The sequence below is a fragment of the Coenobita brevimanus genome, chromosome 47 (genome assembly GCF_032717465.1).
Source record: "Coenobita brevimanus isolate Jiangsu-jjx chromosome 47, ASM3271746v2, whole genome shotgun sequence".
Lineage (NCBI taxonomy): Eukaryota > Metazoa > Arthropoda > Malacostraca > Decapoda > Coenobitidae > Coenobita > Coenobita brevimanus.
Window position 1 is genome coordinate 7,373,235 of NC_137000.1, and position 144,179 is coordinate 7,517,413.

The 144,179-nt window shown below is 42.1% G+C and overlaps 3 protein-coding genes across 4 annotated transcripts in view; 1 reads left to right on the top strand and 2 right to left on the bottom strand.

The window, feature by feature from the left end:
- Positions 1–5,050: 5,050 nt before the first annotated feature.
- LOC145398926 (uncharacterized) lies at positions 5,051–57,640 on the bottom strand. 2 transcript variants are annotated; one of them, XM_080271663.1, is made up of 12 exons: positions 57,637–57,640; positions 52,529–52,762; positions 46,330–46,476; positions 45,403–45,493; positions 41,556–41,646; positions 38,494–38,663; positions 35,900–36,020; positions 34,405–34,532; positions 29,273–29,430; positions 24,109–24,201; positions 17,985–19,184; positions 5,051–5,496 (listed from the first exon to the last, which is right to left on the bottom strand). In XM_080271663.1, the coding sequence occupies exons 2-12, from the start codon at positions 52,757–52,759 to the stop codon at positions 5,383–5,385; spliced, it is 2,544 nt and encodes an 847-aa protein (XP_080127789.1). In that variant the 5' UTR covers positions 52,760–52,762; positions 57,637–57,640; the 3' UTR covers positions 5,051–5,382. The 2 variants fall into 2 exon arrangements, with proteins under 2 accessions (XP_080127789.1, XP_080127788.1); XM_080271662.1 differs by lacking the exon at positions 57,637–57,640 and having other exon boundaries at positions 52,529–52,801.
- A 2,934-nt stretch (positions 57,641–60,574) lies between these two features.
- Positions 60,575–72,065, bottom strand: LOC145399003 (heparan sulfate 2-O-sulfotransferase 1-like). Its single transcript, XM_080271732.1, has 10 exons — positions 71,992–72,065; positions 69,246–69,368; positions 68,198–68,215; positions 67,830–67,955; positions 66,785–66,904; positions 64,632–64,742; positions 64,016–64,161; positions 63,394–63,523; positions 61,557–61,717; positions 60,575–60,840 (listed from the first exon to the last, which is right to left on the bottom strand). The coding sequence occupies exons 1-10, from the start codon at positions 72,063–72,065 to the stop codon at positions 60,575–60,577; spliced, it is 1,275 nt and encodes a 424-aa protein (XP_080127858.1).
- Positions 72,066–101,360: 29,295 nt separating this feature from the next.
- The window catches only part of LOC145398927 (putative E3 ubiquitin-protein ligase HECTD2), a 56,545-nt gene continuing 13,726 nt past the window's right edge, over positions 101,361–144,179 (top strand). The window contains exons 1-4 of the mRNA XM_080271664.1: positions 101,361–101,654; positions 110,160–110,247; positions 128,181–128,311; positions 140,057–140,377. Coding sequence (XP_080127790.1) covers positions 101,592–101,654; positions 110,160–110,247; positions 128,181–128,311; positions 140,057–140,377 — 603 coding nt within the window. The 5' untranslated portion in view covers positions 101,361–101,591. The remainder of the gene's footprint in view (positions 101,655–110,159; positions 110,248–128,180; positions 128,312–140,056; positions 140,378–144,179) is intronic.

Here is a 144,179-nt window from a genome sequence, read left to right on the forward strand (position 1 = left end):
GTGCACCACCAACAGCTCCAAATCATTAATAACAGTAAATGCTTTGACCCTCACCTATCAAGAATTAGCAGTGGTGTACATTAATGTAATAAGTGAGTACCGGTATATAAAAAACATGATTACTTCCCTCAATCCTATACCAATTCATCAAGGTCACAAGAATGTGCCTCCACTCAAAATTATGTAACATATTGTATCTAGAATTCTCTAAAAGACTTAACACATGAAGTCTTTACTATAAAAGCAGATGAATTCATGATAAGGAAATTGATACGAATTATGTGCTAGAAATTAACAAGTGTTCGTTGTATAGTTCTGGTACTTTACTGTGTCAAATCCACTAGCTGGGAACAAATGCAATGATGTGAAAATGGAAGATATCCTTACTGTGTTCTGTCACAGACAAGTATCGTTTCTTATATATAATTTATAAAGGCTCCAACTTGCTTGCATGGGTAACCCTTGGTCACTTACAGTAATGAAGGTTTTCCATGCTGCTAAACTTCGGGCAGTTTCTTTCCCTATTCAGTTCAGTCTTTGTTAGTCTGCCTGTTGCAACCTTACTCTCAACATTCACACTTCTCACCTTCTGTACCCAACTGTCATCTTCCATCCTCTCAACATGCCCAAACCATCTCAATCTACCCCTATTCATCACAACACCAATACATTCAGGTCCCATCCTTCCTCTCAACTCTTCAATCACAATCCTAGCCCCCTCAGGCCTCGCATTCAAGAACATACTACACATCCATCTAATCATTGCACTTCTGTACATTTGAGCCAACGAATATCCACCTCTTTTACCATCCAGGTCTCATATCTGTATGGCAGATCCTAACCCATACTGCATAAAAGGATCCCTCAGCACAGTGGGAGAGCCCTCTCATTATCACGAAAGGCAACAGCTCCCTGAAATTCCTCCAACCCCTCCTTACCCTAGCCTCAAGGCTAATTCCAGCTCCATCTCCAGCACATACCGGTATATCCCCCAAATGAAAAAACTCCTCCACACACTCAAGAAACTCTCCACCAAGGGCAATCCTTTAATGCCTCTGCATCTCTATATGCTCTCCCTGACACACCGCATGCATTAAATCAGCATTATTTTGTAGCCTACCTCTAATACTATTACATCTCTTATCCACCTACTTATCACAAACACTGCATAAGACAGAGTTACTTCCCACATTCTTGTGGCAAACTGTACATGGCCACACTCCCTCTGCTTTGACAGTACTGTCACCAGTCATAGATAACATCACTTTTGTTTTATCCGCATTTACTCGCAAATCCTTGTTCCCCATTCTGTCTCTCCAATTCTAAAGCCATTCCTCTGCCTCCCTTTCTTTCTCTGCAATCAATATCAAGTCATCAACATACTAGGTCTTCCTTGTGAGTCCATATCTGAAGTCATATGAGAGAGTTTCATGCACCATGACAAACAATAAGAGACTCAAGACTGACTCCTGAAGTATGTCAACATTCATGGAAAACTCCTCATTCAAATCTCCTATTCACTCTCATCTGGGTGCAAGCACCAACATACATTACCATAACTACTCCAACCAGCCACTCCTTAATTCCAGTGCTACAGAAAAGTGGAATCCCCATACTGACATTAGCCATGGTACTGATGATGTGCTCTATGTACTGGAAGCTAATCCACGTGCCAAATCCAGTGAAATGCTTCCCAACAGTGGCTGGAAACTGTTGGGAAAGAAATCTAAGATCCATAATAAGATCTGATGTAATGATATGGTATTGGCTGGGATTCTGACTCTATGTAGTTGTCTGCCTAAGAGTGATGATTGTATGGCTAATTAGCAAGCTTATAGCCATATTTCACTCTCATGGTAGTACTTTCCAAGGTTGACAGTGGACAGCTGTCTATTATTATTACTACCACCACTACTACTACTACCACTACTACTACTACTACTACCACTGCTACTACTACTACTACTACTACTACTGCCACTACTACTACTTATACTGCTACTGTCATACATAGTTACAGAAAAGTTTTCTTCATTTTAGCCGGTCATTTCGCTCGATGTCTTATATATTTATATTTTTAATCCCCACAGCTCATCCTGGAGCATCAGAAAAAGGGACAAGCACTGCAGGCACCCAAACAGAAGAAAACACAAGCAATCAGGAAAACACTAAGGACAGAAATCAAACAAAGTCTCCAGATCCTGATATCCAGCAACCTCCTGGAGCTCCAGGTAACAAGTTCAATCAATTGCCTGAAAATCCAAACCAGAGGGGCAGCGAAACAAACTTCCCAATTCCTGGGTTCCAGCCACCCCCAGGAAGCCAAGGTAACCAGTTCAGCCCAAACCCAGGAAATTCAGACCAGAGAGGAAATCAAAGTACTTTCCCAAACCCTGGATATCAGTCACCTTCAGGATATCCTTATCAACAACCAGGATATCCTAACCACGGCAACAATCAAAGCAGATATCCTACTAACCCTGGATACCAATGGCCACCAGGAACTTGGGGCAACCAATTTCATCAGCCATCAGGATATCCAAACCAAGGGGGTTATAATCAGAATGGATATCAATGGCCACCTGGTAACTGGGGCAATCAATTTTATCAGCCATCAGGAAATCCAAATCAAGGGAGTAATTATCCTTGGGGAAATTATCAAGGCAACCATCCAGGGGGTAACCATCAAGGAGGTAACCCTCAGGATGGAAACCAAGGAAGATTCCCAAACCCTGGTTTCCAGTTTCCACCAGAGTCTCAAGATAACAGATTTCAAGGTGGAGGGAGTCTGGGAAACAGAGTTTTTTTTCCAGGTCGGCCACTACACCCATCATTCATTTTTCAGCCTGGTAATCTCACTTGTTACTCATGCCGGTTAGACTTCCTTCAGGGCCCCTACCTCGGTGATCACCCCTGCCTCGGCCGCCACAACAACCTCAACGTCAGCGTCAACTTCCTCACACAGTGTGGCATCAATGATACATACTGCAGGGTATGCAGTTTTTACCAGTAACAGTGCTATCACCAGGCACCAACACAATTTTTCACTGCAGCACTTAATACTTTTCCAGGCAATTCATATACTCTACAGTAATTCTGGATACCATTAGATGATTTTATTCAAAGAGGGAGACCCCTAACACATAACAAGTCAATAAACACTATCTTGCGAGTAGTTTCATCATTCATTCGAATTTAATTCCCACCAAAGAGATGAGGTGAGATAGGATCTTGAAGCAGAGAGAGATACATTTAAAGTAGGAGAACAATTTAACAGCATGCCTGGTGAAAAGGACCACACCGTGATTTATCAATCACTCAAGCTCTTGAAATCCTGGCTGTACCTCACAAGCTAAACTATCCAAACACATTTTTTTTTCTGTATTAATGGACTTCACACATACCTGTGGGATAGTTATTCCTTGAACTACATGCTGAAAAGGAGGTGCACCCCATCATGCATACTTACATGCATTACACAGTTTAGTTTATCCACCCATTCTGATACCTAGTCATTTCCTTAGCTTCCTCAATTTTCATATCTCACTTCTCACATTTTCAATGTCACCATAACCATCTACCTTCTGCTTGGTCTGTCATGCCTCCTCCTACATTCAAACTAAGTAACATACCTTTGTCATCACTTTATCTACTCTTATATAATTATGTTAACCATATGACCCTATTATCTAAACACAATTTTTGTACCATTTTACAATCAGCTTCTTTAATCCACAGCTGTCACAAATTTGCTTGCTATTTCATTCTTTAATCCATAGCTTTCACAAATTTGCTTGCTATTTCATTCTATCTGTGCAGCTCACAAACATTCCCTGGCAGTCCCATTTCCAATATCTTCACTCTTGGCATTTCACATTCATGCCACGACAGTTATTGTTGTTGATGAGTAACTCCAGTCTGTCTGAATCAGCAGACTCATCAACCCCAGGGAAACAACCACCCGAGAAGGGCTGTCCTGTTCAGTGAACAGATATTCCCTTACATTATACAGCACCTCGCCATGGCAAGGCACAAGGAAGAGTGGAGGTTTTGGTTTCTGGATGGACGCCACATTTGTCTATTCACCCCAGTAAAAGGGAAAGTATAGCAGGGTCCACATTACCCTGTTCTTTGGTTATATGGTTACTACCCAGTGCTGCCACCTGAAGTGCAATGAGAAATAAAAAGTGACAAGAAGGATGGAAGAAATCTGAGGGTAGACACAGAAAAGAATGTTAAAATGAAGAAAGAAGTTGGCAGCTCTACATCAGGTGAGTGGATGATGATCAACACCTATCACTTGCCATAACAATATAACAACCAAGCATATAGTGTGCATGAACCATGCAATTTTCTTGCAGCCTCCATACTCAGTTCTCCATTTTTATCAGTGCTTTCACAAAATGGCCATCTATCTTCCTTGAGCCACTCTACACTCCATTTCCTTTACATACTCTGTATAAAGTACTTATCTCTTACTACAATGAAGTACCAAAACTCTTCCACCAAATCAGGTCCCTTTCCATTAACAAGCACATCACACTGAGAATCACCTTTCTGAATAATCACAACCTTACATTTACTATAAATCATACTGCTCACAGACACTCATAAAACTCTGAACCAGACTAAAAAGATGCTGTTAATCATATGCAGGCAACACATCATCATCTGCATATACCATTAATGAAATAGTGCTCTGCTAATTACCATTCTTCTCCAGCCCCACCTCCTCTCCACAACTTTAATCTTGATTTCTCTCATAATGCCATCCATGTAAAATCCTACAGCCATTCTTAGATGAAATACTGTACCCTTTCTTGTTGAAAAAACAAAAATAAAATAATATACCCCCTAAATTCTCCTGCTGACATGTTAGATGTTGGCATTAGGGGTTATTAATGTTGTGTTTATTAATTAAACAGTTATTGAACATATTTATTTTTCAGACTGAAAGGATGGAAGAGAATGGTATACTTGTGGTCATGCGACGCGAATGCACTGACAAGTGTCGCCCTGGGTGCAGATTTCAACGAGGTAACCCTAAGGTTGAGGCTTGTGTCACTTGCTGCAAAACCCATGCCTGTAACCACCTGTACCCACTCAGTGTTCCTCCAGCAGCAGCATCCATCAACTCCCCATCCATTATCCTCACTGCCTTGTACTGGAGCCTTGGGGCCATAATACAGTGTAAAAACATGGCTCCAGGAATTTGCCCTTCCTGGTGAATGAATACTAAGGAAGATACATGGTAAATATACCGAAACAGCAAGTGCTGCATTTACAATATGCATCACTTCACAGATATATGACTTACCTACTTAAAGGCTGCCAGTGAGTGACTTTGGTGCCAAATATCTTTCTCCACAATAAGGGAAAACCTTACAAAGGGCTGGATTCACACAGAATTATGATCATTTTCTTCATATAACAAATATCTATTTGCAAGATGACCAAGACATGGAATGTTTTTGCACTCTTCTCTCCTTGTCCTTTCTGCAAAAATAAAAATATAGTTCATGTTATTTTCTCATCATAACAATGATTTCTACAGAGAGAACATGAGGCTTGGAAAGACACTCTCCTTGTCCTGCAAAAATAAATCCAAGCTACAAAGGCAGCTAATCATTTATGTGTTTGTGAATCTGGCTTAAGTACTTCAGCTACTCAGCCCAACCAGTACCTAGACAAAATACTGTGGATGCTCAATTCTCCGCCTAACAACACCCAGTCAATCCTCTACCCACAAGTGGCTCTCAAGTGCTCTGGTTCAATAATTAGGGATTGGAACTATGATGTACACTAACTTCTTGTTCTGTCTGGAACACTGCTTAATCTTTACTGTTTAATAACATCTTATTTTACCAACTGTGACATGCAGTACTCAGTGCAGTATCTACATTCTTGCCTTCTTAAACTATCTGCACTTAAAATTTATTAGGTCTTCCCTCAACCTTTTAATGGCAAGTTGTGTTCATCAGCTGAAAAAAATGTCTGACAGTAAAAATCTAATCCCTAAATGTCCTAGCCATCCTTTAGGGGTTAAATGAGATATCTTAACCTATTAAGGAAAGGGTGTTTTCCTTCAGGTGATTAAACTGTCTGGAGGATGACAGAATATAGTCGTGAAATGTAACTGTCATCCTTTATTAGAGATCAACCGAGAAACTCTTTAACCTGTAAAGTGCTGGATTCTTTCCTCAACTGAATAAAACTATCTGCAGTAGCCAGGATAAAATCCTAAACTGTTCCAAATGTCCTTTCCGGGATAATATCATCGACAGTTAATGAAACTGAAGGTGACTGTTGCTCATATTTTTCCTTGAAATCCTACGTGACGATCTTTCTCAAGTTAAATCTGATTACCCGGGAACACTTCTTTGAGAAATCATCTAATGTGCAGTGTATTGAGGCTGTTAATAAGAATGCATGATTATTATGACTGTTTTTGCAGGGAGGCTCCCCTGGGGAGGAGAGGAAAGAATACTTTCCAAGTATCCTTGCTTGTCATATGAGGCTACTAAAAGGGTCCTCTTTGTCTCCAGTCTTTCTCTCCCTACTGTCCTTTTCTGCTCTTCTGTCCTACCTCACTTCTTGACATTTCTGTGTTTCTTCTGGACTTTATTTTCCCTCTACTCCTACAGTGCCATTCGGCCATATTATGGCTTGGGGCTCAGTCTTCATTGTTCCTTCCTTTTGTGGGAAGTATTACTGTAATTAATATAGTACTTCAAAGAATGTGGTTGATTATGACAGTTTTTGCAGGGAGAAATATTGTAATTAACACAGTACATCAAAGAATTGGATTATGACTGTTTTTGTAGGGAGTATTATTATAATTACATTAATACAGTACTTCAAAGAATGTGGAAGAGCAACATAAACTTGGAGCCTGGCCAGTTTCATAACTGTATAACAAAAAGTCCAAGTACGTACTGTATACACCACCGTAAACTGAGAAGTAAAGTTAACTTCTTATAATGTACTGGTATAAAAAACTCAGTCTAACTGTTAAGTTTATGAGAGAATGCAAGTTATGAGTGCTTCTTTGTCTCCATAATTTAAAAAATATCAAATGAAGAAGTGTACTGACATTCTGTGATATACACCAGTAATACATATAATGGGAGTGCCAACTACCTACTCACATAATGCAGTGCTGCTATAATGTAACTCTACACTAAATGACAAGCTAAATGGCTTCCTGCACTCCATAAAACTATTTACTACGGGTGGTAACCATATAATCATTAATGAACATATAGTATTCAAGGTTTTATATTCCAGGGATGCTGAGGTTTACAAACAGTATTCAAGGTTTTAAATTCCAGAGATGTTGAGGTTTACTACTCATGTACTGTCACTCAGGATGAAAAACTGGTCACTCTCAATTAAATATCTGGACCGAGTATCCTAGCCCTGGGCCCCTATGCTCTTGATGGGGCAAAAAATCATCATCATCATCATCATCATATGATGATACGTTAATTAAGTCATCCGTACCATTTTACATCCAGCCAGTATACTGAATCAGTGTACTGTACAAAAAATTCTGTACTAAGAAAGAGATGAAAGATTAAATGGTTAACATCCAAACAATATTTGCCTGACCTTTAAGATTCCATATTTATGCAGTACAATATAAACTCTCAAATCTAAAATGTTTAGGACAAAGGCTTTTTGGAAGATAAAAAATTTTGCTTGGAATGATGATGATAACTAATGTAAAAATTAAGCAATAAATACCCTGTAATGGCATTAAAAGTAAATTCAATAAATTACTTTGTATTAGTAATTATCTGTTCTTGAACTTGTTAAAAAGAAATTCTAATATGCACTGATTGTGTTGGACAGGTCTATCTATCTATCTATTGCCAAACGCCTTAATCCTGTATGGGGTGACCACAAACAAATCGTTTCCATGTCATCTTGTCCCCTACCATTTCACTGCCCTCCCCCAGCTCACATCCTCCTCTCTTACATACCTCTCCACTTCAGCCCTCCATGCCATCCTTGGCCTCCCCCTCCCTCTCTCCCTCTCCACCTCACTCACATACACTCTCGTTGTTTGTCTCTCACTCTCCAACTTCTCTACAATGCCAAACCACCTCAGTGCATTTCTCCTAACACTTTCTATCATATTCACAGCCACACCACAACATTCCTTCACTTCCTTATTTGTCAGTCTGTCTCTCTATGTAACTCCACATGCTTCTCCAAAATAACTCATTTCCATTGCTCTTGCACTTGACCTGTGTTCTTCCAACAAGGTCCAAGCTTCAGTTCCAAATGTCAGAGTTGGTATCATGGTACTATCATGCAGTAACTTTTTTACTTCCATGCTCACTTCCCTATTTCTTATTACTGCTTTCAAAGAACCAGCAACCTTTCTTCCTTGTTGTACCCTTTCAAGCACTTCATTCTCCAAAGTTCCATCCTTACTCATCACACTACCCAAGTACTTATAAGCACTCACATTTTCCATTTCCTCATCATCCATCCTCACTGTACATTCAGTGACTTCATTTCTCTTTGAGACCATAACTTTACTCTTCCCTACATTCACCTTTCGATTCTGTTTCTTACACACTCTCAAAGACTCATTCACCAAGCCTTGCATTTCCCCTTTGTTTTCACTTAACAATAATGAATGGTATCATCTACAAACAACAATACAGGAAGTTTCTGAATGCTGCCCTCTCTCATATGGGCCACTCCAACATCCACTGCTCTACCTTGTATCTCATTTATAACCCCATCCACATAAAAGCTGGACAACCATGGAGACATGACACAACCCTGTTTCAATCCAACATACAGATAGAAAAATTCACTCAGTTCACCGTCCACATGCACTGCAGCCTTTGGACCCCCATACATACTCTTCATGGCATTCAGCAAATTCCCATTTACTTTATATATTCTTAATATTTTCCAGATTCCTTGTCTATCCACTCTATCATATGCTTTCTCCACATCCATGAAGGCTGCATACAATTTCTCTGCCTTCCCTAGAAACTTTTCCACAAGGGATCTAAGGATGAATATCTAATCAACAGACTCTCTTCTCTTCCTAAACCCTCCCTGTTCTTCTCCAACCAATTCCTTTGTTATTTCCCTAACTCTGTCAATAAGTATCCTACCATAAACTTTGCCTATTACACTAAGAAGACAAATGCCCCCATGATTACCACACACTTCTTCCCCCCCTCCCCTTTTTTTTTTGTACAGGGGAATAATTATACCCGACTTCCAATCCTCTGGGACTCTACCTTCCTCCCAGGCCAATCTGCACATCAGCCATATCCATTCTGCTACTATCTCTCCCCCATGTTCCAGCATTTCACCACACCCTCCATCAATTCCCAGGGCTTTCTCCAGTGTGACTTTCTTCACTGCTTCCGCTACTTCCATCCTACTCATCTCTTCCTCCCTTGTCACCACCCTCTTTCTCCCAGCCATTTGTACTCGCACTACAGTCCTTTCATTCTCTATGTTTAACAGTTCCTTAAAGTGTTCTCTCCATCTGCTCCCTGTTTCTCCCTTCTCCACAATCAATCTACCAATATTATCTTTTATTTCTCTACTAACTTTATCACCTTGTCTCTTTACCTCCTTCCAGAACATTTTCTTACACTCCATCCACATTACACTCAAACTCCTTCCAAATTCCTCATCCACTCTCTTCTTAAACTCTCTTACTAATCTTCTCACTCCTCTCTTTCTCTCTACATATAACTCTCTCTTCCATCTCTCAACTTCCTCCATGCCTCTGCTTCCCATTCACTTACTATATTCTTTCTTCCTTTGTGCCACAGCTTGCCTCACCTTTTCATTCCACCAAGCTGTTCCTTGCACCTAGTTTCGTCTTCTCCTCAACCTACTGTACACACCACCTCACATGCTGCACAGATTTTTCTGTGAAAATCTTGGACACACCTTCCACCTCCCCCATCTGCACCAAATCATATTTGCCCAACTGCTAGGTAATATCAATGGACAGGTGATATCAATAAATCCCATCTCATTAAAAAAAATATTCCGAAAAAATTAGGTTTGGGATATCAGATTTTAAGATCTGAGAGTTTGTAATGTATAAAACATATACTCATGTAATCTATGATGCACTGGTGAATGAAATAAGGATCTGACCTGGTGAGGGGGTTGCAATACTTCAGTGCAGTACTAGAAGAGAAGTCGATACAGGTACGTTCAGTAACTGCAGTAAAATGACAGTTGCTATGAAACAGACAAATGAGTAATGAGGCTGTAAGAGGACTGCATGAACATATGCTAGTGTCCACATACTTTGGTAAGGCATAAATGTGAAAAGTTAAATGTGTTAGCAGTAAATATGGGACCATTAAGGAATAAGTGAGAAGTACAAAGAGTTGATACAATATGGAATAATGTCATTCACAAAAGATGTGCAGAAAGGAAGTCTGTTGATAACTGGATGGAAGCGTGTATTTAGACTGTACAGATAAACTGTAGCTACAGTACAGACAGAAGTGTAGAAGTGGGTGAGCCTGAAGGTGAGAGGTGTGATAATCCAAGGTAAAACGATATGATGATATTTGTGTGAGAATGAACTGAAGGTTGATGAGGCTGGGAAATGACAGCAGGCTGAGCTGGCTGGATGAAATACATATGAATGAGCACAAGACAAGGGACTGGCACCCATCTGTTAACATCACTGAACAGAGGGGGAGGCGGTGGCTCAATCGGTAGAGAGGTGGTCTGCAGTCCTAATGGACCCAGGTTCGAATCCCGGATGGGGCAGGGAACAGTTTAAGGATTTCAATTTCATTAAATCGGGCTTTACTGATCTACCAGACGACCCGTCGACATGTCGTAAAAATACCCCCGCTAATACCAATACACCAGTCCTGTATGAGACAGCCCTAGCATGTATTCAATATGGACGGTGGGTGTTAGCGCCGAAGTGGTGACATGTAGAGGTGTATGGTATGTAGGAGGACTACTGGGCCTTGATAGCAGGCTGTGAAGCCTATGCCCGCCCGGAGTCGGACACACACACACACACACACACACACACACACAAAAAAAAGGAGTCGGACACACACACACACACACACACACACACACACACACACAAAAAGACGGCTATTTGCCTGGCTGGCATAAGTAAAGTGCATCTATAAATAAAAACTATCTATCTATAGCCCGACGCCCTAATCCCGCAAAGTGTGGCCGCAGACAAAACGCCTCCAAGTCGCTCTGTCACCCACCATTTGACTACCCTCCCCCCAACTCACCCCCCCTCCCTCATATACCTCTCAACTCCATCCCTCCACCTCATCCTCGGTCTACCTCTCCCTCTCCCTCCCTCCACCTCACCTACATACACCCTCTTAGTCAGTCTTTCATTCTCCATTCTCTTCACATGTCCAGACCACCTCAGTGTATTTCTCCTAATCTTCTCAACCACATCCACATCCACCCCACAGTGTTCCTTCACTTCTTCATTCGTCAACCTGTCCCTCCACGTCACTCCACATGCTCCTATCAAGTAACTCATTTCCACTGCTCTCACTCTTGACTTGTTCCCCTCTTGCAAGGTCCATGCCTCGCTTCCATACGTCAGGGAAGGGATCACAATACTATCATGCAGTGACTTCTTAACTTCCATACTCACCTCCCTATTTCTCATCACTGCTTTCAGTGTACCAACAACCTTCCTTCCCTGCTGTACCCTTTCATGCACTTCATCCCCCAAAGTTCCATCCTTACTCATCACACTACCCAAGTACTTGAATGCACTCACATTCTCCATATCCTCACCATCCAACCTCACTGCACACTCTGTGACTTCATTCCTCTCAAACACCATAGTTTTACTTTTGTTTACATTAACTTTCAGATTCCTCCTCCTACACACTGTCCCAAATTCATTCACCAAACCTTGCAACTCCCATTCATCTTCACTCAACAATACTGTATCATCAGCAAACAGCAACACCGGAAGCTTCCAAATCTCACCCTCATTCATTAGAGCCACCCCCACATCCACTGCCCTACCCTGCACCTCCTTTACAACCCCATCCATGTATATATTAAACAGCCATGGAGACATCACACAACCCTGTTTCAGTCCCACATTGAGATCAAAGAACTCACTCAGCTCACCATCCACTCACACCGCAGCCCTAGCTCCCTCGTACATACTCTTCACAGCACTCAACAGTTTCCCCTCCACTCCATATATTCTTAATACCTTCCACATACCTTGCCTATCTATTCTGTCATAAGCTTTCTCCAAGTCCATGAAGGCAGCATACACTTTCCTTCCCTTCTCTGGATACTTCTCCACTAAACATCTTAGAACAAATATCTGATCTACACACCCTTTTCCCTTCCTAAATCCCCCTTGTTCTTCTCCAACTAGCTCCTCTGTCATATGCCTAACCCTATCAATGAGTATTCTACCATATATTTTACCAGTCACACTAAGAAGGCAAATACCCCTATGGTTACCACATACTTCTCTCTCCCCTTTTCCTTTGTATAAAGGAACAATTATACCTGATTTCCAGTCCTCTGGAACCCTCCCCTCTTCCCAAGCCAATCAACACAACTTCCATATCCACTCCACAACAATCTCACCCCCATACCTAAGCATTTCACCACACACTCCATCAATTCCTGGGGCCTTTCCCAACTTAATCTTCTTCATCGCTTCCACTACTTCTGCCCTACTGATCTCTTCCTCCCTCCTCTCATCTCTTCTTCTCCCAGCCATTCCCCAACCACTTATACTCGCACTGCTCTCACTCTCTACATTCAACAAATCCTCAAAGTGCTCCTTCCATCTCCTCAATTTCTCTCTCTTCACCAACAATCTATTATTCCTATCTTTCACTCCCCTACTATTTCCCCTTTCACACTGCCTTACTTTCTTTACCTCCTTCCAAAACAATTTCTTACTCTCCCTCCATTTCACACTCAGATTCCTCCCAAACTCTTCATCCACTTTTAAAAATTGTGCAGCCACAAATCCAGAAGTTTGAACGACAGAAGTACGAATGACTGTCTAAGTCATTTCACTGAGCATTTAGTTGACAGTTCTCTCACTTTCATACTTTGTCTTTCCTTATTTTCTGGACCTACCTTACCCCCCTCAAGGTAAGAAGAAAGGTCAGGATAATATAGATGTATGATGATAATTAAAAAAACAATGTTATTAGGCTTGAGGCTGTCTTCATGCAAGTGATTTGCCAAGGGACAAGGCGATATTTTGTTTCACGGAAGAAGAATGTGCAGTCCTTTACAATTCATTTCAGGAATGGACTTCTCCATTTTGGAGGGTGGCAACTAGGACATCTTCCCAGGATTACTTTAGCTGAGTTGCGAAAGGGTATGTGGGACAAAGGTGGAGTGTCTATGAGCTAGATGGTGTCATATGTCGCCCGTGTTATGCGCCTGTAGTATCATTACCCAGCATACGAAACCGATATGTATATGCTAAGTACCTATTCGCTGTCAGGCGAACAGGGACATGGGAGCCTAGAAAAAGTGTCCAGCAATTCCACTGCCCTGTCAAATGATTCTCTCCCTTGCAAAGCAAGTATGTTACAGTTCCACCACAAGTGTTCCCTCTTGTTATAATCTACTGTAAAATGATATACACAACACCCAAAAATAGCAACAATGTATTGTGGTGTGGATGGCAGTATTAGATTCCACATGACAAAAGTTAAAATTTATGTTTCAAGTTTCAGAGGTTTTAATCAAATCAATTTACTGATACCTTGCTATAGAAGGCTTATAATATGATATTCCAAAATGTCATACAAAAACATCATCATCATCATCATCCGGACCTCCATTCCCACCCTAGGACAGGGGAAGGAGTAGCAATATTCAGACAGCCCAAGTTTGCACAATTCTATGGACCATGCTTCCATTCACCCATCAAGCCCCCAGAATCCTGGCTCTGTCTGATGTGCCAAAAACTTTCACCATATTCCGTAGCTTCACATAAACATATCAAACAGACTCAGTCTGAATGCTGTCACGTTAAAAAGGGGTGCCAAATAACTAATCATGTGCTTCTTGTCATAACCTTCATCCAGCCTGCTTGATTTCATGTCAGTCCCCTAGCCTCACTGACTTCCATACCTCTCTTCCTCACACACTCATTCACCACATCCCTACACCTTCTCCTTGGCCTACCTCGCCTCCTCCCTCCTTCAAATTCGCTCAGATATACCTTTTTCATCACTCTCCTGTCATCCAGTCTCTCCACAAGACCATACTATCTAAGTATGCTCTCTTCGATTCTGGTGTCCACAGACTTGTTCTCTCTGCATCTTTCACAAATCACATTACAGTATTTCATATCCTATCCACTCTCTGTACTCCACATACATTCCACAGCAGTCCCATCTCCACTGCTCTCACTCTTGACTTTTCATTTTCATGCCACACCATAGTCTCACATCCATATGTTAAACTTGGCACTAATACTCCTTCATGTAAGCCTCACACAGCTGCAACACTCAAGCCCCGGTCTCTTATTAAGGCCTTCATAGCATTGGCTACTTTCCTTCCCTGTATCACTCCACTTTCCACTTCCTTTGCACATTTTCCTCTCTTTTTTATGACTGCACCCAGGTATCTAAACTCTCTCACCAATTCCAGTCTCTCTCCATTCACTGTAACATTGCACTGGGAGTAACCTTCTCTCTCGATAACCATCACCTTACTCTTTTCTACATTTACTCTCAAGGCACAACGCTCACAGACATCGGCAAAACTCAGCACTAGCCTACCAAGTTCTTGTCTGGTATTTGCAAGTGGCACTGCATCATCAGCATGCAACAAATTTAAGATATTCCATCCATCACCATTCATCACCAATGCCATCCCTCTCTCCATTACTCTTGTTTTTACTTCTCTCATCACCCCATCCATATATACTGTATATATATTGAACAACCATGGAGACATCATACAACCTTGTCGCATGCCCACATTGATCACGAACCATTCACTCTGATGCCCATTTACCTCGACATATGCCTCATTACCATCATAAAAAGTCTTGACAGCACCTAGCAGCTTACCATCTACACCATACATGTACAAAACCTTTCACAATCCTTCTCTGTCTACTTTGTTGTATGCTTTCTCCAGATCCATGAAAGCCATAAACACCTTATAGTCCTTCTCACAAGCCTTCTCCACAATCTGTCTCACTGCATATATTTGATACACCTACACACATCCTCTGCCACTCCTAAAGCCACCCTGTTCATCATTCACAAGGACTACTGAAATCTCTTTTACTTTCTCTATAATAATTCTTCCATATACCTTTCTTACAACACATAATAACCTTTTGCCATGATAATTCTTGCACTAACTTCGCTCACCTTTATTTTTGTACGAGGGTTCAATCACAGCCTTTTTCCATTCTGCTGGCACAGTTTCACTCATCCATGCCTTCTTACTTATCTCCAACAAGTCCTTCATTCCACTCTCTCCACTACAGTTAATCATCTCTGCATACACCTCATCAACCCCAGCTGCTTTCCCATTTTTCAGCCGCTTCACAGTGTTCTTCACCTGTGCGAGTGTCACGTTTCCTGGCACTCCATTCCTTCTCTGCACACCCCCAAAACCAGTCATGTTTACAGTTGCTTTGCTCTCTCTGTTCCCATTCATCAGGCTTTCAAAATATTCTTCTCATCTGGTCTTTACGTCATCCCCGTGGGTTAATAACCTTACACTTACATTCTTCATCCATCATCCAATGCTACGTTGCCCCATGAGGAGTGTACGAGCTCAGGGCTAGGCAGTTGGTCCTGACATGTAAGATGAAAGTGACCAACCTCACTCATCCCTGAGTGGCATTACAAGAGCAATAAATCCCAACCACCCCTTGGATATAAACCTTCACCGGCTCAATCCAGTTGGAGCACAGTAATTATCCACTAAGCCACCAGGTGCCAAATTTAGTTATATGGTTACCACTCAGCATAGTAAATGGTTTCCTGGTGTACAGGAAACCATTTGGCTTGTCACTCAGTGTAAAGTCACCCATAGGCAGAAGGAAGAGGAAAGAATGAAGGAATGAAAGACAGAAAAGGGAGTGTAAAGTCACCCATAGGCAGAAGGACAAGGAAAGAATGAAGAAAAGAAAGATAGAAGATGGAAGGAAAGAAGGATCGAGGAGAGGACAGGGCAGACACACGAGAGCACCGCTACACTGAGTGAGTGGATGGTGAGCGTCCCCACCTACCACACATTTTCACATTTCTTTCCGCTGTCACATCTACATTTCTCCACCTCTTTCCAGAAGAACTTCCTATTCTCAGAGTAATTTGCATTCATTTTTCTTCCCAAATCATCATTTACCTCCTCCTTTTTCTCTTCACTAGTCTCTTTAAGTGCTTCTTGCTCTCAATATATTCAGTTCTCATTTTAAATGAACCTCTGTTCTGTAACCACTCTAGCCACTTCTTCCTCTTTTCCTCCACTGCTCTCTTAACCTCTCCATCTCACCATGTCGTACCTTTCTTCTTTGTTGTTACTCTTGCCACACCACACACTGCTTTAGCATTCCTAACAAAGCAATCTCTATATGCATCCCACAGGCTGTCCAGAACCATTTCATTCCAATTCACTGATTCCAATGCCTCCCCTACTTTGGTCCTGTATTCATCTGCCATTTCTTTGATCCTCAGCTTCTCGGCTTTCAGTCCGACCCTTGCATCAGCAACCAGTCCCAGCATCGACCTCTCTACAAGCACATAATCAATCAGGCTCCTTTCAATACGATCCCTGTTCCTTCTATACCATGTATATTTGTGTGCAGCTTCACTTTTGAAATACGAGTTACAAATGCACAACCTCCTTTCCTGACGCGTATCCTTCAGTTGCTTCAAATTATCATTTTCTCCTGGTATGCCATTACAACTCATTATGTCACCCTCAGGAGCAGTGCCTACTCTTCCATCCATATCATCCATTACGATCACTTAACAGCTCCTGGGCATTTCTCCCACTGCTTCATCCACCTCATCCCAAAACCTGTCTTTCTAGAAACTAAGAATGGAAAAGGATCAAATGTAGAGAACTATCAATTTTATGCCCAGTGAAATGGGCCATACAATCATTCAAACTCCTAGAATCCTACCTCTAACATGTCTAACCACCATACAACCATTCAGACATCATTCAAACCCCTAAAATCTGACCTCTCACAGGGTCTAACCACTAACAATTCACTCACTTTTTTTTTTTTTTTTTTTTTTGGTGGTGGTGGTGGTGAGGGGGGGGAGGTAATTTTCTTGATAGATGCACTTAATACACACGCAAACTAATGTACAGTACAAGTAAAAAATCATGTTGGCTCCAGTGTGCTCCTTAAAAAAAAAAAAAAAAAAAATCTATAAACACCCTAGGGGGAAAAAGAAAAGAAAAAGAAAATCATATAAACAGGTAACTTTAAATCAGATTAAGGACGCTACTACTAAACATGCAAATGTTCATTGTAATAACCACTCATTATTATAGACTACACCTTTATTACAGTTGCAAATTTTTTAAAAATTATTTAAAACTGTACTGCATACAACCAACATTATGCATAATATGCAAATATTTATACACAATATCTTAAATTATCATAATATTGATCACCAGTTCTCCATGAAGGGATGACTGAACTGTGGCTGGTAGTACAGGATACAAATATGTTGTATCAGCATTAAATACCATAAAAAATCAACTATCCATCTTTTTTTTTTTTTTTTTCATTTCTACTTTAGTGAAGCTTCATGCTTTCCATTTCTATACCCAGACTGATATTAGCTGCATTCCACAACTAATGCCAAGAATTCTAGCTGCCAAATGCCACGTTGTTCCACTCTACTGTATACTACTTAAAAAGGTGGCAAAGACTTTTATGCCTGTGAGTCAACATCCATTGTCTGTAAAACTTCCCCTTCTCTCACCTCACCCTGGCTTGTTGGAGGTTCTGGACCTCTGTGCGATGGCCATGCTTCTGAAGGCATATGTTCAGGGAAGTGGAGGGGTGCATGTCCAGCATCACCACCTTGTGAAGTGTCCTGGACCGTCTTCTCCTCTCCTGGGTAGTTGGGAGGCTTACTTGATTCATGAGTGTAGCTGGTTGGGATCTTGAAGTGCTGTTGATGGTAACTGGGAGGAGGTTCTCTTGGATACTCCTTCATACCTTCCTCATCTTCACCTAGATGCTTGTACTGATAATCCTCATGCTGTTTTTGCTGATGGTAACACTGTTGCTGGTACTGCTGCGGCGGTTGCTGCTGCTGCTGGTATTGCTGTTGTTGCTGCTGCTGCTGCTGGTATTGCTGTTGTTGCTGCTGCTGCTGGTATTGCTGTTGTTGCTGCTGCTGCTGGTATTGCTGTTGTTGCTGCTGCTGCTGGTATTGCTGTTGTTGCTGGTATTGCTGTTGTTGTTGCTGCTGCTGCTGGTATTGTTGTTGTTGTTGCTGCTGCTGCTGGTATTGTTGTTGTTGTTGTTGTTGTTGTTGCTGCTGCTGGTATTGTTGTTGTTGTTGCTGATAATGCTGATACTGATGAGATTCATATTGCTGCTCCTGGAAACAGTGTGAAAGTTGTTCTTGGTGCATGTCTAGCTGTTGCATTTGCTGTTGTCCTCCTGAGTCCTGTTTATGTTCTTGATGCAGACGTTCTATTGGAGGGGGTCTGTAAGGTGGTGGACTGCCTCGTGGATGCTGCGGGATATGGTAATCCTGCTCAGGTTGACTGCTTGACTCCTGCTGAGGTTGTTCAGATTTATAATGCAAACTTCTTTCATCTTCTGCTACATCTACTGCCTGTGGCATCACTTGGTTCTCATTTACAGGAAGTTGTCTGGGTGGAGAACCCTCAGGCTGCAAATTTACACCTGGTGTAGAGACTCTCGGTGTTCCAGTATCAGTGTCAAGGTGTGTTTGGTCAGGAGCAGTCTGAGGAGTCGTGGGTGGTCCTACAGAATCCAGAGGAATCAGGTCTGGGGTGGGTGGAGGCTTTGGTGTAGTGACAGGAGGTCTCTTGACAGGTGTGGTGGGCACTGGTTCAGGAACATAATTCTTGAGTTCCAGTAACTTAGCTAGGTAATCTACCAGCGGGCTGAAGTGGTCCTTGGGTACACAAACTCGTAATGCAGTCTGTGGAACACATTAACGGTGAAGGTTAACGTAATCATTATCCTAACCCTTTACAGTATTCCATCTTAAGATGGGATGTAAAGGGCAACAGCAATCACCCATTCAAGCATTAACTAGAACAATATTGCTTATGTTTACTGATTGGCTGCTGGCTCAAACTAACTACAGTATCTTGTGATAAACAATCTAAGCTTCATCATCACTTAAAAACATCAAAAAAAGTATTGTAAACATCCATTTACAGTCTTTTGTATTATAAAGGTGCCGGAGAGGGATTCATTCATATGGTGGAAGTTATATGACTAAGCTGGTCCGTATTATACAAACATTTCTTAACTCCCTCCCTATCCCCCCATAAGTTGAATGGTGAGCTGCAGGATGATAGAAACTTCAGCTTGCAGTTCACTAGGTTGACATACAGATCAGTCTCGGGTTGTGCCCACTAATCTATCTATCTATCTATCTACCTACAGACATAACTTGGTCATCGCATACTTGGTTACAATGGTTTTTGTAATCAATGGAAGATGAAAATCTGCACTACTTCTGTTATTGTGCATTTTTCTGCTAAAAAACATTGTTATCATGCATCTGTGCTGATTCTGCCAACAATGATGCAGTATCTGCATTTTCTGATGGTTCTGAGGGATTCGAAGACAAGGCCCTGCTCAAGGAGTTAATCCCAGATGGTGGAGATCACTATCCCTCCACTTCTAGCCTCAGTGCCCCTTACATCAAGCCCATCTCAGGTCTCTCTATGGTATGTGTTTCTTCCTTCTTGGGTCTGTTTCATCACTTTCTAGTATCCTAACCATGCCTGTGTGTTACTGATACTTAACGTAACAGCAGGTATGTATTTAGTGGGTACAAACTGCTGTTCATTCATTTATCATCTAATCCAGTGTTGCCCCACAAGAAGCGTAGGAGCCCTGGGCTAGACAAGTTGGTCCTGATATCTAAGATGAATGACCAACCTCACTCATCCCCGAGTGGCATTATGTGAGCAATAAACCCCAACCACCCCTTGGATATACACCTGCACAGGCTCAATCCAATTGGAGCACCTTAATTGCCCACTAAACCACAAGACGCCATAATTTCGTCATATGGTTACCACCCAGCGTAGTAAATGGTTTCCTGATGTACAGGAAACAATTTGGCTTGTCACTCAGTGTACAGTCACCCACAGACAGAAGGAAGAGGAAAGAATGAAGGAAAGAAAGACAGAAGAGGAAGCAAGGAATGAAGGAAAGAAGAGAGGAAAGGGCAGGCACCTGAGAGCAGCACTTCATCAAGTGAGTAAATGGTGAATGCCCCCCACCTGCCAAATAATTTGGCTTTACATGTCATGTGTCTGGTACCAATTAGGATAAATCCCACAGGTTCTGTGCTTCTGTTATTGTGCAATTTTGTTATCATGCACTAGGCCTGGTACCAACTATTCATGATAACCAAGGGACCACCATATGTATGTATGTGTGTGTGTGTGTGTGTGTGTGTGTGTGTGTGTGTGTGTGTGTGTGTGTGTGTGTGTGTGTGTGTGTGTGTGTGTCTGTGTGTACATACATACATATATATATATATATATATATATATATATATATATATATATATATATGCACCTGGTGGTTTAGTGGGTAATTATTGTGCTCCAATCGGATTGAGCCGGTGAAGGTTTATATCCAAAGGGTGGTTGGGGTTTATTGCTCACGTAATGCCACTCAGGGATGAGTGAGGCTGGTCACTCTCAACTTAAATGTCAGGACCAACTGCCTAGCCCTGGGCTCCTACGCTCCTCATGGGGCAATGTAGGATTGGATGATGGATGGATGGATATATATATATATATATATATATATATACTGTCCATATATAAGTAATCCCTATACTATCCGGATGCCCACTTTCCGGGCACCCCACTTACCAGACATTGCAGACCTGGACCTTCAGATCCCAAAAATGGCCAAAAAAAGAAAAAAAATTCCCCCCAAATAACGATTTATTCCCCTCCCGTAATTTGAAATTGCCGCACAGCGCCAAACAGCAGTTTACACCATGGCCCCTTCACCCTTTCCTTCCTCCCCCCTCCCCTGTCAGGGTTGTCATTTGGTATTTTTCATTACTAAATGTGGGCCAATTTGGTAATGGAAAATTCGTTTGGTAATAAATCAGAATAATGCATTATCAAGTGGATTATTCACATGTATGAGGATACACAGGATGGAGATGGTGGATCGTCTGCTCTCTCTGATTAATCTGCTAGCCTACATAGCGTGAAAATTGTCAACATGCTGTTAATCATAAGGAGAGTGATTACATGTACTGTATTGCCATCTGTATATATAATTAGTGAAGAATAAATGCTAGCATTATGAATTTGGTAATGAAAAGTTAAATTTGGTAATGAAAATTGAGGAGCTTGGTAATGTGGCTGTTGCAATCTGGCAACTCTGTTTCCCCATCACCAACACTCCAACAGTTACTGCTTAACTTCGATCGCGAGTGGATGCTTATCGCAGTGGATGCCACACGTGCTCGTTTTTTGTGAATAAATATTCACTCTCACCTTAAATGCCGGGACCAACTGCTTAGCCCCGGGCTCCTACGCTCATCATGAGGCAATGTAGGATTGGATGATGGATGGATGGATGAACAGTGAATAAACTGCAATGCCTCGCCAGTAGACCACATAGGAATTTACAGTGTTGTGCAGTGTTATGAAATATGAATTTAGAGTGCAAAGGATGTGGAGTGCAAACTGGCGGTTGAAACTGGTGTGGTGCAATTAACAATGTGCAGTGTTAAACAATTATAACTCACAGTGCAAAGAATTACTGTAAGTGCAGCACAACAATGGATTACTGTACGTGCTTCAAGAGCATTTTCACCACTGCAAAAGCCTTAAGAAGGCGGCCAGACGTGCTGTAAGTACCCTAGCTGAGGTACAGTCACTTCTAATTCCTCATTCTTTGGTTCCTTTTCATTTATTTCATGCTTTATGCCCATTATTGGTGTGAATAGGGTCTTAAATAGGTTTAAATAGGTGCTATGCATGTTCGGTAGGGAGTTATATAGATGGCTTTCAAAGTTAGGCTGGGTTAGGTTCCGTAAGCACCAGTCCAGCAGGCAGGTGCTTCCGGACATGCCTTTGGCTCTATTACATCTGACAGTGGAGGGATTACTGTGTATATATATATATATATATATATATATATATATATATATATAAAACATGGTGGATGGGGGCACTCATCATCCACTCAATAAATGTAGTGCTGCTCTGGGTGTCTGCCCTTTCCTCACTTCCACCCTTCCTCTTCTGTCTTTCTTTCCTTCATTTTTTCCTCTTTCTTCTGCCTATGCGTGACTTTACACTCCCTCTTCTGTCTATCTTTCCTTCATTCTTTCCTCTTCCTTCTGCCTATGGGTGACTATATACTAAGTGACAAACCAAATGGTTTCCTGTACACCAAGAAACCATTTTCTATGCTGGGTGGTAACCATATAACCAAATTATGGTGCCTGGTGGTTTAGTGGGTAATTAAGGTGCTCCAATTGGAATGAACAAGTGTAGGTTTGTATGCAAAGAGTGGTTGGAATTTGTTGCTCACGTAATGCCACTCGGGGATGAGTGAGGCTGATCATTCTCATCTTAAATGTCAGGACCAACTTGCCTTGCCCCGGGCTTCTACACTCATCACGGGGCGACATAGGATTGGATGATGAATGGATACATATATATATCTATCTATCTATATATGCAACCATCCAGCCATCATCTAAGCCTGTGTTGCCCCACGAGGAGCATAGACCACATATATACACACCCACACACACACTGTACATTATATATACTGTGATTCTATTTCATGAATGATGAAGGCACTTTTGCAGTCATATACCTATAATTTAAAAAACAATATTAAGTTAATGCCCATTAATACTGGTAGTACAGTACTGGATAATATGAGTAATATATTACCATACTGTATTACTGGTATATATATATATATATATATTCTCATCTTAAATGTCAGGACCAACTGCCTAGCCCCGGGCTCCTACGCTCCTCATGGGGCAACGTAGGATTGGATGATGGATATATATATATATATATATACATATATAGTTAGTAATCCCTTGTTTCATTTGGAGGTTACCTACAGTAATAAAAACACTGTGCTGGCTCAGCCTGTAACTTTAAAAAATAATAATAATAAAAAAAATAAAATAAAAAAAAATAAAAAATAAACTAAAGCAAAAAGTGAAGAAAAACAGAACGTTCAAATTCGCTTTGATGTCAAACTGCGATGAACATTCATTCATTCATTCATCATCCAATCCTACATTGCCCCATGAGGAGCGTAGAAGCCCGGGGCAAGGCAAGTTGGTCCTGACATTGAAGATGAGAGTGACCAGCTTCACTCATCCCTGAGTGGCAGTACGTGAGCAATAAATCCCAACCAACCCTTGGATATAAACCTTCACCGGCTCAATCTGACTGGAGCTCTGTAATTACCCACTAAACCACCAGGCGCCAAAATTTGGTTATATGATTACCACCCAGTGTAGTAAATGGTTTCCTGTTGTACAGGAAACCATTTGGCTTGTCACTCAGTGTAGAGTCACCTACAGGCAGAAGGAAGAGGAAAGAATGCAGCAAAAGAAGATGGAAGAGGGAGTGTAAAGTCACCTGTAGGCAGAAGGATGAGGAAAGAATGAAGGTGAGAAAGAAAGAAAAGGATGGAAGGAAAGAAGGATGGAAGAAAGGAAAGGGCAGACACCTGAGAGCAGCACTACATCGAGTGAGTGGATGGTGAGCGTCCCCACCTACCACAACTGCAATGAACAACTATATATAATACTTTAATTAGCTTTCCATTAAACCTGAAATACTGTAAAGTACACAAAATGTCAGCCTTACCCGGAGTTTGTCCCAGTAGGTGAAGCGATCTTGGAAGATGTCAGAGAACACAACTGCATCTGGAGAATCTTTGTAGAACTTAACTGTGTCACGCTGTGGAGGAACAAGGCAAGATTGAGCCCCTTATGCCAAAAAATGTGCTTTCTCTTTAATTCTTGCTCTCCAAATGATTCTATTATGTTCTAAAATAAATGTCTGATGTACTTGCATTAAACAGTCTTCACTAAATTCTACCAGGGGACATTCCACAGTTGATTAAAAGTGTCTTACACTGGCAAGAGGGAGGGAGAAAAAGTGTTGACGAGATCTAAGCCTTCTGGATCATCACCATTGTCTCCAATAATTTGCTCTTCCCTGGGAAGCCCCTAACAGGGGCAGGGTCTTAATAAAATCCACCTCCATGCAACTTTGCCCTCACATACCGTACCTTTCTCTTTCCTCTTCCTTTTCTTTCTCTCTCAGCAACACTGTATTGTGTTCTACTCCCTTCCTCCATAGCACATAAGGAGTGCTCAAATCACATCTTCCCTAGAACTCAAGTGCTTCTTGCACTTCTTTCACAGCATGGAAGAGGTGTTCCACTCTTCTTCCACAGTACATATGGAGTGTTCAACTCTTTTTCCATACCATGTAAGGTCTGCATTTTCTGACATTATCCAGTCTCTCTCTCAAAGATTTTCATTGGTAACCTATGTGCACTCTTAGTATGTATCCACACCATCTCAGTGCATACTTTTTCATCCAGTCTTTAACTCCAAATCTCAAGGTCCAAATTCTTTACTGTTTCACCTACAGTGAGTTTATCACATACTTATTTCCATTGATATTAAGTAGAATATGGGCATTCCTAACCTCAATAAGATGTGTGCAAACAAATAATATATCGATCCCTTGGTTACAACAGCTTTTGTTATCAGTGAAATGAAAACCTGCTTACTTGCCAGTACAGTACATTTCTTGGTTCAAAAACATTGTTATTGCTAACCTGAGCTGGTTTCTGCTGACAATGATGATGCAATGTCAGTGGTTTCAGATGACTGAGGGATTCAAAGATGATGCCCTACTCAAGGAGTTAATCATAGGGGCTGGAAACCACTAACATTCCACTCCCTAGCCTCAGAAACCTTTACCTCAAGCCTCTCTATGGTACATGTTTCTTCCTCATTGTGCTCTTTTCATCACTTTCTATTACCCTAACTATACTTATGTGTGTTTCTGGTACTTACCATAACAGTTAGTATGCATTTTGTGGGTCTAAATTGTTGTAAAAGTCAAAATTTGGGCTTGCACTTGGGATGCCTGGTGGCAACTGGGGTAAATCCAATATATAGGTTCTGTTTGTTCATCATCATGTAATTCCATTATCACATGTCATGTTTGGTGCTAAGTATGCACAATAACCATGGGATCAGTGAGCTTAACAAAAAAGAGGGGGGGGGGGGAAGCTTCTGGATCATATTTCAAGAATAAAAGAGTATAAAACATTCATATGTATTTATTTATTTATTTATTTTTTTAATGCATGGAAGAAAGGAATCAAAGACCAGCAGCCTACAAACTGTTCCCTTCAAGAAAAAACAAGAACAAGGTAACAGAGCCTAATTCAAGATCAGTCCATTTCAAGATGCCTGGACACACTGCGTTTGAAAGACAGGAGATCATAGGCAATAGGAAATATAGACAGAGGGAGACAGTTCCAGAGCTGACTTGTGTACAGGAAGGACTGCGAGCAACACTTAACTCTTGCATTAAAGAGTTGGACAGAAAAGAGATGAGAGTTTGTTGCTAGACTGGTGCTATGTGCCCGCCATAGTGGTGAAGCGATGTAAGCAGACAGCTCAGAGGAGCAGTGACCACTGAAGTGGCGATAGAAAAGAGATAAAGATGCAACAGTGTGACAACGAGCCAGAGGTTGAAGGGAGCAGGGAAGAGGAGGAGAGTTAATGAGACGAAAAGCCTTTGACTCCACCTTGTTGAGAAGAGCTGTAAGTGGGAAGCCTCCCCACACATAAGAGTTGTACTCTACACAGGAGCAAATAAAACCTGTGCATAAAGTCAACAACTGCGCAGGGGTAAAGAAGGAACGAAGTTGGCTTAGTACACTTAATCTCTTGGATGATTACAAGAGAGGAAATATGTTCTTTCCAAGATAAATCCCGAGAGAATGAAACCCCATGTATGTTTAAAAATCATGTGGGACTGAGCTGGATATTGTTAAAAATTAAAGGGTACTCCTGTGGAAGATTCTGTTAGGTTGGTAGATGTAAGAACCGAGTTTTTGATGCATTAAAAACAAGATTATTTTTACCCCAATCAAAGATATTAGCCAAGTCAGGCATTAGGTGTGCCATACCCTCATCCCTTGTTTGTTGAAGTAGCTGCTGAGATGGACACTGCGGGAAGTGAATGGAAAGATGTAGGGTGAAGTCACCTGTGCATAAGTGAATAGGGTTAGATATGAAACTTAGGTCACTGATGAATAAAAGGAGGAGAGCTGGCAATAGGACAGAGCCCTGAAGAATACCACTACTGATAGCTGTAGGAGAAGAACGGTGGCTGTCTACAACAACAGCTATAGAACAACCTGAAAGGAAGCCAGAGATGAAGGCACAGACAGAAGGACAGAAACTGTAAGGGGGAATTTTGGAAATTAAAGATTTTTGCCAGACTCAGTCGAAAGCCTTTGAGACGCTGAGTGCGGTGGCAAGGCTTTCACTAAGTCCAGAAAGGAGGATGACCAGGAGTCTGAAAGCTGGGTGAGAAGATAGCCAGTGGAGTGTCCCTGGCAGAATCCAGACTGACAATCAAAAAGAATATTATGATAGGAAAGATACTTTAAAATTTTTTTGTTAAGAACAGACTCCAAAACTTCTGAAACACAGGATGTTAAAGCAATTGGGCGATAGTTAGAGGAATGGGAATGGTCGCCCTTCCTTGGGATGGGCTGAATGAAAGCAAACTTCCAGCAAGATGGAGAGGCGCAAGTTGACAGACAAAGGTGGAAGAGTTTACCCAGGCAGGGTGTAAGCACCAATGCACAGTTATTGAGGACTACAGGAGAGACCCCATCAGGCCCATATGCCATGTTAGTACTGTACTGAGGCCAGTGATGGCAGAAAACATTAAATGAAGAAATTTTAATGACAGCCATGAGGATGTCAGAGGGGGAAAGCAATGGAGGAAAAGCACCAGAATCATCTAAGGTGGAACTGGAGAAGAAAGTCTGAGCGAAGAGTTCTGCTTTCTCAGTAGAACAAATAGCTACAGAGCCATCAGAGTGGAAAGGTGGAGAGAAGGATGATGAGATGATGAGGCAAAGTTGTTAGAAAGATTTTTGGGAAGGTGCCAGAAAGAGTGGGAAGAATTTGCACTGGAGAGTTCAAAGCATTAAATAAGAATGAAATTAATTTTAGCTGAGTGAAGAACAGACTTAGCATAATTCTGGGCAGATACCGTATATAAAAGAGAAGAGATTCAGGAGTGGGTTGGCTCCAGTACCTTTTGTAGGTCTTCTCCTTGTTGTGAACAGCTAGTGCTGTAAATAAGCAACGAAAAGCCGATTAATATCAGCACAGTATCAGTATCGGAGGGAAAAACTTATCCGATGATCAGAATCGTATCAGAATCGGCTAAGAAACGATGAAAAAAAAAAAAAAAAAATTACCCAATGACCCTTGACTATTATCTGTCTTCTAACACTTACTTCTCCACCATTTTTGGTGGGAACTAAGGCTGTAATGATGATTACTTAATACCTTCATATCCCACATCCTTTTACTTGTCTTAAATAGTAAAATGCTTGAACTAAAATGTATGGAATACTTAGTCCTTAATATTATATCACTGGTTTGAATGAAATTCAACACAAAAACAATATCTAGACAACAGTCTTCTGTCAAGGAGATGTGATGGACAGATTGGAACCCGCAAATCAGTCGGTACACACCGGCCGTGTTCCGTCATCGGCGTGACTTAGGTTTAGCATTTACTTTCGACGGTACACAAGCTGTGGGCAGAAATTATATTTCTTTTCATTTGTTCAATAATTAATCTTCAGTACAGTGTATGCAATTAAAAAAATATGAACAATTTAATTGTCACTGCCTTTCTAGGTCTGGGTGGAGACACACAAATGTGGTATCCATCCACAAACCAAACCTCAACTCTTTCCCTGCGCCTCACTGTGGTAAGGCACTGTCAGCTTCAGGGAAACATTAGTTTGCTGCAAAGGATGGCCCTGCTGGGGGCAGATGGTCCCAGCAATTGATGGGTCACCCTGACAGACAGACCGGAGTTGAACAACAACAACTACGGACTTAACTGTAAAAAAGGCTATAGGAAAATGGGGGAGGCGGTGACTCAATCAGTAGAGAGGTGGCCTGCAGTCCTACTGGACCCAGGTTCAAATCCCCGCTGGGGCAGGGAACAGTTTAAGGATTTGAATTTCATGTAAACCAGACTTTACCGATCTACCAGAAGACCCACCGACATGTCATAAAAATACCCCCATTAATACCAATACACCAGTCCTGCATGAAACAGCCCTAGCATGTATTCAATAAGGATGGTGGGTGTTAGCGACGAAGTGGTGACATGTAGAGGTGTATGATATGTAGGAGGACTACTGGGCCTTGGGAGCAGGCTGTGAAGCCTATGCCCATAGTTGAACATATAAATAAATAAATAAATGTCAGAAAAGGTGTCAATGAAACCTTTTCTAACATTTGTTTTTGCTGTGAAGTTCAAGGTAAGTCGCAGGAGTATTGACTATGAAAGTTCTCTCATTACCCATAAAGCTGAATTGCCTATTTCCCCCACTTAACTATAAAAAAGGCTATGGGAAAATGGCAACATATAAAAAGAACTTGTATACTGGATACTGGTGATGTGTTCCAATATGACACACCTTTCTCCATGCAACTGGTACTGTACTCTAAATTGGGGGAAACAGGCAATTCAGCTTTATGGTAATGACAGAACTTTCATAGTCAATACTCCAGTAGCTTTACCTTGAACTTCACAGCAAAAACAACTATCAAAAAAGGTGTCAATGTAAATCTGATGGGGAAAAAAAAAAAAAAAAGGATTAGATGACAGACAGACATTATTTATCTAGGCTGTCACACAAGCAAAACATCCCAGAGAGCAGCAAGAACAGGCTTACCACATGGATGAGTGTATCCTTGGGCATGAATGCATCTTGTACAATAGTGAACTGGATGCTCATGGGGCGGCCATACTCTTGAGGCTTGTGTTCTGGAGGAGGCATCACCCAAAACCCAGAAGCCGATGCACCCTGTCCACCTCCTCGCACATACGGGGCTGTGGAGGTACAGACATAACCAATGTATGAAGGTGAAGAGTGTCTAAATGGATCAAAACTGCTGCATCCTCTGGAAAAATACCATTTCTGTATGTGGACACAGTTCTTCCATTTGAGTTATTAGCCCTTTCAGCTCAAGGACATATGTTTTGTTTTATTCTTGGTGGTGGTAAGGAATGTACTGTATTCACATGGTGGCATCGATATAACTGTGTATCTCCATCGCCTGGTTATGCAAACATCCCTCAATTCCCTCCTTATCCCCTAACAGGAGGATGGTGGACTATATGGAAAGGCAAAATCAGCCTGCAGTCCAGTGGGTTCAGATTCAGATGAGCCAGGGGCCATAACAACTGCTAGTTAATGCAATTCAAGAATCTTTTATTCATCTCAGAGGAAACTGCTTTTTGGGACATGGATAATGGAGATTATGTCTAAGCCCTTCAGTGAAATGAAATCTGTTGGGGTGAGTAAAATAATTTGGAGACAGCATGAAGCAAGTACCAGAAATCATCAAAGAAGAAGAAGAAGAAGAAGAAGCTTCAAGAAGAAGAAGAAGAAGAAGAAGAAGCTTCAAGAAGAAGAAGAAGAAGAAGAAGTAGAAGTAGGAGTAGAAGAAGAAGAAGAAGATTTAGTAGAAGAAGAAGAAGAAGAAGAAATAGAAGAAGAAGAAGAAGAAGAAGAAGAAGAAGAAGAAGAAGAAGAAGAAGAAGAAGAAGAAGAAGAAGAGGAAGAAGAAGAAGAAGAAGAAGAAGAAGAAGAAGAAGAAGGAGGAGGAGGAGGAGGAGGAGGAGGAGGAGGAGGAGGAGAAGAAGAAGAAGAAGAAGAAGAAGAAGAAGAAGAAGAACAAGAAGAAGAAGAAGAAGAAGAAGAAGAAGAAGAACAAGAACAAGAACAAGAACAAGAACAAGAACAAGAACAAGAAGAACAAGAACAAGAACAAGAACAAGAAGAACAAGAAGAACAAGAACAAGAAGAAGAACAAGAAGAACAAGAAGAAGAACAAGAAGAAGAAGAACAAGAAGAACAAGAACAAGAAGAACAAGAACAAGAAGAACAAGAACAAGAAGAACAAGAAGAACAAGAACAAGAAGAACAAGAACAAGAAGAACAAGAACAAGAAGAACAAGAACAAGAAGAACAAGAACAAGAAGAACAAGAACAAGAACAAGAAGAACAAGAACAAGAACAAGAAGAACAAGAACAAGAAGAAGAACAAGAACAAGAAGCGGTGCCAAGGCAAAGCCAACCTGTCCCTGGCAGTTGTGTTATAAACACAACAGGATATCTAGTCAAGATGTCACATACCAAATTTGGAGTAAATCGGGTGAAAATTGAAGAATTTATGCCCATCTGAAATTTTTGGCCCAACCCATATGACACTGACACCCCTACTGTTAACTGGGGGGTGACCTCTCTGATATAATGAGGCATGTTATATGATGCAGATTTGAAAGATGCACTTTTATGTTTTTGTTTCATGTCGATATGATGAATTTGAAAGGAGTTAAGGTGAAAAAAAATAATAATAATACATTTTTTAGACCTACAGTCTGGGCCTTGGCCCAATATAGCCCAAATTTAATCAGGTGATCAGGTCTTAGTCCACGATCCCTGTAATTCTAGTCAAAATCGCACCAGTAGTTTTCACGTAAAGTTGTTAACGGACAGACAAACCAAGCGAAAACAATATCTGTCCCCAAGCCCCGCCAGGGTGGGGATGTGTAATAATAATAATAATAATAATAATAATAATAATAATATCTTTTTCCATATATTTGGTACTAAACAATAAAAGATCTAGCATAAGATCTTTACAGCTACCAATGATACTTAACATGCAAATCCTCTGTAACCTATTAAACTGGGTGGTAACCATACAACCAAATGGATGTCTAGTGGTCTCTTGAGTTAAGGCACATCTTGATATGTCCAATCAGGGTTTACAAATGGGAGGTGACTGGGGTTTACTACAGTGCTCCAGTAATATGACTTAGAGATGTGTAGCTAGTCATCATTCTCACCTTAAATGTTTATATTTTTTTAGTTTAGTCCTGGATCCCCATGTTCAAGACAGGATGATAAAGCCTTGAATGAAAAGATAGAAAAATACACTCAACAGATAAAAAAGAACATAAAAAAGGGCAATTTATACTGTGCACTTTCTGCATGAAGCCATAGCTGCACAAATGAGCTATTAAGGTAGTGATAAGTATCAGAACCACCTTATACAACAGTTCATTTTAAAAACTTAAACAGACACTGTAATTACTTACGAGCTTAGAATCATCATCACTGACTTCTCACGTGAAAACAGGAGTAGTAGCTGCAACTCCATGTTCATCTTAATGTGAACCTCGTGGACTTAAAGCCAGTTTCTTTTCTTTTTCTTCTTCAGGCCACCTTTCTCCTTTGAGGGGGAAGGGATGGCTGTATAAATGGGAAGCTCCACTGCCCAGTTAAACCAGTGTCACAAACTGACAGTGTCCCCCTCCAGCTTTACTGAAAACATCTGATCCATATAGCTCTCATCATTCCAGTAACCACCCTGTTCATTACTCACCAGACATTCTAATATCTGATTTCTTTTTTGTCACCACTCTTCAAGGCACACCACCTACACCTTAGTACTTATACAAAAGAATAAGCACCATTATTTTTCTCCTGTAGCACAGCTCTGGCCATCTTGTGAACATACATATATCATCTAATCCTGTGTTGCCCTATGAGGAGCGTAGAAGCCCCAGCCTAGGCAAGTTGGCTGTGACATTTAAGATGAGAGTGACATTACATGAGAAATAAACCCAAACCGCCCCTCCGATATAAAACTACATATGATCAATTCAGCTGGAGTGTCTTAATGGGGTGCTTTGGAGCCGCCATTGAAGTGGTCGAGCCTGCCACTGACAGTGAACAGTCGCACTCTCATGAATCATTAATAATATATCTTTGTGTGGACTTATGATTCAAATTAATGTTTGTAATGTGTAGAGGAATTATTTTTTTCTCAAATAATTGAGAAGAAATGAAGGCAAACTACTTATTATTTTCATAGTAATACGTAAAAAATATTTATCCAGCTAGACTAGCATCAAATGAACTCCAAGATCCTCATTTATTTTGCATCAGTAGTCTTTTATTGTACTAAAAGAGGTGGAGTTACATTACTCACTATTGGCTGGAATGAAATACTTTGTAATTGCCCTCTTCAAGTCGATTACTAGCCAATATAAGTAAAAAATCGGTACGACGCTCGTAACATCCCAAATATCCAAGTGGCGCATGCGCATTGAAGGTACAGTCCCAGGGACAAGATAGACTCTGCTTTTGTTTACTAATATTGCGGCACCCAAGATTTTGTAATATTCACATTTGAGGACATCAAGATAATTTCAGAAAGGCAGTCTTAGATAAATATTTTTACAGATCAGCTTCTAACTAACTGCTCTATGCTGCAAGATATTACCAAATTCTTCTGTTACTGTGCTTTCATTTCACCAAAGATTTTGTGTGCATGTGGGACAAGGGGGATGTTGTTGATAGTGAGGTGTGAGTTATGACTGTGTTCTACCATAAAAGAGGCCATTCTGAGTCTTTTTGTAGTACACCAGTCATGAAGCGTGTGTGGGAGTGTTAAGTCATCTGGGTAGGAAGCAGTGTGTACTTTGTGAGTGAAAGTGAAAAGCACATATTTTATATATATATATATATATATATATATATATATATATATATTTTTTTATATATATACTTATTATAGAGAATATATTCTATTCTAGATTGATTAGCCACTTTGAGAAATATATACATACTGTATATGACACTATATTATCCAAATTGTTTATTTTGTAATTTCATCATTCATAATCTGAGGAAATTGATGGTCACCCCTATTAATGCACAGGGGAACACAACAGTACGATCCTGACATCTCAGATTCTCAGCGTGCGTCCTCTCGACTTCAGTCCAGCCTTCCGACCTCTCTCAGAGCAGGCAAAAAATGACTGTTGACCGTTCCTGGATTTGGGACGGTTTGTCGAAATCGTTGACTGAAGGCGAATTTAGGCACTAATAAATTTAAGTTAGTAAATCGTATCAGAGGAGGAAAATATGACTTTCCTCATTGAAACCATATATTAATTGAAACCATATATTAAGAGATACAAATCTACTCATTTCTAAAGAATTAACATAGAAAGCATTAAATTATACGGGATGAATGAGCTGACTAGTTGCTAGACTTGCCAGATTAGAATATTTTTACCTTTTTGTATGACTCATACAAATGAAAAAGCTCTTGTTGTGTGTATTCATTGGAGAGTGTAAGTGATTTTGTAAGTAGGAATGACATTAATCCTATCACAGGTGCACACAAACAAATGCAGCATATGATTCATGAGCATGCGTGTCCTACGACGTCTGTGGCAGGCTCGACCATGACGATTGTCAATTGTCGTCCACCCCATAAAGCACCCCATTACCCACTAAACCACCAGTGCCAAAGTTTGGTTATATGGCTACCACCTAGTGTAGTACTGTAAATAGTCTCCTGGTGTAAAGGAAACCATTTGGCTTGTCACTCAGTGTAGAATTACCTGTAGACAGAAGGAAGAGGAAAGAAAGACAGAAGAGGAAGGCAGGAAAGAAGGAAGGATGAGAGGAAAGGGCAGTAACCTGAAAGCAGCACTATTGGCAAACATTTTCCTGAATATGTTTGTTTAGTTCAGCAGTATTACTATTTATATTCTTTACATAATGTCCTACTGACCCAGTCTTGTTTGTAATTGAAAAATATTGTGTCTGTTTTGATGTAATAAGACATTACAGACCTTGAGCCCTAGATGCACAACGTACAGTATACAATACTTGGTATTGGAAATTGAAAATAGTTGTGAATTTCAGTCCATGTAATACTTTTGTCTACTGGCTAGGGAAAGAAGGCATAATGGTTTGCGGAAAAGCAAGATACTTACACACAATAAGGCCAATGCAAGGAGTGTAGCTGGCATCATTGGAACCCTTCATTTTTAGTTCATACTCCAGCTGAGAGTCTATATCACGAAGAGAAGGAAGAGGAGGGGAAAAAGGGTGGGTGTGATACCTGTAAAACAAACACCAAGACAGGTAAACTCGTTAGTGACAGTGAGGTACACATAAAAACAATATCAGAAATAAAGGAAACTCTTCTGCATAAGCAAAGTACTAATATGACATACCAGCACAATAACTACATAATCAGAGGTAGCAGATGGGTGGGTACCATCGACCCAGGAAGGTATTACCACGAGAGTGAAATGGAGCTAGAAACTTGGCAAATATCCACACAATCTCCGCTCTTCAGTAGAAAAAATTCAGCCACAAGTACTGTCGCTTGGTGCTCCTTCTGAATGACTGTGCATTGTCAAGTCCCAGCTGGAGACTTTCACATTGTTACAAATTTTATAACACATATCAAATATCTTTTTTCCCAACAGCTTCCAGCAACTGCTGGGAAGCAATTAGCTGGTTTTGGCACTTGGTTTAGCTTCCAGTCCATAGAAAACATCAGCTGTACCATGGCCAACTCCAATATGGGAATTCCTTGAGAAGAATCATGGCATCATTTTTAGATTAGACAGATTGGACATACCGTACATTAAACACATAATACAAGTACAAATGAACACACAAAATAATTATCACAACAAGTGATCAGTAAACTTGCAAGATTTCCAAATAACACTTTAAAAATCCATTAAACAAATTGGGGGCGCTCACCATCCACTCACTCAATGTAGTGCTGCTTTGGGTGTCTGCACTCTCCTCTCTTCCATCCTTCCTCTACTGTCTTTCTTTCCTTCTTTCTTCTGCCTATGAGTGACTTTGCACTCCCTCTTCTGTCTTTCTTCCCTTCATTCTCTCCTCTTACTTCTGCCTATGGGTTGACTCCACACTGAGTGACAAGCCAAATGGTTTCCTGTACACTAGGAAACCATTTACTATGCTGGGTGGTAACCATATAACCAAATTATGGCACCTGGTGGTTTAGTGGGTAATTAAGGTGCTCCAATCGGATTGAGCCTGTGTAGGCTTATATCTAAGGGATGGTTGGGGTTTATTGCTCATATAATGCCACTCGGGGATGAGTGAGGCTGGTCACTCTCATCTTAAATGTCAGGGCCAACTTGCCTAGCCCCGGGTTCCTACGCTCCTTGTGGGGCGACGTAGGATTGGATGATGGGTGGATGGATGGAGAAGATTAACTCCTTCATGCAGAAGATGTATTTCTGATATTTTTCTTACTATTTTTCAGATGATTTTATTCAACACATGAGAGACTACACAAACTAGGGAGATCAGATGCAGCTTTTGCTGACCTCTTCACTATTTTCAGTCCTTATCAACTTAAACTGTCTAATGGTTCTCTAAGTAAAATGGAAAATAAAGTATCATTATGAGGAGCAAAAAAGAGACATCATACAGGCTCACCATCCTACTAGGGAAAGATTAAGCTTCTCCATTTCCGTGAAAAGTGCTGCCTCCACCACCCGGCCTTTTTCTCCATCACCAAGCCGGCATCGTATTGGTAGAGCATGTGACACTATCAAGTCTGCAAGGATGAAACGATTGTTAGAAAAAATGTTGCCTGCACTCTAGGAAACCATTTACTGTGTTGTATGGAAGGAACAAAACCAACAAATGTATGCCTAGTGGTCCAGCAGGTTAAGGTGTTCCAAACGAATGTGGCCTTATAGGTTAAAGGTTTATATCTGAGGAGTGGTTGGTAGGAGATAACTGCTCACATAATACTACTCAGGAATAAGCGACTGACCACTATCACCTTGAGTATCTAGAGTGAACAGTATAGTTCCAGGCCCCTATGCTCCTGATAGGCGAACATATGACGGAATGATGGATGGTTGGACTGATTATACATGAAACTCTCATTATACGATGAACCTGTATGCAATGACTCACTCAAACAATGATGAGAAAGTTAGGATCATTTTTCAATATACAATGCATTTCTGCTTATTACGGTCATTATGATCCCATATGATGCAAGACTGGTCAATGAACGCTACATTTGCTTATACCATTGCCAACCCGTAAGTGTACAGTCATTTGTTTGTTCCAAGATAATCTTTGAACTTGTCACTTTCAGGTGTGTTAGTGTCAATGATGGAATAATGCTGTGGTAATGGAATTCAAGCTGTGAGGAAGTGAAATAACTACCATCAAGATGAGTTGGAAATTTGTGTTCAGACTTATTTTTGGAGGTAAGCAGTAAGTAAAATGAAATAATTGCCACTTGAAGTGAGGCCAAAGCTTGTTTTTAGACCTTGTTGGCTGAGTGACCCTTGGCCAAAAACATATCCCCACTGAATCAATATACAATACACTGCTATGTGATGGATTTTTTTATATCTGAGGAGTGGTTGGTAGGAGATAACTGCTCACATAATACTACTCAGGAATAAGCGACTGACCACTATCACCTTGAGTATCTAGAGTGAACAGTATAGTTCCAGGCCCCTATGCTCCTGATAGGCGAACATATGACGGAATGATGGATGGTTGGACTGATTATACATGAAACTCTCATTATACGATGAACCTGTATGCAATGACTCACTCAAACAATGATGAGAAAAAATGTAGATATTATCAGGTATGATATTTGTGATCTTGCTTTTGAGTCTCTTGAATGAATGGAGGCCTTTTCTTAATGGGGGAAAAAGTTATGTGCTGAAGATGGTCCTGGAGCTAGCTCTGTGACTAGGGCAAGGAATGGTTGGAGGAAGTTCAGAGAGCTGTTGAACATCCTTACCACAGAACATGGGCATACTGTACTACAAATACTTCAGTTCATGTTGCAACAGTAGAAACCAGTGGGTATGACACCAAAGACTGCTGCATGCTATGGCTGCTGTTGTTGTTGCTGTAGCTGTGCTACCCCAGTCTGCCTGACTGAGAAGACCCATCAACCAAAGGCAAACAACTGCCAATGCAGGGCTATCCTATGGGGAAAAAAAAAAAAAAAAAAAAAAAAAAAAAAAAAACTCAAGCCGCTGACAGCACCTCACCACAGTGAAGCACGGGTATCAGTGTGAAGGTTTGGTTCCTTGGTGGACACTGTACTTACCTCTCTCCAGTTGGCAGGGGCACCATACTAAGCTCCATGTCACCCTGTTATTTGGCTATAAGGTTACCATCAGTTGCAACTGGTTTTCTGAGTTATAGGAAACCATGTGGTTTGTCACTCAGTGTAATGCCACTTAAAGAGGAAAAAAGAGTAAGAAACAGTGGTAGGAAGGATGTAAGAAATAGGAAGAGAGGAGGACAGATACAGAAAAAGAATGATAGACATGATGAAAGGGGTAAGCAGCACTACACCAAGTGACTGGATGACAGATGCCTTCACCTACTTCCAGGCATGATATGGTAACAATAGTTAAAGTCTGCAGCTGCAACTCTTTCTGCAGGTCCCTTCACTTGCAGGTAAAGTGGCTGTTCCTAAAGTTACTAAATATAAAGAGAGCTGCTTACACTACCATACATTCAAACTAAAGGATAAATACACATCTAAATAAATCCTTCAAAACTAAATCAATGTTATCATTAAAGGGTAACTCTACAGATTACTAGTAGGCAATATGCATAAAGAAATATTTACTATTATCAATGAATGAAATACTGCACACCATCATTGTGTGGCAGCAACTGTGAAAAGAAGAGAAGGAATTCCTGTAGTATGAAATTCATAAAATTAAAAAAAAAAGGGGAAAATGATTAAATAATACATACACTGTGCCACAGATGGATACAGCAGTACTATAAACATAACAAAATAAAAAGGACAAAGTAGCTAATGGGGTAGTTGTAAGCAAAAATAAAGGGAAAACCTGAGTCATGATTACGAAGGCTTGAAAGATGTGTGAATAATTATGTAGCCTAATTTACTAAATATTCTGTTGTTAGTTCTCCTACTGCACTTTTTTTCCTTATTTCAGTAACCCAACTCACTCTATCTTTAGAAAGGAAAAAGGATGATGATGATGAAGAGGAAAGAGTATACTGACTGTGGTTAGTGACATCCCACTGGCCAGCAAGGTAGCCCACAACCTCCGAAGTTGTAAGATGAGCATGTGCGTTGATCATGGCCATTGCAGAGGAGGACATTGTCACATTGAATGGCTGCATTCGGTTCAGTGCTTGGAATGATGTCAGCTCCACCATTGTGTTCATGTCACTGCAATATGGATTTATGGAAGGAAAATTATATAGAACACAAATAACATTCACCCACTGACCTGTGGGATACCTGTCTATCTATCTAGCTATTGTCAAATGCCTTAAGCCCAGAAAGGGTGGCCACAAGCAATTCACCTCCAAGTTGCCCTGTCCCCTGCCATTTCTCTGCCCTCTCTCCAGCTCACACCCCTTTCTCTTATATACCTCTCCACTCCATCCCTTCATCTCATCATTTTCCTCCCCCTAAATCCCCCCTTCCACCTCACTCACATACACTCTCCTCGTAAGTCTCTCGCTCTCCATCCTTTCCACAAGGCCGAACCACCTCAATGTATTTTTCGTAATGCTTTCTTTCACATCCACAACCACACCTCAATGCTCCTTCACTTCCTCATCTGTCAGTCTGTCTCTCCATGTAACTCCACATGCTCCTCTCAAATAACTCATTTCTACAGCTCTCACTCTCGATTTGTGTCCTTCCAACAAGGTCCAAGCTTCACTTCCATATGTTAGAGTTGGTATCACAGTGCTATCATGGAGCAACTTTTTTACTTCCATGCTCACTCCCCTATTTATCACTGCTTTCAAAGAACCAACAACTTTTCTTCCTTGCTGTACTTTTTCAGGCGCTTCATCCTCCAAATTTCTATCCTTATTCATCACACTACCCACGTACTAAAATGCACTCACATTTTCCATCTCCTCATCACCCAACCTCACTGATCACTCAGTGACTTTATTTCTCTCAAAGACCATAACTTTACTCTTCTCAACATTCATCTTTCGATTCCGTTTCTTACACACTCTCCCAAACTCATTCGCCAAGCCTTGCAGTTCCCCTTCATCTTCACTTAACAATACAGTATCAACTGCAAACAACAATACAGGAAGTTTCCAAATGTTGCCCTCTCTCACTAGGACCACTCCAACATTCACTGCACTACCTTGTGTCTTCTTTATAACCTCATCCATATACACTCTAAACAATCATGGAGACTTGACATTCCTGTTTCAATCCAACATTCAGGCAGAAAAATTCCCTCAGTTCACTATCCACATGCACTGCAGCCTTAGCACCCTCATACATACTCTTCATGGCATTCAACAACTTCCCATTCACTCCATATATTTTTTATCCTGTATTTTCCTCACTCTTTATCTATCCACTCTATTATATGCTTTCTCCAAATCCAAGAAGGATGCATACAACTTCTTTCCTTTCTCTAGAAACATTTCCACTAAAGACTTAAGGATGAATATATGATCTACACAACCTCTTCCCTTCCTAAAACCCCCCTATTATTCTCCCACTAATTCCTGTTATTTCCCTAGCTCTGTCAATAAGTATCCTACCATATATTATTTCTTATTACAATACGAAGACAAACGCCCCTACGATTACCACACAATACTTTTTCCCTGTTTCCTTTTTACAAGGGAATAATTATACCTTAGTGGTACGTGCGGGTGCTCACTATCCACTCGCTTGATGTAGTGCTGTTCTCGGGTACCTGCCTTTTCCCTCCTTCCTTCCTTCCTGTTTCTTCTGTCTTTCTTTCATCCTCTCCTTTTCCTTCTGTCGACGGGTGACTCTACACTGAGTGACAAGCCAAAAGGTTTCCTGCACACCAGGAAACCATTTACTATGTTTGGTTGTAACCATATAACCAAATTATGGCGACTGGTGGTTTAATGGGGAATTAAAGTGCTCCAATCGGTGCACGTTTACATCCAAAGGGTGGTTGGGGTTTATTGCTCACATAATGCCATTCAGGGATGAGTGAGGCTGGTCACTCTCATCTTAAATGTCAGGACCAACTTGCCTAGCCCCAGACTCCTATGCTCCTCCCGGGCAACACAGGATTAGATGATGAATGAAACCTGTTCCCATTCATTTTATTCTTGCCATCTCTGGACAATGCACTATATCCAACACTGGATATTTTTTTCTGAAATAGAAAGGACAGATATATCCTTAATGCATCCTTTTACTGGGCCTTTCCTAAGCTGAACAGCATATCATAGTCTAGTGGCAGCAGTAATGAACTGAAATGGAGGTAAACTAGCTTGAGGGGGATAAAAATCATAAACTGCTCAGTAAATTCTTGCATTATGCTAATGAGGCATCAGTAAATAACAAACGTGCATACACTGAAAACTAATCAACTAATAAAAAACTACAAACCACCTGATTCCATACCAAATGCGACACAGTACAGCACTATGTTATACCAATTCAAACTCAAGTCAATCAGAACCAATACAGCATATATATGGTAAAGTAGTGGTAACCAAAGGATTATACACATTAGTCTCATACACCATCATCATGACATTATTCCTAACTAATGATGGAATTAGGGAGGATCCAGAAACAAAGAGAAAATACCAAAGTGGAAGAACTTTCAACAGTATGCTCAATTAAATGAGCCAATCATTCACACACCATTCACACCCCCAGAATCTTGGTTCCACCTCACAGGCTTTTTTATATGGAAGCTGGGGTCTTCCATGAGAGTTTTTCCCCTTTCTAGCTTTTAAAACCTCTTTAGCCCAGCTGGGGTCACAGAGTGTTTTCTTGTATGGATGATGGGGTCTTCCAAGGTGAGTTTTCCCCCCCATTTTTGTTTTTCAAGTCTCTTTAATGTCACTGTTTTATGTCTGCTTTCTCCAAAGAAGGCTGGGCCCTTATAAAGCATATCTGCAGTACAGCTGGGATCCTAGAGGGTTTTTAGTAGGTAAGTTTGGATTACAGTTGTAGGTTTGTTAATATATTCATTTTATAATGAGTTATGGATCCCCATGTGTGCAGGCTTGGGATGTAAGGTACTCTAGGTTAACACTTTATCCGTGCACCTGAAGGACCTAAAAACAAGCCTGTGACACTCACTGGTTAGGGTGTCTATTGCCAATTAGCTCAAATTCGACAATCTCCTGCTCATGTGGTCCATCACTCTCGCTGTCAGTCATCTCCTCGTCGTCTGTAAAAACAGAATGTTAGTGCTCACATGTGTATTAATATGAAGGTAACTATCATATACTGGTATTTACAGTATGGTCTATCTATCTATCTATCTATAGCCCGACGCCCTAATCCCGCAAAGGGTGGCCGCAGACAAAATGCCTCCAAGTCACTCTGTCACCCACCATTTGACTACCCTCCCCCCAACTCACCCCCCCCTCCCTCATATACCTCTCAACTCCATCCCTCCACCTCATCCTCGGTCTACCCCTCCCTCTCCCTCCCTCCACCTCACCTACATACACCCTCTTAGTCAGTCTTTCATTCTCCATCCTCTCCACATGTCCAAACCACCTCAGTGTATTTCTCCTAATCTTTTCAACCACATCCACATCTACCCCACAACGTTCCTTCACTTCTTCATTCGTCAACCTGTCCCTCCATGTCACTCCACATGCTCCTCTCAAGTAACTCATTTCCACTGCTCTCACTCTTGACTTGTTCCCCTCTTGCAAGGTCCACGCCTCGCTTCCATACGTCAGGGTAGGGATCACAATACCATCATGCAGTGACTTCTTAACTTCCATACTCACCTCCCTATTTCTCATCACTGCTTTCAGTGTGCCAACAACCTTCCTTCCCTGCTGTACCCTTTCACGTACTTCATCCCCCAAAGTTCCATCCTTACTCATCACACTACCCAAGTACTTGAATGCACTCACATTCTCCATATCCTCACCATCCAACCTCACTGCACACTCTGTGACTTCATTCCTCTCAAACACCATAACTTTACTTTTGTTTACATTAACTTTCAGCTTCCTCCTCCTACACACTGTCCCAAATTCATTCACCAAACCTTGCAACTCCCATTCATCTTCACTCAACAATACTGTATCATCAGCAAACAGCAACACCGGAAGCTTCCAAATCTCACCCTCATTCATTAGGGCCACCCCCACATCCACTGCCCTACCTTGTACCTCCTTTACAACCCCATCCATATATATATTAAACAGCCATGGAGACATTACACACCCCTGTTTCAGTCCCACATTGAGATCAAAGAACTCACTCAGCTCACCATCCACTCGCACCGTAGCCCTAGCTCCCTCGTACATACTCTTCACAGCACTCAACAATTTCCCCTCCACTCCATATATTCTTAATACCTTCCACATACCTTTCCTATCTATTCTGTCATAAGCTTTCTCCAAGTCCATGAAGGCAGCATACACTTTCCTTCCCTTCTCTAGATACTTCTCCACTAAACATCTTAGAACAAATATCTGATCTACACACCCTTTTCCCTTCCTAAATCCCCCTTGTTCTCCAACTAGCTCCTCTGTCATATGCCTAACCCTATCAATGAGTATTCTACCATATATTTTACCAGTCACACTAAGAAGGCAAATACCCCTATGGTTACCACATACTTCTCTCTCCCCTTTTCCTTTGTACAGAGGAACAATTATACCTGATTTCCAGTCCTCTGGAACCCTTCCCTCTTCCCAAGCCAATCTACACAACTTCCATATCCACTCCACAACAATCTCACCCCCATACCTCAGCATTTCACCACACACTCCATCAATTCCTGGGGCCTTTCCCAGCTTAATCTTCTTCATCGCTTCCACTACTTCCGACCTACTGATCTCTTCCTCCCTCCTCTCATCTCTTCTTCTCCCAGCCATTCCCCAACCACTTATACTCACACTGCTCTCACTCTCTACATTCAACAAATCCTCAAAGTGCTCCTTCCATCTCCTCAATTTCTCTCTCTTCTCCACCAACAATCTATTATTCCTATCTTTCACTCCCCTACTATTTCCCCTTTCACACTGCCTTACTTTCTTTACCTCCTTCCAAAACAATTTCTTACTCTCCCTCCATTTCACACTCAGATTCCTCCCAAACTCTTCATCCACTTTCTTCTTACTCTCCTTCACCAGTCTCTTAACCTCCCTTCTCCTGCTCACATATACCTCTCTCTTCTCTCTCATCTTCTCCCCTACCTCTACTCGCCAACCATTCACCATATGCCTTCTTCTTTTGTTCCACAGCTCGTTTCACCTCATCATTCCACCATGCTGTCCCTTGCACACCCTTGCATCTCCTCCTCACTCCACAAACCGCCTCACACGCTGCGCTTATCTCTTACATACGTCTTCCACCCCTTCCATCTGCTCTAGCTCATACCTTCCCAATCTTTCTTCCACTATGCTCTTATATTCTGTCCTCTTCTCACTATCTTGCAATTTCTCCACTCTTCTCACAGGAGCTGCTTCCTCCTGTCTTCCCCTTCGCCTCCTCAACCACTTTCTTTGCAGCTCTACCTTGGCCATCACTAAGTGATGGTCCGAGACTCCATTCCCCCACCCTCTCCACACCCTTGCATCCAACACTTGTCTTCTCATTCGCTCATCCACACACACATGGTCTATCATTGCCTTTCGTTCAACAAGTTCACCATCCATCCTCCTCATTACTCTCCATGTATACCGGTGGATCATCTTATGACGAAAGTAGGTGTTGGCTATTGCCAACCCCTTACCAGCACAGATGTCCACCAAAGCACTACCATTCCCATCTACTTCCACTGGCACACCCCACTGACCAACCACTCCATCCACTCGTACATTCCCAACTTTGCCATTCATGTCTCCAATCAACAGCACTCTCTCGCTCCTCTCAAACGTGTCCATACATGCTTCTACTCTCGCCCAAAACTCATCTTTCACTCTTGCCACTCGATCCTCTGTTGGAGCATACACACATACAATTGCCCATGCTTGTATACCTACTTTCATCCTCACCCATACAATCCTTGCACCCACTGTTCCATACTCTCTTATATTCTCCTTCCACTTCTTGCTTATCATCAGACATACTCCCTCTCTTGCCCTCTCATTCTCACTGACTCCCGCACATATACCTACACCGTATTCCCATTCTCTCATCCTTTCACCTTTCCATTTAGTTTCAGTCAATCCACATATATCCACTTTTGCATCCTCAAGCACCTGGACAATCTCTCTCTCTTTCACTTCATCATTCACTCCTCTCACATTCCACGTTCCTACTCTCAGAATGTCCTTTGTCCGTTCCTTAGTCGTCAACGTATGGTCCGTCCGGGTCCGAGGCGCTTTATTTGCTTTTTTAGTTAGTTCTTTTTACGGGGTGGGGCACTAACCCACCACCAACCCTTTTAGTCGCCTCGTACGACAAGCAGGGATACTGGGGGAGTATTCTTGAAACCCCCCTACCCCCAGGGGGTACACATTAGTATCCAATTATTACTTTACAGATATTATCTAATCCCTAAAAACTGCTAAACATTATGGCTCCTTAAAGTAAACAGGTACAACTTTGTTCTAGCAACTGACAATAATCTTGAAAGCTGGCTGGACTCTCAAGACTTATCACACTACGAATTTCATTATGGCAATGTACTGTCCTAAGCAATATCTATTATAACTGCATCTGACTAACAAAGTTATGCTCATCACTAAGTTACATAACCTTATTTGCCACATCATGGGAGAAGTACATTAAAGAAGTGTGCAAAAATGAACCTTGTAGTTGTAAAACAAACTTGTAGATAAAAGGAACATTATACAGTAGTATGGTACTACATATGCAGTACTGATGTATGATTATTACCAGGCATCAAATCAATTGGAAAACTAATTGACTTCTATAACACACTGGACTTAACACATTTTACACTTCTCCAAAAATATGCAAAATGAGTTTATCTCTTCAGCAGACTCACCTGGTGCCTCTCCTTCCCGTTCAAACTCAATTCGTTTTTGGCGATACCAGTTATTTTTGTAAGAGTCTAATTTCTTGCCTCTGTATCGTACCTGTGTGGAAAGACCTGCATCAGTAAATGGAGCAAACATTACATGAAAATAACAAAGATGGACATGAATTACACATTATAATTACAAAAGTAATGTAGGAGACAGCAGAGAAGAGCTGGAAAAGAAAAGACAGCACTACAACACGATGATACTAGTGGTTGCAAGTTGGACAATGAAGATAACAGTTTTCTGGTGATAAGCTAGGGCTGCCTATGAGAAAGCTAGATGTGCATGCAAGTGAATTGCATCCAAACCAAACACTCCACAAAAAAGATAGTAAGTGGTTAATTTTTTGTGTGGCATTAACTCTTTAGTTATAACAAATTCTGTCTGAGTATGAATGTCAGCGGCTAGCAAGAAAAAATTGTGAAAGTTCTTGTTTCTTGGCAACAACCTTAACTGAGGAGATATTTTTTGTTCTTTTAGCTGTAGTGAGTATCTCTGAGCTGAATGAAACTGTCTAACATTAGCTACAACAAAAATAAAACTTTTAAATACACCATAGCCAAAGAGTTCAAGAGATAACAAAAACTAACAATGTACAGTACTGGCATTCTTCATTTTGTCAGTTTACTTTAAGTTGCATATTGGAACATCATTTCTACACAGCTGATTTGAAGTCACAAATTGGTGCTTTCTGTGCTACACAATAATTCCCTTAGGTATAAAACAGATGTAAAGTACAGTATGCAAATCACTCAAAAATTGTTTAACTGAAATTACTGCATCATTCTGTCTGCATCCTAAACATTAAGTGTGAATAGCCTGCATGTGAATCCGAGTACAGTACTGTATATCAAAAACAGCATACATCTTAAAAGCTAAATGGCACTTACTGATGCCCAGCCACAGCCAGATTTCTTGTCTGGGTTAACTATTTTCTTGCAGTAGATGGCCCAAGCGCTAGGGGTGCCGAAGATCTTATTGGTCTCCTGGGAGCGGATCCTCCCGTCAGGCAGCAAGTTACCCTTGAACTTGTTTCCCTGATTGTGAGACAGATGCTGTCTGAAACCTGTATCCTTAACACATTAACCTCTTCCTTATGATGAAATCTTTTATGTTTACTTCTAGTTATCACATGATGATTTTACTCAGCTTAAAGGAAATCTTTCATAGTGAAGGGGTTATTGCACTATATGTAAACAACAGGAAGAATGAAATGTGATATACTGTATATAGTAAATATTGTAGCTAGCTACTGCAAGTATAACTGTACCTCTAATTCTAACCTGGGCCAACAAAGAGGAGATATTAATACAGAATGTTACAGATCTTCAAGTTATTATGTAATGTACTGATAAATATTCAAATAGGACACACTGTTGTAAATCAAGATACTCTATACAGCTGATTTTCTCCAATAAAAACAACTTTTCACTTAATGTACAGTATTGTCCTTCACTATTTTACAATTACTCAATCTACTGTACATATCATGTCTGCAGCAGAGAATACAAGTGCAATAAACATTACAACTGAAGTACAATGATTACATAACAATATTCCCTTTAGATAAAAAAAACTGACTCATCAGCATATTCTACAACTGAAAAATTAATACATCAGCTTCATATAGTATTATACCAAAGTCTGCATTACCAGAAGTTGCTAATGTGTTCACTTTACTGGTTTCCATAACTGATTTGACATAAAGCTAATTTATAACTGTGTATCAAAGGATATATCAAAACAGTTACATAATTTTGTGTTACTGTACTACCTGTACAAAGTAGCATTATGCTATAAATAAATATAGTAGCCTAATAGTTTTCACGCACTCACCCCTTGTATCTTACTGAATAACTGAATTGTATATACTGTCACTTGGGATAAAAAATATCAAAAAATTAAACAGCCATAAATTTTTTCATGCAGGCTGATGCATGTGCCTAAGAGTGCCAAAAGCTAGACCATACCATACTCTCATATTTCAATTATCTAAATATGATTACATCCCCCAACTGGAAAACACAAAAGAACCTATCCACTTAGTGACCAGCAGAATGACACACACACACACACACACACACACACACACACACACACACACACACACACACACACAAACAAAACCAAAAAAGTTTTTGGAAGTGAAGTTGTGGGTTATAACAAAGGAAGAAGAGCATATGAGGTGTAGGAGGACTACTGGGCCTTGGGATAGGCCACTGCCCCCAAGAAATAGGCCCTGAGCCTTTGCCCGGAGTCAGAAACGTTTAAAAAAAAAAAAAAAAAAAAAAATGTGATGTGAAAAAAAGTAAAGCAGCACAACACTGTCAGAAGGAAAGTAGAAAAGAATGACAAACAACAGCGAAACAAGTATTTTAACCCCTTCTGTAAGACTGATAAGTTGAATTAAACTGTCTGGTTGCATCCTCAATAAAATATAAATATTCAGATGGAAGGAGTCATGAACATAATGGTGCAAAGAAAGCTCTTTCATAACAATCTCCTGTGGGGTTTCATATAAAGAAGATTGTTATCAGAGATAATAAATTAAATGTATTACTCATAACTGGACAGTTTCAGGCCCAGTGAAGAGTATTATTAATAAATATGAATCTCAAGTTTGGGTCAGTACTGTATAAAATATAAGTACAGTGATTTAATCACAAAGCACTTGTTAGCCTCACTTCCATACATGCATACAAGTCACTTCTTATAACCAACTGCAGCTATATAAAGATGAACCATAATTTATTTGTTTTCTGAAGTTGTTAGTGTTGTGGCCCCAGGTTCATCTGGATGTAAACCCAGTACAGTACAGTATTCTGTAGGCTGAAGCTGTCTTTCTGCAATCCACCATCCTCCTTTTGTGGGGCAGGAAGGTCATTAAAGTATGTTTGTATAACTGGATCATGGAACCATCTGGTTATATCAGTACCCCAGCATGCATATGTCCCTCCCCAGCACATTTTCAGGGTAAGCAGATGAAATAACAATTCCGGTGAGTACCAACACTATACTGCCTCTCAAAAAAGCATTGGCCCCTTTCCTCATCGATACAATGTGACACAATGGATGAGGGCTTCTGATTTGTAACTGTATACACCTAGAGTATGTTGGTAGGCCTGCCATCCTAGAGTTACCAATTATCAGTCTGGCACATGTATTAATGTAATTACTGAGTCTTAGAGTTCCATCATTAGTTGCATGTTATGCTAAGTTCATTTAAAGAAACATTGGGTCCAGGGGAGCTGATATGTTTTTGAGAGACTGTACCTCTAATAGTAACAGGACTGCTGTTCACCTCAATATTTAATAGAATACTTGCAGTAGATCACCAGACCACTTTTTATACAGACCTACAACAGATCATACTGGGTGGAATAAAACAAACTCTTTCAATTTATCAAAGGACTGAATTTAAGTTAGGACAAGAAGCAGTGCACTCAACATGGTATGTGCTCACCATCCACTCACATGATGTAGTGCTGCTCTCAGGTGGCTGCCCATTCCTCTCTTCCTTCTTTCTTTCCTTACTTCCTTCCTCTTATGTCCTTCTTTTCTTTTTTCTTTCCTTTTTCTTCTGTCTTCGGGTGACTCTACACTGAGTGACATGCCAAATGGTTTTCTGTACACCATGAAAACATACACTACACTGGGTGGTAACCGGATAACCAAATTATGGCACCTGGTGGTTTGGTGGGTAATTAAGGTGTGTCAACTGAATTAAGTCTGTGTATGTTTATATTCAAGGGGTGGTTGGCGTTGATTGCTCTATCACTCAGGGAGGAGTGAGGCTGGTCATTCATATCTTAAATGTCAAGACCAACTTGCCTAGCCCCACACTCCTACACTCCTCATGGGACAACACAGGATTAGATGATGTATGTATTTATGAATGCTGAATTTAAGTTTCGTAGCTAAATACACATACTTCAATACCTATACTGCAGCGTTTTCTTTTTTTTTTATCTGGACTCTGACACCACAGCAATATATGCTGCCAAAGAGTTATATATATACTTCATTCATTCATTCATCATCCAATCCCACATTGCCCCATGAGAAGAGTAAGAGCCCGGGGCTAGGCAAGTTGGTCCTGACATTAAAGATGAGAGTGACAAGCCTCACTCATCCCTGAATGGCATTACGTGAGCAATAAACCCCAACCATCCCTTGGATATAAACTTTCACCAGCTCAATCTGATTGGAGTGCAGTAATTACCCACCAAACCATCAGGCGCCAAAATTCGGTTACATGGTTACCACCCAGCACAGTAAATGGTTTCCTGGTGTACTGGAACCCATTTAGCTTGTCACTCACTGTAGAGTCAAGCAGAAGGAAGAGGAAAGAATGAAGGAAAGAAAGACAAAGGAGGATGGAAGGAAAGAAGGATGGAGGAGAGGAAAGGGCAGACACCTGAGAGCAGCACTACATCGAGTGAGTGGCTGGTGAGTGCCTCCACCTATATATATATATATATATATATATATATATATATATAGCCTCTGTGGTACAGCGGTAAAGTGTGAGTTTTTGTACACCGAAGAACGACGGTTTGCGACCCGCCAGGGTAATAAACTTTGGGAGCGTTCTTCTGACCATGTACTGCTTTGGCGGACATAAGGGGTGCTGTGGTTGAACCAGCGTCGCATACTATAAAGTATGCTTGCACCCAGTCGGCTTGCGTAGGCCAATTACACTTGGTTCACAGACTACACACACGTCCAAAGCCACTCCAACATGACAATTACACTTACAAGCACTTCTCACCCTATGTACAATCTCTACCAGACAGCCTAAGCCACATGGTAGAGCTAAATAGGCTGTATCGCCCCCACTTAGGTCGGGAGAGGCCGGTCCTGCAGTAGACATTCAAATGGCTGACAATGATGATGATTATATATATATATATATATATATATATATATATATATATATATATATATTTTTATGTGACCGACTCTGGGCATAGGCTTCACAGCCTGCTTTCAAGGCCCAGTAGTCCTCCTACGTACGCACACCTCTACATGTCACCACTTCAGCGCTAACACCCACCTTCCATTCTGAATACATGCTAGGGCTGTCTCATACAGGACTGGTGTATTGGTATTAGCGGGGGTATTTTTACGACATGTCGGCGGGTCTTCTGGTAGATCAGTAAAGTCTGATTTTATGAAATTCAAATCCTTAAACTGTTCCCTGCCTCAGCGAGATTTGAACCCGGGTCCATCAGGACTGCAGGCCAACTCTCTACCGATTGAGCCACCGCCTCCCCCATATATATATAGTATACTCACTCTCATCTTATATGTCAGGACCAACTGCCTAGCCCCGGGCTCCTACGCTCCTCATGGGGCAGTGTAGGATTGGATGATGGATAGATGGATATATGTACACATGAGAAAAGTTTAGTAGCTAATTTACTTCTACTTCAAATTTTTTTTTTTTTTTTTTTTTTTTTTTACCTGGACTGACAGCACAACAATATTTGCTTGCCAAAGAGTTTTGTAAATATATATATATATATATATATATATATATATATATATATATATATATATATATACAACAGATGCTTGATTTAACAACCTGAGCCAAGCCCCATTCCATTATCTAAAATTTTCCACTAAATAATTTCACAACAATGGCTCATTATAAAGAAAAATTTTCCGGTATTTTGAGATATTCTCCCCTAAATCCTTGAGGGCATCCCAGACCTAGCAAATCTAACTCTCAGTGCTACACACAGCAGTCTAAATCCATAATTAATACCCCCACAAATGCATTATTGTGTACGGAATTTCTTTAATAGAATTATTCTCAATTTTACGGGAATTTTCCGTTAAATAGGGAAAAATATAGGGAAAACAAAATTCCATTAAGTTGAGCTTCCCCTTCATCAGTGTTCATTAAATCATGCATCTACTGTGTACAAATATGTACATATATATATATATATATATATATATATATATATATATATATATATATATATATATACATGTATATATATACAGTATATAAATATGCGCAGGCAGTCCCCGTTTTACAAACGGTCAACTTAATGTTTTTCGACTTCACAATGGCTGAAACCGTACTCTGAAATTTGAATTCTGATCTTTTCCCGGGCTTGCAACATGCAGTACAATACTCTCTCGCGATACTGGGCATGTAGCGGCAGTGAGCAGAGTCCCAGTCTGCCCTGGTGGTCACTAGTGTAAACAAACAATGCTCTACAGCGTTTTGTTTCGCCAGTGTTTTTTGGATACCCCTCTGTATCTACATTTTGGTTTGAGCATCCATCATGTTTACGAAATGACCATCCGTCTCCCCTGCTACTGATGAGAAGAAGAGGAAGGCAATTGCTCTTTAGATGAAACTCAAAATAACTGCTCAACATGAAGGCAGCAAGTCTGTAGGGTCCTGTCATTTCAGCTGTAAGTTATTGAGGCTGCAACATCCAAACTAGCAAATGGGCGAATCGCCTAAAGGCCTAAGCAACCTAACTTACCCTAACCTATTTGGATGTTACATATGAAGCGACCAAGGGCCAAAACAACCAGGATTGAGCCTGTAATGGCTACAGCACATGAACTTGGACTTTCGCAATCGATGATCTCAATACAGTATTCAATAAATTACATGAGATATTCAACACTTTATTATACACCAGGCTTTATCTTAATGATTTCGCCCAACTGAAGGCTAATGTAAGTGTGCTAAGCACGTTTAAAGTAGGCATGGCTAGGCTATGATGTTCGGTTGGTTAGGTGTATTAAGTGCATTTTCAACTTATGATAAATTTTACTTACAATCAGCTTATTGGAACATAACCCAATTGTAAATCACAAACCACCTGTGTATTTATACCAGCAGCTATAAGATCCAAAATATTCAGCTGACAAAGCAGAGGTCTTTAAAACTTAAAACATCTGTGGACTACTAGGTGACACACCACGACTGCTAGTCCATTAAAAGCTGTGTGTAAACTGGAAACGGTGCACTCGCCTGGGGATGGTGCGTGATGGGTGGGAGTGGGTGGCAAGGCAAGGCTGGGATGGGAGGAGTGGGGAGGCTGCATGTCTTACCAGGTAGTTGATGGTCATGGTTCCCTCTCCTGGTGTAAGAACTCCTTCCTTCAACAAGGTTTTCAGTGTCAGACCTCGCCCCCTACTGCGTCCATGGGTCACTTCCTCTGTCTCTTCCTCTTCCTCCTCCTCTTCCACTTCTTCTTCTTCATCTACCTCTTCTTCTTCTTCATCTTCAATTTCCTCATCCTCAATTTGGATCTCTTCATGAGTTGGAGTTTCAACTGACATTGTCTATACAATCAAATGATTGTGTACCTGAACTCTGTATTTCGAAGTCTGAAAAACCACCAAACTGTTTTATCTGGGATGCTTTGCATCTAAATGCAGGCAGGCACTACGTGACTCAAGAGAGTAGAGACATCCCTCACACTCAGACCAATGGTGCATAAACATAATCCATCAAAAGCCCAATTGCAATTAAACTTAGCAAAACTGTCTAGTGATCTACTGCACTACAGGTATTCATAAAATAAAAACAAAATTATTTCACAAAATAAAAAAGCAAACAAATCAAAGTTTAAATCTTAAGCTTAGATTTTGACCTAACAAAGTGTAGGCCATCATACTCCATGGAATATAGCCTCCTTGTATGTTTGGCGTTGTGGTGTGGATGTGGATGTGATAGGAAGCGTTATGAGGAACACACTAAGGTGGTTTGGCCATGTGGAGAGGATGGAGGGTGAAAGACTGACGAAGAGAGTGTATGTGAGTGAGGTGGAGGGGGGAAGAGGGAGGGGGAGGCCGAGGATGAGATGGAGGGATGGGGTGGAGAGGTATATGAGAGAGGGGGGTGTGAGTTGGAAGCAGGGCAGTGAAATGGCGGGGGACAGGGCGACTCGGAGGCGATTTGTTTGTGGCCACCCCAAACGGGATTGAGGCGTCTGGCAATAGATAGATAGATAGTATCTTTGGCTTATGCAGAACAAGAAATGAACAGTATACTGTATATAATTCACTTTGCAAGTTGCTAAATGCAATATGAGGAGATATTCATGGATGCAGTTTCAACACAAAGTGCATGTTGTAAATGCTTATCTTGACATAATTTATCCTTTCAGTACAATGGCACTTTTTTAGTCCATTCATGCTCCCTCCTGATTATTATATTCAGCTAGGAAAAACCACTCAAAGTAACGAGATTAATGGAATTATTTCTAACCCTTTCATTACCAGAGTTTATCCTATGCTGAACAGTCTCATCTGGAGGGGAATAATACCAGTAAAATGCCTTTGACAGCAAGGTACGAGCAAGGCCATTTAAATCCGAAAGCATTGAAATGTCACCTTACACCCCGAGTGTGCCTAGAGTATATTGATGACTATCTTCTTACCAAGTTACATGCTTTTACGACAAACTGTCTGGCCTGTGGCCTTCTTTTGAAGATTTTTGACATGAAGAACTTGGCGCATGTCACATGCCAGGTGCACCACCTGGGTGTGATGAAACCTGTCAAAAACAAACCTCACAGAATTGGGCTATCATATGATCCAAACCACGCAGTGATCAGCCCTGTAGCTGCTGAGATATAAGCTTCTCAAAAGCATTACAGTCGGGCTGGGTTGGGCTGCTCATATGTAAAAAAAAAAAAAAAATGCCACTACGGTACTTGACGAGAGACTCATAAGAGCTTCACAATCACTCGTAATCACCATCAAACCGAGGGAGATAAATTATGCTGTGTCTGTAGAAGGGGATTCAGCTGTGATTGCCAGATCACCTGCCACTCCTACTGTAATAGCTATCTTCTGCATATACTGCATATTCTGTATGTCCTAGCATTCATCACCATACTTTATCTCAGTTGTGTACAAATTACCTATGTAAGGAAAGGTAACCCAGTATCAAACTACAGAATACAGTCCAATACAATACAAATAAACTTCTGCACATACTGTACAAGACATTAAATTTTACATACTGAGTCTGATTTAATACAAAAGACTTTTTGCAACATTTCTGTACAGCAGATGCTTTACAATATTTTCTGTATACAGTACAGGTACATAATTCCACAACACAATGCCCATTAAACCATGCAAAATACAGTGTTGCATTCTAGCGAACTCCAGTCTTTTAAAAACACTATAACATTCAATAAATACTACACTACATGACTTTATTATTACTGTTCTCTCACTAAAGACTCCTGTGGGCACACAAGACTAGCTACCACATAAACATGCATATTGGTAACTTTTATTGCTTTAATAACAACAGTGTTCAAAAAGTTTCACTTGCAGGTCAGCTATCTGTATACAGTTTTGAAATGTACAAAAGAAAAATCTAAGTACATATTCCATTCACTTGTAGTTCATATCACAGTCTAACTACTTACAACAAATCACATTCATGCAGCATTTCATAAGAGGCACATAACAATATAATGCAATATGGTACTGGTAACATTTTACGTCAAATGTTTTCAGAATCCTTAAAAAAAAAAAAAAAAAAAAAAAAAAAAATGCAGTACACAAAAATTCAATATACTCCAGGAGAACCATCAAATTACAGTATTTTTCTTTTGAACACATAGAGCCATAAGAGGAGATCTGAAGATATGGTTACAGTTTATCTATCCCTACTTTATAATTATAAAGCAAGGTGCAAAGGTTTACATAGTTTACAGTGGTGTAGTGAAATGTGGAGAATCATACAGGCGCTACAGTATAGACGTATGGATGAAATACTGGAAGACATACCGGTCTTGACAGCGAGTGTTTGGAAGTAAGATAACTGGTGATGTTACAAGGGGAAGGTATCCAAATACTGTATTCTGGCATGGGAAAAAAAAAAACTCAAAATTTACATGTACCCCTAATAGAATATGGTAACAAAAAGAACAGTGGCTGAAATGGCATGACGGATTTAAGAGAGGAACTCCTCTGCCACAGGTGTGTTCTAAAGGTAGTGTAAGGCATCAACAAGTGATAACGATGTCTCATGAAAAACTGGTTTTGGCAATAATGCATACCAATGACATCCCATTATTAAAAGTGAATGATTTGGAAATATACATTTATTTTTTTATTTGTCAAATTTTGTACAACAGAATTTCCATACCTACATGGGCTCTTGGGCGAACTATTCAGTAACGCAATATAAAACATAACCTGATTCCCACAGTAATGAGCTTAAAAAGTTGTGGCAAGATATTTTGGTGTAAAACATAAATGAATTTGAATTCAGCTGAGGAAAAATCAGTTCAGTGGGGGTACCCTTCAAGGAGACATAGGAATCAGATCTTTATATATTAGCTACAATTTTTTTCTTACCTACCTTATAATTAATTCAGTCACTATAAAGGTGTACAGATGTGCACTTTTGAGTATGAAGATCCATCAACAAACATGGAAAATGCAATTAGCTACTGTATAAAAGGGATAGGTTTGGTACAATTAGGATACCGGTAAATTATGTTGGTCTACGTAATGAAAATTTAGGTTAGGTTTGAGAAAACCAGCACTGATATAGATAATTTAGTGCCAGCAAAGGCATTTTAAGATGGCATCCCTCTGCCTTAAGTGCACCACAAGCTGGCATCCATTTGCCTTTGGCGCCATTGGGGAATGGGTAATCGTACGGGATGCACAGGATTGTTTCTTACAACAACAATATTTACCTACCATACCTTTTAATTGATTCTGTAACTTTGTAAAGGTGTACAGAAATGCATTGCCCCAAGTTCCTACACTCCTCATGGGGCGCCATATGATTGGATGATGGATGGATGGATGAACATACTGAAACTCAAAAATGCGCTCAGCAAATATTCAAAGACAGAGCAGTGGATGATGGACCAGACCCAATGGAGAGGGCAGCGTTTGGAAACTTCCTGTAGCTACTGTTGTTTGCAGATGATACTGTATTGTTAAATGAAGACAAATGCGAACTGCAGGGCTTGGTGAATGAGTTTGGGAAAGTGTGTCAGAAACAGAACCTAAAAGTGCATGTAGGGAAGAGGAAAGTTATGGTCTTCAAGAGAAATGAAGTCACTGAATGTACAGTGAGGTTGGATGATGAGGAAATGGAAAATGTGAGTGTGTTTAAGTACTTCGGTAGTTTAATGAGTAAGGGTGAGTGTTTGCAGGATGAAATGCTTAAAAAGGTACAAGGAAGAGAGGTTGCTGGTTCTTTGAATGCAGTGATAGAAATAGGGAAGTGAGCATGGATGTAAAAAAGTCGCTGTGTGATAGTACTGAGATACCAACTCTAACATATGGAAGTTAAGCTTGGACCTTGTTGGAAGGACACAATTCATGAAAGCAGTGGAAATGAGTTATTTAAGAGGAGCATGTGGAGCTGTATGGAGAGACAGACTGACAAATAAGGAAGTGAGGAAGCACTGTGGGGTGACTGTGGATGTGACAGAAAGCATTAGGAGAAATACACTGAAGTGGTTTGGCCATTTGGAGAGGATGGAGAGAGACTAACAAGGAGTGTGAGTGAGGTGGATAGGGGGGAGGGAGAGGGAGGCTGAGGATGAGCTGGATGGATGGAGTTGAGAGTTATGAGAGAAGGAGGGTGAGAGCTGGGAGGAGGACAATGAAATGGTGAGGGATAGGGTGGCATGAAGCAAACTTGTTTGTAGCCTCCCCTTATGAGATTAGGGAGTCTGGCAATAGATGGAAAGATTTCGCAGTGAAAAACTGAAGAAAATTACTAAATGAAGTGGTCCTATGTCTCCATGAAAATTACCTTCAGTGGATTTAATTACGGTATTGTATTGCTTACCGTAAGCCACTTGAAAATTAATCTTAAAACAGTGTCATTTGAGTTGTTCCTCTACTTAGAACTGTATTTTCTACCTCCTTATATGAGTAACGTCGAAAAAAAAAAGGAACTAAGTTATTTTAAATCGTATCGTGTTCTCTGTCAGTAATCATGATTAGCCTTAGATTTTCTGTATAAGTACGGTAACAATACTACTGTAACTTGCGTGTGCTCTCATTTACATTTTAATAATCCACGCTCCAGCAAACAGGAAGGTATATCCTTTTTATTTTCACGGATCAATAACCTGAACTCAAATTCCATAATAGTCTGTTAGTATATCTATCCCACAAATGCATCAATACATCACCTACTTCGTGTTAAAAAATAACACAATCCAGTCGATAACAACAATCGGGACGCTATGTGGTCTGTTTGTTATTGTTTTGAAACAAATGACAACCAAAAAGCGCAATGTCGCGTTTGACTCAAAATGGTACCTTAGCGATAAATGTTTTTATCATAGAAAGTCCATACATTTGCATACTGGTTACAAAAACCCTCGTAGTTTATACGGTACATAGGGGGAGATGATACAAGATACTTCTTGTTTCCTCAAGATCAACGAGCATTTTGCTTAATCCCCAGCCCATGATGAGGACAGAAATAGATTTAATTTGAAATATTTATTGTTCTAAAAGGTATACAGAGTACTTATACAACAAAAGGCGGTGGGTCTTGCCACACACTTTTAGCAAATACAGTTAGTGGTCATAAATTAGTGAGTCGCCCCGCACGCCCTTTGGCTAATATTAGCTATGGCATAATGTGTTACAAAATGCAGAGGAATTTGTAAGGTATATTACATACATGAGTGAGAAGTGGCAACAGAGTAGTATAGAAGTAAAGCATACCAGGATGAGCCCCAGCCTGAGACGGTGGGTTGGAATGGGAGAAGTTGGGGGACTGGATGGTGTGGGAAGGATCGGTGGGTTTGGCTGTGGTGTGAAGGAAGTAGGAGTAGGATTGGTGGGGGGAAGGAGCATAAGGAGCAGGTCCAGGTGTTTGTGTAATGTTTTCTGGATGCAAGTGTTGTGCAGGTGTAATGGGTCCAGTTCTTGCTGGAATTGCACTGAACTGAACCCTTTGTCTGTCGGCTCGCCGTGATAGGTTTTGAGCATGTTGGACATATGTTTTTGTTGGTGGGTCCTGGATTGCTCTCAATGTCCCCGGCTAGGAGAAGTCGTCGAGAAATGACAGCCGGGGAGTCATTTCTCGGTGTAGAAAAAAACGGTGTTGTGTCACTTGTGTGTGTTGTGTTGGGAGATGTGGTAGCCTACTTGCCCGGGCCACCGAAGCCACTCCCAGCTACTCGGGCCAAGTGAGGGGCCGGGGGGGGGGTTGCGGTGGTTTGGCCCCCATGCTGTCCTCCTCTTCTCTTCAACAGCCTCTGAGGGGTAGACCCACGACGAAGACGCCACCGCTCCACCTGTCTCTCATTCATAAACTTTCCTGGGCATTTTACCAGTATTCATTCTTTGAATGAAGACTGGTAGAGCACCAAAAGTGAAGCATTTATGCATCTGTTGCAGGGCCAGTCCAGCACTTTCAAAAAGTGGGCGGTGATACGTGGCAGAATTAACATAAGTTTGAATTCAGCATGACACATTCCTAAATTTTTCCAGTTGCATTAATAAATCCGTCTTTTCATTCAAATTATTCCATGAAAACATTTATGTAAGTTATCTATCGCATATATTCTTTTATTACCAGTCGCGGTGGCAAAGCTGGTATTTGTTTTCAATTTGTCTGTGTGTGTGTGTGTGTGTCTGTTAGCACGATAACTTCGCAACCGCTCAAGATATCATCACAATAATTTACAGATGAGTAGTAACCGCTCAAAATATTAAAAATTTTACAGGTGTGTATTAGAGATGAAACTCTCTTACGAGTATTGTTTTCAGTGTGTGTGTGTGTGTGTGTGTGTGTGTGTGTGTGTGTGTGTGTGTGTGTGTGTGTGTGTGTTAGCATAATAACGTTGCAACAGCTGAAGATATCATCACAAACGCGGCTGGTGTGCTTCCCCCCTTGGTGGCCTCTAGTTAAACTTATCATTGATCTGCCATATATTCTTTTATTATAAGTAATCAGTGATCTGTCAAAGAATGAGGTTACGCCCCCCACGATCCCTCTAAATCCTTGCCTGGTGATGTAATACAGGCTGAAAGTTTTTCGGGATGTTATTAATCCAATGTTTTGTGATGTCTACAGTTGTCACAGATACACAGCACTGTATGTACAGTGCAGCACATGGCCAAGAATGAAAACCACTGGACACAGAAACATTTTATTCACCGTATCTTATATACAGTGCATATATATAAAAAAAAAAAAATGTGCGTATAAACGCCGATTAAAATTATATATATATATATATATATATATATATATATATATATATATATATATATATATATATATATATATATATATATATATATATATATATATATATATGTTTCTTCGTTCTACTAATTTTTATGTAATATATACCTAAATGATGGACATTTCATCAGCTCGTCAGTGCAAAGACACAAGCTCAAATTCTTAAGTAGTGACTGGCTGGGGGACCACTGCATTTCTAAAGTCCCATAAATACCAAACTCCTCGCCAGCCAACATGATGAAATATGATTTACACCTCATTGGGGAAAGTCGGTCCTGCAGTGAATGAACAATGGATTGATCGTGAACTACTTCTTATACGTCGGATGCTTAAACTTCTCGTAAAATGGAGTGCAAAACCATAATTTTTGACGGTCACTTTTGGAACGCCTCTGGTTATTAGGTATGACAAGCCTGCGTCCCATATTACACAGTACAGATAGCAACCATACAGGAAGGCCAAGTACGTTTCATCATTGTCAAGTACTTCAAAAACCGTCAGCTAAATTGTTGGAGTCTACATGCCACTTCTCAGTTTCAGGTTTAAGCATAAACCCTATATATGAAGTCTCTTCTTGATCAAAATGCATTTCTGGGACAGTAGTTTAGTTTACATCAAATGTGTAAGTTCTTTGGACGGTTTCTGTATTTGGTATTGAATTTCATATATTCGCATGTTCGGGAAATTGGTAATCGATCAAGCCTGGAACATTATGTACCACAACACGTCTGAGAGAAGGAGTAAAAAGAAATAAAGTTAGCAAAAATAAACCCCTTCCTTTAGCACCCACGCCCTGAAAGTAAGCCAGTCAGTCTCTTCGTTCACCTAGCCAGGCACTCACGTATTTTTTGAGTGACTATGACGAATTTGTGACAGCGATTGTTCACCTAACCCTTCTGTCTGGGCATCAATTCTATGCTAAGTCTCTCTAGGGCTCCCATGCGTGGAGGCTCAGTCGGTTTGGTTGGAAGGCTGGTGCTGGGGCCCTTGACCAGGTCCTCTATCTGCCGGTACTGGAGGTGGAGGCGTTGGAGGAGGAAGTCGTAGAGCTCGTACTCAAGGGCCAGCTTCTCCTTGAGCACCTTCCGCACCTCCTCCCGTATTGGCTTGTACTTCTTCAGGTTCTTGTTCACTAAGCGGGTGTTCTCGAATTCTGCCGGATTGAGGCAGAAAGACGTATGGTTGGATCGATAAATATACGGTCGCGTTAGAAAGATACATTCCCACACTCCCTCCCCCTCTCTCCCTCCTTTCCCTTCCTCTTCTATCTCTGACACACACACACACACACACACACACACACACACACACACACACACACACACACACACAGAGTTAAAACTGACTCCAATAACCCCCACCTCTTATTACACATAGACACTTTTGTATACCCTGTAGCATAAGGCCATGTCCATCTTTTCCTTTTAGGTGGGGATATTGGGTGATAAGTCGTCATAATGTTTGACTGTTCATCTTGACTGACGTTGATGAAAGCAAATGTATCTAGAAGTTTAGTTCTTGAAACCTGACCTCATGCATCTTTTAGGAAGCAGGTCTTGTTTCAAAATAACAAATTCGTTCGAATCTTTCATAAATTTCGAAGATTTCATCATTATGAATGTCTGTCCGTTCCTCATGAATCGGCTCTTACTGTAATGTACTCGCAAACAGACCTACATGTATATTAATGTAACCAATCGCATTCAGCATTCAATAACAGGTTCGTGAAGAATTGTACCATCGTGAATAATGTGGGTTAATGGATAGCTGTTGGTTCTTACATAACTGTAGGATTGTGGATAATTGTATGCTAGTGGATGATTATAGGTTTGTGGATAATAGGATCACTACCATATACACCTCACTCACCCTGGCTCCAATAGCGCTGTGAGGCCCCACGGAAGAACATAGGGAGGTAGTGCTCGAGAACGGCCAGGGTGGTGTTCCAGTGCTCGCTCACCCCCACCACCGCGTAGTCATACTCAGCCTCGTACTTGGCCTTCTGCAGCGCCCACCGGTCACCCAGCTGACTGTGGGGCGCGAATAACTCCTTTCACTTTAACTTGGCCTAAAACAACCTATTCTTCTTCTTGAATGCTGGGTTATAACAACTGATTAATATTAGAATATGATGTTAGTCACGACAGAGTGTTATGGAAAGGACGAAAAGCCACACCATTGTCTTATTCTGCCATTGAGCTGCCTGAAATAAGCCTCCAAAGGACGAAAATTTGCGTCAAGTTAAGATGAAAGAACTTTAGTGACTGATAAAGAGTTGCTGACCGTACCATCAGAGACAAGAGTTTGCCTATTATTCCAGCGGGTCTACTTCTCACTTTGGGTATTTCCATCACTCTCCTCCCAAAAGTACCATACAAAAGAGAATCGTCTATGAACAGAGAATCATACCAAGCATCTCTGAGCTTCGGAATATTAGTCAGCAGATGAAAGTAAAAAGAAAAAGCGGAGAACTTTTGACTCCGTACCAATGGCGCGGACACCAATCAAGTACTTCTGCTTTATCGATCAAAGTAACGCATGAAAAGAAATGATTCTGCATGAAAGAAATGTCTGGTTAATTATGGCATATTGTAATACATCCTGATAGGTCTAAAAAAGCAAAAATTTCGTCCAAGTCTATGGCAAATAGTAGGTACCTATGTATCATATAATTACGAATAAAATTTCTTTCTTATCTGAACGGGGACAACAGAACAATATTACGCTTAAGAACCTCTGATAATAACAGTAGAAGTCTTAAAGGTATGCTCAGCTGACCCTTTTCTGAAATGATAAGAAGACAATAAGAATATATATGGCAATCAGAAATAGCAGTTGTATATAACAGGTAATTCTGTAACAAAAAAAAAAAAAGTCATAATCACTTGCACCACCTTAACCGTTTCCCACGTAGACATGGCTTATTGAGAAAGGTTCTGTCAATCTCGGGGTATAAATGAAGCTACAGGCACAGCTGCTGTCAATAAACTTTTATAATGAGAGTAAACAATACTGACTTATAGCATTCAAACAGGTTAAGGGTTGGAATCTAGCTTCATGAGATTGTAGCCCCAGACGTGTACTATACTGTACAATATCCACAATACTGGATTCTCTCCCCCATGCATGCTACAGGGCTACTTACAGTACAATGCAATCTGTTTTTCTTACCGCTAAACACGTCATAGGGGAAAAAAAAAAAAAAAAAAAAACGCTAGGCAATGGGATCCCCACTTACCAGTAAACACGTCATAAGGAAAAAAAAAAAAAAAAAAAAAAAACGCTAGGCCATGGGATCGCCACTTACCAGTAATCACGTCTTAGGGGAAAAAAAAAAAAAAAAAAAAAAAAAAAAAACGCTAGGCCATGGGATCACCATTTCTTTGTTTCCGTACCAGGAAAGGGAAAGCTGCAAACCTGTGATGCCCCTACTTTTAGTGTCCTTTTGCGTCACACAGGGAATACTTTGTGTTGAATTACTTCACCCTCATCTCCTAGAACACAATTTAATTTCCGAAGTATCAAACCACCTATGAATCACCGAGTGAAAATTGCAATTCTCATACCACCCTCTACAGTTACAATGCGAAGATTACAAATTTGTAACGTCACTCACGCAGTATATCTCTAATAACCATAAAAGTTCTCCAGTTCACCTGGACTGAAATTCTATGGTTCCCAGTAGCAAACACTGGCCACTACTCACATACACTGGGGGTGCTGACCACAGAGGAATGGTACGGCGGAGGTGAAGTCATTGGTACCGGGAGAGAGATCACACTCACCAGTACCACTCAGTATGCAGTCCTCTACCTTCTGCCAGTACCACGTCCGGCCTGGGAGAGACAGACAGATATAACCAGGGAGACTGGTATTATTTTCCAGCTACAGCAGGTGAGCCTAAGGCTATACCTTCCATGCTGACTTGCTTGAATACTTAAAATACTTAAAAAAGAAAAAACAGGAAAAGAAAAACTATTTGGTGCTGTGAAGAAATCCCGCCACGTTTTTTTTTTTTTTTTTTTTTTTTTAGTCTAACAGATGAAGAACCAAGGTGGTGAGCCCGAAAAAATCGACTTTTCCAAAGAAAGCTGAAGAAAGGAAAGTCATCATGCTGAGGGCAAACACATGTGAAATATATTCATAAGCATCAAATTACCCATTTATCATGACTCACTCGTGCTTTGTTTCTTTACACCTACAGCATGCAGACTTCGACTTTGCTGAGGAATCCCATGGTAAAAGGATAGAACTTCCCTGATTCGTAAGACACTAGAATCTACAGAGCAGATTTTCGAATAATACAGGACAAAGCCTCTGTTACTGACCACTGCCCGGGACCTGCCTCTCCCTTGCAGCCATTTCCACTTTGACTCTCTCGTTGTCAATCCTCTTGAAGCGGTAGTGTGAGATATACTTGTCCACCGGGTCCCTCACCAAAGTTATGTATGCCGGACGCAGGCTCACGTACTTACTGGAGAAAAAAAAAAAAAAAAAAAAAAAAATGATGTGGTGTGACCTGAACAAGCCATGGTTTTTAAGGGATTCTTTTGATTCTGCACCCAACTCGGATCCAGTCACTGAACCCTTAGACTTGCACGTAACAAGGCTGTCACTTTACTACACCAACCACAAAAAGATAGGCATGGTCTTTCTGGGTGTTTTACGAGAATATGTCACGGTCATCAGGAGTCAAGCACACTATCACAAATGGTGTATGGAGGGGCATCGCAGTAAGGACAAGAAACTTTCATGTATCCTGTTCTCCAAGTGGAAACTATCTCTCACAGCCACAACTCCTTTCACAAAAATACACAACCCCCAAGACCCGAAGCACTTGAGTTAAATTATTAAAATCCCATCTAACAGCAAAAAGGAAACAGCATCCCCCCACTTATATACTTCCTATGCTGAACACACACACACACACACACACACACACACCTCCTGTGCTGCGTGAAGTTGATGTGGAGTGAGAATCGGTCATAACTCTTGGGCCAGAAGTTATACTCAAACCAAGTGGCCAAATTGCGTTGCTCCTCGTCACTCAGCAATCTGTGGATGGACACAAGAAATGTGAGAAAAGAAAACATAAAGGAGAATTAGAAGAGATGAAAGAAATACGTAAGTGAGAAGAGGAGCTAGGAAAATGTGAAAGAATATGAAAACCAGACGGGACACGAGAAAAAGGAATGTATGAAATGACGAGAAAAAACAGGATATGTGAGAAAAGTCAAGTGAATTTGAAGGACGAAAGAAAATGGAAAAATGAGAAAGAGTAGGAGAAACAGGAAAATGAGAAAGGGCGGGAGAAATGGAAAATGCGAAGAGGAGGGGGAATGGGAAAATGCGAAGGGGAGGGGGAATGGAAAATGAGAAGGAGATAGGAAATGGGGAAGTAAACATGAAAATAAGAATGAACAGGAGAAATGAGCAATGAAAAGCGAAGAAATAAGAAAATGAAATGAGAGAAGGGGAAATGGAATATGGGGAGAGATGGGAACACAGGAAAAAATCAGAGGAAACAAGAGATACTGAAAATGGAGAGGGTAAGGGGAAAATGAAAAATGAGAAGGGAAGATGAAACGGGAAATAAGGAGAGAAGAAAAGGGAAAGTGAGAAGGGGAGAAGAAAAGCTAAACGAGAAGGGGAGATAAAGCAAGAAATCCTAAAGGGAGAAGAAAAGGGAAAATAACAAGAAGGGATGGAACAGGAAATTAGAAAAGGAGGACGAAATGAAAAAAGTTTGATGAAGGACAAGAGGAAAGGGAAACGTACAGGATACCCAGGAAAACAGAATGGGCAGGAGACGGGAAAATGCGACAGAACGGGGAAAAAAAGGAAGAAAATATTTGTAATGGGTGTATGCTTTGTAAGGTATACCGGTACATCAAAACCTTGAAATGGAATGGACAGGGAGTCGTATTCTCACGGTGTAACTCTTCAAAACTCATGACCTGTTCTTCTTGTGTTCTAGCTTCTCCCACACGATTTTCTTTAGTTTGAGAGCACCCCAGTAGTGAAAGAAGAAAATGGAGGCTATAGTTAACTCTTATTATTTGAAAAGTCTCTCCCATGCTAAAGTATTCGTCTGTAAGTAGCAGGGATAAAATGGGGTGCTGGAGGGGGACGTTTTCTCGTTAAGACACCGATATAACCAGACGGCTGCACGACCTGGTTATACGAACCTCCCTCAGTGACTTCCCTATCCCTCAAAAAGGAAGAAGATGGACTGGATAGGGAATTTGAGCCTGTAGTCCACTGGGTTCACAGATCAAATGAGCCTTTAAAAAAAAAAAGAAAAACAAAAAAAGCAGGAACGATAAAATGGACATGTACAGGTATGGTCATCGAATAAAAAAGATCAAGAGACTCCCTGACATCTCTCTCTTACCAGTTTGTGACACCCTCAGAATTACTGTATATGACCAAAACACAACAGACGAATGAAGTAATAATAAATATGAAAGGGATGCTTAGATTAATATATGATGAACATTTAAGTCTCTATCCCACTATGCAGCCTTTCTCTCTCCGCCTTTTGTCATCCTTCCTTTTTCTTTCGCATTCCACCTCTCCCATTTCCCCTGTTCGTTTCTTTCCCCTTTACTCCTCCCCCCCTCCCACCTCCTGCCTTTCCCCCCCTCTCTTCCCTTCCTATTTCCCATTTCATTCTTACTCTTTCCCTCCTTCGTCTCTTCTTTTCAGTCCCTCCACTTTTCCCCTGTTCCTTTCCATTCCTTTCCATTCTTACTTCCATCCCTCCCCTACTGTCTCTCCCACCTCGTCCCTTTCCTCCCCTTTTTCCTTTTCGTCCCTTCCCATTCTCTCCTCCATCCCTCTTCTACTATCCCCATGTACCCGTCTCTTTCTTCCCCATTTCCCCTTCCATCTCTTCTCTATCTCCCTCCCATCTTTCTCCTGCTGTCCTTCTCTCCCACCCTTTTCCTCCTATTTCCCCTTCAGCTCCTTCCCATTCTACCTCCCATCCTTGTCTTACTATCCCTCCCTCCTCGCCCCTTTCCTCCCCCATTCCCTTCCGTCCTTTCCCTCTCACCCTTCCATGCCTCTACCATAATTCCTCCCCGTCTCCTCACCTCTGCCATGGGGTCCTATACACATGCTCCTGGTGGTCATAACTGAGGTCCTTCGAGAGAGACTTGAGGAGCGTCACCAGCGTCTGTCCACCCGTGCGAGGGATGCGGTTGAAGAACAGCCTGGCGGGGAAACATTCACAGAGGGACTTGATCAGGGGCCGTATTTATAAAATATTCTAACCATACCATTTTAACTATGACCTGGCCTAAAGCTGTCCCCTCCCCTTCTTAAATGCGCTAGTCATGAAGAAGTGCTAAGGAAAGGAATGAGGTACAGTACTGTCTTATTCGGCCACAGAGCTACGAGATGTAAACTGCTAAAGGACATTAACCTGGGCCAAGTTAAGGTTAATGGACAATAGTTTTCACGGTTAACAAGTCTGCACAACAGTTAACCATTACTCTATAACTCGTTTTCTTTTTCGTACTTCGTCACTCTAAGATTTGCTCTCATTTGATTGTCAAGTTTTGGTGGCTGTGCGAGTATATATAAATGAACACACAATCATATACACAGCTTAAATCCGCATCCAGTTTTTCTGATTAACAAGTCTTCATAGTTGTTAGTTGTTAGTTATTGTCAGAAGCAACATTGTTCGACTGTATATTTTCACCTTGATAATCATTCTAGTTTGGTTGTGAAATGCTTAGCAAGTGGATGAGTAAAGCTAAAATCATGAACAAAGCATCCTGTGTACAACTCTAGGCTTAGTTTAGTTGTGAAGAGGTGGTAACTACATGAAAGAAGATGAATGTTGTTTCTTACACAACCTAAGCTCAAGAATACTCACTTACTTTAGTTGTGAAATGGTTGGTAGCTGAATGAGTGAAGAAAAAAGTACGGTATAAATAAGACATAAGTTAAACTTGAGGCCAATAAAGTCGGAGAATTTTTTTTACATGAAACTGATGAGCCCTAGTTATGTGGTAGGAATGAGTCTCCTTGAACCGAACCTTCAAGCTGACTACACGGCCATCATCTGATCTGAAAGGGGTTAGGGATCTCCGCCAGGTTATAACAAACCGACTATAGTGACTGCTGTACCAGATGGTGTCGGGTGTGCGGTTGGTGGCAGACGGCATGATCACCGTGTCGTTGAGTCGCCCCAGCACCTCCAGTCGCTCCTGCCACCCGGGTTCCTCGGTCGTCGTCGTCGTGGAGGGCGTCGTGCTGCGGGAGATGTTGGTTGTAGTCATAGTAGTTTAGGGGCTTCGTAAGACCTGTTTCTTAGCGATTTATTTCTGCCTACTTAAGTCTTACTGTTTTCCCGTGTTATTTATATCCCTATAATATCGATACAGTTTACATCAGTGACATACTACTGGATCCCAAGGTGATATGGTCAAAGTAACTTGCTGAGGGAGATGCGTTAAGAAACCTACAAATCGAACTAACAATACAACTCATTAGACTATTTAGACCGAGGACGCCTTCATGTGGTGGCAGAGATATAGCCAGGCAGGTGTGTTACTCGGTTATAGAAACGTCCCTCAGCTCCCTCCCTATCCTCCCAAAGGCGGACGGTGTGCTGCCGAAGAAGGGCAACGCTGCTGGAGAGGGGCAGCTTCATCTACATCTACTTTGACTGCTTGCCCGAGGACCTCTTTTCTGCTGTGTTCTTTCTCATGACACACGATTATATTCAGCTTAGTAGACACCTTTCGTTCTGGAATGGAAGGCTTTAATCCGTTCAGTGTGATAAAAATTTTCTGATTTTTTCTTACTGTTTCCAGACGATGTCATTCATTTAGGACAGCGCCATAGTACTGAAGAGGTTAATGAAAGCTCTAGCTAACCCCTCAATCTCTTCCCTAAGGTTGTGGTAGGTGAGGGCGCTCACCATTCACTTACTCGATGTACTGCTGCTCTCGGGTATCTGCCCTTTCCTCTCCTCCATCCTTCTTTCCTTCCATCCTCTTCTGTCTTTCTTTCCTTCATTCTTTCCTCGTCCGTCTGCCTACGGGTGACTTTAGACTCCCTCTTTTGTCTTTCTTTCCTTCATTCTTTCCTATTTCTTCTGCCTGCGGGTGACTTTACACTGAGTGACAAGCCAAATGGTTTCCTGCACACCAGGAAACTATTTACTACGCTGGGTGGTAACCATATAACTAAATTTTGGCACCTGGTGGTTTAGTGGGTAATTATGGCTCTCCAATCGGATTCAGCCGATGAAGGTTTATATCCAAGGGGTGGTTGGGGTTTATGGCTCACGTAATGCCACTCAGGGATGAGTGAAGCTGGTCACTCTCATCTTAAATGTCAGGACTAACTTGCCTAGCCCCAGGCTCCTACGCTCCTCATGGGGCAACGTATGATTGGATGATGATGATGATGATGACTACTGCCCCTACCACTACTACTATTACTGCTACTGGTGCTGGCATTGCTTCTACTACAACGACTACCACTGCCGCTACTGGTGCTGGTACTGCTACTACTAACCGTGGCCCGTGTGCTGACCTCTGCCTCACGATGACGGGCTCGGGGTACTCCTCGGTGTCCAGGGCCGCGTCACGGTAGTCCACCAGGAGCATCATTACGTACACCTTCAGGCACACCACGCACGCCACGTAGGGCACGTATCTGTAGAAAAGCTCATGCCTAACTACGAGTATTGGAGCTGTGTACGTACAATGGGGCATTGAACACACACACACACACACATGCAACCACGTGCAGGAGTAGCTGCATGTACACATATCTTAGTAGTACTTCAGGTATGCTGGAACAAAGGGAACAGAAGGAGCACAGTATTCTTACACGTCTGTATTTACTTGTGTCATCCACTACTTATAACGGAAGGCGACAGAGCATGAAGCCGTCTGTGTGTCTCGCGTAAGCTACTTGAAGTGGCCTTAAATACTTATCTACATTTCTTTTGATACTATTAACTGTGTGAAAATACTTCTTCACGAGGCTGATCATTCCAATTACTGGTCACTCTTGTGAGAAAGAATACTTTTTCACAACTGTTTTTGATTTTTTATTATAGATTTTCAAACTGTGTCCCTTACTGCCGGCATCGTTCATTACAAAGATATCACTATTATCAGTTTTCTCTATGCCTTTCATAATTTTGAAGACTTCGATAAAGTCTCCTCTCAGACCCCTAGTTTTCAGAGTAATGATGTTTCGTTCCTGTAGTCTAAAGATACTCATATATACCCAGTTACCATTCTGGAAAACCTTCTCTGAACTCCCCCTATCATATCACATCTCTTCGTAATTATGGCTTCCATGTATGTCTGCGATATTATAAATGTCGACGCACCCGTGATCTGCATAACTGCAGCACATTTTTTTTTTTTTTTGCTTTTGTACTGTACTGTACGATTTATCGCACCACATACCTGATTTTTTTTTCCAAGTGTTCAACATTGCCTGATAACACTAACTGATATATGAATTAATACTTTATCAAAACCCTTCTCCATATCCACTGACTGACATATAAGATTATCACCCATATACCAACCATGACATCCTGATCAATATTACTGATGACAAATGCAACAGGATAAGAACCAAAATTGATTCCTGACGTACTCCACTCTTCGCTGCGGACCAATCAGATACTATACCGACGACTCCAACTCTGTTTTCGGTCTGATAACCATTCATGGCTCCATTTTAAATTCAATAGTTAAATTTCAAGTGCCTATTTTTTTTTTGTCACAGACTTTACATGCAGCACGTTGTCAAAAGTTCCGCCAACTTGTAGGTACAAAATTTAAGTGGGTGGCCTAATCATCATTAAAATTATTATTATTATTATTTTTTTTTATTGTCAAACATGATCTGCCGTTCGTAAAACCGTATTAGCTACGGTCCTGTAATTATCTTAAAATTTTCCAGGTGATGAATAATTGCGTCTTTTGTTGAAGTCTCCGATGACTTACTAACCAGACTTAAACTGTCAGGCTTATAATATGATCGGTTACTTCGAGATCCCTTTTAAAATAATGGCGATACATAAGTAACCCTTCACTCCTCCGGAAGTTGAGACATGGCTAAACTCTCGCTCAATATCATGTGAGAGGAAGACAAATCTCTTGAGAGGCCTATATCAGTACCACTGCACACGTTCCATCATTACCAGAGGTTTTTCCACTTTTGATCTTGCTTAGTTTTCTTCTACTTTATTTGCCGTAATCTCTACATTTGATGCCATTATCTTTCGTCTGCTTTTCACTGAAACTGCTCCTGGGAAATTATTACTGTTACACGCGAGAGCGTCTCTAGAAGCGGCCCTGTCCGCCTGTCGTTCACTAACTTTTTCAGAAGAGGGGTCATTCATTCCCGTAGACTTTAGCAACTTTAAGAAAGCCCTGAATCTGTCTCATCCACTTTTTTTTTTTTCTGCTTTCTCCTGTGGGGACAAAATGTTAATCAATTTACTGTTGTTAAATCACCAGTGATTTATCATTTTCATTCTTAGCCATCAAAGGACCTATCCATTATTTGGATTTTGACTTTGACCATACATACTTACAGAGTGACGTAGATCAGTTTTAAGGCTACCTGTTAATTTTACTTTAAACTGTCCAATAGCTTACATATGGTAACTACTTTCTAGCTTAATTCTGTTGTCTTTTATACCGTATTTTAACGTCATGTTCTTTTGCTTCTTTATATTTACTTCAAAGCTGATTGCTTTTTAATTCTTCAGTGCATCCTATGCTTGCTTTTTTATTCATCCATACTAGTTTTCCTCTTTCGTATTTCAGTTTTCAAGGAAAGATATCTTCTTGATTCAGTATTTCTTGAACTTGTCAAACTGCTGCTTGACACTCCTTTTCCTTTAACTTGGCTCTACAGTTGATATCTCCCCTTCTCGAGTGCTAAGTTTCAACAACAGGCTAATACCAGAATATGATGCTAGTCACAAAGAAGGGCTATAGAAAGGATGTAGAGCCATAACACTGTCTTCTACTATGCCACGTGAAACAACCTGCGAAAGGACGAAAATCTGGGCCAAGTTAGGGTGAAAAGAGTGCAGTACATTAACAGCATCATAATGTCTGATCAAAGTCTAATGAGATCTTGACTAACTAGCCAATAGTAATAAAATCGGAAGCCCAGCTGTGTAAAGGAATTTTTGACCGGGAGTGTACAGGAAAAAATGTACATAAAGAAATGAAAGGTCTCTCTCTCTCTCTCTCTCTCTCTCTCTCTCTCTCTCTCTCTCTCTCTCTCTCTCTCTCACCTTATCAGCCCCATGACGGTGGCCGCCTCCTCGCTGTTCCTCCACTTTCGCAACATTAGTCTCCAAGTCCTCATTACTCGCCCGGACGTATAGGTGGAGGACGAGTAGGTGGAGTGGAGGACGAGTTGAGGACGAGTGCGAATGAAACGGAAGACAGCGATTAACAGACTAGGTATGATACAAGAAGTGGAGTAGGTATGGGACGAGTGGAGGACGAGCAGTGGGCGAGTGAAGGACGAGCAGTGGGCGAGTGGTGGACGAGCAGTGGACGAGTGGAGGACGTGTGAAGGAGCAGTGGGCGATTGAGGGACGAATGGTGAACGCGAGGTGGATGAGTGGTGGACGATTGGGGACGAGGTGGAGTAGAACAAACAAAATCAGGTATCCCACAAAAGTTCCTCAGTCAAATATCTCTATGGAACTTTCTGGAAAAGTTTTGAAGATATAATATACTGACGTCTGTCTCTTACTTTTCAGGACTAGAAAGCTCTAACCACAAATAAATCTGCTATTTGTGGTAAATGCTTTTTGTTTTAATATATATAAACTTTTTCTTTTAGTTGCTTTTCTCTTTTCCTTTCAAAAGATGCTCATTTTGCCTTCTTTGCGTTTCTAATTTCATGCCAGGTTCCTCTATCAGGTGCTTTCACGTTAGTAAGGCATGATCTATTTTCAGTTTGTCTAATTTTTGTCGTAATTTTCAGGTTTTCTAAACACAGTTTTCATACGACACACATAAAACACAGAAACACAAGCATTTAAAGACCTATATTTGTCGTCTGTGGATCTGACTTCAAGTAATTCTGATAATATTGTTCACTGTACTGTATATAAAAGAAACATTCAATACAGAACATATTAAGCCAAACAACTTAACGCCTTAACTGGTTCCAATGAAATATGAATTCCATTATCATTCTTTAGGTTTCAGCAACAATTTTAGTCTGTTCTGAACACTATTTTGGTAGTTTTGTCCATACCTATTCCTGTTTATTTAACCATGACCAGCCCCAATTTATCAGTGTGAAACGGACTTAAAATGAGGATAATATAAAATTTTTGACAGCGTTTCAAAATACACACTTACAAACACATGTAAATAAAAAAAAAAAAAAAAAACTTGCATCACTAATTATTCTGTCAAGCACACGCACGGTGCGGTGCGACAGGCGAGATGCTACAGGCAAATGGGCGGCACGTAAGAAGAGCGGTTTTAAATATACACAGATATAAGAACATAAAACTAAAATTACTGAATCTGGTAAGTGTTTGGTCTGCACAAGTCGCTTCAGGTGCGTCAGGTGGGAGGCAGGTAAGACGGTGGGGGCGAACTGGTAGGGGTGGCATCTCAAACTCGCCGCCATGATGACGTTATCGTACGCGTAAACAAACGTTGCCGCTACACACACTGCAGCTACGCATACCGCTATTGGATTATTTAACTACAAGACATGCGCTGCTAGTTATGTGCTAGATACACCTGAGGCCAGAGTTCGATCTGCATATCTCCCTTAATGTTTTACCCAAAGTACTGTTACTGTGGGTGCGTTTACCCCTTCACTCCGACACGTGATCTTATTTCATTTTTGCTATTTACAGACCATTTTATTTGTTTTATAGGCAATTCTTGAACTGGGGAAGATGGATACAAACAAACTTTACCAACCCATTCCTTCCTGAGTATAGTCGTCCGGAGAAAGTAAGAATAAAATAGAATATACGTCACCGGATTTAATGGGCTACCGTAGAATAAAACATGGTAACTCAATAATCAAGTAGTTTCATTGGATTACTCAACTATAAATACTTCAATCAATCACCCAGCTCGAGTCGTGCGTCAGGCAATGCGGCTGGACCACCTGCGGGTGCTGAGATCCGCTACTCGGCGCTGCTTCACGCCCCCCGCCCTGCCTCGAGATCATAACTGTGTCGGCTCATTTACGCCTCACCCCGTTATCCCTCCGACTAAGTAAAACAGTTTGAAAGTTACTGCTGCGTGATTAAACGACACGAAAGTCTTGACACCACGGGTAGTACTTGTTGGTGCCTTCCCCCCCCCCCAGTGTGGTCCCACTTAGAACTGGTTTTGTTAAATGATGGTTGTTTGTCATATTGTGGCCTGAAGAAACGTTTGTTGGGGTTGTCTCTCCCTTGTCCCTGATCATCCAGGAATATAACTGGAAACCTGAAAGTAACAAGGACTACTGCGCGTCGGCCTTGAGGGGAAGACCGGCATTTGATTGGTTGGGAGGCTTAATGGCCCATATAGTCTTAAAAAATGAATGCATGTCCTTTTTTTTCCTTCTAAAGTTGGCCTGGCAGTATGGTGGGGTATGTTTAAGTTTTGTGAGTTGCAGGACCAGAGAACCGGACAGTAACAGCGGCCTGCAGCTGTGGTGGCCGTAAGCGAGCAACAGCACACACACCACCACACTCATAACAACCATAGCCACAACCACCTTACAACACCACCACCACACTCATAACAACCACAGCCACAACCACCTTACAACACCACCACCACATCCACGGCACTCTACAACCACCACACTCATAACAGGAACCACAGCCACAGCCACAACACTTTGAAACACCACCACCACATTCACAACACCCTGCAACCACCCCAGGGACATCCTTAGCACTACAATCACATCCACTACACCCAACAACCACCATAACCACATCCGCGACACTTTACAACCACCACAACCACATCCACAACACCTTACAACCACCACCGCCACATCCACAACAGCCTACAACAGCCAGAGCGACACCCACAACGTTCACTACACCCAACAACCACCATAACCACATCCGCGACACTTTACAACCATCACAACCACATCCACAACACCTTACAACCACCACCGCCACATCCACAACAGCCTACAACAGCCAGAGCGACACCCACAACATTCTGCAACCATCACAACCACATCCACAACACTTAACAACACCACCACAACACCCTACAACCACCACAGCCACATCCACAACACCCTACAGCCACCACAACCACATCCACATCTGTACAAACGCAGGTGTGGTTCAACTGGTTTAAATTTTCTCAAAGTTGCAAGCGGTTCCATATTAGGTCAATTCCGGTACCTCTTCGACTCTCTCTCTCTCTCTCTCTCTCTCTCTCAATCATTACCTTACTGATTTATGGGAAACAAATTCAAAACAACCCACGTCCAGGTGCGTATGTCTCGGTTTCATGTTTTTGCGTGACCTAGCAACACTTTCGGCTGGAATCGACGACTTAGCGGTGAATTCGGGCAATCTAGCACACTCATACGACATACTCCATTTAAAGATCTATTGCAAACGTGAAAATAGCCCTAAATTTTAAAAGACATCACTGGACTTGAAAAGAAGGCTGAGATTTAGCAGTGACACCTCGAAAATATGGTGTCATAAAAATTTTGTGTATAAGAAGCTATGAACAAAAAAAGTAAATAAATGAATAAATAAAAATTCCCCAAATACAAAATAAATTAAAAGGTCTCCCCAGAAAGTACTAGAAGGAGGTAATTACACTTGAGGCCATTACATTATAAGGTAATTGGCGTGATGTAGTGTTGAGGTAATCCACTGTTCTAGATGCCAACAGGACCATCTTGATAACTGAGAAGGGGGGGAGTATCACGCACCACACACCCTTCTCCTGTTCCCCTCCCCACCTTCCGCTGCTTCTTCCAACCCCCACTCCCTCCACTCCTCTGTTTCCTTTGCCTCCTCTCCCCACTCTCTTCTGTTCCCTCCTTCCTTTCTCCTCTCTTCTACCCTCCTGTCCCACTCTCTTCTGCAGCCCTTCGTCTTTATACATACTCTCTTTTCCCCCCATCCCCTATCTCTCTCGCCTCTTCTCTTCAGTCCCACCTCCCCATCTCACCTATCCTCTTTCCTCTTTCTCCTGTCACCCTCCTTCCTCTCTTCTACCTCTCTGTCTTGTCCCCCTTCATCCCCTCTCTCTTGTTCCCCTCTCTCCTGTTCCTCTCTTTCTACCCAGCTCCACGCACTGTTCCTTCCTTTTCCTTTATTGTTTTCCCTGCTCTTTCACCCACCCCCTCTCTCTGTCTAATTCTTTTCCCATTCCCCTTTTCCTCTCCCCCTCGCCTCTATACGTTTTTCCCTCTCTCTCTCTCTCTCTCTCTCTCTCTCTCTCTCTCTCTCTCTCTCTCCGTTTCCCTTCCACTTCATTCCCTCCTCTCCCTCCTTCTACTTTGCTTCTCTCTTACCCTCTCTTTCTCGACCCACCTCTCTCCTTCCCCCTCTTTCTTCATTCCTTCTCTCCCCTGTCTATCCTTTCCCACTCCTCTCCTAAATTCTGAATCTCTATCAATAGTATCTTGGTCTTAGTTATCAGTCCGCAGTCATTTCCTTTTATTTCCTGGTAGCTAAAAATTAAGTACCTCAACGTCCTTTTCTCATCTCATTAATTCATTCGCTAAAAGGGGTACAATACTTCCTGAACTGAATAAAATCATCAGGAAAAATGAAGGATAAAACAGACACATAGTCACTTCAATTGAAAGGTTGACGGAGACAGATTTTATCACTTAAACTGAATAAAATCGTCCGAAGACAGAAAGCTTTAAATAAAAACGCGGCATCGTTGTGAAAAGATCAGTTCCTTTACACTTACTCTTGTCTAAAGTAGGAAAAAAAGAAAGAAAAACGAAAAGAAAAAGAAAAGACAGACCCTTAACATAGGTATACCTTCTGTTAATTAAGGCCCCGTGGGATCTCAGCTCTTGGCATTTTAGTAATTAAAGTCTTTTAGAAGATGACCTGGTTTTCAAAAACTTGAGTCATATTGTTTACGTAACATTACAAACTTTTTTCACTATGTAATTTGGAAATGTTAAAGCATTACGATTCTCTCTCTCTCTCTCTCTCTCTCTCTCTCTCTCCCTCAGACGTAAAATGTCTCAAGGGAGTGTGATAATCTTTGGAGCGTGTGGTAGATAAGAGCGGCAGACAGAGGTGTGGTAGATGTAGGTGTGGTAGATAGAGGTGTGGTAGATAGAGGTATGGTATACAGAGGTATGGTGGAGATAGGTGTGGTAAATAAGCGGTGTGGTAGATAAGAGGTGAGGTAGATAAAGGAGTAGTAGACAGAGGTGTGGTCTGAGAGATAGTGATGTGGCAGATACAGGTGTGGTAGTCAGAGAGTAATGGAGGACTTAAGTAGAGCCAGGATGATGGACTGCACAGGTGGACGGGTTAAGACTGAAAGAAGGACTACAAAGGAGGACGGGTTAGGACTGAATGAAGAACTGCACAGTAGGACGGGTTAGAACTGAATGAAGGACTGCACAGGAGGACGGGTTACGACTGAATGAAGGACTGCACAGGAGGACAGGTTAGGGTTGAATGAAGGATTGCAAACGAGGACGGGTTAGGACTGAATGCAGGATTGCCTAAGAGGATGGATTACGATTGGATAAAGGATTGCGCAGGAGGACGCATTGGTAATGGTGAAGGATTAGAACTTAATGAAGGATTGCACTGCAATGAGTCAGATTATAAGGTGGAAAATGCATAGGCTAATGAAGGGTAGATTAAAATGAAACGAAAAATAACAATGAGCAAGAGCATGGTAGAAAATGAATATGCAAAGGGTGGGATAAGATTAAAAAAGAAACAAAAAAACGAAAATGAAAAATGACTGCAACCGAACCAACATATGGTAGAAAACGAGCATGGAGAAGGCGGGCTAGCATGGAACGACGGCCTGTATATGGACTGCTTTATAGCTGTAATAAGATTGCTTGGAAGCTGAAGTCTCGGCCAGCCGAAACAAACTCCCGAGACGCGAAGCGACAGAGATTTCGGTTTGTTGGGGGAGGAGGCAGTCAGGCGGCTGAGAGGTGGACCGCTCACCGAGGAGACGCGAAATCGATCCCACGCTGGGGCAGCAACCTATCTGGGGATGTGAGTTACGCTGAATTTGCCTTAAATGATCTTCCATAAGACCTACCATAATGTCATAATACATCAGCTGGTGCCATTACGCCGGTTCTGAAAGAGACAACCCTGGCTTGTACTCAGCATGACTGATGGGTGTTAGAGTCCAATCAGTGACATGAGAAGGTGTATTGCGCCGTCTAATAACTTCTTCCTCAGAGAACGGACTGTCTAGTCTACACCCAGAGTAAGAGAAAAATAAACTAACACATGAACATTCAAACGCTACTGATTCTGTGTCTCTACCCTCTGAGGATTCGAGATACAGTACAAGGAGAAAGACGTTAAGTTCGAAAAGGAAGGAAGGAAGAGCGAAGGAGAGGATGATTTATCACTTCTTCCTCAGCTAAACTCTAACTGTACAATCTTGAACGGGACTTTGTTTACCCCCCATTACGCTCTCCTTCACATCCACCAGACACTCCCTCGACATCCTTCCTCCTCCTCATCTTCCCAGAAACCTCCACGACCTCAGTATCAACGAAAAACTCAAAATATAATATTGGAAGACATATGAATCAAGGAAAAAGAGAGATTGTTAGGAATGAGGCGAGGCGTGAGAGACGTACGAGGGATGAGAAGGAGCCACGGTAGCGTCACTGATGGGCGGTTTACGGTACCCCCGGTGAACGAACTGCGGCGGGGATGGTTGGTGTTAGCAAAGTATATACTTTGGGTGTTAGCGCTTGTGGTAGGAGTGGTCCTGGTAGTTTTAATTTGTGGTTGCAGTGGTTTGTAAGTTGTGGTTGTTGTAGTGGCTATCAGGTGTTGCTTTGTTGGGCTATTTATCTTTTTTGCTTATTCTTATCTATTTATGTTAGTAGTTGCAATGGGGGTGTTGATTTGTGGTAGTGGTAGGATTTGTTTTGGTAGGTGTGGAGAGAGAGAGAGAGAGAGAGAGAGAGAGAGAGAGAGAGAGAGAGAGAGAGAGAGAGAATTATATGTGAAGTTGATTCTACTATTGATGAAGAGACAGAATTAAGTGATAAAAAGTCACAGAATTCTCAGTTTATTCCGTGTTACGCTAGAACAGATTAAAAGCCAACGGGGATGATGATGATGATGAACAGTGAGAGTGGGAACCAGTGGTAGCCTAAAATAGTGGTTCTTTCGTATCTCTGGTGAACAGTAGAAATGATGATAGGTTTTAGTGGAAAGAAAAACTGTAAAATGATAGTGACAGCTGAAATACTGGTGATTTTGAACGATGATGGCTGAAATCACTGCCCTGGTTGAGCTACAGTGAATGTGGTGGTGAAATTGTGAGTTGTGGTGAGAAAATATGTAGTGGTGGTGATGTGGTAGGATTAGTGGTAGTAAGCATGACAGTTGTGGTGAAAATACTCTCTCTCTCTCTCTCTCTCTCTCTCTCTCTCTCTCTCTTGGCTCTAGACATCATCGCATAGGCACTAATCCCAAACCATTTATCTTCATATTGCTGAGGCAGTGTGATGGTATTAGCGTGAAGATTTTTTTATGTCCATGAATAATCGTGGAGGATCAGTGCACGGTAGAGTTAAAAAAAAAAAAATGAAGATCTTCACTTCGATGACTTCTTGTGCACTTCAGTCTTGCCGCGATCAGACGGTTTATTCAGCTAAGGAGAGGCTTGCAGAACTGGAGGGCTTTAGTACAGCCTTTATTAATCCCTTCAAGGGGTTAATGAAAGGGTTAATGAAGGGGTAAGGGGCAAACAGATATGAGAAAAGGCGTCATCGCAGTGGAAGGGTTGTTGGTGGTAGTCGATCTGCACCCGAAATATTTATAGTGGTAGTTATGGTGGTAGGATGGTGGTAGTGGTGGCAGAATGGTGGCAGTGGTGGCAGCATGGTGGAAGTGGTGGTAGAAAGGTGGTAATAGTGGCAGAATGGTGGTAATGGTGGTAATAATAGTAGAATCATGGTATTGGTGGTAGTGATGGTAATGGGAATAGAATGGTGGTAATGGTGGCAGAATGGTGGCAATGGTGACAATGGTGGTAGGAATTATGGTAAGCAGGAACGAATGGTGGAATTTAAACACGCAGTTAAGCTGGACAGTGACACATAGAGGTGACCTTAAGAGTTAAACTGTGAAGGTAAATTGGGAGTAAGCATGCACGGAGTTGTGTGTGTGTGTGTGTGTGTGTGTGTGTGTGTGTGTGTGTGTGTGTGTGTGTGTGTGTGTGTGTGTGTGTGTGTGTGTGTGTGTGTGTGTGTGTGTGTGTGTGTGTGTGTGTGTGTGTGTGTGTGTGTGTGTGTGTGTGTGTGTGTGAGAGAGAGAGAGAGAGAGAGAGAGAGAGAGAGAGAGAGAGAGAGAGAGAGAGAGATTTGGAAAGTAATTTAAAGATATCTGAATTTAGGACAAGTAATTTAAAGGTAACTAATGGCATAAAAGAATCTGCTAAGAAACACACCGAGCGCAAAATCCACACAAATGATACGGTATTCTCTCTCTCTCTCTCTCTCTCTCTCTCTCTCTCTAATACATTCTGGCTGTTGTTCTTAGAGACACATGGTAGAAAGCAACCTCATTCACTCACTTCCACTCTGCCGACAGTCGTGTATAATGATCTACACCATAAGTAGCTTCAATTTCCCGTCAGGTCCCGCTAATTACTCTGCGGTTTACCCCGATCGCTTCATGACCCACATACAACAGATCATTTATAGCTAGTCGTCCCCTCTCCCCATACAGCATTTCATTCCAGTTTGCCTTGTTCCATACACTTTTGTCTCCCTTCTTGATGTTTAGACCTCTTTCATTCAAAACTTCTTCCTCTTCCTTTCACCTATGTATTGGTCTTCATTTTTTCTCTCAGTCCTTGCATTTATGATTTGTGTGTTTTCTGTCAATCACTCATCAATCTCTTCACATGGTCAGAAAGTTTTACTACACTCTGATCTGAACGTTCTGTTATGGTGCGTCTATTTCTATGCCTCCCATCATTCATCCTCTCCACCACACTGCATATGCGTCCACCTCTCTCATTACTCATTCTTGCCATCACGCGGTAGTTATTTCTACACCTCTCATCACTCATTCTCTCCATCATACTGCGTCCTCTTCCACATCTCCCATCGCTTATTCTCATCACACTGCATCTATTTCCACGTCCCTCATCACTCATTCTCTCCACCATACTGCGTCCTCTTCCACATCTCCCATCGCTTATTCTCATCACACTGCATCTATTTCCACACCTCTCATCACTCATTCTCTCCACCATACTGCGTCCTCTTCCACATCTCCCATCGCTTATTCTCTTCATCACATTGCATCTATCTCCACACCTCTCATCACTCATTCTCATCCATCATACTGCGTCCTCTTCCAGTCACTTATCCTCATCCATCATACTGCGTCTTCTTCCTCACCTCTAATCACTCATTCTCTCCACATGGCCAGACCACTGTAACACACACTGGTCAACCCTTCCATCATAATGCGTCTCCTTTTACAATTCTCGTTTACTCTACAAAATCTCACTCCGTCAAGCCATCTCACACCACACATTGTCATTAATTTTTTGAGGGAAGGGGTTTTCTCAGCTGAATAAAAAATGAAATAAAATAAAATAAAATAAAATGAAGGATCCTAAATGATGCCCTGGGACTTTACATCAATTTTTTTTTTCCCGCAGCCTCCAGGGTCGCGTGAAAATGGGATTATGCCAACCGGATCAATGGTATAGTAACTTTTGTGTAGGAATTTTGATTTTTAACATGCGTGTTCCTCGAGGCCTGTCAGATTTAGCTACGAGGTCCTGTCACGAATTCCTAACCCCTGTTCGTGTTATGGCAGCCTTCACAAATTTGACGTAGATAAGATATTTTGAGATCGCCGACTTAACCCCACAACTACTACCTCATAAATTTTGTGACTTTGCGCTCAGGCCAACATTTTGCCTCATCTTTACTGTCGTTTGTCACAGAGTCTTGGCGTCAAAAATAACATGCCTGTAAAACATCATCCAGTTTTGTACGTTAGTTTTACTGTGTCGGGCTGTCAAAATAAACGGTCTGCATACATACATGTCATCATTATCGTTATCATCGATATCGTCGTCATCATCATCATCATCATCATCCTTTAATCCACTAGTAGACATAAACCCAGCACAAAGAATGACAATGCCCCTGGGGTTCGATTGGAATCGATATAAACAAACTGTCGGTCATAAATCTACAGTAGTAAACCGCTATAATAGCCTACCTCCCGCAGTATAACGTTCAATATAGTTCCGCTTTATGTAATATCGAGTACCATGAAATTTCGTGTGTCATATTTGCACACACATGACAGGGCGGCTCACATATCAAAATGCTTCATCTGCATTACAAAATGAAGAGTGGAGTACGGGATGTGATGCTTTTTGCCGGACCCATGTACGACTAGTAGAGGCCGGCCTAGGGACCCCTTAGTCACTGAGTTACTAAGTAGACGACCTTTACTATCACTTAGCGCATATGGCAGCCAGTTCAACGCCTTGACACAGACGCCAGCCCATGTTGCTGTACAGAGGGACTAGTCCTCTCTCCAGAGTTTGTAAGTAAACTAAAATTATTTATGCTGGATCCCCCTGTTTCGAAATTAGGCCTTTGGAGACCGCTAGAGCCCGAGATATTATGCCTTTGCTTTATTTTTCCGTTTTTACTATGTATGCCTCTTGTCCTTTACTCTTTGGGACACTAGTACAAAGTGAACATACGGACCCTCGGGACTCTTCATTATGATGACGATGATATATATACAGTATATATATATCTATATATATATATATATATATATATATATATATATATATATAAATAATTTGGTTTTACGCCAGGTATCCCCGAAGGGCTAAGGCGTTGCCCCTGGGTAGAGGACTTTTGGACTGGAGCGTGTAGCATTTTATGACCGGATGCCCTTCCTGATGTCTACCAATGACCCTTGGGTGGATTCGATCCTCCGACCCTTCGGTCAGAGCGGAGCGCTCTAACCCACTGATATATATATATATATATATATATATATATATATATATATATATATATATATATATATATACCTGGTATATATAATTGTATATAATTATATAGATAATATATTTATTTACTTATTTCTTTAATATTCTGATTAATCAGCTGAAAATACTAAGATGCGCAACATTTACTACCCATAACTATGATTTGTTTTTGTAGGAAGAACAAAAGTTTTGGCAACATTTTTTTCTCTCCTTCCCTTGTCCTTAGCACATAATAAAATATTACCAGTATCTTACAAGGAACTAATTGTTAATATGTTGGTGGATCTAACTACTGTTCCTGCCCCTCATTTACCCCTTCCCCAAACCCTGTCACTTCTCCACCCTTCCCCACCATATCTCTTCCCCTCTCCTCATTCCCCCTCTCGCCCCTCCTCCTACGTATCCTCTCTTACCCTTCAACCCTCGTCACCTCTCTATCCCCTCTCCCGTCATGTCTCTGCCCTCCTCAATCTCTCTCTCTCTCTCTCTCTCTCCTTCTCTCTCTCTCTAACTCACTGGGTACGTAAAGCCTTTCAAACGCCCTCGTGTGTGTGTGTGTGTGTGTGTGTGTGTGTGTGTGTGTGTGTGTGTGTGTGTGTGTGTGTGTGTGCGCTTATTTATTCAGCTGCTTAAATTTCCTCAAAGTATCAGTGGCAGTGTTTACGTAGAAAATTGTCTGTTTCAGGGTCGTGAGTGAATGACCTTAGCCATCGCGTGAGGAAGAAGAAGAAGACAGGGAGGGGGTTGACGAGGAGCTTGATAGGGAAGGAGGAGGAGGAGGAGGAGGAGGAGGAGGAGGAGGAGGAGGAGGAGGAGGAGGAGGAGGAGGAGGAGGAGGAGGAGGAGGAGGAGGAGCCAGAGTGAGCGAGTAATCCGCGTGCGTGAGCGATACAGGGTGAGCAAATATATAAAGCGTCAGTGATGGTGAGCGATTTATCTAGAGTGAGTGAATGGAGGAAAAAGTGAGTAGGCGAGAGAGTAATTTAGAGTGAGCGAGTGATTATGCGAGTTAGAGTGAGCGAGTGCATGTGTAAGTTTGAGTGTGCGAGTGAGTGAGTAAGCTTGAGTGCGTGAGTGAGTGTGTAAGCTAGAATTAATCAGTGATTCAGTAGGTAAGTAAATGAGAAAGAGCAAGTAAATGACCTATCAAGAGTGAGTGAGTGATCCAGAGTGAATATGTGAGTCAGAGTGAGTGAGGAGATAAATGAAAGTGCGAGTTCAGTGTGCGAGTTAGTGTACAGTATGTGGGTGAATGAAGGAGTAAGCATGTGAGTTCAAATGAGCGTGTATGTGAATAAGAATAAGCATGCCTGTCAGACTGAGGGAGCAGGTGACTGAAAGAGTATGTGAATTAGAGTGAACAAGCAGGTAAATGAAAGGGTGAGTATATGAATAAGAATGAACGAGCAGGTGAATGAAAGAGTGAGTATGTGAGTCAGAGTAAACAGGTACATGAAGGGGTGTGTATGTGTGCGTTAGAATGAAAGAGTAGGCGAATATGAGGAAGAGTGAACGAGAGTGGTAGAGACTAGCGTGACGTGGAAGACCTCAGCGTGACAGAGGCCAGGTAGCCACGTAACGCCTCCATAACACGAGCCGTTAACATGAGCCAGGCGACCACCACCACCACCACCACCACCACCGCCATCGCCACCACCATGATCACTACCATCACCACCACCACCACCGCCATCGCCACCATCATTATCACTATCATCACCACCACCACCGCCATCGCCACCATCATTATCACTATAATCACCACCACCACCGCCATCGCCACCATCATTATCACTATCATCACCACCACCACCGCCATCGCCACCATCATTATCACTATCATCACCACCACCACAGCCATCGCCACCATCATTATCATCACCACCACCACCACAGCCATCGCAACCATCATCATCACTATCATCACCACCACCACCGCCATCGCCACCACCTTCATCACTATCATCACCACCACCACAGCCATCGCCACCACCATCATCACTATCATCACCACCACCACCGCCATCGCCACCACCATCACTATCATCACCACCACCACCGCCATCGCCACCATCATTATCACTATCATCACCACCACCACCGCCATCGCCACCACCATTATCACTATCATCACCACCACCACCGCCATCGCCACCACCATCATCACTATCATCACCACCACCACCGCCATCGCCACCATCATTATCATTATCATCACCACCACCACCGCCATCGCCACCATCATCACTACTATCAGTACTGATCCCCACAGTACCCACCATCACCACTCTCATCATCACCACCATCTTCCCCTACCATTATCACCACTGCCATCATCACATCACCCATCACCAATACTTCAAGGCCTAACTCACCTCTAGTCCCTTCAGTACAATGACTCTCTCTCTCTCTCTCTCTCTCTCTCTCTCTCTCTCCACAACTTATTCCATTACTTTACCTCCAACCTCACCTCACCTCATTCCCGGTGACGTCATCTTCCATTGTAATTGTGTTGTCCTTGTAATTATCCCCCCCCTCCCATTTTCATATAAATATAATTACCGTAATCAAGGTCCAATAACCCTGAACAGTCACAGGAATAAATATTGACACTCCTATGTTCGATGAAACTTATCCTGAACGATATTTTTTTCATTTTAATACGTTTGGTAATTCTGAGTAACGAAAAGCTCAAGTAGATGTTTAATTATGATACTAAAGGAGGCGTGATGAAAGTGGTGATGATGATGATGATGATGATGATGATGATGATGATGATGATGATGATGGTCAACTAACCTTCCGTCATTTCAACTTACATCACTACAGCTTACCTCACCTCCCCTCATTACGCCTCATCTCACTCTCTCTGACTCATCTGACTTTACTTTTCGTCACCTCTCCTCATCTCATCTCCCGTCAATACATCTCACATTATCTTTCAATGTCACCTCACATTCACACAGCCATATCACCTTATCTCACCTCTTTTCACCTCATTACACCTTTCAGTGTTACCCATATTTACTTATCTTGCTCACCTCATCACACCTCACCCCACCTCATTAATTCACCCCACTTTAATCCTCGTCACCTCATCTCACTTCTAAGCAACCCGTCTCACTTCATCTCACGTCTCGGCAGAATGGAGACGCCGCAGATAGCAATGAGGGAGCATGGAGGAGCAGGAAGTCAGAGGTGGTGGAGTCAAACGAGATGATGTCACGATCCTCACTGGAAACATCACTCACACACACACACACACACACACACAACATGCAAGCGAGAGAGAGAGAGAGAGAGAGAGAGAGAGAGAGAGAGAGAGAGAGAGAGAGAGAGAGACGCACGCACATCATCACACTATTCCCCGAACCAGAAAAATATTATATGAATTATAGGATGAACTGCGATGGAAACCGGAATTACATGGCGCATCCTGGAGAAAAAAAAGCTCTGGGATCGCACAGGGGGAGGCGAAGAAGGCGTCTTTATTTTTGTGAGTCTTCTGGATTTTTCGCTCATCTCGAATTGTGTGTGTGTGTGTGTGTGTGTGTGTGTGTATGTGTGTGTGTGTGTGTGTCTGTGCGCGTGTGTGCGTGTGTGTGTGTGTGTGTGTGTGTGTGTGTGTGTGTGTGTGTGTGTGTGTGTGTGTGTGTGTGTGTGTGTGTGTGTGTGTGTGCAGACTGAGTCACTGTCATGTTTTTTCAATCAGAATCTTCTTCTTCGAAAAACTTTGGTCTTCTACCTCTCAAATTTCGAAAAGAGTATTGCAAATTGAGTCACTCGTGTTCTTCCCCTCAAAACACACCCCTTCGACGAACTTTGGTCTTTCATCAAACTGAGTCAATGTTATGTTCTTTCACTTTGAATAATCCTCCTCGACAAAATTTGTTTTTTCATCTCTCAAATATTTGTAGGATTATTGGTGTCTGTCTGATATCTGGGGGCAGCGAAAAAATAACTATGGAGCATAATCATGTTGTTCCACTCACAATAATCTTCGACGAACTTTTGCCCTTCGTCTTTCGAATATCTAAAAGGTTATTGGCATCTTTTTGAAATATGATGGAAGTGCATGCAGGGGCTCTCAGTCAATGCAAAACTGAACTCCGTACTCATTAATGTGTGGCCAGTAAGATCCTCTCCTACTGCTCTCAGAAGATTAGGGCTCCCCTATAAAAAGTGTCTTAAAATCAGGCGTCAAAATTAGAAACTATTTCCTATTTACGAAACATAGTAATTTATTTCACTTTCGCTCAGAACTCCACAAAATCTCACCATAAATCACTCTAGTCTATGGATATTTGATTTCGAGTGTTTTCCTTGCCCTACACACAGTATAGTGGGTGTATAGTCAGAAGAAGAAATTCCTAACCCCTTTTAGCTCAGGTGATGACCAAGTGTAGTCAGATTGGAGGGTTAAATCTGAATAGTAGGCCTAACTAAACAGAGCCATTCCTACCTTACACTCAATGAATTTCACGCACCCACAACTTAGTACCAGAGATGTGGGAGACGCTCAGTTCCGTCGGATGAAAACACACCTGCTATACCACCTTCCATGTTAAATTGACGCCATGGAACCTACATACCAGGTAAGTTGTGGGTTTCAGTGGTTCAGCGCATCGTGGTTCAAAGGCCATTAAGTTACACAAAATTTACCTTTAATATACCGGGGAAACATAAAATAAAAGATCTGATATACCGGGACACAAAAAGTGAAAGATCTGATATACAAGGAAACAGAAAATAAAAGATACGATCCTTTCATGGAGATAGTTTTAATTCTTTGGCTCCTAGGATTTTCGAAATTCTCTAAGATGCAGAAGACCGTCTAAGGTTAAGAGTAAAAAAAAAATTACCTTATTGTCTCCGTGTCAACGAAAGGGTTACAAATACTTGTGGAACAACAACAATTGCAACAATAAAAACACTAATAATAATAATAATAATAATAATAAAAGATTAATGACAGTAAACAGAGAATGTATAAACTTTCCGTGTCAAATCATCAGTGCCATAAAGTCATCGGCATCCGGATTATACTGGCGTTTCTCTGAACCATGGCTGGTCCCTCCTGATACGGCAATATTATACAAGATTTTCATGGCTTCCTGATAAGAAGCTGATGTACGTTTAATGTGTGTGTGTGTGTGTGTGTGTGTGTGTGTGTGTGTGTGTGTGAAAATAAAGTAACAGTTAAATAATACGAACAAGAAAATTCATATACTTCTCTGAATCTGGATAAGTTTGATAGACGAGACGTGTTATAAAACGAATTCTCATAACTGGTATAAAAATTCCTCGACCACTGCACTGTAGTGGGTATGAAAACACAAACAAGAGGAAATTCACGATATCGGCAGCAATATTTTTGGATCAAGAGATTCCGTTAACATCTCTCCCTAGGGAATGTATTTTGTCTATTGCATCTTAATATACTCTTGTACTAAGTTCCTGACGTGAATTATATCGAGTTTACAAAGGCATAAATAACATGCAAGGAAGTATCAGATGGTAATATGCAAAACAAATCGTCAAAAATATGTTACGATATCTCTTATGCCAATGAGAATGCAGTTAAGTCATCATTTCCATCATCATCGTCATCATTCCCATCATCAACATCAGCAGCAGTAGTGGCAGCAGCAGCAGTTCAGTATCTCCTCTCAGTTTCGAACGACTAAACCCAGACAGACTGAATTCTTCCCTGGAGGACATCTGCATCACCTTCACGGGTTGAGGGGATCTACACGGCAGGGGGTCTTACAGCTTTCGAGGAATGTCTTAGACTGCTCGTAGGGGCTTTTGGCCTCGGCTTCATGCGGCGGTGGTCTTCGGTGAACATTTGCCAGCCCTGGTTTGACGTGCCGGCGGTCGTATGGCTTATGCGGAGGGTCTGCCTCGACGATAGACTGGTTGGGTGATAGGGTCCCTCCATGGCTTACTGTTGTAGCCCATGAGGAGAGTCAGTAACCACCTCACCTGGAGGCCTTTGGTATTGCCTATGTCAGTAATTGTGACGGAATACAGTAAAGATCAGACTGAAATCAAACACAGATAATAATGACAAGATGGGAGAACGAACCGAATACTATAAAATTATCAAGGAATAAATTACGATAGTGTACCCTAAACAACAAGCTTCAGTTTTTCTAATTAGCGTAGATAATATTACCAAGACAAACATCATGCTTATATACAACGTCTATAGATTATTTATATACAAAATACGAAGGAATGAAGGCATACGGTAGGTTGGATATAATCAAACATACCCTTCCACCAAATTTGGTCCAAATCAGATCAAAACTGTTTCAGTTATTTTTGTCACACACAGACACACAGATCGATATTTGACCTTACCCTATGACCTTCACCTTTTACCGATGGTACTCAAAATCAGACTCTTTCGTTCTTGCATTAAAAAGAATCCTCCCATTGAGTTTGACTTAGATTAAATCTCTATAAGCTGATTTCTTCAGATCACATTTTAACCTACACCTGTGACTCTTACTTTTGACCAATGTCACCACCTTGACTACCCCTCTACCTTTCTACCAAAATTGGTTAAAATTGGATATTAACTATTTGAGTTACTCTCTTCACACACACACACACACACACACACACACACACACACACACACACATACACACACGTCGACCAAAGCATAACACAAGCTCTCGCTTCGCAGGTGGGGTACAATATTAAGAGAGATACAAAAATAGGCGCACAGACAATACCAGAGAGAGAGGGGGGGGGGAGGCATCATTATCAGTCACATGGTCACCTTGCCTATGTAATAAGGTTCCCTGTAACTAATTTTCTTAAAAGCTTATTGATCAACTTCGTCTGTAATACGGTGTCTCTCTCCTTCATTCTTCTCCCTCTCTCTCTCTCTCTCTCTCTCACACACACACACACACACACACACACACACACATTCCTAATGCAGGCACATAAACACACACACACACACATTCCTAATGCAGGCACATAAACACACACACACACACACACACATTCCTAATGCAGGCACATAAACACACACACACACACACACACACACACACACACACACACACACACACACACACACACACAATACTACACACAAATGCTTACGAGTACCAGTTTACACCAGTTCCCCTTCCATGTCCCCCTCGCTCTCCCACACTATCGAGCTACCCCTCCCTTCCCCTCTCTCTCTCCCCCACTCTTCCCTCTCTTCTTCTCGCCTCTACCCTCGCGCCTTCCTCCTCTCTCCCTCATACACCTTCCTGTCCTCGCCCTTTTCTCATCCCTTTCTATCTTTTCCTCTTCCTTTTCTCCCAGTCCTCTTTCTTACCTCCCCCTCTCCTCATTCCTCACACTTTTTCCTCCCCGTCTCTCATCCTTTCCTTCCTAAATCCCTTTCCTCCCTTTTCCCCTCCTTTATCCCTTCCTCCTTCTCCCTTTTCTCACCCTCTCTAACGTCCTCCCCCTCACCCTCCGTCCCTCCTTCGTGTTTTTCACTCCTCCCCTTTCCCTCTCCATTTCGTGTTTTCCTCCTCCCCCTTCTCTCCCGTTCCCACTCCCTCTCTGAGTAATTCCTCTTCCCCTTCCTCGCTCCCTCCCCCTCCTTTCCCCCCTCCTTCGTGTCTTCCCCCTCCCTCACTGACCCGTTCTCACCCAGTCTCCCTTCGCCCCTCCTTCCACCTCTCTCCCTCCCTCCTGCCTTCCCTCCCTCGCTCCCCCAGTCCCACCGTGGACCCCACATAGTGCCACGACCAGGCACCTCACCTGGCATTCCAGTCTCGTCCCGTGAGGTGCCAACACGACCACCCCTTCACCCTTCACCATTATCCATCATATCCCCTAATTTTACTCACTTTATTGACTTATTCTCCTTCTTTATACTTGCTTTATTGCCATTACCTTTATTATCTCTCACTCTGCTCACCCTCTTCACCCTTGCTCCTCATCCCTCACCCTATTCACCTTCCCTCATGATCCTTTTCTTACATTCCCCTTCCTACTCCTCCCTCACTTTCCTTCATTTACCACACTCTTCCTTACCTTCCCCATTCTCCCTCACTTTTCTCATTCTATCTCACCTCCCCTCACTCCTCTCACTTCCCCTCACCCTCAAATATGCCCCTTCATTCTCCTTTACACTTGTTAATTTCTTCCCTCTTTTACACCCTCCCTCATTCTCCTCACTTTTCCTCACTACATGCAATTCACTCTACCTCGCTCTTCTTTGCTTTCTTCTCACTTTCCTTCATTCTTCATCATTCTCCTTATTCCACTTCCCTCTTCCTTATTGTCCCCCACTCCCCCCCAAGTCTCTTTCAGTCTATTCCATGCCCCCCCCCCCTCTCTCTCTCTCTCTCTCGCTCTCTCTCATTTCACACTATCACTCCCTTATCCTCTCTCGAACTTTCTCCCTCACTCCTTCACCTTCTCTATTCACGCACCTTCGGTCCTTCTTACTCCACCATCTCACTCCTCTCCTCACCTTCCTCATCCACATTCAATCCCACCCACCCACCCACCCACCCACACACACACAGTCACTCCCCCCGTCTCATCCCTACACATACTGTATGCATACAAACTCTCTCCCTCCCTCGCTAACCCCCAGCCCCCCCACACACACATACACACCATTATTATCATCCACCCAACCCCCACCCTCACACACGCACTCCCTCACGCAAACCTACTCAAATATTCTATACCATCCACAAATATTTCAATCCTCTTTTCAACAGTGTTTTTTTTCTTTGTGTTGCAATGGCCAGTGTTGAACCAAGACTCTTTTTAGTGATGAAGCAAAGACATGTGTTGTGAGTGTTTGTCGGGTGTTCAGTGCTCTCAGGACTTGGAAAAGAAACTTACGGCAAACTTAAGAAGGAAATTTGAACGACAGGCTGAGTATGACTTGGCTGTGTACTGAGAAGGTGCTTTGGAGTAAGAAACACTTCCAGAAACTTTGTGTTGAGCGGTCAGAGGTGTGTTGTGCTATGCTGTGCTGGGGAATCAGTACGGTGCTTTATTGTGCTGTGTTGGTAGTGTTATAGTGTGAAGTCAGTGTTGTGGTGTGGCGTGGTGTGGTGTGGCGCGTTGTGCTGCCGATTTAGTGCTGTGTTATGCTGTGCTTGGTTGCGTTGCGCTGCGCTGCGTTGTGCTGTGGTTTGTTCTGAAGTCAATAATGTGTTATGTTAAGCGCAGTGTTGTGTTGTGTTGCGTTGTGCTTGGAAGAGAATCTTATATTGTGCTGCGCTGTGTTAAGAAGTGAATCTTGTGTTGTGCTGCGTTCTGCTGAGGAATATTTGTTGTGCTGTTCTGTGTTGTGGAGTCAGTATTGTGTTGCAGTGTGTTGCGCTGTGTTATGGATTGAGCTGTGCTGAGTATGATGTGGAGTGTTGTGCTGTGATGTTTTGATTTGTCCTGTGTGCTGTTGGTGCTTCAGTGATGTGTTTGATACCCGCTGCTGTGTCAAATAATCAACGTACTGTAATAATTTGCAATGACAAAATCGAGTTGTTATGACAGTGTTCGTACGCGTATTTGTTGGTAGCGAAACCTATAGCGTGGGCACTGTGATTGAGTCCGTAGCTAAAGCACACACACACACACACACACACACACACACACTTACTTGTACTGTGTATCGTATTCAACCATATCGCTACGAGGGTACTCTCCATGGATATATAAAATCGTCCGGCGAGAGCGAAAATGAAATATAAAACGCTATTATAATGAAAGTTTGGCCATTTTCGATACCTTTATGTAAATTGGTGTGTATAGGAAAGGTAATGGAGTTGATATAATTACTTTGATATGGATCATTATTAAGTGGATAATTACTGAGTGAGTAGGTGAGAATTTGAATATCAGTGAGTGAGTGAGTGAGAGGAAAGATGTGTTCGAGTGAGTGGGTGAGGAGTGAGTGGGACAGTGAGTGGAAGAGAGCGACAGAAAGTTAGCGAGAGGGTGCTTGAGTGAGGGTGGGTGAGTGAGTGAGTGAGTAAGCAATTTAGCCATTGTGTTTGAGCGTATGTGAGTGAATCAGTGAGTGGGTGAATGAGAGGGTGATTAAGGCTTTGTGTAGAGAGATGATGAGGGGGAATGTGAGAATGAATGAGTGAGAAAGCTGGTGAGAGTGTGAGAGTTAATGAATGAATGGATAAGTGTGTTAGTGCTTTGAAATGTGAGCACAGAGAGTTAGTGAATGCGTGAGAAAGTTACTGAGGGTGTGTGCCTGTTTGTTGGTGTGTGGGTGTTTGCATATGCCACTCTTTGTACCTGTGTGTGTGTGTGTGTGTGTGTGTGTGTGTGTGTGTGTGTGTGTGTGTGTGTGTGTGTGTGTGTGTGTGTGTGTGTGTGTGTGTGTGTGTGTGTGTGTGTGTGTGTGTGTGTGTGTGTGTGTGTGTGCCATTGTGCGTGCATGGGTGCAGTTTATTATCGTTTTTGCAGTTATGATTTTTCTTTACTTTTATTCTCTCTCTCTCTCTCTCTCTCTCTCTCTCTCTCTCTCTCTCTCTACCTACCTACCTACCTACCTACCTATCTATCTAGCTAGCTAGCTAGCTAGCTATCTACCTGTCCGAATCTATGTTTCAGTTCATGCAAAAAATGTGAGTGCATATGTTTTTTTTTCACATATAAACCTCTTTTTCATTTCAAGTTCTCTGTCAACTGTCGCCTCCCCTCTCTCTCTCTCTCTCTCTCTGCATACTCGTCCCTGAAACATATAAATCACCCGAAAAACAATAAAAAACTGATCTGACCAACATTTCCACGAACTACCATATCCCACTCACGACCTTGCCACGAATCTACTGGCCACGGTACTCTCCCTGGGGTGTGGCCAGGGGGGTAGGGTGGCCAGAAGGAGAGTGTGGCCAAGAGGAAAGTGTGGTCAAAAGAATAGTGTAGTTAACGTCGGGGATAGTGTGGTTAAGAGTAGAGTGTGACAAAGAGGATAGTGTGGCCAAGATGATAGCTGGGATAGTAACACACACACACACACACACACACACACACACACACACACACACACACACACACACACACACAAAGGTGCAAGTTACCTGTGTTGTGGATACCAGGACTGATCAATAGTCCTCTTTCTCTGTTTTTCCTCCCTTCCTCCTTCCCTCCCTACCTCCCTCCTTAGTTGTCACCCCCTTTCCCCCTCTGTTTCTCCCTTACTCTCTCGTTTCCTTCTTCCCTTCTTTTCTTCCTACTTTCTCGTTCCTTCTTCTTCTCTCCCTTACTCTTATTTCCTCCTTTTTCTCTCCACTTCCCTTCTTTTCATTTTACTTTTCTCCCTCTTTTCTTCTCATTCTCTTTTCGTACTCTTCTCTCTTCTCCCCTCTCTTCCTCCCTCCCTCCCTGTTTTTCTTCCCACCTTCCTCCCTCTTTCCCTTCTCTTCTCTTTGCCTCCTTCCTTGTTTTTGCTTACCTCTCATTCTCTCCATCCCTCTCTCCATTATTTCTTCAATATGTCATTCTTATTTCCTTCTTCCTTCCCTGGTTCTTGCTTATTACTGTTTTTCCTTCCTTATCTTACTTTCCTCCCTGGTTATAATCTTTATCTTTTCTCCTCCATCCCTTCCTCTCTCCTTGGTTTTTGCGTACCTTTCTCCCTCCCTCTCTCCCTTCCTTCTCTTCCTCCCTCATCTTTCCTTTCCCTCTTTCTTTCTTCTCCCTTCTTTCTCCATTTTTCCTTCCATCTCACCTTGGTCTTTGTTTATATTTCCTCCTCTTTCCTGTTTTTGCCTACCCTCCTACCTTCCGTTTTACTCCTCTCTCCCTCTTTCATCCTTCTTTCCTCCCTAATTTGTTTTTGCTAACCTTTCTTTCCTCCATCAATGTAGCGTTTTATCTTCCCCCTTCATTCTCTCTCTCTCTCTCTCTCTCTCTCTCTCTCTCTCTCTCTCTCTCCATCAGAACATTTCCCTTCCTCCTTTTCCTCCGTCTTTCTCACCTTTCCTCCACAAAACACTTTCCTCTCCTCTCCCTTTCTCTCTCACCCTCTTAAACACACCAATGCACCCTCCTCTCGTCTTTCTCTTTCTCTCCCTTCCTCTTCCCCACACCTACACACCTCCCTCCTCCCCACCTTTTCTTCTCTCCTCCTCACGTCTCTCTCTCCCTTTCTCCTCCCCACCTTCTCTTCTTTCCTCCTCACCTTTCCCTCTATCCTTCCCTCCTTCCCTTCTGAATGCCTCCTTAACTCTTCCTATCACTGTAATTCATCTCCATTTTCTTTCCCATTTTCTTCAACCCTAAGTTTCTTCAAGTTTTCGTGTATAATTTGCTTCCTACATTTTGAATTTAAACTTTACGTATTATATTTGTATTGCATCCCATTTGTACTGTATTGTGTATTGTATTTGTAGTGTATTGTATTGTATTTGTACGATAGCTCACCTTTATTTGTATTTTTTCATGTCTGCTGTGCTTGTATTGTTTTTATTGTTTTTGTATTGTATTTATGTTGTTTTTATTGTTTTTGTATTGTACAGGTGTTGTTTTTATTGTTTTTTTAATGTATTTGTATTGTTTTTATTTTTTTAGTGTACTTGTATTGTTTTTGAATTGTATTTGTATTGTATTTGTATTGTATTTGTATTTTTTTATTGTTTCTGTATTGTACTTGTATTGTTTTTATTATTTTTTATTGTATTTGTATTGTTTTAATTGTTTTTGTATTGTATTTGTATTGTTCTCCACTGTTTTTGTAGTTTGTACTGTATTGGTGTTGTATTTGTAGTGTACTGTATTTGTGTGGATTTGTATTATATGTTGTTTTGTATTTGTGTTCCATTTGTATTTTGTATTTCTTCTGTATATGATTTTATTTGTATTTCGTTAATGTAGAGAACAACCATTAACCCCTTCAACGCGAGGACGGATCTCTCTCTCTCTCTCTCGTCAGACGATTTAATTCAACCTTTGACCCTCGGGAATATAAGAGTTAGAATTCTCAAATACCTCCATTTCCTCAATGTGTGTGTGTGTGTGTGTGTGTGTGTGTGTGTGTGTGTGTGTGTGTGTAATTCACCGGGTCGGTCAGGATCACGTGATGGTTTTGTGATCATCGGCATTTTACCCTCCCGGAAGAGAGCTAAGAGCTCATATAGTCCGATCTAAGGGCAAAGCCTTGACCTTCACACACGCACACACCCATCCTCTTGCTCAAGGAGGACAGTGACCACCCGCTTTGTCAGTGAAACTTTTTCGCATCCCGAGCAAGGCGCGAACCCCCGTCTTAGCAGATGCTAGGCGAGAGCGTTACCACTGTGTGTGTGTGTGTGTGTGTGTGTGTGTGTGTGTGTGTGTGTGTGTGTGTGTGTGTGTGTGTGTGTGTGTGTGTGTGTGTGTGTGTGTGTGTGTGTGTGTGTGTGTGTGTGTGTGTGTGTGTGTGTGTGTGAGAGAGAGAGAGAGAGAGAGAGAGAGAGAGAGAGAGAGAGAGAGAACCCCTGAGACTCCAGGGGTTAACAAGCCTCCATTAGCCTCTTCACCCCGAGTATGTATTTTGTATTTTATTCTTGATGGCTTCAGACGATTTTCTTTGGCTTAGGGGGAGACTTTAGGAAATAGTCTCGAGAGTCTCCCCTGCGTGGTTAAATGCCCCTTAACCCCCTCCCCCTGCCACCAAACGTCCCTCACCCCCTCTCCCTGCCACCAAAGGGAAGATGGTGGACTGCTGGTGAAGGGCAAAGTCAGCCTTATCTTACGTTTGAACTCATTCTTTGATATTTGAACTCCATATCGTACTAGAGCGAAGTCAAAATCAAGTACCTATTACCTGTGTTCTACTGTATGTGTTCCGTGTGTAAATTTCCTTTATTTCATCATTTAGAATTTCATGAACAAAATCAAAGTATTTAGGGCAACAACAACAACAACAACAGTAATAATAATAATAATAATAATAATCATCATCATCATCATCATACTCTGAAATATCAACAAAGAAAAAGAAATTCATGTAAACACAGCCCTCACGAGCATGTCCAAACACGCACACCTCCACACACACACACACACACACACACACACACACACACACACAAGATAAGCCTGCACACACATTTATACAAGCCAATACATACATACGCAAAACATCACGCACATACTCATACACAAACTTAAGCAAATACACACACACGCGAAGCTATCACGTTACTTGGCTATAAGAGCAAACACACACACAGACACACACACACACACACACACACACACACACACACACACACACACACACACACACACACACACTCACTCACTCACACACACACACACACACACACACACACACACACACACACACACACAAGACAAACATGTACACACACACATACACACAAGACAAACATATACACACACGCACGAAAACAAATCAATGGACTCAACAACCTAAGCCACACCAACCACCACAACAACTACCACAACAACAACCACAGCAGCTACCACAACCGCAACCACAATCGCCACAACTACCACAATTACAACCATCTATAGTAGTCATATACCATCCACAACCCCAACCATCTCTTCTAGCCCATTACCACACCAACTACTAGCACAATTACCACAACAACCGCAACTACAACTACCACACTTACCGTAGTTACATACCATATACCACAAAAGCCATCTCAGCCACACCAATACTACTGGTCCACTACCGAACCAACTACCACAACCACCACACCTACCACAACTACAAGAATTCACCACACACACACACACACACACACACACACACACACACACACACACACACACACACACACACACTCGTTACCTTTACAACCAGCACTACCTGACTGATTAAACCATTGCCAGACCAATCACCATAACTACCACAAATACCATACAAACAGTCATTACTACCATCTCAAATTAACACTGAGAACTCACCGACCACCACAGCCTTAGCTACCACAACTACCATCACGATACCTACCATCACCACAACTACCACCAACGCAGCTACTGTCACTACAATATTCACTACCACTTTAGCCATAACAATCACCACACAAACCACTACAGCCACCTTTTAAAATCACCATCACCACCACCACCACCACAAACACCATCAGAGTTACCAACGACTACCATCATTACCGCAACCACCACTACAACCACTATTACCAGTACAACTACCACCAGAACCACCATCAACACAACCACAATTACCACTGCGACTACTCCACCATCATCAGCAGCACCACAACCACAACCATCACCACAATCACCATCAATACAACCATAGCTACCACCACAACTACGACTACAACCACCATCAACACAACCACAGCTACCACCACAGCCACCACCACCACCACCAACCCTGCCACAACGACCTTCAATACTATGACCATCACTACTACCACCACATTCACCACCACTACCACCACCACCGCACTCACACCTAAAAAAGAAAATGGGGAAGATCATGAATAACTGAAGACTGATGTATGATGTGAATGCGTGAGTGAAGAGGGAGGAGGGAGGGAAAGGAAGAGGGAGGAGGGAGGGAAAGGAAGAGGGAGGAGGGAGGGAAAGGAAGAGGGAGGAGGGGAGAGGGGGTGAAAAGGTACGAGGAGGGAGAAAGGGGAGGAACAGTAACAGCAAGGGAAGGAGGAGGAGGAGGAAAAAAAAAGGAGGAAATGCAGAAAGGGAGTGAAACAGGAAGTAGAGAAGGAAAGGGGGAAGGAAAAGAGGAGGACAAGAAAAGGAAAAAGGAGGAGGAAAAGACTGGGGATTGAAAAGATAAGGGGAGGCTGCGACCAGGGAGGAGGGGAAGAAAGGAAAGCAGGAAGGAGAAATGGGGAGAAAGAGGAGGAAGGAGAGTCAGGGGAGGCAAGTGAGAATGAAGGAGTTGGGAGGGGAGGGAAACTGAAATAAAAAAAACTGTATGAAGAGAGAAAGAAAGATATAATGAGGACGGAAAAATAAGAAAAAAAAAGAGAAAGTGACAGGTGAATAAAAAATAAGGAAGAACAACGAAGGAAAGGATGCATAAGGAAGGGAGGAAGAAGGAAGTGAGGTTCAAAATAGGGAAATATGTATCGCATGTGTTTGTTATGAGACCAAATACATCACCCACCCTACCCACTTACCAACCTACCTACGTATGTACCTACCTACCTACCACTCTACCTGTCTATTTACCTACCTACGTACAAACTTACCACTCTATGAGGAAGAAAGAGTATGGAATGGAAATGAGAATAAGGGAGGGAAGGGAGGAAGAAGAGAAGGAGGTAGAAAGAAGGAGGAAGGAAGGGAATGAATGAGTGAGTGAAGGAGGGGAGAATGACAAGGAGGGAAAGATGCGGAACGAAGGTAGAATGAGTGAATGAAGGGAGAATGATGAAAGAAGGGAGCATGAGGAGGGAAGAAGGACTGAAAGAAATGAAAGAAGAATGAAGGAAAAGAAGAGAGCACTGGGAAAGAAGGGATAATTACGTAAGAAGGAAGAATAAGTAAGGAAGGGAGGGAGACTAAAGGAAGGGAAACGGAAGGAAGGAAGAGAAAATGAAGGGAAAGGACGGAGAATAAAGAAGGAAGAATGAATGAAGGAAGGACGAGAGAATAAGGGAAAGGAAGGGAGAATGAAGGAAAGGAAGGGAGAATGAAAGAAAGGAAGGGAGAATGATTGAAAGGAGTGAGAATGTAGGAGAGGAAGGGGGAGAGAATAAAGAAAATGAAGGGAGAATAAGAAAGGAAAAGTGAAGGAAGGAAGGCAGACAGAAGGAAGGAAGGAAGGAAGGAAGGAAGAATGAATGAAGAAAAGGAGACTGAAAGAAGGAAGGAAAAATAAAGTCAAAATTAACTAAAGGAAGGGAGAATGAAGGAAAGGAGAGAGAAATTAGGAATGGAAGGAAGAAGAAAAAGAAGGCTGAATAAGGAAGGAGGCCTAGTGAAGGAAGTGAATGGAAAGGAAGGAACTGATGGAAGGAGAGTAACACATGATTCTATACAGAACGTGTGTGAATTTATTAGTTCCATAAATCATCTACTACTCTACTGCTTATATACCTACTTATCTACCTACCTACCTGCCTACTTACCTACCCTACTTTTGAGGAGGGGAAGGGTGAAGGAAAGAGGAAGAGTAAGAAAGACGAGTAAGGATGGAAGGGAACTTGAAGGAAAGGATGACGAATGAGGAAGGAAGGAACGAAGAAGGGAACTTGAAGGAAAGGATAACGAATGAGGAAGGATGGAAGGCAGGAAAGGAACTTCAAGGAAAGGATGGCGAATGAGGAAGGATGGAAGGAAGGAAGATAGGAGTAAGGATGTAAGAAGTAAGGAAGCAGGAAGGAAAGGAGTAGGAGAAAGGAAATACATAAGTTAGGAACGAAAATTGCTATAGTAGAAATCGTATATGTATGTACTAGAGCCCATGTATCATCTGCACTCCTGTATAACCCACTCTAACCTTCCAAGCTACCCCAATTTGCCTCATATTCTACTTTTGCCCTATCATCCTTGGGAGTCTTTTATTCTACTTTACCAACAGTGTATTATCATCGTCACCGTAGTTTGTATTATTATTATTATTATTTTCCACTATCTTTGTTATTTTTATCATTATCATTAAGATTTGCATCATCATCATTTTTGTCGTGATCAATGCAACTATCACCATCACCTTCTCCTTATCATCATCATCATCATCAACCCTTTTACCACTATTAAATGCACTCAGTAGGATTAAACACACACACACACACACACACACACACACACACACACACACACACACACAAAAGACAGCTCAAAAGAAGAAGTCCCATCATCTGAGATCCTCGTAAACTGAATTATATATCCGTTCAATCCTCTGAAAGGTGATCTACAGCTTCCACATTTTACAGTAATTCCTCATCACCAGTATCATCACCATTATCATCACCACCACCACCACCATCATCATCATCATTATCATCACCACCATCATCATCATCATTACCTATTCTAACAAAATTTAGCCAAACCAAAACTAACGCACCCAATCATTACCTCATTTCCCATCCTATCCGTACATACTCCTGTACTAAAAATCTGATCATCCTATCAGTCTCTTTATCATATTGTAATTCACTGTTCTGGTTTTACAGGAGTGAAGAGTAATTCGATACAAAGTAGAGAAAAGATGCGAGGAAAGAAAGTAAGATGATTGTGAAAGTTCTAAAGTGAGGCTTCCGACTGTAGCCTCGTTTCTTGTAAGCTAATCCCAAAACACAAACACTCCGGCTAATGACAATTTTTAAGAAGTGCATCTGGTAATCTGAAATTAGATGAATATATACCACAAGTGAAAATGACGGGACACAGTTGAAAAGAGATGAAAAATACTTTGAAAATATAACACAGACAAAGATTTGAGACTATCCATCGAGCCTATGATGAGCGTGACACCAAGAACGATATGAGGTGACGTTTTGTGAACCATTCGGAGGAAACGGAGGAGGAGGAGGAGGAGGAGGAGGGGAAGAAAGGGGTGAGAGAAAAGCCCCTCCCTTCCTCCACACCAGCCAGAAAGGAGGGATCGAGGAGGGAAGATAAAAAGCCAAGGAGGGAGGAGGAAGATGGCGGCCGTTGCACAATGACGACAGACTGGGAGCAGATCAGGGAGCAGCTCCTCACCCCAGAGACAGTTCGCCTACAGGTCAGTTCACACCTATCATTTCTGTGATGTTATTTAGCATTAATAAAGCTCAAACCAGCCTTCCCGTCAGTATTCCAAAGCCAGAGTTGATCATCATCATCTTAACCGGTGTTGCCCCATGAGGAGCGTAGAAGCCCAGGGCTAGACAAGTTGGTCCTGACATTTAAGATGAGAGTGACCAGCCTCACACATCCTGAGTGGCATTATGTGAGCAATAACCCCCAACCACCCCTTGGATATACGAGTAAACCTGCACAGGCTCAATTCGATTGGAGCGCCCTAATTACCCACTAAACCATCAGGTTCCATAATTTGGTTATATTATTACCACCCAGCGTAGTAAATGGTTTCCTGGTGTACAGGAAACCATTTGGCTTGTCACTCAGTGCTGAGTCACCCGTAGACAGAAGGAAGAGGAAGGAATCAATGAAAGTCAAAAGAGGAAAGAAAGAAAGAAGGGAGGAAGAGAGGAAAAGGCAGCCACCCGAGGGCAGCACTACATCGAGTGAGTGGATGTTCAACTAGTACCCGGGGGAGAGCATTTTGAGAGAGAGCAATAATATATTCTTTCTCGAGCTGTCACATTATCAAGGTTTATCGGATTAAATAGTTTAGAATCTCGCTCACAGACACAGCCACTCAAACACCAATTTTCACACGTAATTTTCACCTTACACACCTACACACCTGACTTTCCCGTCACCCTACACACCTTCTGTATACTATAATAGCGATAACATTGGGTGGCGGCGGGTCACTTTTCCAGGGACGGAAAGTGGCGCTCATCGGATCGAAGGAGGTTAAGTTTTCTGTCGTCGTAACAGAGTTGGTGGTGACGTTTATAACCCTCAGACGAGAAGAGGCCGCTCCTAAGCCGAATGAAATCGTCTGGCGGCAGCAAGAATAAAATAACGCCTTTCTTACCATCACAAGTTTAAGTACACTGCAGATGACTTTTTGTTTACTCTTCCTGCTTCCAGACGATTTTATTCAAGTTAGCAAAGGCCTCTCGTAGTTAAAGGGTTGATGACCGCTGTACTTAACCCCTCCAGCTGGAAAAATCTCTCTTCAGCTGGATAAAGTCGTCGGGAGATAGCGAGAACAAAATGAAAATATCGGACTAAAAGGGGTTAACTATAATACTATGGCCAATAAGGAGAGGGACGCCTCCACGTGGTGGCACCGATAAGACCAGATGGCTCCTGTGCCTGTTTATATTAATGTCCCTCAACTCAATCCCTGTCCCCCAAAGGAAGGACGGGGACTACGCGAGAAGCTTAAGTTCAGCCTGCAGTTCACTGGGATGACATTAAGATGAGTTTGGGGCTGCGTCTGCTAACACAACTACTATTACTATTACTACTAATACTACTATTACTCCTGCTATTACTACTACTACTACTACTAAGGATTTCCTATAGGTCATTAAAATCATAATTATGAAGTTAGATTATCTCAAAACGAGGATGTCAGTGAAATGTAATAACTTTATCATTCGGTCAGTCAAAAAACACTTTACTGCACGCAAACTATTGATAAATGTTACGGGAGTGAGTAAAGACTGACGACTGTGCTATTTTTGCCGTGTGACGTCATTAGTGTGACGTCATTTGAGTTGCGTCACAAAGGGATGTCTGACGTCACAATGGGTGGCGTCAGTCATCCAGTCAACTTTTTCTTTTTTCTTGCTTGTTTTCTTTTTTTTTTTTTCTTTCTTCTTTAGCTTGAACAGCTTCTGTGATTTACTCTTGGTTCTCCTGTGTTGACGTTAAGATGACGTCTGTTTTGATTTCATTCTTGCTAGTTCGAGACCATTTTGCTATGCTTATGGCAGCCTTACCGAGGTTACAAGTGACGCCTTTATTTGTACTTTCTTTTCATAATCTGAGTAATTTCGTCCTCGGGTTGAACAAATTAATCAGCCTCTGTAAACAATAAATAAATAAATAAATACATTATCAGTTGGCCCTTTCCATACAGTGACATTCAGTGTTGTTATTGTGACCACCCAGCGATTTGACTGTGGTTAAGAGAGAAGTTTATTGATGAAGAGAAGAGATTAGATTGACAGACGGATAGATAGGTAGATAGATAGATATAAAATGTCTTGTATGCATCGGCTCCATATCTATCTATCTATACATCTATCCCAGTCACCATTATCCCAGAGTTCACCCAGGGTCACAGGGACGGAAATATCTTGCTGGGGCGACACACGGGCATATTAAGGCTGGCTCAACTGCACTCCCTCATGCCATCACCGTCCACCTTCTCTGTCTTCCATGCTCCTCACCTTCCATCCCTCCCTCCCTCCCTCATGTACTCCTCACCCTTACCTCCCTCCATCTTTCTCTCCCTCCCTCCCTCTCTACTTCCCCTCCCTCCTTCCCTTCCTCCCTCATATACTCCTCATCCTTCCTTCTTTCCCTCCCTCATATGCTCCTTATCCTTACCTTCCTTCCTCATAAGCAGTCCTTCATGCCATCCCATTTCATCCTCCATCTCTCCCTTATATGCTTCCTATCTATATCCCTCTTCCTTCCTCCCTTCCTCCCTCCCATGTTCCTCATCTTGCCTTTGACCCTTAACCCTGCCCTCCCTCATTCTCTCCCTCATACGATTCTCCCGTTCACTTTCCTCCCTGTCTTCCCCACGTTCTCTTTACCTTACCTCTCCTCTTCGTCCATCCCTCATCCTTCCCACCCTCCCTCCAGACGTTTTCCTTGTCTCACTCCTCCCTTCCTCCTTTTCTCCCTCCCCCACGGTTTAATTGCTCTACCTCTCCACCTCATTCCTCCATCCTTCCCTCCCTCCCATGCTTCTCACCTTATCTTTCCTTCTCATCTTGCCCTCCCTCCCTACCCTACAAGCTCCTTCTCTTTACCTCCCTCTCTCCCTCCCTCTCTCCCTCCCTACCTTACATGCTCCTTCTCCTTACCTCCCTCTCTTCCCTCCTTCTTTACAAGCTCCTTCTCTTTACCTCCCTTTCTCCTTCCCTTCCCTACAAGCTCCTTCTCTTTACCTCCCTCTCTTCCCTCCTTCCCTACAAGCTCCTTCTCTTTACCTCCCTCTCTTCCCTCCTTCCTTACATGCTCCTTCTCTTTACCTCCCTCTCTTCCCTCCTTCCTTACATGTTCCTTCTCTTTACCTCCCTCTCTTCCCTCCTTCCTTTCATGCTCCTTCTCTTTACCTCCCTCTCTCCTTCCCTCCCCTACAAGCCCCTTCTCTTTACCTCCCTCTCTCCTTCCCTCCCCTACAAGCTCCTTCTCTTTACCTCCCTTTCTCCTTCCCTTCCCTACAAGCTCCTTCTCTTTACCTCCCTCTCTCCCTCCCCTCTTTTCTCCCTCCCTACATCACTTGCCAAAGACACTCTAATTAACAAGACACCCAGTCTATTAGGAGAGTAATTAATTGTCTGTGTAGCAGTTCAGTAATTACGGACGTCAGAGGCTAATTAGGGGGTGGAGGCAGTAATTTATGGGAGTAGGTTAAAAGAGAAATGCATAATAATAATAATAATAATAATAATGATGATGATGATTATGACGATAATAATAATAATAATAATAATAATAATAATAATAATAATAATAACAACAGTAGTAATAAATAATAATAATAACAATAATAATAATAATAATAATAACAGCGCTAACAATAACAATCAATAAACAACCCCAGATCGGAATCTGCCAAAGGACTATAAATACCACGAACATTCCACATGTAATAAAGAAGGCCTCATAACAAGCTATAATAACTCAGTACTAATTAGAATGAAGGACCGGAATAACTGACACAAATGACCAGAATGGGTCTCTTTAATAATTTGGGAATAACTGATAATTTTGTGGCTAATGATAACTGTGGTTCTGATGGTGAAGCATGTGGAATTAGAGGAATGGGTTAGGGTTGAGGAGAATGGGAGACCTGGTGGGTGTATGTGGACTTAGATTATTGTGTTAAAGTGATGGACTAGATAAATTGACGGATGGATGGATGGATGGATGGATGGATGGAGTATATGCATAAATATATAAACACAGATACATTAGAGAGAGAGAGAGAGAGAGAGAGAGAGAGTATTGTTGGTGGATACTGGGGTGTTATCGACCGTCACCCCTTCCCCCTGTTCCTCTCCCTCCCTCTCCCCATCCCTTTCCCCCCACTCTCCTCTCCTCCTCCCTCTTCCATTACTCCCCAATTTGTTATACGCATTCTCCCATTCTTTCTGTCTCCCCCCCCTCCCCTCCCCTCCTCTTTTCCTTTCTCACCCCCTTCCCCTCCCCTCCCCTCACCCCTCCTCCCTCCCCTTCCCTTCCTCTCTCCCCTGTTCCCCATTTTCTTATACCCATTCTCCCACTTTATGTTTTTTGCTCCCCCTCTCCCCCTCTCTCTCCCCCTTAACCAGTTCCTTCTCTTCTCCCTTCCCGTTGCCCTTCCCCTCCCCCACTCTCCCCCTCCTCCTCCTGCTTCTCCTCATCTTGTAGCCATTCTCCCTTTTTCCTTCCCCCTTCCCCCCTCCTCGTCACCCCATCCTCTTCTCTCTCCTTTCTTTTTTCTCTCCCCTTTTCTCTCCCTCTCTCATCATTCTCCTCTTGCACATTCTTCTTCTTTATCACAGCTTTCCCCCATCCCCTTTCATCATCCCCACCCCTCACCCTCCCAATCACTCTATCATTTTGCCACTTCCTTCCGCTCCCCTCCACTTTCCTCTCCCCATCACTCTCTCCCTCGCCTCTTTCTTCTCCCCTCTCTCTCTCTCCTCTCTGCCTTCCCTTCTCTCCCCTCCATTTTGTCTTCTTCCCTTCCTATTTTTAATCAGTTGTTACAGCTCAGAAGTCAGGTTGGGGAGATGGTAGCTTTACCACAGACTGAAGTGAGGTATAGTAAGTGAGGGACTAAATGGAACAGCTTAAGGGTCGCATATAGAAATCCTCTTGACCTTAACCCCTTAAATCTCACGACGTACTATGATGATGATGATGATGATGATGATTACTATTATTATTTTTTTTTTTTGCTACCTCCAGACGAGTTTATCTTGTCTAGCAAAGATTTTTCGAACTACAGGTTTAGATATGGATTAGATTTCAATGACGCCCTCACTACGAAAGATCTCCCCTTAGATGACCTAAATCGCTTGCAGGCAGCGAGAATAAGGCAACAGAATACGTCACCTACTTCAAGGGGTTAACTTGTCTAAAAGATCATTTGTTTACGCCGTCATTTTAATCCAGGCAGCTACCATACCATTTATAACCACATGGCATAACAGCAGGATTTACGACAAACAGATTCACGGTAATATTTAACAACTAATGGGTGTTGTTTGTCGAAAAATATTAGTTAAGTTCGTCCTATGATTCCATACCTCAGTCCTTTGCCAGCCTTTTTTTTTTTTTTCGTGGATTATGCTCTCCAAATTATTGCAGTATATTTAGGTGAGGAAAATATCTCCCAGTGAAAAGGCTAAATAACTGGGTAGGTTCCGCTAGAGGCCAGAGTCACGAGCTACACGTACCAAGGAATGCAACATGATGACAGTCTTGAAGGCAACATCTTTTATATCAGCAGTTTTTGTGGAGGACATCTAGGCAAGCAGAAAATAAATAAATAAATAAAATACGGCGCTATTATTAATCTCAAGTGATCACAATTATAAGCTGAAACGACGTGGAAGTAAATGCTCAGTTACCGTCTTCTCTCCTACCTTGTATTAACCTATGACTGTCACCACTGTTAACTTGTACACCGTGGAAAAGAGTTGGGACGCACTGGTCGATTTTTCTCCCTTTCTACTTTCTTTCTCCCTGTTCCATCCTTCGCTCCCTATTCTCCCTACCTCCCTCACTTCCCTTCCTTCCTCTCCTCCTTTCCTACCTTCTTTTTCCAGGCTTTATCCCTCTCTCTCCCTCTGTTTCCTACCTTACTCACTTCCCCTCGTTTCCTTCCTCTCATTCCCCTACTCTTCCTCCCTTTCCCCCATTCTTTCATTCGTTCTTGTCCCCTTTCCCTTCATTTCTTCCCCTCACTTGTACGTTACCATCCCTGTTCCCCTTGTTCTTACCCTCCCTCCTTTCCCCTCGTTCTATTAATTCCTTTTCCCCTATCTTTCTCTACTCCTTCCTTCCTCCTTTCATCCCTTTTCTCCTTCTTTTCTCCTACTTTCCTTTACAATCACTGTCCTTCCCTCTCTCTCTCTCTCTCTCTCTCTCTCTCTCTCTCTCTCCCTTCAATCTTCCTCCCTCTTCTCTCTCCCTCTCCCTCCATTCCTCACCCCAGTCATCCTCTCTCAGTGTTCCTCTCCCTGTTCTTCCGTCCCACCTCCTCTCCTCCTGTCTCCCATTCCTATTACCCTCTCTCTCCCCTTCCTATCCCCCTCCCTTCACTCTCCCTCCCTATCCTCCTCCATTTCCCTCCTCCCTACCTACCGCCAGTGACCTTCGTGAATATAAAGGGTTTGGCGGGCGACCTTTGACCTTTAAGCCTCATGGATCCATAACCAACTCAATCACCGCCTCGCGCTTCACAGTTCCACGGCCACGCAGTGTAATTACTACCTTCCAGATCCATAACGTGACCTCCCTGCTTAATTATAACCTTCCAGACCAATAATTTCATCTTCCAGACTTATATTAAGAGATTCCAGGACCCTCGTTCTACTTTTCAGCCTAAAGAATTTAATTACCAACTTCAGGAGTTGTAATGTTGCCTTCCAGATCTATTATGACGCCTTCCAGACCCATAATGATAGATTCCATGGCCCTCGTTCGGGATTCCAGCCAAAAGAACTTAATTATTAGCTTCCAGATCTGCAATATTACCTTCCAGGACCATCATGTTAGTTTCCAGGATCCTTGCTCTAGATTTCAGTCCACTAAACTTAATTTTTAGCTTCCAGCCTTATAATGTTACCTTCCACCCCATAATGTTACCTTCCATCCCCATAATGTTACCTTCCACACCCATAATGTTACCTTCCACACCCATACTGTTACCTTCCACACCCATACTGTTACCTTCCACCCCCATAATGTTACCTTCCACCCCATAATGTTACCTTCCACCCCCATAATGTTACCTTCCACCCCCATAATGTTACCTTCCACACCCATACTGTTACCTTCTACACCCATACTGTTACCTTCCACACCTACTGTGTTACCTTCCACACCCATAATGTTACCTTGCATATCCATATTCCAGTCAATACAACTTAATTATTAGCTTCCAGACTTATAATGTTACCTTCCAGACCCACAATATTAGCTTCCAGGATCCTTGTTGTATATTCTACTCCCAAAAAACTTAACTATCAGGTTCCAGATTTTATAATGGTACCTTCCAAGCCCATCATATCATATTCCGGCAACTAATAAAAGCTTTCAGACCAATGATGTAAAAGTTTAGGTCACTAATGTTAGATTCCAGGATCCTAACGTTACATTCCAGGCCGCATACCTTTACTGTTGGCTTCCAGAACCCGAAATGTCACTTTCCAGGTCAATAGTGTTAGATTCCAAACGACCTCTAACCTTTACGCCCCGTGGATCTATAACAAACGAAATCACCTCCTTTCATTTTGTAATTTCACCACCACGGAACTTACTTATTGCCCCTCCGAACCCATAATGCCAGCTTTCAGGCCACGTATATTAGACTCCAGAATGACTGAAACCCTCAGAACTTAAATGCTACTTTTCAGAACTCATGATGTTACTTTCCACACTTCGTGAAATCCAGGCCTGTATTGTTATATTCGACAATTCTAAAGCTAGAATCGAGGCTTCTAAACCCATACAGATTATATTTCATTTCTGACACAAGATTCCCTGCCATATAAATGAATATATACAGTATATATATATATATATATATATATATATATATATATATATATATATATATAGATAGATAGATAGATAGATAGATAGATAGATAGATAGATAGATATATATATATATATATATATATATATATAGTGACCACACTTAATAAAGTAGTCAAGACGAAGACACCAGTTTATATAATCAATTTTTAATCTTTTTGCTTCCTCTCTCCCCTTCCCCATCCCCCTTACCTACCCCTACACCAACCCACAGCACCCCTCACCCTCATCCCCACCCTTCCCTTCACTCCTCGTCTTCCCTCACTCTATACCCTCAACCCCGTTACTACGCTCATTCGTCAGTTTTTACCCCAATTCTCTCCCTCTAATTCGGGCCCACAGCTAACCCTTTCCCCAACCCCCTCCCCTCTCACTTCCCACCCACAGCAATGCCTTATCATTACCCTTATTGCTCCCTCCACACACACCTTTTCTTCTCTCTCTCTCTCTCTCTCTCTCTCCTTATTCTTGTCCATTCTCTTGTTTGTTGTCCTTGTTATTGCTAATGTCCTTTTTGTCCTGTTCTTTCTCTTTGTGTCTTTCTGTCTATCTATCTATCAATTTATCTATCAATCTACATATACATATCCCTCTCTCATGTCCTCTCGTTGCAGCGGCTGTCTGGTGTGACGGATTTGATGGAGTCACTGTCTGAATCACTCCTGCAGCGTCAGGGAGGAGTCACCTGCCCATCATGCAAAGGTCAGTCAACACTCACCTTACCTGCTCCTTCATTAACAGGTAGACTATCCTTTTGTCTCATCCACGTAAAATCGGAAGCAAAATTCGTGCCACCTCTCTTGTCAGCACTCACCTTACTTCTCTTATACCTTAATTAACACGCAGACTTTCCTTTTTCTCTCACCTGTGTACAATCGGGAGCAAAATTCCTGTCACCTCTTTTGGTTTGAAATTAAATCTAGTGAATATGAAACAACAGAACTGACACTGACTACACCGAACCATGGGAAAATAAAATAAGTTGTTTCGTTTCATGAGGATTCGCCACACTTATTTTTTTGCAGTGCACGGAGAGAAAAACAAGGATAATGCCGATAATAAAGACAAAAAACTAAAATGTCGCTGCCCATAGGTTGAACGAAACAGAAACTGAACGTTGTTTTTCCCTTCGTTATCGTCTACAGGCAAAATCAGTGACAGATTTCTTATGCTTACACTTATCACATCGATAATTCAGTGTGTCACTTTACTAAACGTCTCTCTCTCTCTCCTGAATACCAAATTACTTACAATTTTCTCTCTTCGCAGTTACTTTATTCGCAGTTCTAGGTGACCCGCTTTACTTAGTCTCTCCTCTTCCCTCTTTATTGTTTGACCTTTTCTTTCCTTCTCATCCGTGTATATACTTGCTCACATTTTCTTTATTTCCATCGCTTGGCGTGAGTCACTTTACTTGTGTTGGTCTTTTATCAACACGCGAGATTTTTTTTTATTTTTCCGTCTCACTTCTCAGGACATACACCCATAATTTTCTTGCTTTCATACTTTATCGCTTTCTAGCTTAGCGTGAGTCATTCTGCCTGTTTCATTTTTATTAACTATCTTTTACTTGTCTCCATTTATTTATTTACGCGTCTATATATCTATTCATTTATCTATCTACCTACCTACCTATCTATCTATCTATCCATCCATTTATCTATCTATATGTCTATCTACCTGTCTGTTTATTTATTCATCAAAAGCATATATCTTTTCCTTTCACCTCCTTATCCACTGGCTTACTTTTTCTTTACCTTCACACCTGTCGTATTTAAAGCTCAGCGGGAGTCATTTTACCTGTTGTGTAATTATATCGATATACAGGATTCTCTCTCTCTCTCTCTGCTGCCCACCCCATATAATTGTGGGTAAATGAGTAACAATGATGATGATTGCGTTGATAATGATGATGATGATTACCTCGGATATAACGTTCATTTTACGGTATGTTTTCTTACTTCAAAATCCCAACCGGTGAGAATATGATGGTGAAGGTGATGATTGATGATGATGATGATGAGGAGGAAGATGATGATGATGATGATGATGATGATGATGATGATGATGATGATGATGATGATGATGATGACCTTCTTGCAAACACGCCTCCCTCCCCACCCCTTCAAAAAATCCCCCCTAGCAACAATAACTCCATCAACACTCCCCCATCAACCCCTCCCTCTTACAGCACATAGCCCCCCTCCCTCCTTCCCCCACCAAATCCTCTTCAACTAATACTACTCCATCCTATACCCCAACATGATCACCCCATCACCCCCTCCCCTTCAAATTCTTTATCACCCTCCCCACACAAACACTCCCCCACTAACCCCCCCTCCCTAAAACTACTATATCACCCCTCTCCCTCCCTCCCCACACAAACTCCCCCACTAACTTACCCCCAGCAACTATTATATCATCCCTCTCCCTCCCATCCCACACAAACTCCTCCCTCTCTACAGCTATTATATCACCCCTCTCCCTCCCTCCCCATCAACCCCTTTTTCAATTTTTATAGTACACAGCTCCTTCAGTCGTATATGGGAAGGTCTATATATTGATAATCATAAGACAATATTTGAAGCCTCTCTCTCTCTCTCTCTCTCTCTCTCTCTCGTAATGCGTGCAGGTAGCTTCTTTGCGAATGTTTGACTTTTATGCACTTAAGAGGATGTTTGAAAGGTCGTGTGAACCCAATGAGAGAGAGAGAGAGAGAGAGAGAGAGAGAGAGAGAGAGAGAGAGAGAGAGAGAGAGAGAGAGAGAGAGAGAGAGAGTCTGGATTTTAAGTATGCAGGTGGATGCTTGAAAGGGCCCGTGTACCAAGACCGAGAGAGAGAGAGAGAGAGAGAGAGAGAGAGAGAGAGAGAGAGAGAGAGAGAGAGACCCTTCAGTGCGATAACGTTTTTCGCTACTTCATTCCTGCTACAGCCAGACGATTTTCCTCAGTTTGCGGAGCTCTCTCGTTGTGATGTTAAACCCAACACTCACTGACATCCTCAAAGTTTTGCCGGGCAGCTATAACTCCTTCCATCCAATTGCATCTTTTACCATTTTATCCTTGCTCTTTTTAGACGATTTGGTGCTACAGAGGGACGCCTTCATGTGGTGGCACCGATGTAGTCTGGTATTAGAGCCAAACGTCCCTCATCCCCCTCCCTATCCCCCACAAGGAGTATGGTGGGCCGCAGGAGGGAAGCAACCTCACCTGCAGTCTATCAGATTCACGTCCACATGAACCGGGGATTACAACTACTACTACTCTTACACAGACGATTTTATTTAGCTTAGGAGAGACTTTTCAAACTGCAGGGGTCGAAAATGGCCTCCAATAACGTTACCTAGGGATTTTTTTAAAGCAATTTAAATCGTCTAAGAGTAGCAAGAATAAGTTCAAAATACCTCATAGGACTGTGAAGTGTGGCCCTCTGAAAGTGCAGGGAGTGATAAGAACAATCTGATTTCAAAAACCGCCTTATTTCTATAGTTTTTTCACCTTAACCTGGCCAAGATTTTTGTCCTTTTGCAGCTTTCATCATGTAGCTCAGAGGCAGGAAAAGACAATACTGCAGATATACATCCTTTCCATAGCACTGCTTCGTGACTAGCAACTTATTCTAGAGTTAATCAATTGTTACAGCTAGGAATTCAGATGGAGACGTGGCAAGTTTAAGCCAATTGAAAAAAGTATATGCATAGACTGAAGGGTATTCGCCGTGAAGTCATCAGTACGGAACATTAAATTAATACGCCGATTTTTTTTTTTTTTTTTTTTTTTTGCATTTCCTTCCCCCACCCCCATCACGAGGGGCACGCAGCACCCGTCCTACTATTCACTCGCCTTTTCTCTGTCTAACACTTTAATGTAAGAGATGACAGGTACTTTCAGCCCTTCATGTACACAAGTGATGAGCTCAGCACTTCTTTACCTTGGAGTATCTTCCCCACTACACACGATCTTGAAGCTTAAATGTAATATGCCAAGGCTTTCAAAAATTAATGGATCTTGAATTTGGTTTTCTGCTGTTTACCTTTCTTTGAGAGGGAAAAATCAAGCAGCTTCTCATCCTTTGATTGTTTTTCCACTTTACATTAAAATCTGCGTAAAAATACCTAGTGGTGACAAGGCTATTTTAGGAATGACAGCATCGAACTGAATGGATTAATTGGGATTCTTTCTCTCTCTCTCTCTCTCTCTCTCTCTCTCTCTCTCACACACACACACACACACACACACACACACACACACACACACACACACACACACACACACACACACACAGTCATCAAGTACGTCGATGAATTATTACAGTCAAGTATTTCTGGGTAGTGGGGGTAGTGTTGTGGCGGCCTTGTGTTGAGAGAAAGAGAGAGAGAGAGAGAGAGAGAGAGAGAGAGGACAGAAGGGGGAAAGAAAACGTACAGTAGAGAGACACAGGGAAGGGAAAGGGGATGGGGTGGAGGGGATGTAGCATAGAGGGTGTGGTAAAGAAATAGGGGGAAAGAGGGAGAAGGGGGAGGGGGTAGCGATGACCCATTCCTTGGAGTTTACATGAATAATAGATGAACATAAACAGTTTACCTCCCGTGTGTATCCTCGTGACCCTTATGTTCCACCCCCCATCTCTCTCTCTCTCTCTCTCTCTCTAACCAGAATTCAAACTTCTAAGATCTACAATCGCAGTGAAAAGAAACTAGAGATTGTTTTTTTCTTCTTTTAATCCCCTCACTCTTCAGGATTTGTTGCATGAAATCGTCTGGAATTAGTAGGATTAGGCAGCGAAGTGTGAGTGTGGCTAAAAATGGTTTAAGGGTACTTGTTAGTCGCATTCTCGCTGGCTTAGTATGCATATCAAAATTTATTCTTTACCGATTTATAGATGCATGGGAAGAGTTGTGTGTGTGTGTGTGTGTGTGTGTGTGTGTGTGTGTGTGTGTGTGTGTGTGTGTGTGTGTGTGAGAGAGAGAGAGAGAGAGAGAGAGAGAGAGAGAGAGAGAGAGAGAGAGAGAGAATCCACTGGCATCGAACGGAAGGAAGGCAAAAACAAATTATTTAATGCCCCTAACTCAACCCTCTGCGAAATTCGTCTTAAAAACTGCGCCAATAACATTCTTTATCGATACATTTCATATCCTTCCGTGGCTAGTTTGTCAGATGAGCACTGCTTTGCCACCGTTCTTGATATTACTCTTATTACTCTGCGTCTCAAGGTACGATAATGATAATGGTAAAAACTGTATTTTCTTCTTTTATGCCGTGTCTCCATTTTTCGATAAGGGCTAAAGCGTTGCCTCTGGATAGGACTTTAGTTTGGAGCGTGTAGCACTGTATGACCGGATGACCTTCCTGATGTCTACCAATGACTCTTGGGTCGACTCGAACCTCAGAGTCTTCGGCCAGAGCGGAGCGCTCTATCCCTACGATCCACGGCTGCTACACCACTAAGGGAGAGCGCTACCTCTCCCAGCAAGGCGGCTACCCGGGCGGGGCGCGAACTCTCGACCCTTCGGTCTTGAGTCAGTCGATCTACCACTGAGCCACCCTACGTCAACGAAGTTAGACAAAGGTTATGTTTTCATCTGTGTCTTATGTCTGCATGTTTGTTTGTGTAGAAGATTATAAAAAAAAAAAATGGATTTCAATTAGATCTGGAAGATAGGCGGGCAGTGGGTCAGAGAAGTGTTGATTTATTTTCAGGTGGATGTGGATCCGAATGCAGGAATAAATAACATTTCACTGGCGTTGGCAAAGGCATGCGCCCTCTGTTATACTGTGACGGGGCAGACTATCGCCGTAGAATTAACTGACTGAGTGACCATAAACGTACAGTAATCCTGTGGCAGGCAGCAGAAATTACAGTAGTAAATCATCTGTGTTATTGTCGCTGGCTAAGGTATGCGCTCTCTTAGTACATTCTAGTAATCAATGTTACCTTTGAGAGAGGTGTTGGTCAGTGGCACCTCGTGGTGGCACTGATATGACAGGCCGGATCTTTTGCCGAGTTGTACAAACCCTCTGTAGTCCCTCCCTATCCCCTGGAAAAAGAGGATGCTGAACTGCAGGAGCAGGGAATCTTCATCCTGCAGTCCACCGGGTTCAAGTTTAGATGAGCCTGGGATTGCAACTACTACTACTAGTGCGTCTCAGGGTATGAGAAAAGGATAGTGACAATAAAGTAGGTACGCTGGTTCTTACAGTGCATTCAGAGAAATCACGGAACTGCATACCCAATCCTGCGATATACGAGTAAATGCCGACTTCATTGAAATCCACGTGATCTCTTCCCGTATTTCTGATCGTTTTTATTTTTTGGAGGTGGGCTGATCCCCCATGAATCACTGAGGGGTCATGCACTCCAAATATCGTATTACAGATGAAAGTCCATCGTACGATATGTACTAAGGCAGCAGAGCCATATCTGCCGTCCTTTCACTTTCTGAACATTTGTGTGGGAGCTGACCCAGCCAAAGGAACTTGGCTGGAAAATTAGACATAGTGGAAGACCTTCGGAGTAACCAGACGAACTCACCTGGGATGTTTTATGCAAATATTTCCCTTATTTCTGATCGTTCTTATTTTTGGGGGGGCCAGCGTACCTCCCCAAGAATCATTAGGCTGGCCACACTCCCAAAATATCCCATGACGGATGAGAGTCCACTGTATATCATGTACTAAGACATCAAAACCATATCAGCCATCATTTCACCATTTCTGAGAACCTATAATTTTGAAGGAGCCGACCCGCCCTAAAAAAATCATGGTTGGAAAGTTGCATATAGTGGAAGGCCTTTGGCGTAACCAGACGTACTCAGCTGTGAGGTTTCATTCAGATCCATCAAATAGCCTACGAAGAGTCATGGCATAGACCTTCAGACGGGCTGAGTCTCGCACAACGGTATAGAGAGAGTTGTCGAAAATTAGACCATCATGCTTCGCAGGATTGCTAAATGATTTGGTAACTTGTAATTTATGTTTATTCTTGTTACCTACGGACGATTTTATTCACCGGAGTAATTTCTTTGTGTAGTAAAGAATTACATGAAGATTATATTGAACACATTCAGCTCGAAAAGGCTCATGTTGAATAATGTAGTCATCTGAAGAGGACAAAAACAGAATGTAAAAAAAAAAAAAAAAAAAAAAAAAAAAAGGAGCAAACAATATCCAGTCTCATGTCACCCCGAGCAAGGTATAAAAAAATTCTGTGAGCAGGTGACTGGGCAATGTCCCTTGTGGCCGTACGTGACTGAAAATTCTCCAGGAGCACCTACGGGATTCGAACCTGCACGTAAACTTCCGCTGGTGTCTCAGTGACTAAACTGGTGGTTCAAACAAATTTTCTTTCTGTGGCCCTTCGGACTAGATGTAATACCATTTGTGGCCTCCCCTGGATTTAATTTGATAACTTATGTCCCCACCCCCGTGATTTAATATGATGATACCTGTGTTCCCAACTTACGTCTTCACTTAAAGAAACAAAATAACATCACAAACATGACTCACGTGAGGAGATTGGGTGCGAGATTACTGCAACTCAAGGTTTTCAAGCGCATAAAAGCACACTCAAAAAGTGAACTGAAAATTCAGTGGAATGGGTTGAACTGCATTTTTTATGTCAAGTGGGGTATCAGTGGTTGAGACATAGCATGGGTATCGATTCATGCGGGATCGTTAACGCCTATGCAATTCAAAGTTTAATAGGTCTTGAAAAAAAGTTGTGTGGAGAAAGGTAAACAAGACTGAAAGAAACACCCATACAACCAATTTCCTGATACCAGGGTAGCGCCTCATTCTTGCACCAAAGTTCGTCAAACTTTTTTTTTCAATGAAAAGTGTTTATAGGAAATACGTCGCTTCTTCGTATGAGGAACTGGTCCTGTTTTGCCCCTAGGTATGCTCTGCACGAGATGCGAGATGGCTGACAGATAAAAGGTTTCCTCACAAATGCTGTCTCCGGAAAATAATGGCCAATTCTATCACTAGTGGCTTCAGATACTATGACCCCAGCTTTGAGAAACACCGCTCTAGACCATCGGGTGTCTATAGTTCTTTCACTTTAACTTGGCTTAGATTTCCGTCATTTTGTAATTTACTTCACAATGCGTAGTAGAAAAAAAAAAAAAACATGCTACGGCTCTACATCCAATCCACAGCACTTCTCCGTGACTAGCAGCACATTCTAGTGCCAGTCTACTGTTAAAACACTGCATTCAAGAAGGAGAGATGGCAAAATTTTGAGCCGAGAGAGTGGATGCAACAATTAATCCTTTCAGCGCGTGGACACCTTTATTAGGATGAATAAAATTGTCTGGTGGCTTCAAGCGTAGAACAACACACACACACACACACACACACACACACACACACACACACACACACGCACGCACGCACGCACGCACACACACACACACACACACACACACACACACACACACATATATATATATATATATATATGTATATATTTGTATAAAGGACGTTATCATATTTAAAAGAAAAAATTACAAAGATCTGTAAACTATGGCGTGTTCCCCGGAGAATCACAGGGACGAACAATATGGCTGCCGAATAAAAAGATTAATTCAGTGTAAATATTTGTCCCGTCTCACGTCATGTCTAAGGGATGTAACATCCTCACACGACATCCCGCCACTCTTGTATAACCCAGGTCAGTTATTAGGCTTCATCCTCTATTATGCCTCATCCCACCTACGACGGGCGAGGCGCTGTGTGACTGGTTTGTCCGTGCGTGCGTGCGTGGGTGCATGCGTCCGCGCGTCCGTAACGTTCTTGTGGGCGTGACATCTCCTGAGCCCAAGGACAGATTTCCACCAAACATCTGTCAGTGATGCTGTATGAGGAGATGATGAACCGATTAGGTCAGCTAGGCCAAGGGGTAAACTTCAAGGTCATATGGGGTCGACTTAGATTGTCCTTGTAGGAGCGATATCTCCTGAACCCCTCGACGAATTTCGACCAAACTTCTGTCGGTGGTACAGTATGAAGGGACGATGACCTGATTAGGTAAGCTAGGTGTGTGTGTGTGTGTGTGTGTGTGTGTGTGTGTGTGTGTGTGTGTGTGTGTGTGTGTGTGTGTGTGTGTGTGTGTGTGTGTGTGTGTGTGTGTGTGTGTGTGTGTGTGTGCGTGCGTGCGTGCGTGCGTGTGCTCTCTCTCTCTCTCTCTCTCTCTCTCTCTTGTAGAAACCTTACACCTGTTTCTCTGCGCTTTGATCTACAGACAACACTTTAATATTTTCTTGCGTGTTACTGATGCTGAGTAAACCATGAACGGACTTAAATATCACACCCTGCGAATATTTTGGTGTAATATTTGAGACAAAGAAGTGCTACAAAGAGGTACAGTTTCGTCTGATTTGGATAATACGTAGCGTCACTTTCTTTGCCTTATCTTGTAGTCTGCCATTACACCTTAGCATCATTTTGTGTATTACTGATGCAAACTATAGCAGCCGTCGCCCCAGGTTCATTTAGACGTGAACCCAATGGACTGCAGGGTGAATTTACTCGTTCCTCACATTCCAACATCCTCCTTTCCGGGGGTAGAGAGGGAGCTGACAGACGTTTGCGTAACCGGGAAGTAGAGTTTGGAGCCAAAGCGCAAAGACAACCTCATCTAGCACCGATACATGCTTTGCCGATATTAAAAGATATAAATATTAATCCACAGAATTTTAAAACGTAGTACGCAAAACTTTTAGTGCTCAGGAAGGAGCGTCGTATTCTCGTTGGTTTTGGAGATTTCGTAACACTTCTTCAACGATTAACTTTTGCCTATTACGAGACCTCTTTTGTCACTTATGCAAATTAGCGCTAAGCATATACATAGCTTACAAGACATTATCAAAATTCTGTTAAAAATAAATCGGCAGGGAAGATGTGCTACAAAGCCTCCTGTGTCAACGACAATACGGCTTCTCGAAGTTCTAAAAAAAGCACTCGATCGAAACCCCATCCAAATATAGATGCTGGAGCGTAAGAGCACAATACCCGGTTACGCAAGCGGATTCGTCGCTCTGAGAACGCGGGACGGAGTAGCACGATAGATTCTCATTTGACAAACTTTGACGAGGAAAAAATGCAAAAACGAGCATTTGTTACGATTTTTGGTGATGTCTGTGGTTTTTGTGACGGATTGGAAGGTATAAAGATTATTTACATGAGAAGGAAGTCTGTGATTACCTCCGCCAACGAAGTTGGAGGAGGTTATGTATGCCTGTCTGTTTACCCAGGCGATATCTCCAAAAGTTATCAGTGAATTTCAGTTAAATTTGGTGAAAGGGTGGGCCATGGCCCAAGAAAGAATTAAGTTTGGGGGCGGGTCTGGATCCTATGTATAATATTTCCAAAAGTTCTCCATAAATTTCAATAAAATTTTGTGAAAGAGTGGACCATGGGTCAAGTAACACTTCATTGAATTTGGAGGTGGATCCGGTTCCTATGTATTCCACACAATATCCACACAGTTCCGGATCCGGATCCTTTTTAATGGCTATGGCATTAGCGGAGGTATGCGCTCTCTGAGTGCTTTCTAGTTTTGTTTGTGGTGATTGACCGACAAAGTATGTCTTGTGAAAATTTTGCTGTATTAGAGAATCGCAAAACTGAGTGAACTGTCTGTTTGTGGTGCTCTCTCTCTCTCTCTCTCTCTCTCTCTCTCTCTCTCTCTCTCTCTCGAATTCATTGGCTTCTCTGTTGTCATAGGCATTAAGAGCTTTTCTTCCTCTCTGCTCCCTTTCTCTTCCTTTCTCATTTCTTTTTCCCTCATCCACCCACCCATCTATCTATCTATCTGTCTGTCTGTCTGTCTAACAATCTATCTATCTATCTACCATTGCGTGTACCTATCTGTCTATCCATCTATCAATCTATCTCTCTCTCTCTCTATCCATCTGTCATCTATTTTTCTTTCTCAATGTCATTCATATTCTCACATACACAAAAATCTCTTTCTCCCTCCCCATACCTCATCTCCCCCCCCATCCCCCACCCCTCTCTCTCTCTCTCTCTCTCTCTCCAGTGGCGTAGGACATTACTAGTGACATTTGGATTGGATCTATAACCTATCTTTGTGCCAGCAGCCATGCACTCCACCACAGTACCACACTCCACCACACTTCACCACAGTACCACACTCCACCACAGTACCACACTTCGTCACACTCCACCACAGTACCACACTCCACCACAGTACCACACTTCGTCACACTCCACCACAGTACCACACTCCGTCACATTCCACCACAGTACCACACTCCGCCCCAGTCCACCATACTACTACACATACACCAAGAAACTCCTCCACACTCCACCACATCCATTCCACCACACTACTACATCCACTATATCACATTCCACATCACTGGCACACCCACTCCACCACACTACCACACTTATGCATCCATTTCACCGCACTCTATCAGACACCACACTTCCATATCCACTCTGTTACACTATCACATCCCCTTCACTTCACTACAACATCCACTCCACCACACCACCACACTACCACAGTCACACCACCACATCCACTCCACCACACTACCATACCCCCCCCCCCCCCGCCTCACTATTACACCCACCCCACAACACACTGGACCACACCACCACACCCCCTTCACCAACCCGCTCCACCACATTACCACACACATATCGCCACATCCGTCTACAACACTCTCACACTATCATACTACTACAACCTCTCCACCATACTACAAGATAGACAGCATGAAGAACGAAAGACAGATAGACTGATAGATAGATATACAGACACACAGATAGATAGGTAGATAGATATATACTACAGATCGACAGATAAGTAATTAAGTAGTTAAGTAGTGATATATACACTGAGAGAGAGAGAGAGAGAGAGAGAGAGAGAGAGAGAGAGAGAGAGAGAGAGAGAGAGAGAGAGAGACTTGAGTGCCGTGAGACGGGAGTGAGACGGAGAGGAACGGGGAGTTATTCAGTCAATGCCACTCACTTATTCATCTGTGAGTGTGGAGTCCGGGATGTTTAACTCCTCATTTTATTCATTTACTCAGTGCTTACTCACCTCTTACTCACTCAGTTACTCATTTCACTCACCTGTATAGTGGTAGGTGGTGGCGACCGTCATTCACTCACCTGATATAGTGCTCCTCATTTGTTCCTTCACCTTTAGCATTCTATTTCTGTCTTCCCTCCTCTCTTCCTACTTCTCCCTCTCCTTCCTGTTGCTTTTTATTACTCTTCTTTCCACATCAGGTGGTTCTATACGAGTGGCAAGCCTAATGACTCCCTGGAACCAAGGATATCATTTACAACTCTGGGTGGTAATCATACAACCCATTAACGGGGTAGTATGGTGCCTATTATGGTGCCCCTATTAACTGGGCGAAGAGACTCAAATGCGGCGTTCATCCAGGAACCAAACCTCCACATTATTACCCGCGCCTTGCTGTGGCGTGGTGCTGTCAACCGCATGGGAACATCGGCTCACTGCACGGGATAGCCCCGCACGGACGGTTGCATCCCTACAGTATGATTGATGGGTCTGCGCGGCCAGATAGACTGGGGTTGAACAACAACAATAACAACAACAACAACAACAACTCACCCTACTCGTCCCTTTATTCATGATCCACTACCTGCACTTCTTACCTCTAATTCACCTCTTATTCATTTGCTCATTTCATATTACCCTTCCTCCTTCCTTTACTCATGACCTCCTCCCAACTCTTACGCTCCTCTTACTCGCTTCATACTCACACATTTACAAGCTTCATTCACCTGATTCCCGCCGCAGAGATGAACAAAATCGTCTGGGAGTAGAAACAATCAAATATTAAGGACACCGTACTGAAAATTAATAAAAGATCCATATCAACTGCGAGTACCTTCCCAAAATCTTATTGCATTTTTAAACAGTAGATGGAATTAACTGTGAAGGCGTCCTGGAGCTGAAAATATTAAAGAAAAATAAAAATTTCTCATGTGGACCGGACGCCTCAAGACATGAATAAACTCGTCTGATTGTCGAAGAAAAAAAAAATACGCCAAAAAGAAAATGCAGATAAAAATCCACGAAAGGAAAGATAAAAGTGAATATGACATCACATCACTGGAAAAAGAAAACACAGAGGAATAGGTTAAACGAAATAGCTAAAACAAAACCATAAACCTGCCTATGTATCACGGACGCTGAATAAAACGCCATGGGTATCGAAGAAATGCAATATAAGAAAGTCATAAAACTCCATAAACAGAATCCAGGATCCAGTCGGTTGAGAGGTGGCCTGCAGTCCTGTCGGACCCAGGTTCAAATCCCTTTTGGGGCAGGGAACAGTTTAAGGATTTGAATTTCATAAAAAAACAGATTTTCCTGATCTACCAAAAGTCCCGCCGACATAAATACCCCCACTAATACCAATACATCAGTCCTGTATGAGTCAGCCCTAGCATGTATTCAACATGGATGGTGGATGTTAGCGCTGAAGTGGTGACATGTGGAGATGTATGATATGTAGGAGGACTACTGGGCCTTGGGAGCAGGTTGTGAAGCCTATGCCCAAAGTCGGACACATAAAGAAAAAAATGCTGAGATAAATCATCATCTGAGAGTAGAAAAGGTGAAAGAGAAATAGAAGCTAAAGGTAACCCCCCCCCCCCGAAAAAAAAAAAAAAAAAAAATATATATATATATATATATATATATATAATAAAACAGAGAAGAATAAGCTCCATAAAATTGTGTATATGTCCCAAAAGCGGAATAAAACTGTTGTTGTAGATGTAAAGAAATAAAATGCTCCAAAAAGGTCAATACACCGTAAAAGATGATGGATAGTAAAATGAGAGGGTAATAAAACACGATAGAATTCATTTATCGAGTACGTCTCAAAAGCACACTAAAATCGCCTGACAGGAAGGAAAAATACGAAAATGATAGAGTCATAGGACGGAGAAAGGTAAAAAAACAAAAAAAAACAATTCAGAGTAAAGAAAAATAATAGCACATAATAAACACCACATAAACAGTGTAATTACATTTCCAAGAAGCCTCTCCCACTGTGTAAATTAATAAACACTTCACACACACACACACACACACATACACACACAGGAAGAGAGAGAGAGAGAGAGAGAGAGAGATAACAGTCAACTGAACGAGAAAATGTCAGATAATTAACACTCTCTTTGTGGTATAGCTTTAATATTCTGTTCCAGCTAACGCGACAGTTTTATTATGCTGAGAATAAGTATAGAAGGCTAATAAGAATGTTCTTATTCCAGCCACTAACCCTTCCATGGTAAGGACAACTCTGGTTCTGTATTTTAATTAACCTAAATCATACGGGCCTGAGATGTCAACAAGGAGTATAACAAAACATTAGACGATTCATATTCGGTGCTTTTATCACATAATAATAATAATAATAATAATAATAATAATAATAATAATGATAATAATAATAATAATAATAAAACAATGAAGTATAAAAAGACCGATGTATGTTGCGTACATTTCTGGGAAGCCTCATTCACAAAGCATATAATTTAATTTGTTGACACATTCCAGTCGGGGGGAGGGGGGACTATGAGGTGGCAGGGTATGTGGTGACTCAGGGTGACAAAACCACCGTGTTTGTTGATGGAGAGATGATAGGAGAAGGGTGTGGTGGAGGGTGGTGTAGTGATGGAGGGTGGTGTGGTGTGTGTGGTGAAAACCAGGAAAAGAAGGGTGGTGTTGAAGTGTGTGTGTGTGTGTGTGTGTGTGTGTGTGTGTGTGTGTGTGTGTGTGCATGCGTGTGTGTGTAATTCACCGGGTCGGTCAGGATCACTTGATGGTCGTGATCGTCAGCTTTTACCCTCCCGGAAGGGAGCTGAGAGCTCATATAGTCCGATCTAAGGGCAAGGCTGTGACCTTCACACACGCACACACCCGTCCCTTGCTGGAGGGGGACAGTAACCACCCACTTCGTCAGTGAAACTTTTCGCAACCTGAGCGAGGCGCGAACTCCCGTCCACCAGTTGGCAAGCGAGAACGTTACCACTGCACCAGTGTGTGTGTGTGTGTGTGTGTGTGTGTGTGTGTGTGTGTTGTGGTGAAGAAATAACTGTAGTACAAGGCAGCGTAATTTGTGCTAAAATGTTTGCACTAGTGTGATCGACTGTGTGGTGGTGGTGGTGGTGGTGGTGGTGGTTGTGGTGGTGGTGTGTGTGTGTGTGTGTGTGTGTGTGTGTGTGTGTGTGTGTGTGTGTGTGTGTGTGTGTGTGTGTGTGTGTGTGTGTGTGTGTGTGTGTGTGACCGATGGGGTTGGCGTGTGGTGTTAGGGGGTGGGTGGGTTTTGTTGTCAGTGTGCGACACAGGCGAGGGGGAAATTGAGGGGGAGAGGGGGTGGGAAGATAGCATGAGAGAGAGAGAGAGGCTCATTCCTTACATATATACCTGTAGGTCGAAATATATGTAAAAAAAAAAAAAGGTAATAAATCTTGTCATGGAGTAAAGCATTCCTTCTCCACTCCTTCCTCTCTCTCTCTCTCTCTCTTATTCTTATATCATATAACTTATCCCATCATTTCTTTGTCCCATTCCTCCTCCTCTTTCACTTCTATACGTCTCTGTGTTTCTCTCATTCACTCCAATTTTCATTCCATCCTATTTCTTTTACCACTAAACCTCCTCCCCTCTTCATCATCATCAACTTCTTTCTCTTCTTCTTCTCATCATCATCATTATCTTCTTCTTCTTCTTCTCCTCCTCCTCCTCCTCATTTTCCTCCTCCTCCTCCTCCTCCTCCTGCTACTAGTACTATTACTGCTTATACTGCTGCTACTGCTACTACTCGGCCTACTAATACTATCATCAATAATCTCTCTCTCTCGCTCTCTCTCTCTCTCTCTCTCTCTCTCTCTCTCTCTCTCTCTCTCTCTCTCTCTCCTTGACCTGCCGCCCAACCCAGCTCGCGTGTAACCCCGAGTCTGGGTTAGTGTTTAGCCTTGAAGCGACACAACCTCGCTGTGACACTGAGTGCATGGCTTATCATCTTGTGTGTGTGTGTGTGTGTGTGTGTGTGTGTGTGTGTGTGTGTGTGTGTGTGTGTGTTTACTTGTTTGTTTGCGTGTTCACCTGCCTCTGGACATGGATTAGGTTGCCTGTTCCCAAGGGCCAGTAATCTATTTAAATTAGCCTAACTTCTGCAGCCCACACACGACATCTTGCATTAAAGCACTGGCAATCACCATCTCCTTTATGGCACGCCAGGGATAAGGCAAAGACGTAGTGTTATGGTGCTGTACTATTTTTATTCTATCTTGGCCTTGTCTTAGAATTCTATCTCTCTATTTTGAATGCTGAGTTGTAACATTAAAATTTGATGCTAGTCACGATAAAGTGCTGCTGAAAGGATTGAGGAGTCACAGTATTTTTTTTTCTTTTTTTTTTTTATACTGAGCTATGTCAAATAGGGTAGAAGAGTATGAAATTCTAGGCCAATTTAAGGTAAAAAAAAAATTATTGGCTTTTTTGGGGAGCGGGGGAGGAGGGTGAGAGGGCACTGGAGCATCGGGAGAACAGTGATTATTACAAGATTCAGATGCAAAAACTTATTCCCTGAAACTATCAGGATCGAACCCGAGAACACGCAACTGGCCATATACGAGTTTTGGTTCGAGGAAGTTGAAAATATGGAAATTAATAATTTTCGGAAAATTAAGATTATCGAGCTTAAAATAGACAAATTTCGTGGGAAAAATAGTTTTGAGATAGCATCAAGTACATGCTGAACAATGACGTGCTTAGAATTAGTCGTAAATGAGGAAAATAATAAGTACAATCTCAAACACTGTGAAAAGATGGACGTTCTTCGATGTTGTACTTTCCTTATTTACGGCTAAGTCGAACCGTAACACTGACCAGCAAATGCCTGATATAACGTGAAAGATAACTTCACACGCTATGTTTCTGTTTCAAACACCACTTTAGCCTATACTACAAAAATTACCAGTGCTTATATTTCCATCTTCCTTGCAGCTAATAACCCGTAAGTGGCCGATTCCCAGTCTCTGCTCTAACCACTCCACCACACCCTGATGTGTCTATGTAATGTGTGTTCTGCCTCCTTATATAATCTAACACAACTTCCTTTTTAGTGTCCTTCGTGTAATTTTTCTGTCCATCCTGTAATTTCTGTAATCTGCCCTCCATGTAACCAAACCTGACCTAATCTTTATGACCTCGTGCGGCTCTCAACAACCTCCCATGATCTATTCTGATCCTGTGTGACCCCATGTGACCTGTGCTTCCCAATGACCTCCTATAACTCACTCCAACCCTGCCTGACCACCCCGTGATCCCTTTCGACCTTGAGCACGAGCCCTGTGACCTAACCTTATTTCACCCTAACTTAATCCTCCACACGACCTCTGTACCTTCCCCTTGATTCCACAGGACCCCCAGTATTCCCGTGTGACTCTATGTGACCCTTTTGCGACCCCTTCTGACCCTATGTAACCCTTTTGCGACCCCTTCTGACCCTATGTGACCCCTTTGCGAACCCTTCTGACCCAATGTAACTCCTTTGCGACCCCGTCTGACCCAATGTAACCCCTTTGCGACCCCGTCTGACCCAATGTAACCCCTTTGCGACCCCGTCTGACCCAATGTAACCCCTTTGCGACCCCTTCTGACCCAATGTAACCCCTTTGCGACCCCGTCTGACCCAATGTAAACCCCTTTGCGACCCCGTCTGACCCAATGTAAACCCCTTTGCGACCCCGTCTGACCCAATGTAAACCCCTTTGCGACCCCTTGACCCTATGTAACCCCTCTGCGACCCCTTCTGACCCAATGTAACCCCTCTGCGACCCCTTCTGACCCTATGTAACCCCTTTGCGACCCCTTCTGACCCTATGTAACCTTTCTGCGACCCCTTCTGACCCTATGTAACCCCTTTGCGACCCCTTCTGACACTATGTAACCCCATTGCGACCCCTTCTGACCCTATGTAACCCCTTTGCGACCCCTTCTGACAGTATGTAACCCCTTTGCGACCTCTTCTGACCCGCTGTATACTCTCCCTGTGATCCCCAGTGACATATGTATCTTCCTGTGATTTCCATGACTTTTAAAACCCCCCTTGAGCCGTTTTTTTTCTAGTTTCCCTGCGACCTCCTCTAACCTCTCTACCCCCTAATACTTCATATGGTCAGTTTTAACCCACGTATACTCTTTTTATGACGTCCCTGCCTTCCCTGTCCCTCTGATTTTACCATCCCTGCCTCTCGTGTCTGGCCAAGGTTGCATTTGAACATGATAAAGAAGTCTCAAGTCATTCAGTACATTAGACAATTTCTTTTTGTTAAATATTTCAGTTGTTTTAGGTGTTTCGATAAGACAAAATTTTAGTTTGATAGTGTACAGCCCTAGAGGGGGAACTAAACGGCCTGGGACGAGACTAGATATTTACCTCGTCTCTTTATCGCAATTCACGGACGATAAACTTTAATTCTATATCCCCTTATGACCTCGTTTGATCCCTATTACCCTCTATGACCTCGTTTGACCCCATATTACCCCCTATAACCTCGTATGACTCCCTATGACCCTTTTCTAACCCTGTGTGCCCTCTACAGTGACAGTAGGGGCCTCTGGCGGTCGGCTGCGGCAGATGTGTCCGTACTGCGGCAGCTTCTACAACCCCACCGCAGCCACGGACGTCAGACTGCGACGGGCAAGGGACATCAGGGTCGAGCTGCCGCATATCGTAAGTGTACAGTGCTTTTCGTAAATTAAGAAATATATTATACATCGTCAATTAAGAACTCTATCGTAAGCTAATACTTCAGTAACGTAAGGACCGAGGTGCCTCATATCGTTAGTGTACGGTGCTATCGTAAATTACTATATATCGCTATCGTAAATTACTATATATCGTAAGTTAATAATAGGAGGAGACTATTGTTTTTGTTGTATTATTATCATTTCCGCCGCAGAGTCTCGCAACAATTCCAGGAGAACCGGAGACTGCGCACGGACTCTCAAGGGTCTAGGTTGTGTCCTGGCATGGACCATTACGGATAGAAAAGAAAAAATTCCAAATCACCCCCAATAGGATCAAGGTCACTGAAAGAAACAGTAGGTGGAGACTAGTGACTGTCCGTAGGACAGTTACTGAGTATCATTATTACTATTATTATTATTATTATTATTATTACCATTATTAGTTTTATAATTATTATTATTATCATTCTGGGGGTCTGGATTCATAAACACAGTTACTTGATGATCCAAAAGTATATCTGGAGACATTTTGAAGAATTTTTGCCCTGAATTCTTACTCACAATTCAGTAACTACAAAAGTTATTTTTTTTTCATACATTTTTTTTTTTACCTCATTTATACGTCTAACACCACCTACATTTAAACGTTGCAAGAATGCTCACGGTCACGCTGCATACTTCCACCTCATAAATTTAGGGCTGAATAGAAACACCCCAAATAATCCCCCAGGTAAGCGCGTTATTACACTCATTGCTTCCCTTAGCCTTGCACTTACCTGACTCCCTGCAGCCCCACCCAACGCCCTACAAATAACCATCATTTAACCTAATTTAACCTATTCTAACCCTCAATTCAAACCTAACTCAAATTAACCTTCACCTGCCTTACATTCCCCCAAACCTTGTCTTCATATCACCTGGTCTAACTTAAGCTTCATGTAACTTAAACTAACCTAACCTAGCTCAACCATGACTTAACCTGACCTAACGTAACCTCAACTAGCGCATTCCTAACCCAGCTCAACCATGACTTAACCTGACCTAACGTAACCTCAACTAGCGCATTCCTGGCCCAACCTAACATTCCACTTAATATGGTTTTATGCATTCCTACTTTCGCCCTTACCGGACCCTCACCTAACCCAACCTGAACTTCCCTAATTTTACCATCATTAACGTATCCTATTTCAAGTCAACCCAGCATTAAACCTATTAGCCTATTTAGTGCGTGAAAACCTCAACGAAGCCTCATAATATAACCTAGCCTAACGAGTCCTAACAACTAGGTGGTGTATGTGTTATGGATGGATGGATGAACTGATGTATGGATGGATGGATGGTAGGATGCATGTAAGGCATGTATGTACAGTATGTGTATGGATGTACAGTATTTATGTATGTATGTATGCATGTATGTATGTATGTATGTATAAGTATGTATGTATTCTATCGGCTGGCTTGTACACACCTGACCTGGGCTGGCAGGTACACTATTCACGTTCAAGTCTTGCTTCGTAGATCCAACACTGATCAGTAGGTCAAGCAGCACCACCAGAGACGTGACTCGCACCCACTACTTCACGCACGAGTGTAGGAGTGGCAGTGTGTGTGTGTGTGTGTGTGTGTGTGTGTGTGTGTGTGTGTGTGTGTGTGTGTGTGTGTGTGTGTGTGTGTGTGTGTGTGTGTGTGTGTGTGTGTGTGTGATCAAGAAAACCTCAATACGGCGTGCACACCCGAAAATGCATGAACGAAAACACTACAGCACCTTCTTCAATGCCCGCCCCCGGACGAGAATGAACCCAGATCAAGAAGACGGGCAGACACAGACGCTACCGACCCGACCCAGCAGTGGGGGTGGGCAATGTCAATGACGCGAAAAAAAAAAAATGAAAGAAAGAAAACAAGGAAATACAGCTTGATGCCATGTCAGTCTGTGTCGGATTGCGAATTTCCTGTTAGACTGAAAGAGAACACGCACTGATTGCTGACCTAGTGCGCGTCTGACTCCCCGCTGACCTAGTGTGTGTCTGACTCACTCGCCATACTGACTCAAGGTGTATGCAGCAAGACGTGGGTGCAAGTGGCAGGGATATTAAAACTGGGGCGCTGCAGAGGGAAGCCTTCATGTGGTAGCATTGATATAACTGGGCGGTGGAGCTGCCCAGTTACATAAAGGTCCCTTAGTTCCCTCTCTATCACCCCCGAAAAGAGGATGGTGGACTGCAGGATATGGGGAAACTCTGGCTTGCAGTCCACATGGTTCACGTTCAGATACTGACCCTGCATCTCTCCTGCCAACCACCACCCTCCTTCCGGGGGGAGTTGGAAGATGTTTGCATAACCAGGCAGCTCCATCGCCTAGTTTTATCAGTGCCACCATATGAAGGCGTCCATCTTCAACACCACTGTGAATTAGTAGTAAAAATAACGCCAAAATACTATAAAGAGAATTACGTGGTATGACGATGATTTACAGCTGCTGATAAATCGATAGCCGGATAAGTTACTGGATCTCTGATGACAGGGGAAGCTATAAATAAAGAAACGTGTACAACAAAGGCACGTGCTATATATACGTAATGAGGGCTAAAAATAAATTATATATATAACTGAGAGGCTAAAAATAAATGTACCCTCATCACAAGAAGGGTAGGGCTGCTTTTAATATACGGTAAATGAAATAGTTTGGCGCTAGCTACAACACACACACACACACACACACACACACACACACACACACACACACACACACGAATACAGAAAAAAAAAACAGCCGCAGCAGGCCAGGTAATTTCACAACTTACTGAATCATGCTTCGCCATACCATTATACAGTACTATTTTTTTTTTCTACCTTCAGACGATTTTATTCAGATTAAGCGAGATTTTTCGAAATGGTGGAGTTACATGTAGTCTTCGTCAATCCATTCAGTACGAGAGGGTTTTCTAAGGTGAATAAAAGCGTCCTGAAATAGCAAAAATATACTGAAATATAAGTGACTGGATTGAAAGTATAGCCTCAGGTACAAAGCCGACGACAGTTCTTTACCAGCACGTTGTCCTTATATCTGCTGTGTGTGTGTGTGTGTGTGTGTGTGTGTGTGTGTGTGTGTGTGTGTGTGTGTGTGTGTGTGTGTGTGTGTTTCATAGCCATCACGTACAAACCATGCACTCAAAACCTTCCACTGCCCCAGCCGACAAAGAAATGTCAGCGAACTTTTGCTTATAACTTTACGGAACAATCATGGCACACAGTGACTCATGCATCCACCTCATCTGTTATGCTCCCTCCTTGCTAACACACCATGAAAAATATAGACGTAAAATTAAGTGACTGGAAATTGGTCCTTCAAAAAATGCATGGTACGCTCTCTTTTTATAAGTCGTTTCTCTCTCTCTCTCTCTCTCTCTCTAACCAAGAAATATCAGTCACTTATAATTTTCTTTAAGCCCCTTCCTTCCCATGACGCATTTTTCAATTTATTCTTGCTACCTTCAGACGAATTTTAATCAGCTTCAGGGAGATTTTTTCGAACACGAGGGGTTGCACATAGCCCTCATCGTCAACCCCTTCGCCGCCGTGGTCCTCTCCTCAACTGAATAAAATCGTCTGGCAGAAGCAAGAATAGAAAACGAATGTCTAACTATAGTTAACTTTATCCAGACGATTTTATTCTGCACCTGACGAATTTTTCAGCGTCAGACGATTATATTCAGCGTTAATTATTTTATTCAGAGCCAGACGATTTTACTGAGCACCAGACGATTTTATACAGCACCAAACGACTTTATTCTGTGCCAGGCGATTTTATTCAGCACCAGACTTTATTCAGCGCCAGACGATTTTATTCAGCGTATAGGAAAGCCACTGTTCTCTATGACGTCTATCAGTTCCTTCCTCCGATAGCCAGTCAACACAGCCCGGGTCATATCCTGTGTTGCTTGTTTACTCCTGTGCTGTGTTTGGACGTAGGAATCACAGCTCCCTCAGGGTCTGCACCAATCCGCTCTCAGCTTCTCTCGTCATACTTGCATAACTAACACTTTACTGCGTCACACTTCCCCAGCCATACTCATATAACACTTCCACGGCCTCACTCCTGTTCCGTCATACTTAGCCTAACAATTTCACGGCGTCACTCTAAGCTGTCCATGCCCACAGCAATAATACTTGTCATACTCATGTAACGCTTACACGGCTTCAATCTCACCCTGTCACACTAAAATAACGCTTTACTACATCACTTCAGCTCCATTTAATACATTTAACACTTCCATGGTCACTCATATCGCGTTATACTTTGTACTTAGCTGCGTCACACTTACTCGTATTCCAGTACAATTACATGACACTTTACTCCGTCACTCATACCCCGTCATACCCACATAGCACTTTCACGGCGTCACTCTTATCCCGTCACTCTTCCTTTCCGGTACGTCCTACTCTAGCATAAAGTTGTCAGGAGTTCTTTTACACCTTCATTATACTTTCACGGCACCAGTCTTCTTTCCAGTGTCTTACTGCTGTTTAAAGTTTTAGTCAATAGTTCCTTTACATCGTCAATACACCTTCACGGCACTACCCCTTTCTTTTCTGGGGTCCTGTAGTAATGTAAAAGTATTATCAATGGTTTCTTTACACTTTCACAGCGTCCCTTATTGTCATTTCTTTTCTTTCTTATTTTTTAGATGTCATATTGCAAAGCTGCGTTCAACAGTTACTCGAGGCTACACTGTCATTACATCTTCAAGGCGTCAGTCTTATTTTTTCCCCTGTGTGTCCAATGCTTATGCACATCCGAGGTCATTAATTTCTTCACTCCATTGTACCACTTGGCTCTGTATCTTGGTTCGTGATTCATTGTGACTTGTAATACTTTCATGGCATCAATCTTTTTTTTTTTTCCCGGTGTGTCCTATTCTTATAATTCTAGTCATTAATTCATTTACACCAGCATAACACTTTAATGGCGGCACTTTTCTCTTTCTCGTATCCAGAGAGAAAGTTTGTAGTTACTTTACACGTCCATAAGCCTTTCACGAAGCATTTTTTTTTCTTTCTTTGTGTTCTGTTCCTATGTAACTTCGCGTTCAATAGTTCCTTTACCCCGCCTCCTACTCGTGTAAAAAATCTAATGAAATTTCGCTAAACTATTCAGCCATTATTAAAAAGAAATATTAATTGGGTTACTCTCCTTCATTAAGTTCTTTATAGAGTCTTCAAACCGTGTCAAAGGCTAATGAGATTTTGCTTAACCACTATGTAATTATTAAATGCTTTGGAATTTCACATGATTAGTTCGTAACCCCTCGAGTGTTGAAAATTAACTGGCTGGAACTAAGCGCTGGTGCACTTAGCAACTGCATACAAGAATTAGGATTTTTTTTTTTAACCTGTGGAATGTTGTGTGTGTGTGTGTGTGTGTGTGTGTGTGTGTGTGTGTGTGTGTGTGTGTGTGTGTGTGTGTGTGTGGTCACAGAAGAGGTATACAGGACTCATTTCTCAATAATTTTCAACTTCATTATTACCATTAACATCATCATCATAGCTCTGTACCCCAGCAACAACTCCACCCCCTGCGTTATATAGGTCAATCCATGCTCGCAGTGTTCTCATCCCCCAACACACTCACAACCTCGCTACCTCTCACACTCACCCCTCTAACAATTCTTCACTCATCGCTGTATCTGAGTTCTTCCAAGCTTTTTCTTTATTGTTTACATCATCCAAGCTCTCTTTCATACTAATACATGGGTTGAGAGGGTCCGAGAAGGAACAGGAGAGTAGATAAGCTGAAGAACTGTCAGTAACTCAACATCCAAGCCATCGAATTTCTGTGTTACACCTCACAGGCCGGACGATCCACACAAGGTCGTGCTTACAATGCCCAGGAGATACTGACCATTCCATCGACTGCATTTACGATATTAACAGAAGCCTCAATACACAAGAAACATAAGCAAAAAATTCCATTCGACGTAAACTCTTCAGCATTATTATCTCGTCAAAGAAATATACTAAACTGGGTGTCAAATAAGAAAGAAAATAAAACTTCACGAGGATATTCTTGAACCTACGTTGAATGAGAAATGCTACAGTATCATGAGTCCAATTCTTAGCCGCTACGCATCTAAAATTACTCATGAGTCTTCTTGTTTTGCCATCCTTATCTCCAGCTCACAGAACAGGATATCATACTTACAGTCCTCACAGTCTTCTTTGTAGGAAACATCCCCGAAAGAACCATTACGTCTGTTGGTATCCGCATTCCTTTGTACTCCTTTGTATGACTTTCGGGATGAAAAAGGTCTCCCTCCTAATTCAGCCATTAGGTCATCAGTAATTATAGCTCAGTAAAGGTTGAGAGCTGGACCTATGCTGGTATACGTGCAGCATTCGTTGTTCAATATTTAGGTCGAGAATCACCTTCTAGTGTCTGGCACACATTTTACTGGACACCCTGTATGCTGCCTAGATTAAATGGTGCTTTTTTTCATTTTTCCTTCCTTTTTCCTTTTTTGTGTGTGTATGAAAAAGATAACTTCCAAGCATTGATGGAAAGTCGGTGGTGCACGGGTTAACACGTTTTACTCGAAGCTGGAAGAATTCAAGTTCGATTTTCGGGCCGGTCAGACTCTTGGACAAAGTTCATTTCTCCCCTTGTCCCCTGCACAAAACATCGATGGTGCCTGTTGTATTCTAAGGGAAGTTTAAGGGTTAAAAAAAAAATATTGTCTGCCTAAATGAGTCTTGCGTAGTCGATAAGCATTGCTTTGAGCCTTTCTTCATCTTCATCTTCTCTTCCTTCCTCGTCTTCTTCTTCTTCCTCCATTAAACAGGAGATCCTGTAGCCTTTGGTTCTGGTTAGCATATCCACATCGCAACTGGAAGAACCAAAGATCGATTCCCATACCGCACAGACTGTTGGAGGAAGTTCGGCAAAGTCACTGTGATCATCCGGCACTGTGACTTGGAAAAAATGATTGTCCACCTTACGGACCTAGGTGCAATCAAAAGTAACAAGTACTGCCAGGCGCAACAAATCTTGCCTGACAGCAGTTATTTTACTGCTGTTAGATACTTAATCTTTACTGCCATTTACTGTCAGTACACAATTAAAGTCTAAGGAAATGGCACAAATGTTTTCAAGTTAGGCCCTCTGAAAACCCATGATCTTGCGTTTGACCTTTCAAATTCACTCAAGGTCAAAGGTCATGGTGCCGAATGAAAGCCCATATGAGACTTTCAATATCTTATTATAGTAAATACCTCACTATCTTCAACGAGTTTCGAGTTATAGCCCCCTGAATATCCGTGACCTTGAGTTTGACCTTTCAAAATCGCTCAAGGTCAAAGGTCTTCGTGCCAAGTGAAAGCCCATATAACGAGTTCTTGTATGTTCTTAATAGTAAATATCTCTATCATCAACCGGTTTCAAGTTATAGTCCTTTGAAAATCCGTGACCTTGATTTTGACCTTTCAGGGTCACTCGATAACCTCCAAGATTTACGGTAATCACTTTCTTCTGGGACCAGTGCCTACATAACATGAAAGTTTCATGTACTTTCATTTAGCCGTTTTTCCGTAATGTTGGAAACAAACAAACAAACAAACAAGCAAACAACAAACAAACGAACAAACTCGACCAAAAACAAAATATACCTCGCCGGACTCTGTCCGGGCGAGGTAGTAAATCTAACTCGTCTTCTACCTCTACTACAAAAAACAATTAGATAGTAGTAGTAGTAGTAGTATCAGTTTCATCTGGGCGTGAACCCCGTGGACTGAGACTACAGTTACCCTTTCCCTACTGTCCACCACCATCCTTTCTGGGAACATGGAGGGTGTTGAGGGACGTTTGTATAACCAGGCAGGGGAGATGCCGGGCCATATCAGTACCACCACACGATGGCGTCTCCCACTAGCACCAAACAAACAGATAAAACAACACATCAGCCAAGTAACACCTCGGGCGGCAATCTCGGAGGGGGAACTGCTGTAAATAATGTAAAATGATGGTGGGCGCCCTTTGCAAGACCTTGAGGCTCGACATTTGTTCTAACTGATTCTTATTGATCCCTAAACACGGATCTGACCTTTTTTCCTTTGACTCGGCAGTACGGTGACGTCTTCTAATGTTTAATCCATGCTGTCTTAACATGATATTATTCGTCTTGAGGAAGATTTTTTCGTCCAGCGCTCCAATGGTTTCGCGTTGAGATTAGGCTGAGGATGCAACTACAGCTACTACTACTGTCAATCACTCCGCTATCAGGTATTCTTCTGAGAAAAGTTAAGTCGTAAGGCAGCAACAAGAATTAAAAAAGAAAAGAAAAAGTTCTCTGACAAAAGATGGCGCCCTTTAAGGAATACTGTGAAGTTTGGCATTCACCTTGCTTTCTTTCTCAGAGCTGAGTTTTGACCTAGAGTTTGAAGAAGATGGCGATTTAGGTATTAATCCCTTCAGTACGGTTACGCCATTTTTATTCTATTTCAACTCTCTCCAAACGACAGAATTTAGCTGATGAGAGAGACATTTTCAATCTGGAGGGGTTAGATATAGCCTTCATTAACACAACTCTATGAAAGCTAAATAACACCGCTGAACAAAACCGTCTGACATGGCAAGGTAAATAAGTAAGTAAAACGTCCTTGGGCGAAAGTGGTTAAGCTGAAATGTGACCAGGCGTTTGAAGGAAGATGGACTTATTTATTTCGTGTGTCTGTTTGAATGAGTCCGTCGGGAAGCAGGAACAGACAGAAAAAAAAAAAAAAATGAGGAGAATAAAGAAAGAAAGGTTAACCGTCCCCCCAACGCGGACTCACAACATTGATCGCATAGTTCCGAAGCTACTGGGTGAGGGAAGGAGGAAGAAAGGGGGAGAGAAGAGGGGGGGGGTAAAGGAAGTGGGATATAAGCAGGGGAAGGGAAGAGAGAGAAGTGGGGGGCGGAAGGGAAGAGCGAGAAGAGGAAGAGGGTATGAGAAAGAAGAGGAGGAAGGAAGCTAAGAAAGGAAGAGAGCAGGATAAGAGAGGGAAAATACGGGGAGGACAAGAGTGGGAGGAGACGAGGAGGCAATCGGAGGGAGAACAGGGGGAAGGGAAGAGGGGAAGGGGAGAAAGAGAACGAGAGGGGGAAGGGCTAGGGGGCTAGGAAAAGGGAAGGGTAAAGAGGGAAGGAAAGTGGGGAAGAGAAAGGAGATGGGGAGAGAGGACGAAAGAGGGAACGGAGAGGAGAGATGGGGAAGAAGAAAACAAGAGGCGTGAAATAAAGTAGGAATATACAGTATATTGTACGAGAGAGAGAGAGAGAGAGAGAGAGAGAGAGAGAGAGGAAGGGAGGGGCAATATGTTGGAAAAAGGGGGAAGGGGGGACTGAGACAGGCGTGAAGGTGAAGGGGGCGGTGATGGCGTGTTGCTACCCATGACAAACCCACGGCGAGTTGACAGCAGTAGACATTTTACCCAACAGTGTCACTCTTCTTACTCTTCTCTGAATCCACGTGGACGGGTTTCTACATATTGCTACCATTACTACTTCCACGCTAACTTTTCTGTAGCAAATAATTCACGGAGGCCATTCATTACGGTGACGTCTTATTCATTTTGCACTTGCTATTTCCAGGCCGACTTTTTCCAGCTTAAGGAGAGGATTTTCGGGCTGGAGGGGGACAGATATATAGCCTTCACTGACTCTTCATTACTGCGATCCTCTCATACTGGCACCTTACCCTGCATGTGTGTATATATGGTTTGATTTTGGGGAAAAAAAAAAAAAAAAAAAAATCCCTTATTAGGCATTATATATAAAAAATGAAGCAGGTATCTGAGGGTTATTTTCACAAAGAACAATTGTACCAAGTCTCAAGTGAACCGGTAAAGAAGGAAAGGAATGGCACCGAACTAGAAAGTGTTTGGAAGAAAGAATACATAAAGAAGAAACCAAGCCAATACAGCACAGTCCCCCTTGTAGTCTGGAGAACACAAATACACAATAAGGGTGATTTTAGACTATTATTCTTCCCTACAGGCGTTACTGACGGCTCTTGAATTGCGTCTATCGGTAAAAATTTTCATGTATATCAGTCTCAGTAAATTTCAGTATGGCGATATCTTTCTTGGTTTATCCTTGTTATACCTGAAGACGATTATATTCCGCTTAAAATTAATGCTGACTATATCTAACTCATCCAGCTCCTAAAATCTTTCTCGAACTGAAAAAAAAAAAAATCATTTAGAGTTGCAAGAATAATAAAAAAAAAAAAAGACGCCACCGTATACTACAGGAGTTATAATCCCTCTACAGCTATACTGACGGTTCTATAAATATATCAGCCATGTTTTCACGGCCCCTAATCTATATCAAAATGCATATGGATTTCTCATTACCTGTGTTTTCAGGGCACTGGTCTGGTGGTCCTCGGAGGCTCCCTACCACGTCTTCCTTAATTACTCCTTGCACCCCCCTCCTTAGTTACTCCTAGCACCCCCTCCTTAGTTACTCCCAGCACCCCCTCCTTAGTTACTCCCAGCACCCCCTCCTTAGTTACTCCCAGCACCCCCTCCTTAGTTACTCCTAGCACCCCCTCCTGAGTTACTCCCAGCACCCCCTCCTTAGTTACTCCCAGCACCCCCTCCTTAGTTACTCCCAGCACCCTCTCCTTAGTTACTCCTAGCACCCCCTCCTTAGTTACTCCTAGCACCCCCTCCTTAGTTACTCCTAGCACCCCCTCCTTAGTTACTCCCAGCACCCCCTCCTTAGTTACTCCTAGCACCCCCTCCTTAGTTACTCCCAGCACCCCCTCCTTAGTTACTCCTAGCACCCCCTCCTTGGTTACTCCCAGCACCCCCTCCTTAGTTACTCATCCTTAGTTACTCCTCCTAGCGACTTCTTAGTTACTCTTAGCGGCTCCATCACTTTGCCATACCAGTGCCACCACGTGAAGGTGATAGTGGGGGTGGTAGTGAGCCTGCCAAACCCACACAAACACTGCCCCATGACTTCGTCCCCTAAGTCAATGGATCGATCAAGCCAATAACTCCTAACCCACTCCACCCACCCATCTCTCTCTCTCTCTCTCTCTCTCTCTCTCTCTTTCTCCCAGCTACTAACTCCTAACTCACTCCATCCACCCACCTCTCTCTCTCTCTCTCTCTCCCAGCTCGTAACAGGAAGAACCCTGGTTTGATTCTCTGCCCGGTCAGGGTTTTAGACAAAGTCTGTTTCCCCTTTGTCCCTGCTCACTCACTAGTACATTTGGGGACCAGGATTTAACACTGATCAGTGTGGATGGCATTCTAGGGGAAGATTAGGCCTCAGCAAAAATTACCTGTCTGCCATAACACTTTCAGGCTCATAAAACCCATTCTCAGCTGAATAAAATCGTCTGCCGTTAGCTGAGGTGGAATACTAGAGTTGTTTCGACCAAGAGAGGGCTAATGGTATCGGAATTACCAAGAGAGGGTTAACGATATCGGAATTATTACTACAATTACTACTACCACGACTCTTATTAGTATTAGTGTTAGTGTTATCACTGCCACACTTGTACTACTACTACTACTACAGTACTGCCACCACCACCAGTACCACTGCTAGTACTCTAACAATTACTATTAATATTATTAGTATTAGTATTACTATATTATTATTATTATCATTATTATTATTATTATTATTATTATTATCATTATTATTATCATTATTATTATTATTATTATCGTGCAGGACGTGGAGAACAGGTCAAGGTTTGGGGGCTTTGGCAACTTCATGATAGGCCGCTTCGGTGGCTTCCTTCTGCACGACCACGGCAGCCACAACAACAACAATAACAACAACAACCGCACCACCACCACCACTACCACCACGAACAACAACAACAACAGCAGCAGCAGCAGTGGGAGTAGTAGCGATAGTAACAGTGCAGGTGGAGAGGATGGAGCGAGAGTGGTTGGAGCAGGTGGAGCGAGTGGACTCTTGGCTGCACTGACGGATACGACGGCGTTTAGGGTCGGATCCGGCAGCTCCCTTCCACCTATTCGCAACCAGGTGAGAGAGAGAGAGAGAGAGAGAGAGAGAGAGAGAGAGAGAGAGAGAGAGAGAATGCAAGCGAGTGTGTATTTCTATATTTTTTGCTATTTTCCTCCATCTTATCTAAAATATCGGTATTATCTTCATCTTTTTCTTCATCATTTATATATCATCATCATCAACAGCTTCCTCCTCTTCCTGTTCAATTTCATGGTCATCACTTTCATTATTCTTTATCACCATTTATCGTCATTATTATATTCCTCATCATTATAATTTCATCATGTGTCACGATAATTCTGATCACTAAAAGCTACCTCTTCATAATTATTTTCATCATTACAAGCATTCTTATCATTATCATCAACATCATCATCATCATCATTATCTATCAGCTCCCTCCTTTCCCCCTCCTCCTTATCATCATCATCATCATCATTATCATCATCATCATTATCATCATCATATTCTATCAGCCCCCTCCTTTTCCTCCTCCTCCTCCTCCTCCTGATCATCATAATCATCATCATCATCATCATCATTATCATTATCACCATTATAATCCATCAGCCCAGCCCTTTTCCTCCTCCTCATCATCATCACCATCAACATCATCATCACTATCGGAACCTTCATCGTTATTCTCATCATCTTGTTTCCCATCACAGAGACAATTAAAACTCAGAAAACAGACAAAAGATAGAAAACATTATCAGCCTTTTTGAGAGGATCCAAGACTAGGATAGTACAAAGTCAAAATATTTTATCTTTTCACTACAATATTTTTTTTAGCCTTTGCCAGGGTCAGACGATTTTATTCAGCTTAAGGGAGGCTTCTTGAACTGGAGGGGTTAGATACAGTTTTCACTAAATCCTTACAAAACTATTTTATTTAAGGAAGAGAGGTTTGTCTATCTACAGCGGATTAGATACGAATAAAGACTTCATTAACCCCTTCACAGCTAAATGTTCTTCCCAGCCTTAAAATGAATAATAATTTAACATCGTAGTGAATAAGTTAAGCCTCATCCCCTTCACTACGATGGATTTTTCATTTTGGCTCTTGCTTTTCAATGACCTACCCTTCGAACTCGACTGTGCTACATACTTGTACTAATTTCTTTTCAGCCACCTATTACCATTTACGGCAGGTGGATGAATGAAGAAAAATAGTATGAGTATTGTCCATCCCCCTCACTGGACACCCACTATGAGCGAACACTAATCTATCACTACATCTTGACCCACTTTCCCTTTATTTTTTCTCACGCCTACCTTCTACTTATTGCCTTTAAGGGGCGTCATTAAAAAGTGCAGATCCATCACTGCAGCTGCCTCCGCTTATTATTTTCCTGTTCTTTTTACCCTCATGCCATTACCGTTCCTTTCACCTGTACTTTTATCCAGTTTATTTTTCATTCACGGTCTTCAAAGCATGCTATTGATTCTGTCTCGTAATCTTCTGGTTATTTCATCCATAGTTACCACGAAAAATTCTATTCATTCATCTCTTAATTTCTTCTCAGCTGTATTTTCCTGCCCACTCATTCTCTACCCGGAAAGCATGCCATTGCTTGATCCCCAGCTTTCTCACTCATTTCTCGTCCACACTGTCCTCATTTATCCCTTTGAAGAAATGGCACTGATCTGTCTCAACACTTCTTTTCAGTTCTGTTTTTCCTGTTCACTTTTCTGTCATCCACTGTCTGGAAATATATCACTGTTTTATCTCTACATTTGATGACGTGGCCACAGGCTCATCAGAAACTTGAACCCCGTGGACAGCAGGCTTAAGCTGCCATTCTTCTGCAGCCCACCATCCTAATTTCCTGGGACAGGGAGTGGCTGAGGGACGTTTGTGTAACCAGACAATTAAGCTGCCAGTTGACAATCAGTGCCACCGCATGAAAGCTCCCCTATTCAGCCCCATCTCTACATTTCATTCCCTTATATTTTGCTTCTCGTCTCTACTCCCATGCACCCCCTCCAAACTAGCTTATTAATTTACTCCTACACTAATTTCACCCATAATTTTCTATTCCTCCTGCCTTCCTTCACTGCCTTGAAAACCTGCTATTGATTCTACGTTTCTTCTCCCCTCTAATTTTTCTCTTCGCTCTGGCCTCATTGGCCGCCTATTAGGTATGAGGTAAACTGTGCTTCTGGGTCAAGGCCATCCACGTCTTTCCGCTATTGTACATATTTTTTTCCCGTTCGCTTTCGTTGGTCTTTTACTACTTTTATGTCCATGTATCACCTTCATCATCATCATCATCACCTTATTACCATTATCATAATACTTTCTATCACAGAAGACAGAGGAAATTCGAAAGCTAAAATAAAAAGCAAGAATGGTACTGTAACAATAACTCACTGCAACAAACCCTTGCGTAGTGTAGGAACCCGAGGTTAGGATACATACTTCGGAACATTTTACAAGAGACCAGAAAGAGATAAGACCAAAAAGAGAGAAATAAGACCAACAAGAGGCTATAAGTAGAGCTTCGACCGACCCACTTCCATCCTCCCCCTCCAAGCTGCCAGCACTGAATTACCACTCATTCATCACCACAGTTCTTTCTACTTCTAAGTCTTTCGTCCATTCTCGCCTCACTCACTAACTTCAGCCTCTCAAAACAATGGAAATCTTCAGTGTTTTATTCTTGGCACCTCCAGACGATTTTATCCAGCCTAGGAGGGGTTACAAGCTGTCTTCTCTGAACCTCTGACGACCATGAAAATCTTATTCTTGCCGTCAAATTATTCATTCTGCTCGACCGACCCATTTACCTCCCTCGCCCACAGCTGTCACCTATGTACTGCCACCAATCCATCACCACGGTCCTCTTCACTTTCTATTTTCAATCCCAGGCTACTCACAATGGCTACTTTAACGACGACTTAAACCTAATATTTGGGTACTGTCAGACGATTTTTGTTAGCCTGAGACTTTCCTGACATCGCATATGGGTAAAAAAAAATATAGAAAAAAAATGAGACGGCTACAGAAATCCTGACTATTTCATTAATCCCACCCTCGGATTACCTTTATTCAACTTGGGAGGTTAATTTTGTCGTTTATATAATCCTCTAATCCTCTGCAAAACATTATGCTATTCTTACAGCCTTTGAAAAAAAATATTGAGTTTAGGATTCGCCTTTCGTCTTCAAATGGTTTAATAAAATCTCTGAATAATAATCTCCTTTAACCCTTTCAGAATGACACAAGGCAAAACTAATATATCAATCCTACCGTCAGTAATGCCACAAATCCATCACTACATCTACCTCCACATTTTATTTTCCTTCCTTTCCACCTTCACCTCATTACCGTTCCTCTTATCTATATTTTTAATCATTCAGTGCAGCTTAAGAATGATGTATCGTCCCCTGCAGCACGTGTTTAATAATTATACACTTTCTCATCAGACAAATTTATTCAGCTTAGCAATGGTCATGGTAGTCTTGGGGTGAAAGAAAAAAATCTCCCCAACAAACAGTTTTCTATAACCCTTCAGCTGCTAAATACTTACTATACCTTTTTTACTATGCTCTTAAGAATCCTAGGGTCACGGTCAACATTTTAGACGAGAAAAAAAAATTTATATTTTACGCCAACTTGCAGTATAGGACTTCATTCAGCTCGCAGTCTCACATCACTCACAGGGTTAAGCACAGACAGACAACATCGATTATACTGCATGTTAAGGATGTGTTTCAATTTATCACGCCTCTCTCTCTCTCTCTCTCTCTCTCTCTCTCATATATTGTAAACTGGGGGAACTAGCAACTCATACAGGCAACAGCGGAGCTTTTACGA

Coding starts and splice junctions, on each gene's coding strand:
- LOC145399003 (XM_080271732.1), bottom strand. CDS start 72,065: ATGAGGACTTGGAGACTAATGTTGCGAAAGTGGAGGAACAGCGAGGAG. Junction 63,524..64,015: donor GAGGCAGGTCCCGGGCAGTG/GTCAGTAACAGA, acceptor TGTCTCTCCCAG/GCCGGACGTGGTACTGGCAG. Junction 60,841..61,556: donor ACAGCGCTATTGGAGCCAGG/GTGAGTGAGGTG, acceptor TCAATCCGGCAG/AATTCGAGAACACCCGCTTA.
- LOC145398926 (XM_080271663.1), bottom strand. CDS start 52,759: ATGTCAGTTGAAACTCCAACTCATGAAGAGATCCAAATTGAGGATGAG. Junction 41,647..45,402: donor ACGGGAAGGAGAGGCACCAG/GTGAGTCTGCTG, acceptor CTGTTTTTACAG/ACGACGAGGAGATGACTGAC. Junction 36,021..38,493: donor GTGGGATGTCACTAACCACA/GTCAGTATACTC, acceptor TCATCCTTGCAG/ACTTGATAGTGTCACATGCT.